The sequence below is a fragment of the Budorcas taxicolor genome, chromosome 24, assembly GCF_023091745.1.
Source record: "Budorcas taxicolor isolate Tak-1 chromosome 24, Takin1.1, whole genome shotgun sequence".
NCBI classification, from domain to species: domain Eukaryota; kingdom Metazoa; phylum Chordata; class Mammalia; order Artiodactyla; family Bovidae; genus Budorcas; species Budorcas taxicolor.
In genome coordinates this window covers 7,401,200-7,545,378 of record NC_068933.1, presented here as the reverse complement: position 1 = coordinate 7,545,378, position 144,179 = coordinate 7,401,200, and the positions used below count along the sequence as shown (strand labels likewise).

Below are 144,179 nucleotides of genomic sequence, written 5' to 3'. Positions count from 1 at the left end.
TGGTGATGGACAGGAAGGCCTGACATACTGCGATTCATGGGGTCACAAAGATTCGGACATGACTGAGTGACCGAACTGAACTGAACTGAGATGTAATCTATGTATAAATGGATCACCAATTCTCAAGCTCACTCTACTTTTTTGGTGTCTTCAAATTTCACACACATTGTACTATCACCAGAAGAATATCAATACCTAGCCCTGAAACTTAAATCTTCCTTCATAAAAGCATTTTTCTGGTTAAGTCAGCCTCAAATGTATGTCCCCTGTAACATTATGTTCTGCCCATTTACTTTGATTTCAAGGCAGGTACCAAAACCATAATTTGAAATTTAATTTGTCATCTAAATTTTTATACTTTTGTTACTATTGTTGTTGACTTCTTCATGCTATTGCAAATTTCTGAACTCAGGGACTTTATGGCAGAGTTTTCCACTTCCTGAACCAATATGCATTTTGTTCATAGTAGATATTCAATCAGTGACATGAGAGAAAAGGATTTACCTTTACTGAAGACCAACCTTGCATGTGGCAACGCTAGGCACTGGAGCACATACTGTTTGATGTAAAAGGTCCCTGCCCTCACACAGGTTGGTAGGTGCCAAATATGCTACTGGATCAGTGGAGAAATAGCTTCAGAAAGAATGACGAGATGGAGCAAAAGCAACAACAATACCCAGTTGTGGATGTGACTTATGATAGAAATAAAGTCCAATGCTGTAAAGAGCAATATTGCATAGGAACCTGCAGTGTTAGGTCCATGAATCAAGGCAAATTGGCACTGGTCAAATAGGAGATGGCAAGAGGGAACATCCACATTTTAGGAATCAGTGAACTAAAATGGACTGGAATGGGTGCATTTAAATCAGAAGACCATTATATCTACTACTGTGGGCAAGAATCCCTTAGAAGGAATGGAATAGCCATCATAGTCAACAAGAGTCTGAAATGCAGTACTTGGATGGAATCTCAAAGACGACAGAATGATCTCTGTTCATTTCCACGGCAAACCATTCAATATCACAGTAATCAAGTCTATGCCCAATCAGTAACACTGAAGAAGCTGAAGTTGAATGGTTCTAGGAAGACCTACAAGACCTAGAAATAACACCCAAAAAAGATGTCCTTTTCATTATAGTGGACTGCAATGCAAAAAATAGGAAGTCAAAAAACACCTGGAGTAACAGGCAAATTTGGCCTTGAGTACAGAATGAAGCAGGGCAATGGCAAATAGAGTTTTGCCAAGAGAACGCACTGGTTATAGCAAACACCCTCTTCCAACAACACAAGAGAAGACTCTACACATGGACATCACCAGATGGTCAATACTGAAATCAGATTGATTATATTCTTTCCAGCCAAAGATGGAGAAGCTCTATATAGTCAGCAAAAGCAAGACTGGGAGATGATTGTGGCTCAGATCATGAACTCCTTATTGCCAAATTCAGACTTAAATTGAAGAGTGTAGAGAAAACCACTAGGCCATTCGGGTATGACCTAAATCAAATTCCTTAGCATTATAAAGTGGAAGTGAGAAATAGATTCAAGGCATTAGATCTGATAGACAGAGTGCTTGAGAACTATGGATGGAGGTTCATGACATTTTACAGGAGGCAGGGATCAAGACCATCCTCAAGAAAAAGAAATGCAAAGAGGCAAAACGGTTGTCCAAGAAGGCCTTAAAAATCTCAAAAAAAAAAAAAAAGTGAAAGGCAAAGGAGAAAAGGAAAGATATATTCATCTGAATGCAGAGTTCCAAAGAATAGCAAGAAGAGATAAAGCCTTCCTCAGTGATCAATGCAAAGAAATAGAGGAAAACAAGAAAATGGGGAAGATTAGAGCTCTCCTCAAGAAAATTAGAGATACCAAGAGAACATTTCATGCAAATATGGGCTCAATAAAGGACAGAAATGGTATGACCTAACAGGAGCAGAAGATATTAAGAAGAGGTGGCAAGAATACACAGAAGAACTATACAAAAAAGATCTTCATGACCCAGATAACCACAATGGTATGATCACTCAACTAGAGTCAGACATCCTAGAATGTGAAGTCAAGTGAGCCTTAGGAAGCATCACTAGGAACAAAGCTAGCGGAGGTGACAGAACTCCAGATGAGCTATTTCAAATCCTAAAAGATGATGCTGTGAAAGTGCTGCAATCAATATGCCAGCAAATTTGGAAAACTCAGCAGTGGCCATAGGACTGGAAAAGCTCAGTTTTCATTCCAATCCCAAAGAAAGGCAATGCCAAAGAATGCTCAAACTACTGCACAATTGCACTCATCTCACATGCTAGTAAAGTAATGCTCAAAATTCTCCAAGCCAGGCTTCAACAGTACATGAACCATGAACTTCCAGTTGTTCAAGCTGGGTTTAGAAAAGGCAGAGGAACCAGAGATCAAATTGTCAACATCCGCTGGATCATCAAAAAAGCAAGAGAGTTCCAGAAAAACATCTACTTCTGCTTTATTGACTATGCCAAAGCCTTTGACTGTGTGGATCACAAAAAACTGGAAAATTCTTAAAGATATGGGAATACCAGACCACCTGACCTGCCTCCTGAGAAATCTATATGCAGGTTCAAAAACAACAGTTAGAACTGAATATGGAACAACAGACTGGTTCCAAATTGGGAAAGAAGTACATCAAGGCTGTATATAGTCACCCTGCTTGTTTAACTTATATTCAGAATACATTATGAGAAACGCTGGGCTGGATGAAGCACAAGCTGGAATCAAGATTGTCAGGAGAAATATCAATAACCTCAGAAATGCAGATGACACCACCCTTATGGCAGAAAGTGAAGAACTAAAAAGCCTCTTGATGAAAGTGAAAGAGAAGAGTGGAAAAGTTGGCTAAAACTCAACATTCAGAAAACTAAGATCATGGCATCTGGTCCAATCACTTCATGGCAAATAGATGCGAAGGAATGGAAACAGTGACAGACTTTATTTTGGGGGAGTCTCCAAATTCACTTCAGATGGTGCCTCAGTTCAGTTCAGTTCAATTCAGTCGCTCAGTCGTATCCAACTCTTTGCAAACCCATGAATCGCAGCACGCCAGGCCTCCCTATCCATCAGCAACTCCTGGAGTTCACTCAGACTCACGTCCATCGAATCAGTGATGCCATCCAGCCATCTCACCCTCTGTCGTCCCCTTCTCTTGCCCCCAATCCCTGGTGCCTACAGTCATGAAATTAAAAGACATTTGGTCTTTGGAAGAAAAGTTATGACCAACCTAGACAGCATATTAAAAAGCAGAGACATTACTTTGCCAGCAAAGGTCCATCAGGTCAAAGCTATCGTTTTTCCAGTAGTCATGTATCGATATGAGATACATGTAAAAAAAGCTGAGCAACAAAGAATTGATGCTTTTGAACTGTGGTGTTGGAGAAGACTCTTGAGAGTCCCTTGGACCGCAAGGAGATCAACCAGTTCATCCTAAATGAAATTAGTCCTGAATACTCTTTGGAAGGACTCATGCTGAAGTTGAAACTCCAATCCTTTGGCCACCTGATGCCAAAGAACTGACTCATTTTAAAAGAACCTGATGCTAGGAAAGATTGAAGGCGGGAAGAGAAGGGGATGATAGAGGATGAGATGGTTGAATAACATCACCAACTCAATGGGCATGAGTTTGAGTACACTCCAGGAGTTGGCGATGTACAGGGAGGCCTGGTGTGCTGCGGTTCATGGGGTTGCAAAGAGTCAGACACGACTGAGCGACTGAACTGAACTTAACTGAACTCTCACAAAGGCTTTCCTGGTGGCTCAGCAGTGAAGAAGTCACCTGCAAGGCAGGAGATGTGGGTTCAATCCCTGGGTTGGAAAGATCCCCTGGAGGAGGGCATGGCAACCCACTCCAGTATTCTTGCCTGGAAAATCCCAGGGACAGAGGAGCCTGGTGGCTACAGTCCATGGGCTCGCAAAAAGAACATGACTGAAGTGACTGAGTATGCAGGTTCTCACATAGCTTACAGTTTAGTAGCAAGGGACAGTTAGTGATCTTTGTGTTAATCCTATAGTTGAAACTGAATTTCAACTAGACAGTGCAGGTGGTGTTGCCATGGGGATCCAGGTTGTTTTAGCTGTCGCTGTGGCCCTAGAAGGGCAGCAGGAGGACTTAAGAAGTAGGACACAAGAAGGCAGCAGACACACAGGAAGCCTATGAAGGGAGCTCCTCAACCAGGCAAGGCGGCATGGGCCTTATTTAGCTACCGAGTGATGGAAAGAGGTCAGAAATCTAGGGCCTGATCCGTGAGAGAGAGAGGGATGGACAAGGAGTCTAGATGGTACTGAGTCAGATCAGAGGGCTCTGGAGATCCAGAAAGGGTTTAACTATTTTCTAAGTGTGATGGGGTATTTTAAACAAGCCAATACCAATCTCATTTTCCTTATAAATGCACCTTGGCTGCAATGTGTTGCAAATTTTGCATGTGGTTTTCTTAGACCTGTTGGGCTACTATCACAAAATGCCACTTCCCGAATGAGTAAATAAGTTCCGGAGACTAGAAAGTCCAGGGTGCAGACACAGTATCCAGTGATGGACACCTTCCTATTTCATAGGTGGCTTCTCTTCTCTGTGTCCTTACATGGAGGAAGAGGCCAGATCTCTGTGGAGTCTCTTTTATAATAACACTCATCCCACTCACAAGGGCTTCACCCTCATGACCTAATCACCTCCCCAACATCATCTTCCCATCATCACCCAGAGGAACAGAATCCCAACACACAATCTTTGAGGGTAGACTTTCAGCCCACACCAGTGGTGATTTACACTGGCCTCAAAGTGTAGTGTTTTCCTTCCGTTTTCTCAAGAGAGGAAACAAATAACACCCTTAAATTCACAGAACCAGTGACAGGCAGAGCTCTGATTCAAGTTCAGGGATGTATCATCCAAAGCATCTAATCTTTGATGAGAGAGGTCTCAATACTCTCTTAAACTGATCACTTACCTCCATGTTATCAGTCAACTTTAAGGGAAGATGGGGTTTATTTTTAAAATGCTCTTAATCCACACTGTGTAGACAGACACAGGGCTCAGAGGAGAAAATGTAGCTCTGTAAAGTGTGAGCTCCAGGCTGGGCTAACTGACCTTTCAGAAGTCTCCTGGCAGGTACCTGGCAGCTCAGAAGCAGAAGCCCCCAATCTATGACTCCCAGTCAGCAATGAGGTGCTTACCCCTGGATCATATATTTAACTACAAGCAAAAGTGAGCCAAACTTAAATTTCAGTGGAGCATCTCTAATGCTTCTAAAAGAAAAGACTACATTTCCTATTTTATTCTTGATATATCTTATCGTATTTCCATTTAACATGGCTGTTTTGTGATAGTTCCTATAGAAAAAATATCAGTGAGTTTGTCACCAAAATTATGTGACTTAGGCCACTTGGAAAGGCACTTAGTGCATGCTGTGTAGTGATGAACTTATCTCAACTTCTGAACACAATTACTGTGACACTGATGTATTCAAGACTATTGTGTCTGTATCACGGAAGAGTCACTTTAAAATACAATTTTCTCTTAAAAAGATTCTCAGGCAATATGGGAAGTAAAGATCCTCAGGAAAATGAGAGCTAAGTGTCTAGAAAACAAGATTAGCCTTCCTCACATAATCTTCACTGAAGAGAACTGCACTGTTATGGTGCTGACAGGTTTAGGGAATTCCACTTTTTCTTTGCCTTTAAAACTCAACTATCACAGTCTCCACCAGGATTTCTGCTCCTTTCTTGTCTTATGGTTCCATTGTATGTCTACTTCTGTGGGAAGTGACCTAATGTGACTGTAACTGGCAAACCAAGCATCACTAATCTTGATCAAGGTTCAGGGGGAAATGCCCTATATTCTTTTCTGGAGCCATCAGATAAAATTCATCCCTATGATTAACCTCAGGTAACATTTTATCCAATTTTTCAGTGTACATAAGCATGAAAAGTAAAATAGTCATTTAGAAGGTAAGTACATCACACTGACATATTTTGCTGTTTGAATTATCCCATGGCATGGGTACTAATGGCTGGTGTAATGTGTCCAACAAAAGAGTCCGAAATGCAGTACTTGGATGCAATCTCAAAAACGACAGAATGATCTCTGTTCATCTCCAAGGCAAACCATTCAATATCACAGTTATCCAAGTCTATGCCCCAACCAGTAAAGCTGAAGAAGCTGAAGTTGAACGGTTTTATGAAGATCTACAAGACCTTTCAGAACTAACGCCCCCAAAAGATGTCCTTTTCATTATAGGGGACTGGAATGCAAAAGTAGGAAGTCAAGAAACACCTGGAGTAACAGCAAATTTGGCCTTGGAATGCGGAATGAAGCAGGGCAAAGATTAATAGAGTTTTGCCAAGAAAATGCACTGGTCATAGCAAACACCCTCTTCCAACAACACAAGAGAAGACTCTACACATGGACATGCCCAGATGGTCAACACTGAAATCAGACTGATTATATTCTTTGCAGCCAAAGATGGAGAAGCTCTATACAGTCAACAAAAACAAGACCAGGAGCTGACTGTGGCTCAGATCATGAACTCCTTATTACCAAATTCAAACTTAAATTGAAGGAAGTAGGGAAAACCGCTAGACCATTCAGGTATGACCTAAATCAAATCCCTTATGATCATACAGTGGAAGGGAGAAATAGATTTAAGGGCCTAGATCTGATAGATAGAGTGCCTGATGAACTATGGAATGAGGTTCATGACATTGTACAGGAAGACAGGGATCAAGATAATTCCCACGGAAAAGAAATGCTAAAAAGCAAAACGGCTGTCTGGGGAGGGCTTACAAATAGCTGTGAAAAGAACAGAAGCAAAAAGCAAAGGAGAAAAGAAAAGATATAAGAATCTGAATGCAGAGCTCCAGAGAAGAGCAAGAAGAGGTAAGAAAGCCTTCTTCAGCGATCAATGCAAAGAAATAGAGGAAAACAACAGAATGGGAAAGACTAGAGATCTCTTCAAGAAAATTAGAGATACCAAGGGAACATTTCATGCAAAAATGCGCTCGATAAAGGACAGAAATGGTATGGACCTAACAGAAGCAGAAGATATTAAGAAGAGGTAGTAAGAATACACAGAAGAACTGTACAAAAAAGATCTTCACGACCCAGATAATCATGATGGTGTGATCACTCATCTAGAGCCAGACATCCTGGAATGTGAAGTCAAGTGGGCCTTTGAAAGCATCACTACGAACAAAGCTAGTGGAGGTGATGGAATTCCAGTTGAGCTGTTTCAAATCCTGAAAGATGATGCTGTGAGCGTGCTGCACTCAATATGCCAGCAAATTTGGAAAACTCAGCAGTGGCCACAGGACTGGAAAAGGTCAGTTTTCATTCCAATCCCAAAGAAAGGCAATGCAAAAGAATGCTCAAACTACCGCACAATTGCACTCATCTCACACACTAGTAAAGTAATGTTTAAAATTCTCCAAGCCAGGCTTCAGCAATATGTGAACTGTGAACTTCCAGATGTTCAAACTGGTTTTAGAAAAGGCAGAGGAACCAGAGATCAAATTGCCAACATCCACTGGATCATGGAAAAAGCAAGAGAGTTCCAGAAAAACATCTATTTCTGCTTTATTGACTATGCCAAAGCCTTTGACTGTGTGGATCACAATAAACTGTGGAAAATTCTGAAAAAGATGGGAATACTAGACCACTTGACCTGCCTTTTGAGAAATCTGTATGCAGGTCAGGAAGCACCAGTTAGAACTGGACATGGAACAACAGACTGGTTTCAAATAGGAAAAGGAGTACATCAAGGCTGTATATTGTTACCCTGCTTATTTAACTTATATGCAGAGTACATCATGAGAAACGCTGGGCTGGAAGAAACACAAGCTGGAATCAAGAATGCCGGGAGAAATCTCAATAACCTCAGATATGCAGACGACACCACCCTTCTGGCAGAAAGTGAAGAGGAACTAAAATGCCTCTTGATGAAAGTGAAAGTGGAGAGTGAAAAGTTGGCTTAAAGCTCAACATTGAGAAAATGAAGATCATGGCATCTGGTCCCATCACTTCATGGGAAATAGTTCCGGAAACAGTGGAAATAGTGTCAGACTTAATTTTTTTGGGCTCCAAAATCACTGCAGATGGTGACTGCAGCCATGAAATTAAAAGATGCTTACTCCTTGGAAGAAAAGTTATGACCAACCTAGATTGTATATTCAAAAGCAGAGACATTACATTGCCGACTAAGGTCCATCTAGTCAAGGCTATGGTTTTTCCTGTGGTCACGTATGGATGTGAGAGTTGGACTGTGAAGAAGGCAGAGCACCGAAGAATTGATGCTTTTGAACTGTGGTGTTAGAGAAGACTCTTGAGAGTCCCTCGGACTGCAAGGAGATCCAACTATTTCATTCTATAGGAGATCAGCCCTGGGATTTCTTTGGAAGGAATGATGCTAAAGCTGAAACTCCAGTATTTTGGCTACCTCATGTAAAGAGTTGGCTCATTGGAAAAGAGTCTGATGCTTGGAGGGATTGGGGGCAGGAGGAGAAGAAGACGACAGAGGATGAGATGGCTGGATGGCATCACTGACTCAATGGACGTGAGTCTGAGTGAACTCTGGGAGTTGGTGATGGACAGGGAGGCCTGGCGTGCTGAGATTCATGGGGTCGCAAAGAGTCGGACACGACTGAGAGACTGAACTGAACTGAACTGAATGTGTCCAAAGAGTTACAGGAAATTTAGGGGCCAACATTAAAACTATTGCTGCTTTAGCAGTCCCACAGCTACTTTGAAAAGCAAGGTGCAGTCGATGCTTTTGTTAGGATTCATTTCCTTAGGATAAGACCTCATTTCTTATTTTAGAATATTTATTTTAGATCAATATGAAAAACCAAAAGTGAAAGTATTAGTCTCTCAGTCACGTCAGACTCTTTGCGACCCCATGGACTGTAGCCCACCAGGCTCCTCTGTCCATGGAATTCTCCAGGCCAGAATACTGGAATGGATAGCCATTCCCATCTCCAGGGGATCTTCCTGACCCAGGCATTGAACAAGGGACTCCTGCATTGCAGCCTGATTCTTTACCTTCTGAGACGCCAGAGAAGCCCGAGAAAAACCAAATGTCATACCTAATACTCAAACTTTTTTAATAGAAAAGCACTGCCCACCTACAGACTAAAAAGTATATACTATATAGTACATAGTCCCCAAGCATGGTGTGTCAATAAATTATTTTAATCAGTTGCAGTTAAAAGAACATTATTAGATAAATAATTTTCTGAATTTCCTATATCATTCCCTAATCATTAATAAAATTTATCCTTAAACATGATATAGATTTAATTATTAATCATATTTGTCAACTCAAGTTTGGATTTAATTTGTCTATGTAAATGAAAAAAATACATTTGGTCTTTCTCTTTAGCACATCCAACTGGGTAAAGCAGTTTCGCTCTTCTTTGATAAATTCATAGTAAACATCACGGGCCCACACAGGGATAAAGCCCATATTATAAAAAAACATGCATAAACATTTATGTTCTGCTTCATCTCATGGAAGGCCGAAAAGATCATAATTCTTTCACTAATGAAAATAACGTGATTGCACTTTCTAGGATAATCCCACTAACTTGGGCGTGTTCATCATATAATTCAGACACCGCTGCTCCTGAATTAGAAGCGTTAGAATTCAGGAACACTACGCTGATGCTGGAGGACATTAGGGAACTATCAGGTATGGTTGGTTACTTTGGATCAGATACTGCCACACTAGACAACCAAAGATGACTGTTGCCAAGTCCAGCTTGAGGTTCCACTTACTCACAGCAAGGAAGGCTCAGGAAGCTCCTGACATTGCCACAGAAACCTGAGGCACAGAGCAGTACTGGTTACACAGTCCTCAGGAGAAAGATCTGGAGAAAGAGTCACCATTGCAGTACCAAGTATTGCATGTGGATACCCCGCAATGCTGTGCAGTTACGGTCATCTCCCTGGTGGTCTGGAAAGACCTCTGAAAGGTAACTCTGGGAGAAGAGACAGGTAAGCGGATCTCCTTGCTCTGCCCTCTTCCAAAGTTACACTTAGCGATGATCATGCTATACTTTTAGACATCTGGACTCCTATGTTTATATTCAAAAAATAATAATAATTTGTTCATGGCTGTTAAACACAAAGCAAACTCTTAACCTCAGGCAGGTAGATTAAGACTGGACCCAGAGAGATTTCTGGCTTCAGGACTACTGATTCCACAATCCGCCCTTCCCCACAACAATCTAGGTCTTGACTCTGTGCCAGCTTGTCAGGTTCAACTCCCTCTCTATCAGGCTGGGATCACCAATGAGAAAACTCAAAGCACTCTTTCCTGTCTACTAGTCTCTGTGGCTATTTCCTTAAAAGCAAGAAGAAATAGGATCTTGATTGCTTTTTTCCACAGGCAGTTCCTTGCCCTTTTGCAAAGTTTCCCAGTTCTTTCCCAGTAAATCCTGAGTTGCTATATTCCAAGGAATGAAACAGTCAGTAACCTCTGCCAACAGCCAAAGTTTGCTTCTTTGGGTTAACTGATTATAGCTATTGTAACAACAATAAAATTACTTTTAAATAAAGTGACATTATTTTAATTTTTTTCAATTAAATACTAGGAGAAAAGCAAATATTTCTTTCAGAAAATCTACTCCTATTCTTTTATCACCTGTGTTTTGCCAAGAATATTTCACAAGAAACACTTCCCTAAATAAATCTACATTCATACTCTTTGGTTTTCCTTAAATAAACACATTCACCACAACTGAAACTGTCAGGGAGAATCAATGAACTCAATTTAAAAATTAGCATGAGTTTCAAAAATAAATGCCAACATTTAAAACATGAAAATGTCTATAATTTGGCCCGACATTTGTAATCTTATACAGAAAAACAATTTCTTTAAATCCTATTTTTGAGTAGGTCTAATATTGTCTACCTTCACCATTGCTGAGGACATTTTGATAGTTCAGTCAATGAAAACAAAATCAAACCATTCAGGCAAAAAAAATTTGAAAAATGGTACTGACAGATATAATCATATTAAAATTTTAAGACTATGACTTTTCTTTTCCATGTAAGTTTAGAATAGATGTTTCTCAAAATCTTTTCAAAGAATAAACAAACCTGAAATACTCAAGACTACGAGGAGATAAAATAATTTCAATATTTACTAAAAATAAGTATGAATTATTTTTTAAAAAAGTTTATCATTACACGTTTCACCAATCCTTTCCTAGGATAGCAGGATGGCCTCCTGAGGGTGGGGTCAGAATTCCTTCAGGATCTGCTTCTTACAGGGTAAGCTTTCATAGCCCTCTTAGCTCCCAGCAATTCACTTAAGAGAGTCATATTTTTCTTTTAAACCAAAAAATTACAGAAGACCTAAAGTTACAGGAAAAGTAGGCTCAACTGTCCTGCATTCATCCCTCTGAGTGAAATTTCCTTCATTGATTCTAGGGTCCCTGTATTTCCCTCTTTGCAAAGCATCAGTGGAAGTTTTCAGTGAATCACAGTCATTTTCAGGTACAATCCTTCTGAAAAAAAAATGGAACAAGGCTAGATTCTCACAAATTCAGTCTCTCATGAGGCTCCTTGATAAATTTATTTTCCTTTGTATATTGAGAATAACTGGTAATTTTATTTCTAAAAATGTTTCTAAAATTTGTTCTACTTTAAAATAATGCCTGTGAAAATTTTATATAGGCAATGGAGAGCTAATAAACTGCTTCCAGCATGAGGATAACAGAATCAGTTTTATAATTTACAAAGAGGTGTGTTCACAGCAGTCTGCCACCTGGACCCACAACAACCAGTACTGATGTCATTTGTAATAGTCTACAGGTCAGGACCTGAACCAAGACACTGACTTGGTGGACAGTGAATGGACAGAACAGAGGAGAAATTCAAGAGAGATTTCTGAAGTAGAAGTACCAGAACTTGGTGACTGGTAGGTCACTTTAAGAGCTGTCTTACTGTTGTCAAAGCTGTAATCTGCCCACAGGAGCAAACTGCAAGTGTTGACAGAGGTTGCTGGCTGCCCACTCTTTGGTATCCAGAGCAAGCTGACATTTTCTGGGAAAGAGCCGGGACACTCTGCAAAAGAGCAAGGAGCTGCCTGTGAAAGAAACAATCAAGATTCTACTTCCTCTTCCTTTAGAGGAAATCCCCAGAGATTAGTAGGCAGGACCCATCACTGAGATTTCCTCTTGGGAGATCCCAGACTAAGAGTCAGAGAGTTGAAACTAGCAAGGAGGCATAAGGTCAAGGGTGAAGGGACACAGTTATCAAAGGATAACTCCCAGTTTTCTATTTGGGGAGCCTGATAGGAAAGACATTAAGCCAGAGAGAAAATGCAAGACAAGGAACAGAGAGAAGGCAATAATAACTGGAAAAATCAAGGAGGACACAAAACTATGTAGGCTAAAGAGATAAGATAGGACTGGAAACAATGACACTCGAGCTAGCAGAAAGTGTGATATTTAAAACCTTGGGGCTGATGAAATCACCCCGAAAGGGTTATGGAGGCATGTGGCAGCTTGAAAGGAATCTGAGCTAATCCTAGCATGTGCAGATATCTGAGCACCTTTGAAGCAAAACAGTGTGGACAGGTCTATTAAAGGTCTGTCAGTAAAGAGGAAACAAGAGAATACAGGCAAAGCACACATTCTGAGGGAATGCCACATTAGGAGACGCAGTTCTTAGTCCTGCGAGACATCTGTTCCTTAGACCATCCTCAGACCTGGCTCTTTGAACTTGGACCACCCAGGCTTGATAAATAAATGTGATGAGGCAGAAGAGAGGGGCTAAAAGGAGGAACTGGAGGGTTTGAGGGGCTGTATTCTTCATGTGGTCAAAGAGCAAAGACAAGGCACCAACCAAGTGGAAAAGATGGGCCTGAGAAGAGCATAGCCAAGCGTGACCTCAGAAGAGTGACGTCTCAGTGAATGCAGTCCACTGCGCGGCCCTCAGGGAGAACGGAAAAGCTGAGGAGAGATGAAATGAGTGGATTTGAAGAAACCGAGGAACTGAATATTGGAATGTGAGTTGCTCAAGAACAGAAACATTGAAATCTTGTAGCTACTTCAGAGTTAAAGTGAGGGATGAAAAATGTGAATCGGGTTATGGGAGCCACGTGGCTACTGAATACTTGAAGTGCAGCCAGTCCAAATTGAGATGTGCTATAACTGTAAAATACACACCAGATGCTGAAGACTTAGTACAATACAAGGAGAAGGAAATGGCACCCCACTCCAGTACTACTGCCTGGAAAATCCTGGGAACGAAGGAGCCTGGTAGGCTACAATCCATGGGGTCGCAAAAAGACGGACACGACTGAGCGACTTCACTTCACTTCAGTATGATACAAAGGCTGTAAAATAAGCGTCTGATTAATAACTTTTTACAGATTTCAGGTTGAAATGAGAATATTTTAGATGTGTGGAATAAAGTAAAATATATTATTAAAATTAATTTCACATACTTTTGCTTTTTTAATAAGAGGCTATGAGAAAAATCTAAAATTATCCTTGTGGCTTACATTATATTTCTAAGGACAAGGGTTGATATAGAATTTTAATGACTTCAGGTAATCATTTTATTCTTTATTCTCACTGAGTGCTGATACGTGAAAAAGCCAGGGTTAGTTTATTTACATAGTTTTGATATGTAGCCTTATAATTTATTAAGAAAATAAAAAGTTATTAAAAGTAGATGAGGGCTGGCTAGGACAGCATGTTGGGGATAAATTTCAGGCCCACTCTGTCCCAGATTCGGGATTTGGATTGGGGAAGTATTATAAAATCAGAGAGTGAAACTGTAATTAACATTATCATATCGATTCCTGTTCCTTCTTCTCCATCCTCAAATAAGTTCCTACTTCGATTATTTCTTACCTAGGAAGAGGATGTCAACCTGGGTCATACAACATGTTACAGATAATTTTAATATTGATATATCCATTAAAAAAACTAAACTTTCAGTATTATATATTACTAAGTATACAGCCCCTAATTAACCTGATGTAATAGAATTCCCACGTGCCTGATTTGTGATATGAGCTGATTTTTTAAGTTTGCTATCTCCAATACAACCAGTGTTTTAAAACAACTCCTACAATTACTGTGCTGTGCTGCGTTTAGTCACTCAGTTGTGTCTGATTCTTTGCAACCCCATGGACTGCAGCCCGCCAGGCTTCTCTGTGCATGAGGATTCTCCAGGCAAGAACACTGGAGTGCGTTGCCACGCCCTCCTCCAAGGGATCTTCCCAACCCAGGGGTTAAACCCTGGGATCAAATCCACATTGCAGGCGGATTCTTTACCGTCTGAGCCACCCAAGTCACAAAGGATAGAAATTGTTCCTTTTTTTAACTGCACAAACTTGTTTTTTTGTTGCGTATCTTTTCCCATTTTAGAAACAAAAGTATAGTTTGTAAAAATAATAATTTCACAGAATATTTTCTTAGAAGCAGTCACCTTTTTAAAAAAAACTTTTAGACATAATTACTCTTTAGAAACAAATATTGACAAAAATAAGACATGGTAAAAAATCTAAAGTAACATAGCATGACTTTGAGAGCAGGTCAAGAAGGACCAGTGGCCACAGAGAAAACAATAATAATGAAATAATATGCAGTTAAGGAAAAGCTGGGTCAATACTATTTAATGTTCTTCATCATTGTGGGAGGTAGGCCAAACATTTGGCAATGAGCTTTATGGTAGACAGAGAAAAGGGAGAAAGATAATCTGATGAACTATTCATAGTGACCAAAGGATAAGAATGAGCCAGTTACTTTGGCAAAGCGTGTCTGTTAGTAAGAGTGAGCCTGAAGAAAACTTCTGGCTGTGGTTCTCTAAAAGGAACATACTATGTGATGTCGTTTATTGAGTCTAAGAGGAAATTTAGTTTTTAAAAATTCTGTAATGGAATCTCTGTATTTATGTGTATACACAGACACACACACGTCTCCCTTAACCTTTTCCTTATCCTTACCTGGCCCCATAGATAATTCTCTGATGGTTCAGGTTTCTCTACTACGTATCAGAGTTGGGCCAGTCTTATCATGGTTTTTCCTATTAAAAATTAACTTTCTAAACTAATTTTTCAGCACCCTGATCTCTTTAAGAGGTGAATCTGAAAAACTGAATATTTCCTGGAAGCAAGAAGGGATAATAGGTTAATATGTTATCTCTCTTGAAAACTGTATGTAATTTAACAGCTTTTGGTTACTTGCCACACTAGAGATTTTTAACCTTTTCCTTTATTTAGCAGAAACTGGTATTTTATTTTTCCCCCAAAGAAAGCATAAGTGGAACTCTAATATATCAGATGGGCACAGAAGGAGCTGCCCAGGGTGAAGCAGGGAGCCGCCTGCCTCAGCTGTGCCTGTGACCCTCAGTAGGACATCAGCACCTACAGAGCACAGGTTCAACACCACTGTTTAAATAAAAGGGATGCCAAACTCCTATAATGGTAGTGGGGACCTTTGGGGCTTAGTAACCCCTCAATCCCCTCCACTTGGAGAGCTGCTACTCTGCCTCTGACTAGAAGCACCCCTAATTCCAATGCTGTATAAAGTATCCCAGACATATGAACTCAATGCCATCACTGGGAGGTATCATTTTGGTGAGGATACATAAGGATGGTGAAGGGGAGAGAGGGGTGTGCATCATAGGGGAGCCAGGCAACTCATCAAGAGCCCTCATGATTCTCTAGGGGGCTTTTAAGAAACAGTTAACATGGTATAAATCACCTGGGGAATCTGGTTAAAATGCAGATTTAGACTGAGTGAGTCTGAAGTTGGGCACTGGACCCCAAAATTCTAATAAGTTTCCAGTGATGCTCAGGTTATTGGTTGGAAGACCACCCTTTGACTAGCAAGGCACCTCCTGATAATGCCTTATCTAGGGGTAAGAAGTTTACTGAAACATACTCTTATAATACAATCTATATTCACACTTCTTGGTATTTACCCAAAAGAGCTGAAAACTTATATCTACACAGATATTTGCACACAGATCTTCATAGTACCTTTATTCATAAATTCCAAACCTGGGAAGCAACTAAGATGCCCTTCAGTAGGTGAATGAATACATAAACTGTGGTCCATCCAGGCAGTGGAATATTATTCAGTGTGAAAAAGAAGTGGGCTATCAAGCTAAGATGTAGAGGCATTTTAAATACATAACATTAAATGAAAGAAGCCAATCTGAGAAGGTAACATGCTGTATGCTTCCAGCTATATGACACTCTGGGAAAACGCAAAGCTAAGCAGACAGTAAAAAGTTCAGTGGTTGTCAGGAGTAGGGAGGGGATAAGGATGAACAGACAGAGCACAGAGGGTTTTTAAATCAGTGAAAATACTCTGTATAGTATTACAATGATGGACATATGCTATTATAAATTTTGTCTAAACCCATAAAGTGTACAACACCAAAAGTGAAACCTAAAGTAAACTATGGACTTTGGGTGACTATTATGTGTCAATTGGATTCAGTCATCCTTAGTAAAAAAAAAAAAATGAAAAAAAATTACCATTATGATGAATGAGGTTAATAATGGGAGATGCTGTACATGCATAGGGGCAGGATGTATATGGGGAATATATCTATCTACTTCCTCTCAATTTTACTACATACCCCCAAAATACTCTTTTTTAAAAATGAAGTACTTTTTCAAAAAGAAAGAGTTTATTAAAGGCTACTGCAACCCACAGAGGCAGAACCAAAACGGGCTCAGGATTTGCGGGAATAGAAATTTAGGTTATAAAGATTGAAGGTGGGAGGAAAAGGGGGTGACAGAGGATGAAATGGTTGGGTGGCATCACCAACTCAATGGATATGAGTTTGAGTAAACTCCAGGAGTTGATGATGGACAGGGAGGCCTGGTGTGCTGCAGTCCCTGGGGTCACAAAGAGTCAGACACCATTGACAGACTGAACTGAACGAATTCTGACCAGCTGGCATGCTACCTGAGGGCAAAAGAAATACAAAGTGCAGAGAAAAGGGGAAAGTGACAAATAATGATCATGACTCATTGTGTCATGAAATGAGGACCCATTGGTCTTTCCTGGTATTATTTCATGCCAATTTATTTTTTGATTCCATCCTATGCCTAAGGTGAGTCATTGACAGGTAACTTTACAATTCAGTCCCTGAGTTAAAAGGATTGTGGCTAAAACACTAGAAATCAAAAACCATAAAATATACTCTCAAATTTTACAAACAGAAATTATAGATTCAATTTTACATGATCTTTAATAGAATTATATACTGAGCAGCAATCATTATAAATTATGAGGAACAACAAAGTCCGTGAAATCTAATTCACTTTTATAATAGAATGAAGCCCTCAGAGGGGCTTGACGGATGGATATAAATTTAGTAATTCTTACATAACCATTCCCAGTGGTTACGTTCTGTATCATATACTAGTCTCCACAAAAATGGGAAAACAAGTTTACTCCAGAACATTCCCAAGGGTCAGATTAACTTTATAAAACGTTGAGTGAAGCAAAGATGGATCTATATACAATATGTATGTGGTCTATTCTGGACTGTATCAACATAATTATGGAAAGAGTCGGACACGACTGAGCCACTGAACTGAACTGAATCCTTAGGTTATTAATTTTATTTTTTATTGTTACCACTGAGAATTTTACTTCAAATCCCTAGCAACAAAACAGCATCCTGAAACAAAACAGAAAAATATTCACAGAAGAAATTTAGAGGAAAAGGACCATTAATGTTTCCTTGCGTTGATTTTGAGAATACCTTTCTCACGATCTAATTACTGAATGCTGTTCAAAACATCTGAGATGATCACTGGTTATGTTTTCTCTTACTTTTAATTACAGAAAATATCATATGCATACAAAAAAATGTAGTGAATTTCCATCTTCCATTACTCAGCTGTAATAATTACAGAACTTCTGTCTTTCTTATATCTATACCTTGATTGATTTCCTACTTTCCACTCATAATATCAACAATAATAATGATAATGACAATCACTTTATGGGTATGAGTAAGGACTATTCATATTCATATTATTATTATAGGTCTAATTTGGGCATAAGATACACAAAAAGGCACTGGAATCTTAGCAGTAAGATTTGACAAATGAATACAGCTATGCAACCCAGACCCAACATGATACAGAACATTCCATTTGCCAATAAAATGTTCTTATTTCCTTGCCCCCACCACCAAGGACATTGTTCTAAAATTTTTCTGCTTGAATTAGTTTTACTTATTCTAGAATTTCATATACATGAAACATAATTTTTTTCAAAATTATTTCACACTAGGTTCTTTCATTCAAAGAGTGCTCAAGATAATGAGTCATTCAGTTCAGTTCAGTCGCTTAGTTGTGTCCAACTTTTTGCGACCCCATGAACCGCAGCACACCAGGCTTCCCTGTCCATCACCAACTCCCGGAGTCCACCCAAACCCATGTCCACTGAGTCAGTGATGCCACCCAACCATCTCATCCTCTGTCATCCCCTCCTCCTCCTGCCCTCAATCTTTCCCAGCACCAGGGTCTTTTCCAATGAGTCAGCTCTTCACATCAGGTGGCCAAAGTATTGGAGTTTCAGCTTCAACATCAGTCCTTCCAATGAACACCCAGGACTGATCTCCTTTCAGATGGATCTCCTTATAGTCCAAGGGACTCTCAAGAGTATTCTCCAACACCACAGTTCAAAAGCATCAATTCTTCAGCACTCAGCTTTCTTTATAGTCCAACTGTCACAACCATACATGACCGCTGGAAAAACCATAGCCTTGACTAGACAGACCTTTGTTGACAAAGTAACGTCTCTGCTTTTTAGTATGCTGCCTAAGTTGGTCATAACCTTCCTTCCAAAGAGCAAGCATCTTTTAATTTCATGGCTGCAATCACCATCTGCAGTGATTTTGGAGCCCAAAAAAGTTAAGTCTGACACTGTTTCCACTGTTTCCCCATCTATCTGCCATGAAGTGATGGGACCGGATGCCATGATCTTAGTTTTCTGAATGTTGAGCTTTAAGCCAACTTTTTCACTCTCCTCTTTCACTTTCATCAAGAGGCTCTTTAGTTCTTCTTCACTTTCTGCCATAAGGGTGGTGTCATCTGCATATCTGAGGTTATTGATATTTCTGCTGGCAATCTTGATTCCAGCCTGTGCTTCTTCCAGCCCAGAGTTTCTTATGATATACTCTGCATGTAAGTTAAATAAGCAGGGTGACAACAGACAGCCTTGACGTACTCCTTTTCCTATTTGGAACCAGTCTGTTGTTCCATGTCCAGTTCTAACTGTTGCTTCCTGACCTACATACAGGTTTCTCAAGAGGCAGGTCAGGCGGTCCGGTATTCCCATCTCTTTTAGAATTTTCCACAGTAATGACGCATACTGTTCCATTTATCAGTAGTTCATTTTTAGTAAGTAGAATCTTATCATACAACATAATAAAATTTTTTTATCCATTCTCCTGCTGCTGCTGCTGCTAAGTCGCTTCAGTCGTGTCCAACTTTGTGCGACCCCAGAGACGGTAGCTCACCAGGCTTTCCCGTCCCTGGGATTCTCCAGGCAAGCACACTGGAGTGGGTTGCCATTTCCTTCTCCAATGTATGAAAGTGAAAAGTGAAAGTGAAGTCACTTAGTCGTATCGGACTCCTAGCGACCCCATGGACTACAGCCTACCAGGCTCCTCCATCCATGGGATTTGCCAGGCAAGAGTACCGGAGTGGGTTGCCATTGCCTTCTCCATTCTCCTAACAACAAATAATTTCCTAATTACTCCTTTAATTTCCTCTTTGACTCATGAGTTATTCTGAAATGTATTCCTTTTAAAATAACCAGATAGTTTGGCTTTTTTTACTTTAAGATATCACACTGTTAATGATTTCTAATCTAATTCTATCACAGTCAAAGAATATACCCTGGAAGGTTTCAATTTTTGAGAAATAACTGAAATGTATTAGGGCAATTTTTAGAGCTCAGCATATATATATATATATATATATTTTACATATATACACACACATACACACACACATATGATTAATAAACATGATTAGTAGCATCAATTCAGAGAAGGCAATGGCACCCCACTCCAGTACTCTTGCCTGGAGAATCCCATGGACAGAGGAGCCTGATAGGTTGCAGTCCATGAGGTCGCTAGGAGTCGGACACGACTGAGCAACTTCACTTTCACTTTTCACTCTCACGCATTGGAGAAGGAAATGGCAACCCACTCCAGTGTTCTTGCCTGAAGAATCCCAGGGATGGGGGAGCCTGGTAGGCTGCTGTCTATGGGGTCGCACAGAGTCGGACATGACTGAAGTGACTTAGCAGCAGCAGCAGCATCAATTAGGCCAATATGAGTAATGGTGTAATTCACATCCTATATATCATTATGGAATTTTTTTGTCTCCTTGTTCTACTGAAATATGATGTTGGAGTTCCCAACAATAGCTGTGGATTATCTATTTGTATTTCATCTTGTTAGTTTTTCCTTCATGTATTTTGAATCTCTGTTATTAGTATCACACATATGTATAATGTGTGATATATGTTTTCCTGATACATTGATAATTTTATCAATATCCCTCTTTACCTTTGGTAAAACTTATTGTTTAGAAGTGTTTTTCTCCCACATTTAATACAATCACTCTGGATATCTTATTACTAGATACTGCATGGCATTTTTTCTTTTAAATTCCAATTTTAACCTGTTTGTGTTTTTATAATTAAAGTATGTCTCTTATAGACAATGTATAGTGGGGTCTTGCTTCTTTTATCAGTCAGAAAATTGCTGTCTTTTAACTGGAATATTTAATCATTAATTTTAATATAATTATTATTGTGATTTGATTTAGATCTGCCATTTCACTATTTGTTTCCTTTTGATCTTATTTGATTTCTGCTCCTCAGTTCCTCATTTCCTGGCTTCTTTTATGATAATTACATTATTTTTTAGTATTTCATTTTGATTTCTACTTCGGCTTTTCAGTGCACCTTTGCATTTCTAAAAGTAGTTGCTCTAGAATTTACACTATGCATCTTTAAATGAACACAATCTACCTAGTATTAATATTGTACTACTTCATATAAAATAAAGAAAGCTTGCTATAGTAGTTATATTTACATTTGCTCTTTGTGTTTTTCTTGTTAAATATGCTACAACTATCCACATTATAAATGCCTCAATATATTACAATTATTGCTTTGTCTAAGAATATAAAATATGGGTGAGCATTTACAGATTTTTACTTTTAAAACAATACTTAATTACATATTTATAGTTCTGGTGATTGCCATTCATTCCTAGAGCCAAGTTCTATCTGTTGTTTAACTTCCTTCTAGCCTAACAAGCTTGTATTAGCATTTCTTATAGTGTAGGTTTGTTTCATTTTGTCTTTGGAAAGTAGATACTCCTCCAGTTTCCGCTTGATTTTGGCAGCACACTCAGTGACTTCAAATAGTTGGAGGTTTTGAGGGAGTAAGGGAATGAGACAGATTGTATAATTGTTATCTGCAGCTGGCTTAGCCCATAGTTACCAGAAGCTAAAACCCCCAATGTTTATATTGTAACACACTAAATGGTGGCCTTACTCATTCATTAAAGAAATACCTATTAGAAATAAAAAATGTGCTATACATTATCAAAGGCAAAGCTTATTCAAAGAATTCCAAGTGATTTAATATCCTTAGAAGATTGGCCATGCTGGAGAGCAATCTATGGAAAAACAGATACACGTGCATTTTTATCTCCGATGAAGAGCTGCTGACGGGATTTAAGCAAAACAGAAACATAAGCCGATATGAATTTTTGAAAGACTAATAGTATGGATAAAGGAATTTATAGGGTAAAACCTACGGGTAAAAAGATAAGAAGGAACAGAATTCATATGAGTTTTGGAGAGGATAAGAGGAAATCAGAGAAGTAGGAGGTAGAATCTGGGGACTGATCTGGGTATCAAAAGCAAAAGTGTTCTGATAACAGCTACTGATCCCAAAGTGATCATTAAAATTAACAGGTTCTGAGTATTTGTTCCTTCTAAGCTTCACTGTTTCAACTAGTCAGTACATTTCCTTGACCTACATAACAAGAGCTCCTGTCATTCGCTGGGTACAGAGGATATTGAGCAAATAGGAACACAGATACATCATATGATCAGAAGTACAGTATCTCAGACTTAGGGAATTACCTCCCGGAGTAGTGGTTCTTAATCAAAGCTGCACATAAATGACAAGGGAGTATTTTAAGGAACACTGATATTCAATCCCCACCCCTAGAGTTTCTGATGTAATTGGTCTGGGGTTCATCCTGAATACTGGAATTTTTAAATCAGTGGTTCTTAAACTTCACTGTCCATCAGATTCATCTCTGAGATTTGTTCAAGACTGCTGGGCCCCACTCCGGGAGTTTCTGATTTAGTAGACTTCTGGAGCTGGGCTGAGAGCATCTAAGAAGAAATCTTTTCTAAGAAGATTTCAGGTGATGCTGTTGCTGTTGGTCTGGGGACTCTACTTTGAAATCGACTGTCCTAGAGAGACTTAAAAGTCTCAACAGAGTTAAAATTAAATAATGCTGTAGTTACTATCTTATTAGAAATAAAAATTGCTTTGGTCAATATGAAAATAGTAGGATCAGTTTTGAATTAACTTGTAAAAGTTTAAGTGATATAGCCATAAATACAAAAAATAAAGACCCAACAAAGATATAGAAGGATCAACTGAAATAATACACTCAAGAGACTATAATTAACAAGAAGCAAATATAAGCTATTCTGGCGATTAAGAGTAAGTTGAGTAAACTTTCTTTAAAGAAACGTCTATGAGTGAGGATTCAAGGTGAAATTTACTTTGAGATGTTGATGAACTATTTTAGACAAATGTAAGAAACAATTCTTCTCAAAGATGGTGATGAACAAAGCTTATCAAGGTTGTTTCTGAGGCAAAGTATTTATGTATCTTAATTTCAAAATGATTTGAATATAGGCTTTCCCAGACTCTGTGCCTGTGACATCTGTAGTTTCCACCTGTACTTCTGTCCACAATGTGTTCTTTCGTTCTATCTAGATGAATGGATTGTACATGGAAAAGAAGTGAAAAGGCACAAGCTTAAAAGATTAATTCAAAATTAAGAAACTCATGCCATATATTCTGCCAATCAATAATCTCAAAGGGATTTTCATTTGCCAGCATGACTTTTGCTTAAACTAGTTTACAGATATTCCGAATGCAGAATTATTAATGTCTTCTTAGATATGATCATTTTTAAACATGACAATGTTATGTGAATTTCTCTCAAAATAAATGTTATTTTACTAAACAATAGATTATTGTAGGAAAAATTAAGTACACTGTAATTGTTCATGTACGCTGTCAACTCTAAACGACCTATTCAACGCAAATGGCAAGTGATGTTATCTGTAGTATTTTACAGTGTTCGTTCAGAAAAGAGGCATTTCCTGTTATTTCCTTTGCAGCTTATCTGTATCCTAAAACATAACAACTATGGATGAAATCACTCCAATTCTAAAACAACTATGTATTTGTGTGCATGCCATTTTGTTATATTGAAATTCCTAAAATATCTTGTTTTCTTTAAGACAAAACCTCAAAAATAACGTGTGAAAAGTGAATGGTTAAATATATTCTGTCATGAATTTAAGGTTGTATTTAAACATAAACAGCCACTTGACTATTTGACTGACTACAAATAATGATCACTGACAAAGTAATTCAGCTATATGTGACACTTATTCACATATTTTTATTCTTTACTCTTTAGTCCTTCTTCATTATATTTTCTTAAGCTTATTATCCTGTTGACTTAAACTTATATACTGTTGCACTACTACAAACTGACATAAATTCTGTAGCAAAAAAGTGAGAAATTAGAAAAAAATTTTTTTATATTGGAGCATAGTTGATTAACAATGTTGTTTTAGTTTCCGGTGTACAGCAAAGTGATTCACTTATACATATAAACGTTTCCTTCCTTTTTAAAATTTTTTTCCCATTCAGGTTATTAGGGAATATAGAACAGAGTTCCCCGCATTCTACAGTAGGTCCTTGTTGATTATCTATTTTCAATACTGTATATTAGTATGCACATATCAACCCCAAACTCCCAATCTATCCCCTACCCTTTCCCCCAAAGAAGGCAATGGCACCCTACTCCAGCACTCTTGCCTGGAAAATCCCATGGACAGAGGAGCCTGGTGGGCCACAGTCCGTGGGGTCTCTAAGAGTCAAACATGACTGAGCGACTTCACTTTCACTTTTCACTTTCATGCATTGGAGAAGGAAATGGCAACCCACTCCAGTGTTCTTGCCTGGAGAATCCCAGGGACGGGGGAGCCTGACGGGCTGCCATCTATGGGGTCGCACAGAGTCGGACATGACTGAAGCGACTTAGCAGCAGCAGCAGCACCCTTTCCCCTGGGAGAAAAACAGATACTAGATGGATAGATGAATGAGAATCTAAATGTGTGGCATATAGAGATAGATAAAAGACGAGTTATAGAAAAAAGAAGATAAGAAGGAGGAAGGGAGGGAAAAGGAAAGATCAAAGAAGGAATTTTCATTAATAATTTTGGGTAATAAAATCCTGGGACTGGATTCAAGAAATGCCATTTAAAAACTACAGTCATCCCTGAGTATCTGAAGGAGATTGGTTCCAGGAAGCCGAAGGTCCCAAAATCCATGGATGCTCCAGACCCTTATATATCAAATAAAAGAACTTCGTATTTGCACACAGCCTACACACACCTTCCCATATACTTTAAGTCATCTCCACGTTAGTTACACAGTCCTCACACTTGAATGATGTGGCGGTTGGGATGCCGGCCCGCTAAGCAGCCCTATAACTTTATTGTCGGCCCTTCCTGTCTGAGGTTCCTCCGCATATGAGGCCCTACCGCTTCAGACTCAACAAACTGTTGATCGTGTGGTATATGACTGTATATATGAGAATCTTATTTTATTTCTATTTTATCCTGAAAATTTGTCCATGAAAATTCCAGATTCATTGACAACACGATTCTAACAGATACATAATATTTCATTAAAGACTAACGTAGCAAAATTTGACCTTAGTTCCCACTCTGGTTACCCCTGAACTCTCTCTTACTCTTCCTCTGCACGTTTTTCAAAACATCTTCTACACTCACTGTGTCTATCTCCTTGTTTCCTTCTGTCTTCTCAACCTACTGGAACAAGCCTTGTACTCCCAACTTTACACCAAAACGTTTCCATCGGTCAGCAGAGTGTTCAGTGCACAATGCTCAGCGCCCACCCTACTCACTCTCCTGCCAGCCTTTGACTGCCAGTGGATACCTCTGTCTTAATACACTCTCTTCTCTTGACCTCTGTGACAACCCCATCTCCTAGCTCTCCATCTAACTCAGAGGCCACTCCCTGCGCTCCTTTGTAGGCTCAACCTCCTCTTCTTGACTTTTTACCATAGCGACCACCAGACTTTTCCATTCACACATAATACTTTCTCTGGAGGTGGTCACTTTCACCTCCCAGTGTTTTAACGATCCCACACTGATGACTCACAAATGTATATTTTCAGCCCAGGCTTCTTTTCTGGGATCTCATCTAGTATTCTCACTAATATTCATCATTTCCACATGGATGAATCACGGGCAACCAAACTTCCATGGATCCAACATGGAACTTGTAATCTTCCTGCATATACCAGGCCCTACTCAGCTTTCATATTTTGCTGTATGTGCCATCATCAGTCCAATGGTAAAAGCCCAAACCTGAGATTTAGCTCTAAAACTTTCTTGTTGCTCACTCTTATGTCCAAGAAAACACAAAGTTCTATAAACTTTAACTTTTTTGAATGAATCCAGCTATTTCCATTTCTGTTTCTACCATCACAGTTCGACTTATAGCCTATCTTGACTGAACTCTCATTATCGTGTCCTGACTCTTATTTGCTCATAAACTCTTCCATTCCATTTTCAGCACTGTAGTGGGGCACTACAGATTTAAAAGCAAAAATCTAATGCTGTTATTGCATCACTGTGAATTCCTACGGGGCACTACAGGATCTGGCTGAGAACTACGTTAAAGCTGTCAGCTGGAAAGGTGATAAATTCATGCAGTTCAGGCAAACTGCAGGTGTAACACCTGCATCGGTACAAGGGATTTGCTCTGCACATCGGCCGAGCTCAGAGAATACTGCAGGTAGGCTATCAGGCTAGTAAAACTCAAGAGCTGATTTTCTTCCTTCGCTCCCCATACCCCTCTTTTCTTTCCTTTCCCCTTCCCTATCTTGACTTCAAAGTATCAAATACTGCAGCTAGCGAGACAGGGGCTGAAGAGCAGCAACATAGAGCAACTCCATCCACCACTTTCCTGCCACTGGAAGTGAGACTGCAACAGGACCAGTAGTGGAGGAAGGCTGCAATTTTAACAAAGACAGGAACTCTTTTTCATATATGATTATGAAACTGAATTAGAGTAATAAATTACAAAATTCTGACTGTTTCTATGTCTAGAAGAAATTAGAAGACTATTGTCTAACAATGATCAGAAAACTCGTTAACACTGGCTTAATTTTCATGCAACTGCCAGCAATAAGTTTAAGCAGGTACTAGTGAAAAAAATAATAGGGATTTATAATTATACACTGTGAATCTTTCTTGTTCAGTCCACTAGTTTGGGTAAAGAAAATATGCAGAACTTTGTAATTTAATGACCAGTGAGAAAGAGAAATCCAGGGCTTTGAGCATGAAATTCAAGCTCTTATCTTAAGAGCAATAGGACAACCTTGAGATAGGAGCCTTGAGACAGACAGCAAAGCAGAGAGACAGAGCAGCTCTGACCTTGGTGGAAGTGCAGCCACCACATGAGCCCAGAACTTCTCACCTACAGACTCATATTACATCAGAAAAAAACAGATCTCTGCCACTTTTTAAGTAGATTGAATAAATGTACCAGAATTCCCAGGACAATTGAGATTTATGTCTATTGTTACAGTGTAATTATTATCAGAGCCCCTTTTCACTCTCAAAAAGATCTTATTTTTGAATAAAATATAACATACATAAGAGAGATTAAAAATATACGAAAAAAATTGATGCAACTGCAAAGGAGAAATAGACAAACCCATCTGGAAGCACTATCTCAATAACTGATAGAACATGTAGACCAAAAATCAGAAGTGATACAGAACAAGTGAACAACACTATCAATCAACTTGACTGAATTGACACATAGAAAATTCCACCCTACCACAAGAAATTATATATGTATTCTTTTCAAGTGCATATGGAGCATTTACCTGAGTAGATCACATTCTGAGCCAGAGAAACAAGGCTTAATAAATTTAAAAAGATTCAAGTCATAGTATGTTCTCTGTTCATAATGTAAATTAGATATAATAGAAGGAACTCTAAAACATCTGAAAATATTTGGAAATTATAAAACACAATTATAAATAACATGTGTCAAAGAAGAAATCAAAAGACAAAGGATACAAAAAATTGAGAGAAATCAATGAAATAAAAGGTTGGTTCTTTGAAACAATCAATGAAATTGATTAGCCTCTAGCTACTCCGATCAGGAAAAAGAAAAGAAAACTGTAAGCTATTAATATCAGGAATGAATCCATCATGATAGACCATACATATGTAAAAAGGAAAAATATGACATGAAAAATGCTATGTCAGTGAATGTGTTACAATTTAAGTGAAATGAAAGAAATCCTTGAAAGGTAAAAACTACCAAAACTCATTCAAAAAGAAATCAATAATCTGAATAGACCTACATCTTCTAAAAAAATTGAATTTATAGTTTAAAATCTTACCACAAAGAACAGTCAAGGTCCAGATGCTTCAACTGTGAATTCTACCAAACATTAAAGAAAGAAAAAGAATACCAATTCTATACAAACTCTTGGGGTTATTCCAGCAGCAAAAAGTGAGTTTAACACCTAAAAACTAATCAGTGTTACTCACCACATTAAGCAGCTAAAATAGAAAAGCCATATTGATCATCTCATGAGAGCTTTGTCCTCTTGTCATACTAAGATCTGAATGTGAATGTTCGCAAAAGCTTAGTTTCTAACAGCCAAAAACTGGAACACAAATGTTCATCAGCAGGTGAAGGGATAAAGGAGTGGTGTCTCTGTCCACACCACAGAATACTAATCAGCAATGAAAGGAGTGAACTTTACATGTATTCAACAACATGGATGAATCTCAAAATAACCATGCTGAGATCAGACCCCAAAAGAGTACATACTGCATGGTTTCCATTATGTGCACAGTATAGATGTGCCATTTTTAGTAGGTTACTTATATTTCAAAAAACCTGTCAAAATAATAAATGAATAAATCAATCAATTAATAGATAGATGAATAAATAAATAAGTTTTTGTTTCAAATTACTTGCTTACTTTTAATTACATTCAACACACCACTGCACTAATGATACAAGGAAGAAAATGATGAGTGAGATTCAGTTCCTACATTCAAACTGGTTAAGGACTAAGTAAGACAGGGGCAAATATAATTTTTATCAGAGTGTGATTTGGAGAAGAAGGTGGAGAATAATGATGGGAAGGAGGAGGAGGAGCAAAGAAGAAAGACAATGAGAAGAAACAACTGTGCTTTTGTTAGGCAGAGAAATAAGAGACATACTCATTCTTCAAGCATTTATGAACTGTTTATAATAGCCCAGGCCATATGCTCATCAGTGAGAAAATACCCCTAAGAAGTAAGCACACAAAGAGATAAACATGCATGTAGGTGACGAAACACAAACAAAAGTTAAGATTTATATTTAAGTGCTCAGAGAAACAAGGAGAAAAGAATTCACTGATGGATTAGAAAGGAACATGTGACCATGACCTTAACAAAAGTATTTCAATGAACATCAAGACTGGAAAGAATTGTTCCTACCATGGAAATGGCATAAAAAAAAATTCCCAGATATGAAACAGTTTATCTATTGTGATTGGAGAATGAAAATTCTTAAAGTAGTGTTGGCAAATAGGACACATAAAAGGAAAGTAACTGGAAATAAAGCTTGAAAGGTGGGGTGGTGATAATATTGTGAAAGAAACTGCCTCCCACAGGAAGCGGTTTGAAACCAATTACATAAGAACATGGATATTTTAAAACAGTAGCATGACCAACAACTGTTCTAATCAGTTGTGGGTTTAATAATTATTGGGTTTAATAATAATAATTTAATTATTTTAATAATAATTAATAAAATTAATTATTTAATAATTAAATCCAATAATTTGCTAATTATTACATTATTCATGCTTATAAACTATGTTTTTAAAAAGTCAATCAAAATGTTCTCTATCATAACGTCATACTCAATAACTGATTTTCCAATATTCGCTTGTGAGTGTGAAAGTAGGATATATACAATCACAACTGGTGAGAGGTAGAATTTCAAAAATACTTTAATAAGCACAGAAAACTGTCAAAAAAGTGAATTATAAAATGTATATAATGGCAGAAAAATTATGTATGTATATATACACAGAAAGAGAAGAATCATTGATAGAAACAATGCGAGGTGTTCCAAATCATATGAAAAGTTCTAGAATGCATGAGGACAGGATGAATAGGTGGAATGAATACAAGAAAAGTTAACACATATGAAAATAAAGGTAAAAATGTCAATGTCTATAGGCAATAAGTTCTAGGAAAACATAAGGAGACAATATATCAGTTTGCATAAGGTATTTAAAGACATGTGACCTATAATTTCACAGATATATCACACACAATACTTTGGCCACGGGATGCAAAGAGCCAACTCACTGAAGAAGACCCTGATGCTGGGCAAGACTGAAGGCAGGAGGAGAAGGGGACAACAGAGGATGAGATGGTTGGATGGCATCACCAACTAAACAGACATGAGTTTGAGCAAGCTCCGGGAGATGGTGAAGGACAGGGAAACCTGGAGTGCTACAGTCCATGGGGTCAAAAAGAGTTGGACACGACTAAGTTACTGAATAACAATCAAACACACACAAGCAAACATGAACTCAGACTGAAAGATCCCAAAGTGTGCAAAGAAGTGATAAATAAATCACAATGGACATATTATTGCAAAATTCTAGTCACATCAACCCCATGAAAAAGCAAAAAGTATGAAAAGGCAAAAAGATATGACACTAAAAGATGAACTCCCCAGGTCAGTAAGTGCTCACTCTGCTACTGAAGAGTGGAGAAATAGCTCCAGAAAGAATGAAGAGAAAACATCTATTGTGGATGTGACTGGTGATGGAAGTAAACTCCGATGCTATAAAGAACAATGCTGCATAGAAACCTGAAATGTTAGGTCCATTAATCAAGGGAAACTGGAAGTGGTCAAACAGGAGATGGCAAGAGTGAACATCTACATTTTAGGAATCAGTGAACTAAAAAGAACTGGAATGGGTGAATTTAATTCAGATGATGATTATATCTACTACTGTGGGCAAGAATCCCTTAGAAGAAATGGAGTAAGCCTGATAGTCACCAAAAGAGTCTGAAATGCAGTACTGGGGTGCAATCCCAAAAATGACAGAATGATCTCTGTTCGTTTCCAAGGCAAACCAGTCAATATCACAGTAATTCAATCTATGCCCAATGTCTACACATGGACATCACTAGATGGTCACTACTGAAATCAAATTGATTATATTCTTTGCAGCTGAAGATGGAGAAGCTCTATATAGTCAGCAAAAGGAAAACTGAGGGCTGTCTGTGGCTCAGATCATGAACTCATTCTTGCAAAATTCAGACTTAAAGAAAGAAGGGAAAACCACTAGACCATTCAGGTATGACCAAATCAAATCCCTTATCATTATACAGTGGAAGTGAGAAATAGATTCAAGGGATTAGATCTGATAGACACAGTGCCTGAAGAACTATGGACGGAGGTTTGTGACACTGTACAGGAGGCAGCCATCAAGATTATCCCCAAGAAAAAGAAATGCAAAAAGGCAAAATGGCTATCTGGAAGGCCTTAAAAATAGCTGAGAACAGAAGAGAAGCTAAAGGCAAAGAAGAAAAGGAAAGATATATCCATCTGAATGCAGAGTTCCAAAGAATAGCAAGAGGAGATAAGAAAGCCTTCCTTAGTGATCAATGCAAAGAAATAGAGGAAAACAACAGAACAGGAAAGACTAGAGATCTCTTCAAGAAAATTAGAGATACCAAGGGAACATTTCATGCAAAGATGCGCTTGATAAAGGAAAGAAATGGTATGACCTAAAAGAAGCAGAAGACATTAAGAAGATGTGGCAAGAATACACAGAAGAACTGTACAAAAAAGATCTTCACGAACCAGATAACCACAATGGTGTGATCACTCACCTAAAGCCAGACATCCTGGAATGTGAAGTCAAGCGGGCCTTAGGAAGCATCACTAGGAACAAAGCTAGTGGAGGTAATGGAACTCCAGATGAGCTATTTCAAATCCTAAAAGATGATGCTGTGAAAGTGCTACACTCAATATGCCAGCAAATTTGGAAAACTCAGCAGTGGCCACAGGACTGAAAAAGGTCAGTTTTTATTCCAATCCCAAAGAAAGGCAATGCCAAAGAATGCTCAAACTACAGCACAATTGTACTCATCTCACATGCTAGCAAAGTAGCGGTCAAAATTCTCCAAGCCAGGCTTCAGCAGTATGTGAACTGAGAACTTCCAGATGTTCAAGTTGGATTTAGAAAAGGCAGAGGAACCAGAGATCAAATTGCCAGCAACTGCTGGATCACTGAAAAAGCAACAGTTCCAGAAAAACATCTACTTCTGCTTTATTAACTATGCCAAAGGCTTTGACTTGGTGGATTACAAAAAACTGGAAAATTCTTTAAGATATGGGAATACCAGACCACCTGACCTGCCTCCTCAGAAATCTGTATGCAAGTCAAGAAGCAACAGCTAGAACTGAACATGGAACAACAGACTGGTTCCAAATTGGGAAAGGATTATGTCAAGGCTATATATTGTCACTCTGCTTATTTAACTTATATACAGAGTACATTATATGAAATGTTGGGCTGGATGAAGCATAAGCTGGAATCAAGATTGCTGGGAGAAATATCAATAACCTTAGATATGCAGATGACACCACCCTTATGGCAGAAAGTGAAGAGGAACTAAAGAGCCTCTTATTGAACGTTAAAGAGCAGAGTGAAAGCTGGCTTAAAACTCAACATTCAAAAAGCGAAGCTCATGGCCTCTGGTCCCATCACTTCATGACAAACAGAAGAGGAAACAATGGAAACAGTGACAGAGTTTATTTTCTTAGGCTCCAAAACTACTGTAGATGGTGACTGCAGCCATGAAATTAAAAGACAATTGCCCCTTGGAACAAAAGCTATGACCAATCTAGAGAGCATATTAAGAAGCAGAGATATTACTTTGCTGACAAGGGTCTGTCTAGTCAGAGCTATGGTTTTTCCAGTAGTCACATATAGATGTGAGAGTTGGACTATATATAAAGAAAGCTGAGCACAGAAGAAATGATTCTTTTGAACTGTGGTGCTGGAGAAGACTCTTGAGAGTCCCTTGAACTGCAAGGAGATCCAACCAGTCCATCCTAAAGGAAATCAGTCCTGAATATTCATTGGAAGGACTGATGCTGAAGCTGAAGCTCCAATAATTTGGCCACCTGATGCGAAGAACTTAGACTCATTTGAAAAGACCCTGATGCTGGGAAAGATTGAAGGCAGGAAGAGAAGGGCATGCCAGAGGATGAGATGGTTGGATGGCATCACCAACTCGATGGACATGAGTTTGAGCAAGCTCCAGGAGTTGATGATGGACAGGGAAGCCTGGTGCGCTCAGTCCATGGGCTTGCAAAGTCAGACACAACTGAGTGACAAACTGAACTGAACTGAGTTACATCAAAGACAAAGAAAGCATTTTAAAATTTCACAACAATAAATGGCAGATCAGGTTACCAGTCAAAACATGGAACAACATTCTTTAGCAGGCAGTAGGATGTAGTGCTTGATATTCTAGATGCTAGAGCCTCAGGCCTTTGAATCCAGGGTCTGGCCAACACTAGCTCTAGCTCTAAAATTAGACAAGATATGTAACTTCTCCACAGCTCAGTTTCCTCATTTATATAAATATCATAATAGTAATTTCTATGTAATAAGATTATTAGAAGTACTAAATATACTAAAATATGTGAGACACATAAAAATACAGTCAGGCATGTTAGTAGGCATTTTACAGCTATAAAAAATTATTATTCTCAGACTTCTTGGTAGCAATATTGGATGGAGGAGTACCACAGCAGAACATTTTCAAATTGCTTAAGAAACAATGGTGCTTGTTAGAATTTTTTATCTATTTTAACAATCATTTTAACACATGAGTGGAAGAACAGAGAAAATATAATAAATATAAAAAGAAATCAAGATAAATATATCAGACATGACATAATTTATACATTAATTTTTAACTATTATTCATTTTCCATCCAAAATTTAGTGAGGGATTATTAAATGCCAACTATTATTAAGTTCTTTATGCATATGTGCATGCTAAGTTGCTTCAGTCGTGTCTGAATCATCTCATGTCTACTGCCTTGCTCAGTGGAGTCCTGACCATTAGTGCCTGGGAAGCCCCTCTTTATGTATGTATTAACTAATATACTATTCATACTAGCCCCACGTGGAAAAGAGAGATTGACCAAGGGTCACTCAGGGTAGACTGTCAGGCAGTCAAGGGTTACCTCCACAGTAAGCCTTCTGTGTAAGATCTGTAAATGTGAGGCAGGTCTTAAATATAAACCATCTGTTCCTGATTCCCTTTCTGAGTCTTTCTTCCATGAAAGTTTGTTTATAGACGTTATCTCTGAGAAATGGTCCCTGAGCGTGCTTTCAATGGAGGCAGAAACCCTTCTTTCTAAGGAGTTTTAAATTTTGGTTACCTGTGCTATAGTGCTATCTTTCACACAAAAAGCAAATTTGTGGTTGAGTACAGTTATGGATAAAACCAAATACTTCCTAACAAAAGATTGCCACTAGCTGGCTAGCCCTCACAGGGAAATGTGTGCAAAGCACAGAGCTTTAATAACTAATAAGGACCTATTGTATAGCACCAGGAACTCTACTCAATAGTCTGTAATGGCCTAAATGGAAAAAGAAAGTTCAAAAGAGTAAGTATAACTGATTCACTTTGTCATCCAGCAGAAACTAACACAGCATTGTAAATCAACTATGTTGCTGCTTAGTCGCTTAGTCATGTCCAACTCTTTGCAACTCCATGGACTGTGGCCTGCCAGGTTTCTCTGTTCATGGGGTTTCCTAGGCAAGCATACTGGAGTGGGTTGCCATTTCCTTCTCCAGGGGATCTTTCTGACCTAGGGATCAAACTCAGATCTCTTGCACTACAGGTAGATTCTTTACTGTTGAGCCACCAGAAAAGTTTTTTAAAAAACAGAATTTTTATTTGTTTGTTTTAGACAAAACATGTGCACATGTTCTCTAGTATGTGAGTCATAGCAAGGAAAGACTAAAGAGAAAGGAAATCATATTAAAGTTAGAGACTCTGATATTCCACTGGTCATCCACATTACAGGCAGATTCTTTACTATCTGAGCCACCAGGGAAGCCCTAAGAAATAACAATGGCTGGTTAACTACTCAGAATCTTAAGGCTACAATCACATAAGAAAATAGTTAAGGAAAAACAGGTTAAGAAAGAAAGCATGCAGATGCAAGCAAGGCCACAGTCATCTAATTCTAATTCTGGAGGCCTTGAGCGGAAGCTAGTCATGTCTTGCAAACTCCACCTTGACACAAAGCTCACTGGTGAAGTTCTTTCCATCCAAAGACCACCTGTCTCTAAAAAATTCTTAAGAATTTCTCATTTTAAATGTCCTAAAGGTACGTTAATTCTGTTGTCAGTGAGTTAAACCCTGTGTTTTTTTTAGCTGGGACACACAAATGTAGGTTTTCACTTTCTCAAGTTTATCTATTGTAGCAGTCAAAACTACCTGACAGTTCCCTTCCATTGTGGGTCCTAGGCCTTTTTTTTTTTTTTTTTCTTTCATGGTGTCTTTTCCAGATGACAAAGTCTCTGTTTCTTAGGGCATGTAGAAGCTACTTCAAGAATATGAAGGAAATGCAACTCATACCTGAAGGTGATAAAACTAGTTATACTGCAGGAACCCCTTAGAGAGTTTTGTCACATCTGGAGAAATACGCAACCTTAAACAAAGACCTGTGATGTGCTTTTATGATGAGAGTCAGTGAGTCCTCATTTGAGCTTAAAAATAGCACTGACTTTCTCTGCTTTTCATGAGGATTGGAACTGACAAGCACGATATGACTTCTGAGTAAACATCAAGGATGCACAAAGTCCTCCAGGAACTATCCCAGGACAATGAGTGCCTCCGTCTGTGGAAAGGGAGGTTGAAATTCTCCAGGTTGGAAACACAAAGTCACGCAACTTTTTGCTACCGTCAGAACACTACTGTCCTGCTGTTCATTCCCAACTACGCCAATTGTCTAGCTGTATTTCACTGTGCACACTGTTCGCTGAACCCAGGATAGACAAGCAGGTGAACTGGAATAAAATGCGGAGATCAGTAAGAACGCAAACATTCTTTATTCACAGCAGCAAGGCAGACATGCTTTACTCTCTAATGGCTGACACAGCAGCAACGATGGTTATGCAACTCAACCCATCTCGACTGGACTGGACTGGACTCGACTCGACCCCCGCCCCCCGCCAAGAACTTTTCAGGTGATGCTTATACAGGGCAATTTTTTCAACAATGCTGATATAGCACAGTGTTCAGTTTGTCCTCCTTGGGGTGGAACACAGGGTCTGAACATGAACTTCCTGCTATCAACCAACAACAGGAAATAATGAAGAGCAGTGACAAAAAGCGATGTTGCTAGTAACAGGCAGCTTTCCACCAGGGATACACTGCTTTCAAATTTGATCAAAGAATCAAAGCATTCCTGAAAAGGAATATTAAGGGACACAATACACTTAGCATCTGGAAGCCTAATGAAGAGAAATTGGAACTGAGATTCACTGTGAGACTTACCTCATCTCCGAAGGCTTCAGTTGTTTTCCCTGTTTCTGAATTAAAGGTCCTGGCTGCAAACCTTTAAACAAACAAAAGCTACATTTCATTTAGTAGAACTTACAGCAGTAGGAGAGAATACTATCTGACAGAGCCTAAAAAGGTGTCTCAAGAGAGTTAATTCAGAAACAGTGTAATTGTAGGATTTGGGGACTCAAGTAGGATAAAGTAAGTCTGCAAAAGTGGAGAACTAAGTAGGGCTGGGCAAAGTTCATGAGGCAGTAGTTTAGGGGTGGCTGACATAGGGGAATGAGGGTCTTGATAAGCAAATTGTTATTGATAAGCAGGCTGTTTGGCAGCATGAGATTACTGTCTTCAATGTATAGATTTGTGGGCATTTCCTGAAGCAAGAGTGGACTAGTTTACAATCTTATCTTTTCCAGGCTAAAGCTTTAAAGCTTTCTAAAAGGAACAATTAAATTATACTGATATAAGTCCATCATTTTATCTAAGTCATAATCACAGATGGTCTCAATTCTCAAAGACTAAGATTTTAATATTAGAGAAAACAGAATTTCAAATAAAATCATTAGAAGTTACAAAATTGGACATTATACACTAGTTAAAGGAAAATTAGATTAAAAAATGTGCCATCATGAACATCTCAGACTAGCAATACAGCATCAAATTATATAAGGAAATAACTGAAAGAATTACAGTCAGAAACAGAAAATAAAGTCAATAATTGTAACAAGATTTTAACAACTCACTTCCAACCAAGATTTGAATACTAAAATTAATAAGCTCAAACTTGATATCCAAGAAAAGAGAGCATACAAAGAATTAGCTCCAGTAAATCAACCATGTACAAAGTCACAAAGAAAGCTTAAGTGAGTTTCTAAAATCAATATCATTTATAGTACAATTAAATAAGATTAAAATTAATAACAAAAATTCCATCAGCCTATAAAATATAAAAATGAAATAATTTTTCAGGTAAAGAAAAAGGGTCATAGGGAAATTAAGATAAATTACAACTGTTCAACAAAGAAAGCACAACAAAAGTGGCAAATATATACGTAAAGCAAAATTTAGATGGAATTGTTTTTTAAATAAGTTCATCAGAAAATAGACAAAAGACAAACTTTAGTCTAAGCATTCAGCTAAAGACATTTGAAATAGATCAACAAAGTAAAATTAAAGAAGCAAAAATGAAGAAAAACTCAAATCAGAAATAAACTAAAGATGGTCAGAATGGATACTGCAGAACACAGAATGAAGATACTATAATCATTATATGCCTTCAAACAAAACAGAAATCCAATACGTAAAGCAGACAAGAGGTGTCACTCCAGCTGGGGTCTGGGGAGATGGCAACAGGAACACTGCTCCCTAACTCCCCTTCTCAATTTCTCCCCGCTGGGGGGCACTTTTTGAAAAATCATTGTTCAGAAGCCCTGTTATTAAACAGGCGCTTTCTGAAGCTAATAAAGGACTCACAAGCCAGGAAAAATGCACTTCTTACACTTCAAAGTGGGCTGGTGGTAGAAAATTTTTCCACAGGGTAAGCAAGCAAAACCAAAACATACAAACACGGAAACAGATAAGCCCTGAAACAACTAATGCGGGATTGTTTTCTGAAATCATCGATTTTTTTTTTCTTTTTCACTCAAATATACATTTTGCCAGCATTTTCTGTACTTAATAACCATAGCAGGAAGAAAGCATTTTCAAGGGGGGCGGCAGGGGAAATCCGGTGATTATTGCTCTATTTCAAATAAAACAAATAATATACTTACTATGATATATTTCAATTCTGTTGATTTCATAGTCCTCAGGGGTAAGCCCGGCTCCAGTTGGAGATGCCAAAGATTCTCAACTTGGTTGCCTAACAGGATCCTGAGGCTCACATCTTAACCCAGACCAATTAAGTAGAGTCTCATGATGGTGCACACAGGTGCAAACACACTCAGGTGTGGTTTTGAACTCTTTTGGTATTCCAGGTGCAGTCAAAGTTGAGAATCACTAGAATGGTTAAAAGGAAGCTCCAGTATCTACTTAAATCCCACCCAGGTCTGTCCTTAGCTCTTCCCTTTCAGATATTTTATCTGAAGACAAACATAGCAAATTAATCAAAAAGGCAAAAAGCAGGAACATAATGAAAGAACTACTACCCGGCGGGCTCAGCTTTCCCAAACATCTCAACAAGCTAAAATGATGGACTAACTCTGAGAGGACAGCGTCTAATAAGAGAAACAACAAAGCTCAAATCTTGCGCACCGTCTACCGACTTCACAAACGTAGGGAACCGTGAACATGACTATACAGCAGTACACGGATAAAAAAAATTTTGAGAAAGTTAGTTGATTTTCAGTGTAACGTGAGTCAACACTGATTTGACTGCCAGAAAATAAACTCCATCCAAGGCGGCATCAACACATGTAGGATATCTGGGCAAGGAAGGCCATTTTCTCCAGCTTGCTGGAACACTTTTAAGTACTGAGTCACGTTCTGGGGAGTATACTAGCTGAAGAACACACAAAATGAGGTTGCGATTGAAGAGGGAACTTTGAGGGGTCTTTCAAATAGGGCGCACGGTGATGGGTTACTATGACAGATATTTATAAATGGTTTGAAGAGCTCACAGAAGGAAGTTCGATTTGACTCATGGAGCCAAGTCCAGAAGTCAAAGCAATGGATAGGTGGAAGAAAACACTTTTCAGTGACGTTGACCATCAAAAACGTTAACGACGACGGGCGGCCACGCAGAGCGCGGTGGGGGTGGGGTGGGTCGCTTCTGGTCACTGTGGAGATTTGAGGCTTCTTACTTGAGGGGAGTTTCAGAACTTGTGGGTGGACTCCAAGTCTCATGTCCTGAGATTTTATGATCTGTGTATTGAAACGTCGCCCCAGGTAAAAGTGAGGCTTTCCCACTTTCGGGGAGCCAAGGAAACCCTGAGCGGGGGACGTCTGCACCCAGGCCACCCAAGCCAAGGTGAACGCCGGCCAACAGGGCGCTCTGCCGCCCGCTGACTTTTCCGACCGGGAGAAGCCCTTGGCTTCCGCAGACTTCACGTCAGACAACGTGCTTCACACGTGTCTCCCGCGTCCTGCTTCCTCCTTCAAACCCACTCCCCACAGGCGCTGCTCCTGAGGCGCCCGGCCCGGCGGCCCCACCGGCCACAGGCCCGGGCTTCCAGCCGCTCCAGAGCCTTCGCCCCACAGTCCGCCCGCCTTCGCATCCCCTGGGGGGGGCCCCGCGTCGCCCGCCAAGGGGAGACAGGGGGCCCGGCGGGTTCTCCGCCCCGGGCCGACTTTCTCGCACTTTCTCGCACTTTCTGGAGCTCCCCTGCCTCTCGAGCGGGGACGCGGGGGGCCAGTCTGCGGGGGACTCTGGCCGGAGCCGGGGCGCCCGCGCCCCCGGAGCCCGGCGCCTCGGAGCCCGCGCGCCGGCCGGCCCCCCCCCACCCCCGCGGGGGGCTCGCGCCGCGGGGGGCGGGGGAGGGGCGCCGCGGGCGCCGGGAGACGCCGCCAAGGCCGGCGCGCGGGGAGGGCGGCCGGGCTCGGCACGCGCCCTCCCTCGGCCGCTTTCTCTCACATAAGCGCAGGCAGAGGGCGCGTCAGCCATGCCCTGCCCCTGCGCCCGCCGCCGCCGCCGCCGCCGCCGCGCAGCCCCGCGCTCGCCGCCCGGCGCCGCCGCCGCTCTCGCCGCCCGGCCACCCGGCTCGCCCCGCCGCGGGGAGGGGGAGGCGGGGGCTCGCGGGCCCCGGGGCCGCCGCAGGGCGCGAGCCTCGCGGGGCGTCTGGGCTCGGCTACCCCTCGCTCCCCGAGCCGCCGAGCGGGGCGCCGTCCTCCCGCGCCCTCGCCTCACCTAGCGGGCCGCGGTCGCGGGCGCTCGGATGTCCGGTTTCCTGTGAGACGCTGCCCTGACCCCTCGGCTCGCGGGCGCCGGCGGCAGAGCGGCTCGCAGCGTCGCGAGCACCGAGCCCGGACCCGCTGCCGCCGCCCCGGCTCCGCGGGGTCCCGGGCGGCCCTCGGGGACAGGGCCGAGCCGCGAGGCAGCCTCGCCGGGGCGCCCGGCCCCCGCGCCCGTGGCCCGGCCACCATGCACTTGCTGGGCTTCTGCTCTCTGGCGTGTTCCCTGCTGGCCGCTGCGCTGCTCCCCGGTCCGCGCCGGGCGCCCGCCGCCGCCACCGCCTTCGAGTCGGGACTGGGCTTCTCGGACACGGAGCCGGACGCGGGCGAGGCCAAGGTGGGTGCGCGCTGCGGGGACCCTGGGGGCCTCGGGGACCGTGGGGACCCCGGGGAGGGGGGGTGCGTCGGATCTCAAAGGACCCAGAACCTGTGCAAAGAATGGGCTTGTGTTTCACCTTGTGTGCGTTGGATCCAAAGTTGCTGGGCTGAGTGTAGAGTTTCTGAGAGAAAGTTTTCTCCTTTTTTTCCACAGAAAGTTGTTACTAAATAGGAAGGCAATTTACGCCGAGTGCAAGGCTCGGAAGGTAGCTGGTGACCGCGCTCCTATAACCTACCGGCTGGAGAGCGGTCCCCGCCGGGGAGCCGAGCTGTGCTGGAACCCCGGTTAACCTGCCGGGAGGGTTCTTTTCTTCCCTAGCAAGTGAGTTGGGACCTCAGCAGCTCCCAGGGCTTGGATGACCAGTCATCCGAGGCTGCTTTTTATGGAGTGTTCCTCTTCTGTGGGGTTAGTAATTGGGCTTGAGGGCATCAGACTTCAGATTCACCTGGAGAAGTTGGTCAAACTTGAGATGCTACAGGATCTCGAATCACCATCAGGCATGGCTTTTCGACTTAGTAAACGCTGCATTTGTGAAATGTGGTCAAGAACTGTGAAAAGTAAGGTGGATTTTCTTGTTTGTTTTTCGACGAGATGTTTAACTCTTGGCCTGAAAAATGTTGCCGAGATGCTTTGGGGACATTCTGATTCCCAAATGTCATATATTATTTGTGTCTGCTCTCCTAAAAAAGAAAAATGTACGTTTACCTTAAAAGCTCAGATCTGACATAAGCATGGAGAATACGCTTAATAAAGTCCTTGAATTCATGAAAAAGTTTCATATTCCACATAAGATGGGAAGTCTCACTTCACACACTTGCTGTACCCCCTGGCTGGAACCGCTGCTGCTGCTGCTAAGTGGCTTCAGTCGTGTCTGACGCTGTGCGACCCCATGGACTGCAGCCTACCAGGCTCTTCCGTCCATGGATTTTCCGGGCAAGAGTATTGGAGTGGGGTGCCAGTGCCTTCTCCGTGCCTTCTCCGTAGCTGGAACTAGATTGCAGCAATTTATTTCATCTGATGGCAGGAGTAGTGCCGGGCGTGTGTAACTGCTAATCATGAGTTTACTGATTAGCATATATTGAATGTGTACAAATTAAATTGCCTCCCCAGTTTTACTTTGAAACACACTTTTAAGATTGAGAAGACTGATTAAAAAATATATCTTTGTACTTAAATTTGGGGGAAAAATTAAATGTTGGAATTTGTCATTCAGTGGGGTCAAGGGAAAAAAACTATGGAGTAAAAATGTATACACTAAAGTGCAGAAAAGAGTGTTTTATGTGACTTGTAAAATAATTTTCAATACAGATACTTACATCGGTAAAATTACTGCCATAAGAATGTCTTCCTGTCCTCAAATGCCACAAACGAGTGTAGTCTTAGACCCACTAATGCTTCCTGCAGCTTAAATGCCTTGGATTTCATGATATTGATTCACTTTCTGTTTCCTCAGAGTTAAACTATTTCTTAAAAGTATGACTTAGGAAGAGAATTCCTCTCTACTGCCTAGGATAACTTACTTTGGTTTACAGTTGAGAAACTGAAATAGCAGGTCCAGTTAGAAGCCTATCCTGATAAGCCAAGAGCCTGTGTAAGAGTCACTCCCTCTGTTGGATGGATCCTGAGTGGAGCGGACCATATGTGTGTATGTGCATGTGTTTATATACTTCTCTTTTGGTTGGAGTTAATTTATTCTTAATTTTCAAAAGTGTCTTCATTGGTGATTTAATTAAGTTTTCCCTTTGCTGTGAAAACTTTTATGAATTTTGTTGGCTTTTCATGGTTGACCATCCGTAAAGCAGAGTATTATTCCCTCACTGAAGTGTTCCCCAGCAGTTGAATAGAAGCTTGAGAGGGCGTGTCATTATTGCCTTCAGCGGAGTTGCTGTGTCCTTGCCGTGAAAACGCCAAGAGACATGGTCCAAAGACTCCACGTCTCTCCCTAGTGGACAAAACAAGTGCCTTATTTGGATGTAAGCCCTGATAACAATCAGGAGCTAATGTTAATTTTCTGCGCTCTGCATAAACCTTAAGAAGAGATTTCAGAAGGTTAATAGAAGACTCTACATATACATAATCCCCAAGAAATGCAGATTTTTGTTAATTTATACTTCAGAATTATTTTTTTAATATTAAAATAGAAGAAAACTCACAAGGTGTGAATCATGGTTAACTATCCATCCTTCACCCCACTCCCAAAGCCCCAAAGTGAAAGTTACTCAGTCATGTCCAACTCTTTGCGCACCATGACCTATATAGTCCATGCAATTCTCCAGGCCAGAATATTGGAGTGGGTAGCCTTTCCCTTCTCCAGGGGATCTTCACAAAAAATTGGGAGGTAAAATCACAAATGGAAATGAGATCTCCTTGTTCCTAGACCTAGGTTCCTTTTCTAATTATTTATGGTTGTGAGTGAAGTGATAGTTGCTCAGTCATGTCCGACTCTTTGTGACTCCATGGACTATACATGGAATTCTCCAGGCCAGAATACTGGAGTGGGTAGCCTTTCCCTTCTCCAGGGGATCTTCCCAACCCAGGGATCGAACCCAGGTCTCCCACACTGCAGGCGGTTTCTTTACCAGCTGAGCCACAAGGTAAGTCCATTTATGGTTGTATGATTTACTAAAAACTTCTAAATTGTTTTTCCCAAGGATGTGAGTACAAGCAAGTCAATGTCAGAAAAGTAAGGCAGGTAGTTTTACCTAATTATGTAATTTAAATTAACTAGACATGTCGGGGTTAAAAAAGGAAATATTTAAAATTACGAGCAAGCTAAAAAGAAAAAACTGCAAAACCTAAAAAAAGCACTAGATTACTAACTACAATTATTTGCCAACTTGAGATAAGATAAGAGTTCACTGTGGTTGAAGTTGAGTTTGTTTTTAAAAGTTGATTTATGATTAACAAAAGGAAGAATTACTTCATATCATGAAATTCCACTTTCATTTCAAAAAATAAAAGTATTTTATTGGGTTAGACAGAGTTTAAATACCTAGATCCTTATATATATTTTTGATTTCAATAAATGCAGGTGTGAGAGAATGAGGACTTGCTGTCTCAGCACTGCTGTCTTTTTAGTGACCATAGGGGTCTTCACAAGTTCAGATCACCCCCTGGATACCATGCATACCTACACTGAGAGTAGGTGTTTAAATACACGTGTTTAGGTTATATCTGCAATGTTGTGATTACCTATACATTAATTTCATTTTGTTTTCCACTACATCTTCATGAGATGGGTGTTATATTTTTTATTAAAGATGATAAATCTAAGACTTAAATGATTTAACCAGGAACAAGAATAGAGCTTTTTCCTTTAAAAAAAAAAAAAAAATTTTGCAGCATATAGTTTAGAAAAGCATGGTAATGGGTTAGAGCCTTCAGGGTTGCTAAAGGCCTATTATTCTCTTCCTCTTGTAAGTGGACCAGTATGCAAGGAGACAGAGGAAGTATTGCTCTGCAGCCAGGATCGCCTGTTACATTCCCCACAATGGAACAATCTGAAAGAAACTGGGACTTTCTTCCAGGGTTCATCCCAGGATGCTCTCTGATTAAAGGTGGATCATAACTGGCCTAATCCATAGTACTGTTACAAGAATGGCTGCAGAGCTAGAGGCCTAAAAACAATTTCTGACAATTACTATTTCTAAGTTGCACTAAGTGTACAACTTAGAAATAATTCCTGTTTCTAAGTTCCACTAATATAACGTCAGTGAAATACAGTGATCTTACCTATATGACCTTTCAGGAATAATTGGGTTTAAAAGAACAGACTTCAGTTGCAGAGGAATGATATCTCCTTCAACTTCTAAACATTACATTGTAGCCCCTTTTACCTGTTACATTATTCCTGCTGCACTCTCTAAATACTTCAGAGGTCTACTTTGTGTTGCAAAACACCAATTTGTCACTTCAGATTGGTAGTAGTTGTGAATTAAGGTATCATTGATTTTTCACATTGGAAATATTAGTGTAGCAGAGGACTTTAAACAATAAGAGATAATGATTGATTTATATTATGCTAAATTTTACTGTAAATATTTCAGATTTGTCAGTGTCATCCTTTCTTCTGAAATTTACTCATGCAAATTATTCAGGAGGCGCCTATCCACAATTGATTTACTTAATTTGTAGTTTAACTGTTAGAGAAAAATTGCATTCATTTAATTTGCTTTATTGGGCATCCATCACAGAATCAAATAGTTGCCTTAAAATACCTTTTGCTGGTGGGGTCTCACCCTTTCCTGGTACTGATAGCACTCCAGTAGCTGTCAAGTGTTAGAAGGGATCCCTGATGATTCTTTTTCTGCCTTCCTGAAACCCCAGAGCTCATTTTCATACATTTATTTGGTTCTATAACCTTGACCTGATCTGACATAAAGCTACGTATAGTCTTTACTTACCCTCTAAGTTTGAATATATCTAAGCATCGTTGAAGAAACAGTAATATATTTATTTATGAGATGCTGCCACAGACCCTGCTGGGTGTGGAGGGAGAATTAAAATGCATATGTACTGGGTTTCTTGAAAAATTTTGGAATCTGCATTTATGCAATCCACAGGGCTTGTGGTAAGAGATTGGAATGGAGAACTATTCTCTTCCAAAGGGCTTTCTTCCTCAGTCACCTGTTGCCTCATAACAGCCTGGAAGGAAAATTGAAGTACTCAAGAAGAAGGCCCTATGGACACCCCTACCTCTTACTTTACCCATTAGAACCAGGTTTATATACTTTTTACTCCAAATTCTCATATTTAAATCTACTTCAATTCAGGGATGTTTTAGTTAATCCTCACTAGTGGCAGCTTCAGTTCTAAACAGGAAATTACTATGCAGTGAGTGATACAAAGTGAGTGAGTGATTCCTGTCTATAACAAGTATATCATCGTTTTTAAGAAACAAGAAACTTACTCATTAAAAATACCAGAAATGAGTTAATCTATAAATGCAGACAATTATAAGACATTTTGTAAGAGTCTCTTGCTTTACCAGAAGTCAGTGGCTAGGCTTCTGGGGGATGCATTGGCAGTCACAGGAAAGGTGGGGTGATGTTGAGTAAGCTGTGAAAAATGGTTAAATGCTGGTTACAGAAAGGAGAGTGGGAGGGATATTTTGGATATTGAAGTGTGAGAGCGGAAGACAGAGGCCAGTAATGCCAATGCAGTCAGTGGGTGTTTGGGCAACTGGGAGCAGCCCATTTGGCAGGAGAGTCCAGAACGTCATGAGAAACAGTGAAATATTATAGAAACTTCAGACTTCCTCAAAGTGCCTGGCAGTGCCTCCTCTCCTCACTTGTTGACCACCCATATATGTTGTCTGAGCTCCTCTATATGCTCTGGACTTCTGATGATGATAATGATGACCACTTAACTTATGTAAGCGCCCATCCCTGTTCTACTCAGAAGCATTTATAAAGTACACTAATAACAGTCATCTTGGCTCTTCTGGCTTGAATTCCAAACAGAACAAGCAATGTAAACAGTGGTCATGCTTAGATACACACACACACACACACAGATACACACAGACGTACACATTCACCTCTTAATGGTTCTTCAAGCTGCCATCAATGGCTTACATGTTCTGTCTTACCAAGTTAAATATTTTTAGACAATCTGTTGAAATAATATATAAAAAACTTATATAAGATTGGATTTTCCATCATTTATACACTTATTCTCAAATAAGCTAGCAATTAGAGAGAAAGATAATCCTAAAGTGTCCTCACAGTTCCTTCATTTCAAATCTGCTTACAAGTATTCCTATTAAAAGTAAGACCAGAATGGGGGCAGAAATGAACTATCATGTAAATAACACAGTTACTTTGTACTTGTTACTTTAATTTTTTAGTGCAGCAGAAAATTTACTCAAACCCAAAAGTCAGTTATTATAAAATGGATGTAATGAAAGAGGAGGTATTCAGATGTATACCCTTGTGTAAATAGCAATGCTTCAGAGTTTAAAAGTCAGACTTCTCAGCAAGGTCAACTTCAGTACTGTCCTGGTTTGGACAGATTGGGAGGAGATGAATATTTTAGAGTAAATCAGGAAGATGTAATTTACCATTTTGCTAAGTCGCTTCAGTCATGTCCGACTCTGTGCCACCCCATAGACGGCAGCCCACCAGGCTCCCCTGTCCCTGGGACTCTCCAGGCAAGAACACTGGAGTGGGTTGCCATTTCCTTCTCCAATGCATGAAAGTGAAAAGTGAAAGGGAAGTCACTCAGTCATGTCCAACTCTTCACAACCCCATGGACTGCAGCCCACCAGGCTCCTCCATCCATGGGGTTTTCCAGGCAGGAGTACTGGAGTGGGGTGCCATCGCCTTCTCCTGTAAAGATTGTAATTAGCCATTTATTTTGTAATTTATTTCACCTTAAAACTTGGTCCTCAAAATACCTCCACATATGAAGAAACAGTGATATTCTTCAGCGTGATTCTTCAGCTCTTTCCCACCTAATTTATTACATGTTTTCTTTTTATAAGCTTACCAGCAATTGTCCTGATTTCTGTAGTGTGGGAACAGGATGTTATATGGATGTTTGATTTTGAGACAGTTGGGGGAAATCCAAGGGATTTGATCATTCAGTGTAGGAAGACTGTTTTGTAGACCCACTTACAATACGCTTCCACCTGTCCTGTGTGCCAAGTATGTGTCTGTCCCTGGAGGAGACATCTAGCCGTAGACCACCAAGGCATGATGGTTGTTCCCTAAACGCCACACTTAAGTCACTGGGTAAAAAGGACTTTGGTACACAGGGCATTATAATGCCATATAATATCACATGAACTCATCCTGAATATTTTCAAAGCTCAAATACTTTGATGTTTATTAAAGAAACAGACTATTATTGCTACTTTGATGTGCAAATATCTCATCTTTATGTTATTAATTTGCACAAGAGAGAAATATGCATTCTACATGATAGTAAAATCGTCATAGAATAGCTAAAAGATGAAAATACACTTTCACCAAATTAAGGAAAAGACAATGGTAGAAGCTTACGTGCAAGAGTTAAGGGACTTTCCTGGTAGTCCAGGGGTTAAGACTTCCCCTTCCAATGTACGGGATGCAGGTTTGATCCCTGGTCAAGGAGTTAAGAACCTCCATAGGTCACAGCTAAAACAAGCTAACACCCCACAGGAGCAACATTGCAACAAATTAAATAAAGACTTTAAAAATGGTACACATAAAAAAGTATTAAAAAGAGTTAAATTTGTGTAAATTTGTTCAGCAAGTATGATTGCCTTGCCTCTTTGAGGGTGCTTTTCTGAAATAACAACCACAAAGCATCCAGTCTGCTGTCACTGAGATGAATCTCGGAGTAAATACCTTCCTGCTCCTAGGGTAAGGCTGGGTTATCTCAGTTCCCTGATTGGCTTAAGAGAGTAGATTTTGTCTGATGGTTCTGTTTGCCAGGCACTGAGAATACACTATGAATTTCTTGGCACTGAACACTTGATGGTGATGGGAGTGCCACTGGAAGTGGCAAGCAGAGGGAAAGAGGAAATTCAGAGTAAGTGGTGGATACAGCTCCCAGCTCTTCAAGAGATAGTAACATGTTTTTACTTAATAACATTTTCAAAGTATCCACTTCCTTAGGATTCCAGTAGAGATGTTCAGTTCAGTTCAGTTCAGTTGCTCAGTCCTGTCAGACTCATTGCAACCCCATGAATCTCAGCACACCAGGCCTCCCTGTCCATCACCAACTCCCAGAGTTCACTCAGACTCACGTTCATTGAGTCAGTGATGCCATCCAGCCATCTCATTTTCAGTCGTCCCCTTCTTCTCCTGCCCCCAATCCCTTCCAGCATCAAAGTCTTTTCCAGTGAGTCAACTCTTCGCATGAGGTGGCCAAAGTACTGGAGTTTCAGCTTTAGCATCATTCCTTCCAAAGAAATCCCAGGGTTGATCTCCTTGCAGTCCAAGGGACTCTCAAGAGTCTTCTCCAACACCATAGTTCAAAAGCATCAATTCTTCGGCACTCAGCTTTCTTCACAGTCCAACTCTCACATCCATATATGACTACTGGAAAAACCATAGCCTTAACTAGACGGACCTTAGTCGGCAAAATAATGTCTCTGCTTTTGAATATGCTATCTAGGTTGGTCATAACTTTTCTTCCAAGAAGTAAGCATCTTTTAATTTCATGGCTGCAATCACCATCTGCAGTGATTTTGGAGCCCCCAAAAATAAAGTCTGACACTGTTTCCACTGTTTCTCCATCTATTTCTCATGGAGTGATGGGACCGGATGCCATGATCTTTGTTTTCTGAATGTTGAGCTTTAAGCCAACTTCTCCACTCTCCTCTTTTACTTTCATCAAGAGGCTTTTTAGCTCCTCTTCACTTTCTGCCATAAGGGTGGTGTCATCTGCATATCTGAGGTTATTGATATTTCTCCCGGCTATCTTGATTCCAGCTTGTGTTAGTTGGAATATTTTAGGAACTTTTGATCAGATACCATATTTCTAAGCAGAGGAAGTTTTGCTGACTAAATCGGGAAGGAAGGACTTAACACTAAATAGATAACTCAGCCAATATGTACATGAATAAAGAATTAGAGAATACATTATCTAAACACATCTACACATATCGAGGTACATTATCCATACAAATCTACATGCAGATACTGAGATCTATTTTTAAAGTGATTTTCATATTTCTATCTCAGGACTTGAAAAACTGTAATTATAGAAAATGAAGCTTTATATTTAAGTGCTGATCTATTTTTTCAGTTATAGGATGCAATTTTAAATTTTAATGTAATTTTCTTCACAGCAGTTTTCCATTCTCATTCTAATTTATTTTTCTAGTAAAAGTGCTATGCTTATTTTAGGGGGTCAGAAACAAGATTAAAATAACATTACTTTTTAGATATTCTTTTATAAGGAGAGGCAGTGTTCATGAAATTAATAATATTTTTGCTTCCAATCTGCTTAAATACTTGAAATGGGTGAAAAATTTCTTAAAAAAAAAAAAAAAGCAGATGCCAATGTGGTGTTTTAGAAAGATTCTCCAATATGAGTTGGTGCCACTTGAAGACAGGCGATGCTTACTCCCTCCTGGGACTGACTAGGAGAAGGACAAGTAGGCCATTTATCACCTCTTCAGCCAGCTGGTGCTCAGAGGTTTAATACCTTTTTCGGAGATGACAAAAATAATTACCTTATTTTTAAAAAAGTGTTGGTATAGCCCTGTAACCTCTCCTCAAGAAAATAATGCATTTTTTCTCTTCCTTGTTTATGTTTAAATGGAGTCTTTTCTTCCTCCCAGTATCGAACCGTCCCCTCTGCAAGTCCAAACAAAAATGGGTGAGATCGGCAAATTACATTAGACCAAAATAGTAAAGAAAAGGATCTTGATTTTTTTATTTTCTTTTAATTGGAGTGACCACCCAGGTGCCATGAATTCTATGATTAAATTCCCATAATCTGTAAAAGAGATTATTTCCTCTTACTCAAAGTTCCTTGGAAATAGTTAATATCAAATACCAAATGTGAAGCTGTTTCAAACCACTGTGGTTTACTTTACTACAATAGCATTGCCCACATGGAATATTTTTAATTCCTTCTTTTTTGTTTGTGTCTGTTGTGTGTATTTAGTTACTTTATCCTTTTAAAAGTCTTCTTCCCAGTTTATGTTTGGAAAAATGGAGCACTTATTTAGATACATGTTTGCTTATGGGTCATGACATTTATGACTTGCCTAACAAACAAACTAATTCTTGTGTCTCAGAGCCAAAATTTTAGTTTTGGGCTGATAGTGATTCACTGTTTGTTCTCTTTAAATCCTAAGTCTTTTAATTTTGATGTTCATCCATTCCAAATTAGAATTTTATCAAGGTCAAGATTATTCATGAGTCATAACCACTACACTTAAATTTGGGTAATTGGAAGCTGCTTTAGATACACAGATTAAGCAAATAATGATGTCATAAATTAGTGCAAATGATTTTTTCCCCCTAAACTTTGGTAGCAGTGAGGCCTACTTGTTGGAGGCCTATTCAGTGTTGCTTTAGGAAAACAGGCTCTTAAGTCACAGCGACATGAGCATAGCATACAGTTAGCCCCCTGCATCTGACCCCCGGCATCTGAATCACCATTGGAGGAGTCAGTCCCACCAGGTGGTTGGATACAGGAGGGCTGACTGTTCTATGCCGTTTATAGAATAAGGATTTGAGCACCTGTGGATTTTGGTGTTTGTAGGGGTGCTGGAGCCACGCCCCCGGATACCAGGGCATGGCTATGTGTAGTTACATTACTGTCACATGGCATACCATGGCATGTAACTTAACTGAATTCAGGATGAAGACATTTGGAATCAGGGTTACCTTTTTGTGTCATGCTTCTTGACAGTGCAGGCTCTTCTGTAATCAGTGGGGATAGTCACACTAGGGAGCCTCAAGCTTCCTCTAGCAGAGAACACCCAAGATTTTAATTTTGCCTTCATATGTCAGGTTTTTAAAATTATAGTTTCCCTTAATGTTGATGTTCACTTTCAGAAAGGAGATACACAAGGAGACCACATGTACCTGATTTGCTCTACTCCTCTTCGGACTGGATGTGGGTTTCCTCCTCCCAGGACTGAAACTCAGACTGGCATAAATTTAATTTTCTCTTCAACATTGGAGTGGTAACTCATAAACTAAGAGATGTGCTAGTGAAGTGAAAGGCACTCAGTCATGTCTGACTCTTTGTGACCCCATGGACTATACAGTCCATGGAAATCACCAGGTCAGAATACTTTCTCCAGGGGATCTTCCCAACCCAGGGACTGAACCCAGGCCTCCCGCATTGCAGGCAGATTCTTTACCGTCTGAGCCACAAGGGAAACCCAAGAATACTGGAGTGGGTGGCCTGTCCCTTCTGCAGCGGATCTTCCCAACCCAAGAATCGAACATGGGTCTCCTGCATTGCAGGCAGATTCTTTACCAACTGCACTATCAGGGAGGCCAAGGGATGTGTTAATGTGATATTAAATCACACATTAAATCTACGACACTCAGATGAAGCGTATGCTCCGCCATGTGCATTGCGTGTGGCATGTGCTTAGTGAATGGGATATAATTGAGTTTTAATAGGCAGCTCTGAAAACTGCCAGCCTGTCAGGTGCCATTAGTCTACACATCAAGAGTTCCCATTAAATATACTTATGTTTAAAACTTTTCAGTTTTTAATAAATTATCACCAAGACATCATAAATATGGATTTCAGTGTGTGCTACTATGAGTTTCATTGGGACCTAATGGTGTGCTGCGATTCATGGGGTCGCAAACAGTCGGACACGACTGAGCAACTGAACTGAATGGTATATAAATCTCTGAAGCTGTATGATGTTTACCATAGTTCACTGGAACATTGCAACATAATCATATTTAGGTTCAGTCTTTTTTCAGAACAGTTTCTATTTTGCTAAGACTAAACTATTATCACTTTATTCATTAAATCCATTTTTTAAAACCATCTAGGTGCTTTGCTTTCCCAAGGATGTGATCTGTTGTGTCCTATGTACAGTAGAAAAAAATGTACAGTAACTCCAGGATCATGATCTTGAAGGTCAAAAAGACTCCTGATCTAGAAATCAGTATTCACTACAAAGCATCCAGTTTGATGACATGCCCTTGGGTGCTGATAGATATGGTAACACTAAAGTTTCAGACTTGGCGTTACATACCGTTCAATGTAAATTACACATTCTTTTCTTTCCGTTTCTTCCATACTTTTACTCATATGGTATTTTGCACGTAAATATTTTTGAACACACTATAAACAACTATTGCTCATTACAAAAATAAATGCCCACTGTCAGGAGTAATTCATTGTTTATACCACTTTGTGGCGGTGGTGATAGTGTCGTTCAGTCACCAAGTTGTGTCCGACTCTGCGATCCCATGGACTGCAGCTTGCCAGGCTTCCCTGTCCCTCACCATCTCCCAGAGTTTGCCCAAGTTCATGTCCATTGAATTGGTGATGCCATCCAACCATTCCATCCTCTGTGATATATCCACCTTGTGGTACAGTATATAAATTTCATGCTACAAAGAACAGTGACATCAGATTTTCTTAGAGTAGACTTAAATTTTTTTTTTTTCAAAATCAGATTTTACAGTCTCTGTTGTCATTTTACCTCAATACATCTTCCCACTATTTTGATGCATAAATTATGTTTTTATATTATGGCGATTTCAATTTTAATATAATATTGCTGGCTTATGGGTTGATAAACATATTGCATCCATAAATATAAAAACTCACAGTGTGTGGTGTGTGTGTGTATGTGTGTATAGCTATGGCATTTAGTGTGAAGAACCAAAATTTTTTCCATACTCATCAGTTTTTTTATGTTTCTGGCGGGAGGGAAGGAAGTCAGTCTTTGCCAACATGTAAAATGTATAATAATTTTGTCAAGCTAACTCATTTCATTGCTACAATTTGAAATCAGAAAGTTGTGGGGGATCAATCTAGAGTTTATGAGGAGAAAGAACATGTGAAAATGAGGCACTCTCCGGGAATCGATAAGGTGAGTTACTGTGTGTGTAGAGAAGAGGGTGTTTTGGATCAGAGAAAAATTTTGCAGCAGAGAGTTGAAGCATGGTTAAAATACATCTAGGTTATGTTTAGTTATCAAAACCTGACTGCAGTGAGACTGATAATTAAAAAATGGACATAGTTTATAATAGCCCTTGTAAATCTTTAGATGTTCAACAAAATAACTTGCTCTTGAGGCCAGATGATTTAATAAAAATTATTTAATTAGGTAATTCCTACTTAACATTTCATTATAATAGATGTCATAGGACTAAATAATTGGGGATTGCAGGTTCTTATTGTTGGAGAAAGAATACATTTTTTCTTTTATTAGGCCATCTTGAGGAACAGTTTTCCCTCCAGTAGCATTTTTGTCTCTTGAATAATAGACTAACAGAAGAGGGTCTTATTTTTTTTTTTTCCTAAATATGTTTTTTCTTTACTTTTGGCATTGTCTTTATTGCTTCCAATTATGATTGTGAGAAAATTGCAATAGAAATGCTTTATAACTTCTAGCTTGGTTTAGTCATCAAAGCTCACCAGCAAACACATATATTGTGAGAAAACTGAGTTAGCCACAACTAGACCATCAACATGTGAAGACACAATGTCTTCTGTTCCCCAGTCGCCATTTTTTGCCTGTTTATGCTTTATTCTGTTTAAAGTTCAATATTTTGCTGATTATAATTGTAGGTAAAGTGAAAATCTATTTCATTTTGAATTACAAATAGAAAAGACATCAAGTTCTTAGATCTAAAGACTTATTTAGACTATGATTATAACGTAAAGCAAGATGAGCTAAAGAACTAGATTTCTGGGCACATTTTGACTCAAAATATATATACTTTGTGTATACCAAGAGTAGCTTTTATATCTGTATCTGTCACTTTCTAAGAAGATTCATTAATTTGTTCATCAAGCAGTTATTGCTTTCTGTGTACTAGTGTTTAAGGTATCAAATAAAGTCTAAGGGAAACAATTCTGTAAAATTCCAAAGTATAAACTATTTCATATCGTTACAAGTTTTATGTGTATATAATAGTGACTTGTTTTTTGACAAATATAGACAAGAACTTAGACTTCTGTGAAAAGTGACAACTAGTTATCTATTATAGTGCCCATACAGTACCTTTTAAAATTCAGTGAATTTAAAACATCTCCCGTCCAGTAATGCCAACTAATAAGTAGCAAAGTATGGCATATTTTTTAATGAAATGAACAATACTGTGTTGTCCATAGTTAAAGAGACTAATTAAAGTACATAATCTGATAATTTCAAGTAGTAATACTTTATGAAACTTTTATAACTTAACAAATCCAGGTTGTTCACTTTGATATATAAAAAAAAGACAAAGTCAAACAAAATATGATAAAAATGACAGAACTAATCACTGGATCATAGCATCGAGTTTTACTTACTACCAGCACTTTAGCCAGGGTTTGGTCCAGGGGCTCAGGATCAGGCAGGTGTGATCTTCTCGGTCTTGCTTCTTTCCTTTCCCTCTTGCTGCAGCTCTTGGAAGACTGGTCTGTACGTGGTCTCCACAGTATCTATGAAACATGGCAGGGGGCAGAAGTACAGCTCTTTTCTCCTCTCAGACTTGATCACTTATGCCTAGGCCCTGCTGCTTCTTATTCATTTTCTTCATGTCATTCAAATGCTTAATTGGAAATTTTAAATGTAGTTGTGACCCAACTGCATTTGAGGTCTCCTGTATCCAGTTTAAAAAAGTTTTTTTCCCCAGCTCTCTTTGCAGCTCACACACCCTAGCCAATTGGCCAATGAAATCCAGAAGACAGAAGCTAGTGCAGATTTAAGGGAAAACTTTCGCTTTTGTAATAAGGTACTGCTTGTCTTCCTGTTTTCTTTTCTCCCCTGGAAATCAGAAAATCCCTTATAATTAAAAAATTACTTTATATTTATCAAAAGAACACTTTCAAGTGGACTGAAATTTTTATAATTATTAATATGAGCTTGTGGCTATGGAGGGACTTTATAAATTTCTTGTTGTTTAGTTGCTGTAAACTAAACAACTTGTGTTCTTAATCTATCAACTTGTGTTCTTAATCTGTTGATTCAAAATAATCTGTATTTTGTATCTAACAATCTTTGCCTTGCTGACGGATTCTTTTAAAATGTTATGCTTATATTTTGTAAATAGTTTAAGAAGCCATATTTATTAACCACATTCCAAGTAAAAAAAATGTTCTGTTAAGAAGGCTTTATCTTTGTCCCTTCTTGCTGTTAAAAGTGTAATACGTTGAGAATGACCACGAACCAACACTAAGTGTTTGGATAGTGGTAACTGGAGGGAACACAGGGAGAGAGAGGATTCTCAAAGGATCTAGAGAGAGAGGAAGTTAGAGATGAGAAGTCTCAGAACTGACAGAAAAAAAAATATGCAACCAAGAATATATTTTCCTGTCTTCAGATTAATGAACAAACACCTAGACTATTTAAAAGATGTATTTAATTCTAGGCTTTTACAAGCCTGAATTTGTCATCATAGAATCAAGATGGGAAATTAGGAAAGAGTGCTAATTCAAATTTAAAACAGCTGGAAATACAACACATGGTATGTATGATAATCTTCTCATCTATCAACAAATGCCTACTGATGCCACATGAGCTATTTTAACTACAATTATAAATCTCAGTAGAATGTGTAGAGGTGATTGGCTAACAGAGTACTGGTTCTTAAATACTCTGTCCAACACAAATTTTAATTGATGCAGCCCCTTTAATACTAATGAAGAGTTTCATGTTAAACTTTGGGGGGAAAATTCACCATCAAATAACAACTAAGGGATATATAACCTTATTTTAGGAAAAGGCAATGGCACCCCACTCCAGTACTCTTGCCTGGAGAATCCCATGGATGGAGGAGCCTGGTGGGCTACAGTCCATGGGGTCGCTAAGAGTCAGACACGACTGAGCGACTTCACTTTGACTTTTCACTTTCATGCACTGGAGAAGGAAATGGCAACCCACTCCAGTGTTCTTGCCTGGAGAATCCCAGGAATGGGGGAGCCTGGTAGGCTGCCGTCTATGGGGTCGCACAGAATCAGACACGACTGAAGTGACTTAGCAGCAGCAGCAGCAACCTTATTTTAAGTTGCTTATCTTAATAGTTTATTTATAAACACAGTTTTCTTTCAGTTAGATATATCTTTTTTTTCTCAGCTTCAAGATTTTGGAGCTGTAGTAATCTGGAATGATTAACGATTTTATACTTGATGAGTCTTCTCCCTGAGGGTTACTTGCTTCCCTCAGAGCTGTGGATGTATCATGCTCAACCCCAGGATAAGTGTCTTACATTCCCTTCTGCCACGTTATTTTCCATATGGTGGATTGTTGGACACTCTGTTGCAGAACAGCACTCCTACAGTACACTCCCTCTGCCCAAGGCTCTTTGACCATCCGTCAGTCAGTCAGTTCAGTCGCTCAGTCGTGTCCAACTCTTTGAGACCCCATGGACTGCAACACTCCAGGCCTCCCTGTCCATTGCCAACTCCAGAAGTTTACTCAAACTCATGTCCATTGAGTCTGCGATGCCTTCCAACCATCTCATCCTCTGTCATCCCCTTCTCCTGCTTTCAATCTTTCCCATCATCAGGGTCTTCTCCAATGAGTCAGCTCTTCGCATCAGGTGGCCAAAGTATTGGAGTTTCAGATTCAGCATCAGTCCTTCCAGTGAACACCCAGGACTGATCTTTAGGATGGACTGGTTGGATCTCCTTGCAGTCCAAGGGACTCTTAAGAGTCTTCTCCAACACAGTTCAAAAGCATCAATTCTTTGGTGCTCAGCTTTCTTTATGGTTCAACTCTCACATCCATACATGACCACTGGAAAAATATAGCTTTTACTAGATGGACCTTTGTTGGCAAAGTAATGTCACTGCTTTTTAATATACAGTCTAGGGTGGTCATAACTTTTCTTCCAAAGAGCAAGCATCTTTTAATTTCATGGCTGCAATCACCATCTGCAGTGATTTTGGAGCCCAAAAAAATAAAGTCTGTCACTGTTTCCTCATCCATCTATTTGCTATGAAGTGATGGGACCGGATGCCATGATCTTAGTTTTCTGAATGTTGAGTTTTAAGCCAGCTTTTCACTCTTCTCTTTCACTTTCATCATGAGGCTCTTTAGTTCTTCTTTGCTTTCTGCCATAAGTGTGATATCTTCTGCATATCTGAGATTATCTTTGACCATATCGGTTACTGAAACCTGATCAATCATGGTTTGGTACTGAGGCTGGACCAGTTGATTTGTAGGATGTTCTCACTGAGCAATCTAGAGAATACAAATCAAGACGCGTCATGTTCAAGAAGCAATGTTAAGTAAAGCAGTGTGTTCTAATGTATTCCTTCAAGACATAATCTGGCCCATGAAATATATATATTTTTATATACAGCATTTATGTGAGATCATTTTGATTTCTAGAATTGGTCATATTTTTTTCATTTTTGGACTGATATTTAAATTTTCTGTTTCATATTGTGTTTTACATGCTGTAGCCATTTTATATAAGCAAAGATAATTTTTTTGCAATGAAAGTAAGTGTTCCATAAACTCCTCACATGTAGACTACTGGTTATAACCAAATATAGTTAAGTCATAAGCACTCTTCTGAAATAAAAATTCTTTGAGTTCAGCTTCTGAAGTTATTAGTACCTATGTATAATTTTATATCATATTTAAAAACCTAACACACACACATATACAATGAAATATTACTCAGCAATAAGAGGAATGACGTAATGCCATTTGCAGCAACATGGATGTGCCTAGAGATTATGAAATGAGGTAAGCCAGAGAAAGACAAATAGCATGATATAACTTATATGTGGAATCTAAAAAGATGCTATAAATGAACTGATTTACAAAACAGAAACAGACTCACAGACTTTGAAAACAAACTTACGGTTACCAAATGAGAAAGGTGGTGGAGGGGAAGGATAAATTAGGAATTTGGGATTAGCATATACACACTCCTAGACATAAAACAGATAAACAACAAGGACCAACTGTTTAGCAGAGGGAACTCTACTCAATATTCTGTAATAACCTATATGGGAAAAGAATCTGAAAAACAATGGATATATATGTGTGTGTATAACTGAACCACTTTATTGTACATCTAAAACTAACACAACATTGTAAATCAACTATACCTGAATATAAAATTTAAAAATAAAATCTAACATGCATTGAGCTAATTTTTCACAATTATTGCTGTTTGATAATTCAAAATATCAGAATTGTTACTTAATATGCAGTTTCATTCTGTTCAAACTTATATACTAAATTATCCAAGAATTGCAAGTAATGGCATGTCTTAAATCACCTGTATATAATATGTGTTATCAATTTTATTTTAAAAGGCACTTGACATTTATTCAGTAGTCCAAATAAATTATGTCTTCATAAGTGAATTTTCTGGACTCCTGAAAGTTAGCATTTATAAATATAGTAAGTCAAGTTTATTGTGTTGATAAAATTATACATAACTTCATCTTAATGACTCATTTACAATCAAAATTTATTGCATGTTGCCTCTTCTCTTCCCACCACCATTGTTTACCACCTCTGCTGTGTGCAATTGCTTTTGCACTTTTCAAAAATTTGCATTTATTCTTCTCTCTTTTGTCCCCTTTCCCCGAGGCTTCTCCTATACTTTTGTCCTTTGATGCTAGAGAAATGTTTTTGTTTTTTATAGCTATGGCCTCACCATAAAAGAATTTCATTTCAGCCTTGGTGATCTCACCAACTATGTAGAGAATATCATTTAAAATGGGATTTAACGGTATGAAACAAGAATTCTAACCTCAGTAGAGCTTAAGCCAGTTTGAGTTTCTTTTTCATGCCAGTGAGAAGTTAAGTGCTGGTGCTACGTCGAACTCTGTTAGGTTGTAAGTGTCCCAGGCTCTCCCACATTTTCTCCCCCAAAGTTGCAACAAGACTGATTCCTCTACCACATTATGTCAGATCTTGAGGAAGAACTAGAAGATAGAAGTCTGGTGCCTTAATAGCGAAGCTTTCTTGAAATCTCTAGAAGATTTGCACTTACTCTTATTGAACAAAACTGCCTTTTGGGCATCCCTAGCTACAAGAGAAACCGAGAAGTAAAACATAGGCAACTTCAAACAAAATTGAAATCCCATTTTATGGAAGAAAAGGAAAATGGATTTTGAGTAGCATTGTTTGGTTTGTAACATTGTATCAACATGATTTCTAATTTTGATTTCTTTTTCCCATAATAGCTCACTTTTTTTCTCATGCTTGCAAACTCGGTAGCTTCCTTGTACGAATGATTACTGTTATTGAAGGATTGAATTTTAAGTTATATGAGTGTTATCATATAAGACCTTTTGACTGTGCAAAAGATTTAAAGTTTAATTTGGAGAAAGAGTTCTCACATGAAACATTTATAGAAAATGAGAATTTAAACTTGCTAATTTTCTTGTATCAAAAGTAGATGTAGTAACAGAAGGGGAAAACGAGAAAATTAGCAGGTTTAAAGTGTCTTCACATTATCAATAAAACACCAGGAACAGATTCATCTGTGTTGTCCTCACAAAGGAACAACGGGGTCACTTCTCCCCGGTGGAGTGTCCACGGTGTCACGACCAAGATACAAGAATCTTCGTGTGTACTCTAGCTTCTGTCTGCCCTTCTTCATGTGTCTTACACATTTACTGAGAAGGAGAACAGGAAACATAAGCTCATAAGCACGTATTTAGTGCATATCTGATGCTAATGGAAACCTTGGGCACATTTCTCTGTTTTTTTCTCTTTACCTTTAATAGTTCACCCCACTGATTTTGTTACTCAAATTTGTAAGTCTTTAAGTGTTAAACACATTTTTTTTTTGCATAAGCAGACCATGTATCAAATGTAATGGGAATTTGACATGAAAAGATATTTCAAACAGAGAAGAAAACAACTATTATAAGAATGTTTGAAGTTTGAGTATTTACCTTGTTTAATTTCCATAAATCATCATCTGATACACTGATATTAAGATACATCTGATAATGAAATTGGACAAGTTTATATTATTTTAAACTTTTCCCCCTGCAACTGGATTATTTATCCTTAATGTTTTGAATTGTTCTTCTTAATTGCCTTAGGGGTGATCATCATACATGATGATGTTTCAAAGTAGTCCATATTAGAATTTAATTGTTTCATTCCAAGCACTGATTCTTGTTGCGTTTTTTTAATAAATTTCCTTGAGAGAAGTAAGTTTTGCAAGTTGGTATTTGCACTTTCATTTGGATGAAAGATGAGAGTGTGTTGCACTAGGGCAGAGGGGATGAAGGAAGGGGTATTCTCATGGGTGCCTCAGAGGTCCATCACCCTCAGCCACTCAGAGGGTGGAGGAGAGGTGTGGAGAAGATGCTCATCATTTGAAAAAGCCAGACCTTCATGTGTGCCAGCTGCCAGGAAACACTCATAGCTTTTATCTGTATCCTGATCGCTTTAAACCAACTCAGGGACATCTGTTGCTAAAAGAGGAGCTCAATTATTTTTCAGGGGCCGTGGGCCAGAGAGCAGGATAATAGAAACAGATAACGTCCACGTTGACTATATATTAGATGCTATTTTATTCTCTTCTTGGAAAGCCTTCATTGAGACTTTGTTCCATTCTGCTTCCTCAGGGAAATAGCCTGTTCAGGTCGTTGGAAATAACATGTCAGATTTGAAAAGAGATTTCATTTGTAGCCAAAAACCTGCTAAATATATTTAGAAAATCTAGTGACTAATATTTTAAACTGTTTCCACAATAATAGTGTTGGTCATGTTAGGATTTACCATTGTGCATTGGAAATGACTTGTTAAGTCTGAAAAGAGACTCTATGGGCAGCCAAATGTACTTGCTAAGTGTGTTTAGAAAAGATTTTTACTAATATAAAGTTTTTTTTTTTAAACATAGTGTATTAATTTTAAGCAATACTACTGACTGAAATCATTAGGTAGCTTCGGTAGCCGTAAGAGAAGTTAATTTGGTGGTGTTCATTTTAACATTTCTAGCCATTTCCAGTTTAATGGGAGAAGAAGAATAAGATTCACCTGCAAATATTGGAACTTTCAATATTTAGGGTTATCATGAAACAGTATTTCCAGGGAGTGTAGGGCGCATATTTTCTTTCCAGATCGTATGCCTGCTTTGATTATCCTATTTTATTTTATCTTTAGAGAGAGCATAGGGTGGTTGAACCAGCATGGACTTCGGGGTCAGTATAGGATTTGAACTAGCACTGCACTAGGTGGTGTATGATCCCAACACTTCTGAGTCAGTTTCTCACCTATAAACTGGGAGAAAGAGTGTATACCATCTAGCTTTGTAAACTCACATGAAACACTGCCTCGTATTAGCTACTGGTAAAGTATTGTTCTCTATCCAGGGCCTATCCAAATTATTAAATCCATCATTGTGATCCCCACTCTTACCTTCAGGGTTTTCAACTGAGGTTGCGTGAATCAGGTCCACAGATGGAATAAAGTTCATCCGAATATCCATTTATTAATGTACTATCTGCTAGCTCAATACATATTTAATTACATATGATTAACACATTGTTCTTTTCAACATAGCACTGACCTCCCCATTGCCAAAGCCAGCGAACAGTGATCAGAACTCCACATTCCATGTTCGTTTACACAATGGTCCATCAGGTGTGGGGCCACAAGAGGAGTCACATGAGAGGCACAGGAAAACAAAGTCTGTCCTACCCATAGGAAGGGGTCCTGGGGAGGTTCTGGTGAAGAGGCAGAAAGCAGGGGTGAGAGGAAAGCTGAGACCACAGCCTTTCCTGGGACAGAAATGCCATTATTTCTTCAGATATCGCTTCTGCCCTCCAGTCTCTACCCTCCAACTGAATGTTCATTGGTCCTCTCCGCTGTCCCCTCTGTGCCCTGTTCTGTGTGGTCTGTGTCTGTTGTGCTTTTTCTCTGGTTTTCTCAGGATGTTTTCTACTGATCTACATACCAGTTCACTAACCCTCGCTTTTCCCCTAATACTATCAATCCAATCTGTTGAGATCTGCTTTCAGTTATTACATCTTACAGTTTTCAAATTTCAGAGTTTTTTTCAGTAAATTCAGTTTCTTTGATAGCATTCTTCATCTTGTCATCCGTTTTCTTAAGCATACTGGTCACCATGTTTTACAGTACCTGTTTCAATATCTGGCTTATCTGTGTTTTGATTTGTACTGTCTTTTCTTTTTCCCTAGGTTTCTTTCCTCTTAGTCTTGTTTGTAGTGTGGTTGAAATTTTTCCTGAGAATCTCACATTGCACATGAAAAGCTTTAACTGTCATAAAACCGTGTTGTTTTTCCCACAGAGGGTTTACTGTATCCTCTGATCATCGGGTTGGCTTCCCTTGTGGCTCAGCTGGCAAAGAGTCCACCTGCGAAGCGGGAGACCTGGGTTCCATCCCCGGGTTGGGAAGACCCCCTGGAGAAGGGGACGGTTACCCACTCCAGTGTTCTGGCCTGGAGAATCCCACTGACTGTAGAGTCCGTGGGGTCACCAAGAGTCGGACTCAACTGAGCAACTTTCACTGGGCTTCACTGATCATCAGGTAGGTTAGGAACAGACGACTCCAGTCAGAGTATGGCGTGGCTGGAGGCTCATCTCTAGTCTTTGCAGGGGTCATTCTGCTCCCATTTCCCCACATCCTAGGGAGCTGTCATGCAGAAGAACCATGTGAGAGCCCGTGGGTTTATGCACACCCTCTTCCTGGCCAAGTTGTAAGCTTTGATTTTGGTTTCCTCAGCACAGTGATACTGATGAAAATGTTCTTTTCAGATTTTTACATGGCTGCTTTGCTTCTTTCCCCAGGCAGTTTGAAAATTAAGCCAGTGCCTCAAGAGCAAAACCTTAAGTTTCAGACTTAGGTCTCTTATCTCACCTTCTCTCCAGGATCTGAGCCCCTCATGTCCTGACTGCAGCCTCAAATGTCACTGTGCTGTCTCTCTAGTCAGAGTAGATAGTGTGCCAGACAGACAGAATGCCATAAGTCTCACTTTTTTTTTTAATAACGTCTTTGTTCTTTGCCTGGATTCTCAAACTTTTCCCATTCATGGACCGCATGTTACCTGAGGGAGAAAGTAGCCCTTAAAATGTCAATTCACCTCTCAGCTATTTTTCCCCCCTGAAGATCTTGGCCACTGAAGCCCAAGTGCCTTCACATTTTTATCTTCAAGTAGGTGTATGTCGTTTTTAATTTTATCTCACATTTTCTAGTTTTCAACAGGAGTGTCATTTTGTCACAAGCTGTTCCATTATGGTTAGAAGTGGAATTCACTCAGTAAGCCATCTTAATAATTATCGTGAGGTTAGTATGGCTTAATGACTAAGGGAACAAGGTTTTTGATAGGTTCATGGTTTAAAGTCTACTTACTGTGTTTGAGATGTTTACCCACTGAAAGTTCAATTTTATCATCTGTAATTTTTCGTAAGATTTTTGTGAGACTAAATTGGAAAGAAAATGGACTTAATTTGTTGTCCAAGGTGAGAATGACTTGTGTGCTTATGTAGTCTCTGATTTCCCTCTTTAATTTCAATTTTTGCTTCCTAAAAACACTCACTTTCTTACTAGATCTTCACTATTTAAGGAGACACATACATACACACATATATGTATATGTATATGTGTGTATGTATGTGAAGACAGACAGACAGAAAGATGGATGGATCTACTTTTTCAGAAAGAATCTGTTCTACCAATCTGTCAGAAACATAAGTAACCAACTTACAAGAGATTTTAGGATTGTTCCTATGATCTGCTGACTTTAAGACTCAGAGTCTGCCTCTGACATCAACTGTAGTGTGCAGATGCCAACTGCACAGCTTTGAGCATCTTTAATTGTAGACACAGTGTGAAATAGATTATCACTTCCTCTCTGAGCTTGGTTGGCCCAAATGCACGGGAAATGTGGGAGATTGCTTAGTTGTGGTGACTAAATTTATGCCAAATAAAACTAATAAACAGGTCAGAGACAGCTGAGTCTACTCCCTATCACTTTCTCAACTTTATCTTCCTCTGACCAGATTTTCTTCCCAGACAATGATTTCTTCCAATTCAGACTGAATTTTAGTACCCACAGTTATCTCATTTTATACTCCATGTCCTTCTGCTTCGATCTTTTCATCTATCTTAGAGGAGCCTGCAAGTTCTTCCTTTTGTGTCCTGTAATATATAAGTAACTTGGTGCTAAGTATGTTTATTTTTCTACTGATACATATGCTGTATATAATATTCACGGGGGAGCTGATTGACCAAGGCAGAGACTGCACACACACACACAGCAATTTTCATTATTGTCCTTGATGCAATATTCAACATTACAAATCCTGACATCTTCATAAATCTATGAGAGTTTTGGGGGTTGCTTTTTCATTTTTTAGTTAACACCTATAAAAACTGTATATTTGTTTCCCAGAAAACTAACATATGCATATGTTACTAAAGAGTTTATATGATATCATATTCACTGACAGTAGATTAAAGATACTTATATTAGAATGTCCACTGATATTTGAGGGAAAAGGTATAACAAGAAGAAGTAAATATGTTTGCTTATCAATTGTATTAATTTTCAAGCAATTATAGGACAATTCCATAGGTCAGTAGTCATAACACTTCTTTCTTTATTGTTTTTAATTGTCATTTGCTTTTGTTAGATCAATGGCAGGATACTTTCACTTTAGGGAACAAATCATCCTAAATTCCTAGGATCCTTGACCTTGCTCATTGGGCTGGACTTATACGATTCCAACCTTGTTTATACTGACCTTGAGAGATTTTTGTCATATGCAAACCAATGGTACTGGTACTGGTCCTGTGAGTAATATTAAGCTTAGATTACATCTCAACCAAGATGGATGCTGCTTGCAGCTGCCTCAATGTGGCATTTGTTCAGTGCTTTAAAATATAACTCTTTAGGGAGAGGGTGCGATGATTTGGGAAAATGGCATTGAAACATATATTATTATCATGTGTGAAACGGATTGCCAGTCCAGGTTCGATGCATGGGACAGGGTGCTCGGGGCTGGTGCACTGGGATGACCCTGAGGGATGGGGTGGGGAGGGAGGTGGGGGGGTTCAGAATGGGGACACATGTACACCTGTGGCTGATTCATGTCAATGTATGGCAAAAACCACTACAATATTGTAGAGTAATTAGCCTCCAATAAAAATAAATAATAAATAAAATATAATTCTTTGTTTTAGAATCAGCAGATTATTAATGAATGGCATGTTTCTGGGTAATAAAACTTTTTTTTTGGCTTATAAATGTTTATTAAAAATGTATAGACAGTGTAGCCTAAAATCATCAGAAGACAGTTTAGCTAGTTTTAGTCAGATTAATCCTATCAGGCATTAAAAGATGGTTTTGTCTGAAGAAATTTTTTATTCTTTGGAAGTAGCTACTGGAGAAAAGCCCAGTGCTTAGTAACTTAGTTGAAATGTCAGCATACAATTCAATTAAAAATAGCCTTCACTTTAAATTGTTTTCCTAAATATAGAAAATATATAAGGTCTTTGTAGGTAATTTTTTAAAAGCAGAAATATATTAAAAGAACTACCTGTAACATTACCATTAGCGCCTACATATTCTCAAGCTATATTCAGAGAAAATAAACTCATGCTTAAAATATTAATTCATAGCCCACTTTTAAAGTATAATATTCACTATTATCCATATCCTGAACTGTTCCTTAAGAATTTTAATGACTGCATTACCTCATTTCTACTTAAATGTTTTGTTTATGATATTATTATTAACTTTAATATTAGTTCCTCAAATGATGCCTCTTCTGCAGCTCCTCTTTTTCTATGGAATTCCCAATTCTCCTAGAATTGTTTATAATATTTATATTTTTTTTCCTTATTTTTATAATCTCACCATTTTCCTCTAAATTTTGAAAGACTTTGCAAGGATTATTTTTATTTCACTGACTTTTTTTTTCCCACAGAATGCCTCTTTAGTGGTTTTGAATTAAGCAGTTCGACAATTATCTTACTTTGGGCCCTTTTTGTGGAGACAGTGTGATATTTTGAAATAATCTCCTGTGTTGTATAGCTTTATAAAAAAGTCATTTAGTCTAATTTTCAAAGTGAATTATTTGAAGCTGTTTTGTAATTTCACAGCTGATCATTTTCTCTAATCTCCAGCCTATAAATGAATGAAAATTAACCCATAATGGAAGTTGAGGTGGCTTTTGTTAGAGGGTATATGAGTTCCTGTTAAATAGAACATTTTAGGCCCTGTTAAACAAGAACATGGCTACAAGAGCTTTAAATTCTTTCAGCTTCTGTCCCTTTTCTATATAATTAAAACTCCTCTCTATATTTACATTCAGTGAGAATCTTAGAGGAATGGAGTTAAAAATATATACTCAAGTCCCATCTATATATGTCATATATAAGATTATAACATGAAAATAAAACATACCTACATGTATGAACTGTTTCAAATGCTACACTCATTTTAAAATAAAATATCCTAATGGTTAGATTTTTCCGCAAATATCTTTTATTCCCTTGCTCTACTAAGTGAATTGGCTCAACTCCCAAAGTACCAGATGTAATAAATCTTCCCAAAGAGAAGCCTATTAAATTTAATATCTAAATATAAATTGAGAAATATTTATCCTGACAGTTCTAAAATTCAAAAAACATTATAGTTTGAGTTTTTACTTTGATGAGACATTATTTTAGCTTTTCTGTATTTATACATTTTTTCGGTTCAGCTATAAACTGTGAACTGGCTTTCTCTTTCAGAAAGGTGGATAATTTTCACAACATTGAAAACTGGCCTTTAAGAGGGAGTTCCTTAGCATTTCAGAAAGCCTCTTAATCATTTCAATAGGAAATTCTTCTAGCGAATTTAAAATACAATTCGGTAACAATGAATTTGAACAGGAGTTATCTTTGCTTTCCTATCACTGGGTTTGGACAACTGTGGGATGAGCTTACAAAGGTTGGGACAGCACCCAGAAAATGCCAGTCAAGACTAAGGCATGCAAGACCCAGGGTCTCTTCTAGGAATGGCCATGTGATAGTGCCAAGACATAGAATACCTAATTTCAGATTTATGAAATACAGACAATGTCCAGGGAAATTAAGCTTTCACTTTTATGGATTTTTCATAGTTACATGACTATGAATATGTGTATATCCATGGAATCACATTATTTCTGACTGTCTTAATTTGGGCTTCCAGAGAAGTAGACTTTGAGATGGAGATTTGAGGCAAGGAGTTTATTTAGGAGATCATCCCAGGGCACACTGATAAGGAAATGATGAGAAGAGACAGGATAGGAGAGGGCCCAGTAAATGGCCTTTCATCAAGGAAGCTACGGGCTTTAACTCCGCGGGGAACTCTGGGAACCAGTGTAGAACATGCACTGAAATGAGCAGTAATTTACTCCAGCAGCAACGGGAAAATCATGTGCTACCTAATCTCACACATGGCTGCTTGTGTCACCTTGAGTAAAGAAAATTTGACCTGCATTTCAAAAATCAGATCAATTTCCAAATATATTTGTGGTGGTAAATACTGAGTTTTGAACATTGGAAAGAATTTGGATTTTAAGAAAGCAGAACTGATTTGGAATTCTGCCTAATTACTCTTATTTGATCTCCATTAATGTTTAATATCTCTTCACTTTAAGTTCATCATCTGGAAACTGGTGACAATAATATTCTTGCACCTCTCAGGAGTTTGTTGTAAGAATCACTTTAGACAACTGACATGACAGTACGTACTAGACCACAAAATAGTACATGCAGACTTAATTGTCTTTACTCCAAATGGTAGTGCCAAACAGAATCTCAGAAATCAAAAATACAAAAGATATAAATTAAGATACATGATTTTAGTGTTTCTGAACAAATATGGCAAGTATATGTCATATTTACACTGAATAAGCAATAACTATGTTAAAAGATTGGCTATTTAAGGAGAGTGAAAAATCACACTATTTTTCCATTATGCATTTTAAAATTGCATTTTTTTCTAGCCCTTCATTAGAAACTTCTCAGGCTAATTCATTAACGTAGGAATAAAAGCATCTCAGCAGTCTGTCAGACATCAAGCTCTGCATCATCCGCTTTGGAGGGGTTATGAGACTGGGTTCTGATTCATAGCTTTTCTGAAACTTTGGCAAAATCAGATTGAGACTTCCTTTGCATCTATCTTAATATTAGCAGAGATCCTTTGGGGGCACAGAAAGAACAAACTCTTTGATGAAAGGGTCATCCTCGCTGCCAGACCAACAGAGCTGCCTGCTGAGCAGCTTCGCACAGACTCCAGACAGACAGGGACAGAGGTGAGGAACACACACACCAGCGGACAGCAGAGGGGCAGCTGCTGGCTTCTCTCTTCTTAAGTCCTAGACAGACAGCACTGATGCTCAGGTTTTCTCATCCTGTGGGCGACACATCATTATTCTCCGACATGTCCTGCGTTTTCCCACCCCTACGAAAAGCACGCCCGAAACAAAGCAATAATAAACAACTTGCTGTTTGATTTTTAGACAGCAGGACCATCAAACAGCCCTTAGTGACGCCACAGCTTCAAACCTGTCACTTAGTGTTTCAGTAGGATCAGCTGGAGGCAGCAGAAAGAGGCAGAGAAGGCCAGGGTATGTAAAAAATTTTCCTTATGGATTTGAGTTCATTACAGTCAGTATCAGTCAGCTGTGTTGGACCTGTTTCCATGCGTTTAGTCCCTGCCCTTCATCAATAAATTGTAACTAACCCATTCACTGAACAGGCTGGCAGAAAGTTTTTGAAGGAAGACTGGGTTATGATATTTCATTAAAAAATGGTGGATTTGTTTTTAGCTAATTTATCTCTCTTTTATTTTTACTGTCATTAATTATTGAGAATAAGACTGTCATCATTCCTGCGTACGTCACTCAAATCAGTCTGTTTTAGTGCACTACCCTCATGAAGATCCTATTCGATTCAAAACTTCGATTTGAATCCATCTTGATTATTTTTTTAAAAGTGCATCACACATCCCTATGCTTCCACGTTCAAAGCATACACAACCATGGTGTCAAATTTCACACATAGTGTCACAGGATACAGTCCCATGATACATTTTCATGATGCCAAAGTCTTGAATGATGAACCGGGAACCATGAGGCAGAAGCATATGCCTTACTCGGCATGCAGTGCCGCGCAGCGTGCTACACAGGGAAGTGATGCCATGTGTCCCCCATCTACCTGCTCTGAAAGTGCACGTCTCCCTGGAAGCTAAGCGCTCAAGCAGAGAGTAAATGTCTGCTTCTGGTTCATAAATTAAGCAAACAGGAGCTTGTCAGCATCTGGTGTCTGCCTTACTTTAGTGACTTTATATGAATAACTGATGCCTGGTGACCTTTAATAATTGAGGGGTTGCTCAAAATTTCAGTGGTGGATCCATAGTGTTGGTGTGCTGTTTTGGATTTTGATGTTGTAATCAGCATTCTCTTGGTACTTCACTCATGCTGGAAATCACAGCATCTTCCAGTCAAAATCTGTGAAGCCTTCAGTTTTAACACAGATACTCTACCTTGCACAACTTTTCAAAATATTAGCACCGAGAGGGAAAACAAGTCAATGAAATATAAGAATGATGATGAGGAGAGAGAGGTTTTCAAAAGGATATCATTCAACAAGTAACAGAAACTGAATCTTATTAACTGTTAACTTAAACTTGGTTAAAAGGGTATTTTTCCACCTTAAAAAACCTGTTACTGGTGTACTGCAGAGAACCAAGTAAAAACTGCATGGTCAAGATTCTGGAAGGTTCCTGCCTGCTTTTCAGTCTTACCAGTAGAATGTCATGTCTTTCTCTAACATATTTACATTCCAGTTGTTCAGTTACAAAGACTGTCCTCCTCCATATTTTCTTTATAAGTTTGGAATTCCTAGAAGGGTGAACTTACGGGTGGATCATGGGTTAGCTGACCTCGTTGCTCTGATGTCAGTATCACTGCTGTCTCAAATTAGGAGACATTCACCACCTGCCATTTCTAGCACCTGGCCCCATTCTTGCCAAATAAATATTTATTGGAACAAATTTTAATGTTTGGCCCTTCACATCTTTATAGGCAAAACTTCTGCTACCCATCATGGAAGAATTTGAATAGAACTTCCTAAGAGTAGAGTTGTTTTTAAAATTTTGCAACAATAATTAGTGCCAAGAAAATGCATGAGGATGATGACACGCAGTTATAGAACACACTGAGCATTTAATCTTCAGGACAGCCCAGACGATAGTTATTATGAAACATTTAGACATAATAAAACTGTAAGACTCAGGATGGTTATTAATAGTGATTTGGAGATAAATCAGAAAGTAAGTAGGAAAACTGGGATTTGAACTGAGATTTATCTGATCCCAAACTCATGATCTTCCCCTAAATCATGCACTTAAAGATAAGGAAGAAAGAGAAGAAAACAGAAGGAACACTTCACTAAATAAGAGAATCAATTTGATCCTACATCATGTATAGCTTTTCTTCCTAAATATGGTGGTTTTATGTCAAGAAAAAACATAATGATCACTCTGGCTCACCTTTTTTTTCCCATTATGGAGATCTTGGGTACAGTCCATAATTTTTGTCCTCTAATGAACAGTATGATCAGTAACAGTTGCACCAAACATTTCAGTTTAAAATACACATTGAACAACTTTTCAAGTAAAGGTTACACTTTATCTTTTTTATTCTTCACAGCATAGTGTGTTTTAAGATGTCTAGGACAGTGCACATTCTTATTAGTTTAAAATTAGGAGCTAGAGGTCTAAGTCATCACACAGACAGCATAATTCAGTAGCAATTTGGCAGTTTCCCAATGGCTGTGATACTAAAGATAACCATGCCAGATACATCAAGCCCCAGAGTAGACAGCCTGGATTTCTCACATTTTAATGTGCCTGCAGAGTATCCCTGTATGATCTTCATCAACACGGATTGTTCAGCTGGTGCAGTCCTGGGCACTAAAGTGATTTACATAAACTAAGTCATTATTCCAACAATTGAAACAGCTGGAATTAGTATAAGAATTTTTTCTGTTTCTTATATTAAGAATGCTTTCATGCTACAGATTTAGGATTGAAGTCAAATGAATACATCCTTCCCTATGTTCTATAACTTTTCAATTTACGTTAAGATGATGATTTGACATTAGATAGCACAACATATGGAGATTCTGGTCTAAAAATGAATACTTAAGACTTTTCGATGTGTCAAAACAGGATCAAATTATGAAAGATACTGGATAGTGACAGTGAGAAATTAAGAATGAAAAACAAAATATTTATTAGCTCTTTGTATGTTTTTGGTTTATCTGCCAAATTCAGGGAGTTCTGATTGAGATTAATGATTAATAACTTGATACAGCAAACATTTGTTGAGCACTTGCTGTTCAGTTATCAGTCATTGAGTTATTCATTTAAATGAGTAAGTCCTACTTAATTGAGGCCCTACTGTATATAAAGAACTATTTAAGGGGCAGTAAAAAAAAATTACCTGAAATTGGAACAAATGAGGTGTTTTCTTTTGCTTAAGGCATTTTTGGAACATTTACTTTTCAAAATGTCTCCAATAGCTATAGCAGTTCATTTCTTTTCAATAATTTAAATGATACCAAATACAATAACGGCCAGGTTATTTGGAGCCAAGGATGTTAAGTACTGTGAGTATGCCAATTGCTACTGGTTTGATCAAAGTACTTCTATAACTATACAATGATAAGATAATTTTTTCATTTGCATTCTGAAAACACTTTCACATCGATGGTTGTTGCTTGTTCCTAGCCCTTTTCAGACTCTGAGGGAAATTCCCCAGACAAATCATAAGAGCAGGAACACTCAGTTCAGTTCAGTCACTCATTGTGTCTGACTTTTTGCAACCCCGTGGACTGCAGCACGCCAGGCTTTCCTGTCCATCACCAACTCCCACAGCTTGCTCACACTCATGTCCATCGAGCTGATGAAGCCAACAGACTATCTCATGCTCTGTTGTCCCCTTTTCCTCCAGCCTTCAATCGTTCCCAGCATCAAGGTCTTTTCCAGTGAGTCAGTACTTTGCATCAGGTGGCCAAAGTATTGGAGCTTCAGCTTCAGCATCAGTCCTCCCAATGAATATTCAGGCTGATCTCCTTTAGGATAGATTGGTTGGATCTCCTTTCAGTCCAAGGGACTCTCAAGCATCTTCTCCAACACCGCAGCTGAGAAACATCATTCTTTGGTGCTCAGCTTTCTTTATGGTCCAACTCTCACATCCATACATGGATACTGAAAAACCATATAGCATTGACTAGATGAAACTTTGTCAGCAAAGTAATATCTCTGCTTTTTAATATGTTGTCTAGGCTACTCATAGCTTTTCTTCAAGGAGCAAGCATCTTTTAATCTCATGGCTGCAGGCACCATCTGTGGTGATTTTGGAGCCCAAGAAATTAAAGTATGTCACTGTTTCCATTGTTTCCTCATCTATTTGCCATGAAATGATGGGACTGGATGCCATGATCTTCGTTTTTTGAATGTTGAGTTTTAAGCCAGCTTTTTCACTCTCCTCTTTTCACTTTCATCAACAGCCTCTTTAGTTCCTCTTCACTTTCTGCCATAAGGGTGGTGTCATCTGCATATCTGAGATTATTGATATTTCTCCCAGCAATCTTGATTCCAGCTTATGCTTCATCCAGCCCAGTATTTCACGTGATGTACTCTGCATATAAGTTAAATAAGCGAGGTGACAATATACACCCTTGATGTACTCCTTTCTCAATTTGGAACCAGTCCATTGTTCCATGTCCAGTTCTAACTGTTGCTTCTTGACCTTCATACAGATTTCTCAAGAGGCAGGTCAGGTGGTCAGGTATTCCATCTCATTAAGAATTTTCCACAGTTTGTTGTGATCCACACAGTCAAAGGCTTTAGAGTAGTCAATAAAGCAAAAGTAGATGTTTTTCTGGAACTTTCTTGCTTTTTCCATGATCCAGTGGATGTTGGCAATTTGATCTCTGGTTCCTTTGCCTTTTCTAAATCCAGCTTGAACATCTGGAAATTCTTGGTTCACTTACTGATGAAGCCTAACTTGGAGGATTTTGAGCATTACTTTGCTCCCATGTGAGATGAATACAATTGTGCAGTAGTTTGAACATTCTTTGGCATTGCCTTTCTTTGGGATTGGAATGAAAACAGCTTTTCCAGTCCTGGGGCCACTGCTGAGTTTTCCAAATTTGCTGGCATATTGAGTGCAGCACTTCAAGCATCATCTTTGGGGAGTTGAAATAGCTCAACTGGAATTCCATCACCTCCACTAGCTTTGTTCTTAGCAATGCTTTCTAAGGCCCACTTAATTTCGGCCTCCAGGATGTCTGGCTCTAGGTGAATGATCACACCATCATGGTTATATGGGTCATAAGGATCTTTTTTGTATAGTTCTTCTCTGTATTCTTGTCACCTCCTCTTAATATCTTGTGCTTCTGTTAGGTCCATACCATTCTGTCCTTTATTGTGCCTATCTTTGCATGAAATGTTCCCTTGGTATCTCTAATTTTCTTGAGGAGGAACACTATTCCTAGCCTAAAGCTTTCTTACGTTTTCTTGCACAAGATTAAGGGACCGTGGGGTTAATTTATTTGAGGACCTTACTCATCATCATCAAGCTATAAACAAATGGTTAGTGTTATATATTGGTGTGGAAACTACCAAGTCACCATGTAGTTAACTGTGTTATTTATGAAAACTCCTGTGAAGCTAGCATCTTATTCTATCAAGTGGACATTAGAGAGACTTCTGTTCAATTTGTTATCATCCTCATAACCAAGAAACTTACTCAGCAACAACAGAATATGGAACAGTTTCAAAGTTTGCAAAACATTCTGCTCATTTTTTGCTTTATGCATCTGCAGCTCATAAAGATACAGAAACGTATTTTGAACTAAATTTGGTAATAGGCTCTAATTTCATATCATGGGAAATATGGATTATTTTTATATAGTCACTAAGAAATAAAATGTGAAAAAATAAATTATGAGGAATTGGTATGATTTTCTAGAGTGTGTTTTATTGGGGGAAAAAAGTGAAGTTATCCTGCAAAAGTTTTATAACCAAACTATCTTTATGATTATTCTGTTTAGAACACTAATTTATATTGCTACTTGCGGTCTTTTTTTATGAGGTTAAAAAAAGGCATTACTCCTTTTCAAATAATTTTTAATTATTAGCATTACATGAATACTAAAAGAGTTTTTAATTCGAATAAATCCTGAATTAATCTGTATCTTAGTGATCTGAAAAACATTTGAAATTTAACATTTTTATGTTACACTAACAATCACAGAGTATATTCAAACGGACTTCTTTTATAATAATTCCTACCTCTTTAGTGCTTTTTTAGGTTCATTTACATTTGTTTTTCAATGTTAATTACATTTTATGTAAGGGTGTTTACTAGTTAATATGACAAAGTGGGTGGTCTTTTAATTAATACTATCACATTTGTAAATAGTACATGTTTTGTGTAACTAGAATTTGTATACTGGTACATTAGATATTTTAAAAATATTTTTTAAAGAAACAATTATTATTTTTTTAATTAGAAGAATCATTGTAAAATGCATCTTTAAAGATAAAATGAGTTATGCTTCAGTATGTAGTTCATTGATAAATATTTAGTCTATAGTTTTCTTTTATCTCTAAGTGTTTAGCTAAGAATTGTTTTTAACTTGGTGAACATTACCCTATTTAGGAATATGAAAAATGCTGACGCAATTTCAAAATACTTTGAGGCACAGAAAGACTAAATAATGCAGATGCAACTAAGTTTTTAATTTTTGAGGCTAGATCTAAAACTCTAGGCTCTTATATATTGAGTGAATAGACAGACTAATGGTTATTAGCAGTTACAATTCAAGAAAAACACCAGAAAAATCTAACTATTGGCTCATTAAACAAAATATGGTCACTTTATTTAAAAAGTTTGCTTGAAATATGGGTGAACTTTAACAAATAATAGAAGCTATCCATTGTCCAAAAGCATGCAACCTTTTTTTTTTTTTTTTTTGTATTAGCAATTTAGGTGCAAATTATTCCAATAGTTTTCTTCTTATTCAACAAATGATTTTCAGTGCTGGACCCCTTAGAGAATTCTCTGCTTACAAAAATATAGGCGTAAATCTCCTTTGGGGAGATATCGCTTGGGGTAGAGCTAGTGCCTCTTCTCTAGCAGAAAATAAGTAAAGTAAATTCATTTTTGAATAAACAAGTACACCTTTTTCAAATAAGGCCAATTAGTTTCCAAAGCCTTTGCTATTTTAGATATTACAGAAAGCTATTTAAATGTGCCAGTTTATATAAGATAGATTTCAAAAGATTATTAGAAAGAATTTTACATACCTCATAGAAACAAGTTTATAGTCCTTTCAAATAGTGATTTTGGAACTGAGCCAAATGGCAAACAGCTCCTGAAGAGTATGCATGATGCTGGTTGACCCAAGGTCCTTTCACACTTGCAGGCCAGTATTAGGTCCTCCAAGATTAAACCTTGCAGTACTCTATTCAAACCATCAGCAGTTGTAAGAAAGCATTTACAAGCTCTTATATTATTCACAGTCTCTTGCTCCATTGAGTTCCTATGCACCGAATAGGCAAAGATAAGAATTTAAGTTTCTGGGAAGATTTCCTCTAAGCGCCTCTGTTTAACACATCCAGTGCTGACAAAAAGAAAAGGTGGTGCTAGTTCAGTTCAATTCAGTCGCTCAGTCATGTCCAGCTCTTTGCAACCCCATGGATGCAGCTTGCCAGGCCTCCCTGTCCATCACCAATGCCCACAGCTTGCTCACACTCATGTCCATTGAGCCAGTGAAGCCAACTAACTATCTCATGCTCTGTCATCCCCTTTTCCTCCCACCTTCAATATTTCCCAGCATCAGGGTCTTTTCCAGTTAGTCAGTTCTTTGCATCAGGTGGCCAAAGTATTGGTGCTTCAGCTTTAGCATCAGTCCTTCCAATGAATATTCAGGACTGATCTCCTTTAGGATGGATTGGTTGGTCTCCTTTCAGTCCAAGGGACTCTCAAGAGTCTTCTCCAACACCGCAGCTGAGAAACATCATTCTTTGGTGCTCAGCTTTCTTTATGGTCCAACTCTCACATCCATATGTTGACTAGATGAAACTTTGTCAGCAAAGTAATGTCTCTGCTTTTTAATATGTTGTCTAGGTTGGGCATAGCTTTTCTTCCAAGGAGCAAGCATCTTTTAATTTCATGGCTGCAGGCACCATCTGCAGTGATTTTGGAGCCCAAGAAATTAAAGTATGTCACTGTTTCCATTATTTCCTCATCTATCTGCCATGAAGTGATGGGACCGGATGCAATGATCTTAAGTTTTTTGAATGTTGAGTTTTAAGCCAGCTTTTTCATTCTCATCTTTCACTTTCATCAACAGGCTCTTTAGTTCCTCTTCACTTTCTGCCATAAGGGTGGTGTCATCTGCATATCTGAGATTATTGATATTTCTCCCAGCAATCTTGATTCCAGCTTGTGCTTCATCCAGTCTGGCATTTCATATGATGTACTCTCCATATAAGTTAAATTAGTGGGGTGACAATATACAGCCTCAATGTACTCCTTTCTCAATTTGGAACCGGTTCCTTGTTCCATGTCCAGTTCTAACTGTTGCTTCTTGACCTGCATACAGATTTCTCAGGAGGCAGGTCAGGTGGTCTGGTAATCCCATCTCTTTAAGAATTTTCCACAGTTTGTTGTGATCCACACAGTCAAAGGCTTTAGAGTAGTCAATGAAGCAAAAGTAGATGTTTTTCTGGAACCCTCTTGCTTTTTCTATGATCCAAGGGATGTTGATCTCTAGTTCCTCTGCCTTTTCTGAATCCAGCTTGAACATCTGGAAATTCTTGGTTCACGTACTGTTGAAGCCTAACTTGGAGAATTTTGAGCATTACTTGACTGGCATGTGAGATGAGTGCAGTTGTGCGCTAGTCTGAGCATTCTTTGGCATTGCCTTTCTTTGGGATTGGAATGAAAACTGAGCTTTTCCAGTCCTGGGGCCACTGCTGAGTTTTCCAAATTTGCTGGCATATTGAGTACAGCACTTTCACAGCATCATCTTTTAGGTTTGAAATAGCTCAACTGCAATTCCATCACCTCCACTAGCATTATTCATAGCAATGCTTCCTAAAGGCCCACTTAACTTTGGCCTCCGGGATACTCAGCTCTAGGTGAGTGATCACACCATCGTGGTTATATGGGTCATGAAGATCTTTTTTGTATAGTTCTTCTGTGTATTCTTGTCACCTCCTCTTAATATCTTCTGCTTCTGTTAGGTCCATACCATTTCTGTCCTTTATTGAGCCCATCTTTGCATGAAATGTTCTCTTGGTATCTGTAATTTTCTTGAAGAGATCTCTAGTCTTTCCCACTCTGTTGTTTCCTTCTATTTCTTTGCACTGATCACTGAGGAAGGCTTTCTTATCTCTCTGTGCTATTCTTTGGTACTCTGCATTCAAATGGGTATAATTTTCCTTTTCTCCTTTGGCTTTAGCTTCTCTTCTTTTTTCAGCTATTTGTAAGGCCTCCTCAGACAACCATTTTGCCTTTCTGCATTTCTTTTTCTTGGGGATGGTCTTGATCACTGCCTCCTGTACAATGTCATGAACCTCCGTCTGTGGTTCTTCAGGACTGTATCAGATCTAGTCCCTTGAATCTATTTGTCACTTCCACTGTGTAATCATAAGGGATTTGATTTAGGTCTCATATATATCAATGAATATCTTTTTTCTTTTTCTTTTCCTTTCTGTATTATAAAAAAATGTATGTAAAAATAGAACTGGGTCGAATACCTGTGAGTCAGAATTCTCTTTTTATCCCCCAAATGTGGACAGATTTACACTGTTCTGAATAATGTAAGTTATTTTATAATGTTGAAATTTAAATTGTTAAAACATGCAGTCACTTATTTTACCAAAGTTCCTTTATATTTTGGAGGCAAGTTTTATCAGATATGTTTTAAGTTAGCTGTTCATGCCTTTTTCATCCACTTTCATGGATTCGCTAAAAGGCAAAATGGTTTTGAAATCTATTCTCAGTAATTGGAGAGTCTTGGATCTTGGATTTTGTGATTGTTATTAGTCATTGGCTCCCTTGAAAACCTCCTGCTGCTGTGTTTTTAGTAGTCTCTTTCTAGTCAAGATTCCTGAAACCTATGTCTTTCAAACCCTCAAACCCAAGTCCATTCTTTCGGCAAATTAGCAGAACTGGTTAGGAAAGTCCTCGTTCTCTCGGCTAAGTCACCCGTCAGTGAGCCACCACCTTTTTCTTACCTACACTGCACCCGCCTGGATCAGTCACTGACCTTGCTCAGGTGCCCAGTGACCAGACTTTCCGGTCTCATTTTACAGAGTGTGCAGAAGAATCAGACTTCAAACCACTCCTTCCTTTCAGAAACACTCTGTTACCTGTAGCTTTCATGACAGTACCTGTTTCTGCCTCTGGCTTGGCTATGTCGCTGGTTCACCCCCTGGACTCTGAGTGTCAGGTTTCATAGTTCCCCAGCCTAGGTTCTCTGCTGCCCTCTGCTCATGCTGTGCCTTCTTAACTGCACACGTGGCTTCATTTTCCAACCAGACACACAGACAACTGTCAAGTAGGTTTTTCCTGATCAGTAGAACCACATATCCTGCTTCCTCACTTCAACATGGATGCCTTAAATGCCCCCAACTCACATGTCTAAAATAAATCATTTTCCCCCAGTCAGAACGCATCCCCCCATAGTGTTCTCTAGTCATCCTTTGTCACGCACACCAGAAACCGGTATTCACAGGGACATTTTCCCCTCTTTCTCACTGTGCGAATATAAACCAAATACTCCAGGTCTTAGTACCCAGTAGCCCTCAAACTTTCTTAAGGTTTGCCACAGTTTACCAGACTCCATGTCCACACAGAGAACAGTCTTTCACGCACAAAGAGACATTAAATACTTATTGAACGATGATGACTACAATTTTATCCCTTGTTAATAAGCAAGAGCCAAGTGATGAATTTTAAAATATTGCTTAAATAGCTAGAGAAAACAAAAATGCCTCTAAGAAATTGCTTGTATGTGTTTAATCTCACTATGGTGTCAGTAATAATGGCCTCATCAAATAAGGTGAGTCATGTATTTTTCCTATTATATTTTAAAAAAATTTTTTTTTAAAAACTATTTTTTCAAAGTGTTTGTGTAAGTTTAGTATTATTTCTTCTGATGTTAATGTTTCATAAATGTAATATCTTCTCTAACAATATCTGAAAATATTGTAGGGTTTTTCTCTAAGAGTTTTACTTGCCATATTTCCTGTTTTTGATTCCATTTGTTTGATTTCTCTCTTTTTTACTTTAGAGATTTTCCTCAAATTTCTTATCATCCTTTGTTGTTGTTTTTGTTTATAGTTAAGGTTGAATCACCAAAAAAAATCAATAGAAGTTCATTCTGGGTTGTAGAACTAGTCAATAGATAGGATATAATACAGAGAGAGTGGATAGAGATCTGGGGTGTTTTTTTTGTTGTTGCTGTTGTTGTTGTTTTAATTTTCCCAGTGGGGAAAACATCTGTGTGTGTGTGTGTGTAATATATACACACACTATATATCTTTTCCCTGAGGCCACAAAGACTCTTCAGAGAAAAAGCATTTCCATGACTGGGGTAGGGAAGTAGGTGTGTGTGAGCAGTGGTGGAGGGCTGTTGAGGTCCCAGCTAGCATGGTACCAAGCAAAGTAAGAAACGTGAAAATTTACTTTTTTCAGTGTAGGCTTTTTCTTCGTCCCCTCATGCTTTCAGTAAGTCTTGTCCCGCTCTTTGCTGTACTTGGTGACCCTGCAATGAGCCTCTGGATCAGGCTAGGGTTTCAAAGGTTTAGTTGCTTGACTGGATAGACTTGGTAAATGGAGAATCTGAGGGTTAAATTTGGTCTTTATGTTTAAAACCCATCTGTCCGTTTTATCTGTTTCTTCACCTCCATTTTGCAGAGTACCCATGAGTAGCTATATTTGTGGATCTGAGGCATAAAATGACTTGCTGCTTCTAGCCATTCCCAGCTATTCCCAGCATGGTTTTCAGCTCTGTCTCCTCTGATAACACCTCTATGTATTTCTTTAAAAAAAAGAAAAAGTATCTTTCTTTCATCTCTCATTCTCTCCTATCCTGTTCTTTTTACCTCTGTGGCAATGATACATTACCCCTATTTTAGCGAAGTTCTGGGAGGAAGCAGAGCTATACACTTTATTTAAATCTGCCAAATTTAACTGAAATTGAAAGATAAATTTTTCATTCATGACTGACTTGGTTTTAGCTCTGTTTCCAATGAATATTGTTAATAAACTGAAAAAATGCATGTAGAAGCATCTGTTCTATAGGAAAAAGTAAAAGCAACTAGACACCTGGTTTTTATATTGTTAGTACGTCATCATACATTTGGAGAAGGAAATGGCAGCCCACTCCAGCATTCTTGCCTGGAGAATCCCAGGGATGGAGGAGCCTGGTGGGCTGCCATCTATGCAGTCACAGAGTCAGACACGACTGAAGCGACTTAGCAGCAGCAGCAACAGCATACATTTGTCATGACCCAGGATTGCTTTTGCTCATCAACTGATCTAAAAATTGACACACTAGAAATGTTATGTCCGTGATGTACCATCTCAAGGGGAAGGATGATAAATACTTAATTCTCACTGATACTGAGCTCATGATTGTTACCCCCAAGTTTCCTGTGAACTCAGTGGCTGTTGATTTTGCTTTCTCATTTGGTACCTTTTGCTTTGAGTCTTTTGTAGCCACCTCTACCTCTGTGTCCTTTCCACCTTTATATTGTGGTGTGGCAAGACTTCCATTCTGACGAAATGGGGATAGTTACTTTTTCTAGCTAATAAGAGGTTGGGGCCAGACAGGAAACATGACGGTCCAGTCAGGCTCTGTGTACTAAAGACACTGAGGCAGGGAAAGGAGATGATTCCCCAAGATCCTGGACTTTTAATTCCTGAGTTTCAGGGAAATGCTATAAATCAATGGTAGTCTTGCAGAGTCTGCAGTGCATTTGATAACCTTTATGATGTGGGGGAAAAAAAGAGCTAAAGGTATAATGTTTCAGTTGCAACATAATTCTGTCTTTCCTATTCATGCCCCAAGCTACTAACTTCAGAATGTATTTTTGAGGCTATGTGGTTTAATTCACCTTACATTACCTCAAGGGAGAAATGCAATCAAGTGCTAAAAAACTTTCCACTTAAAATATAAAATAAATGGAATCTTCATTAATCCAATTTTCACTTATTAATCTTTGAATGAATAATCACTGCTTTTGTAACTTTTTATGAGATCTGTGTGGATCACACTTTCTTTTTTCCATCTTTCTGTATTTCTTTTTTATTTCTAGATTTTTAAATTTTTCGCTAAGCACTGATTGTCTGTGTTTGGTTTTTGAATGTGAAAATAAAATAGAGGAAAATAATTCAGATTAAAAGGATATGGATTTCTTATGTTTACTGTCTACCATTGATTTAACCTTGTCAGCATGTTTAAATAGTTAAAATTAAAATGTACTATTTTTCAATATTACTTTAAAAAAAAAACTTGTGGGTTTTTTTCTTATTCCTTGATTTAGACTAAACAGGAACATTTTCCTAAATGATACCTTAGTCACTTAAGAAAAAAAATACATCATTGTCAATAATTACATTGGGACTATTTTAATACGATTTGAATTGAATTACCTTTAAATATTTTTCTAATGTTTCTCTTTGGTTTTAGGAAAGCCTTATTTGTAGAGTTCTTCCATGACATGAAAAATGATAGGAAACTGCTTTTATTTCATCCTCCTCTTTAATTTATTCTTTAACTAAATACCATATGCCAGATATTCTGCAAAAGGTAGGCAATAAAATAGGCACGATAGGGAGTAAATAAGAGTAAATACACTAGTGTTTACAATGTCTGAAATAAATATGAAGGAAACAAAAAGGTGCTGAAAAAGCATATGTCAACCAGGTTATTTAACTACAGTGGATAGAAAGCTGCAGTGATTATGTGACCTTTGAGCTGAAACCTTAATGAAGAGGAAGCACCAGCTGTGTATAGTGCTGGGACATACAATTCTAGGAATGGAATAAAATTGTCTAAGGTTTTAAACTTGAAAACATCATGACATTGTGAAGATATCGATGTTCTATGACTTAAGGTGGCAAGGGTATAAGATTGGAGCATTGATGGGAGTCACTCATCGCCTTAGACTGGATTTTATCTGAAGGAGAGTTGGGTTTTACTTGAAGTCTAAGCCACTGAAATACAGGTGAGTGGGATCATTCAATCAATAGGTGTTTACCGAGGATTCTTGTGATTTGTGGATGAAGAGTCAATTGGAGGGATAAACAGAGCAGCTGAACAGATCAGTTACGAAGGTAATGCAATAAATCAGGTAAGAGATAGTGGCAGCTTAAATTTGGAGGTCAGCAGTGAACATGGAGAAAAACTACTGTATTTTAGAGGAAAGATTGTTAGTAATTGCTGATAGGCCATATTTAATATGATCTAAGTAAGGGAAGGAATGAAAATAATAGTTAATTCCCAGACTCCTAAATAAGCAACAGGTTAGTAAGTTTTAATGAACTGGGAAAAGCCCAAGAGGAAATGCATTTGGAGAGGAAATTCATCAGTTCCGTTTTGCATGTGTGCTCAGTCACTCAGTCCTGTCCAACTCTTTGTAACTCCATGGAGTGTAGCCTGCCAGGCTCCTCTGCCCATTGGATTTTCCCAGCAAGAATACTGGAGTGGGTTGCCGTTTCCTCCTCCAGGGTTTCTTCCCGATTCAAGGATCAAACCTACCCCTCCTGCCTTGGCAGGCAGATTCTTTATTACTGAGCCACCAGGGAAGCCCAGTTCCATTTTACTTATGTTAAGAATGAGACCTTGAGAAATCTGATCATTTTTTTCAGGGTTGGGGAGAGATGAGGATACTTGGAAAGAAGTATGAGGAGAATGTCAGGAAAATTTTTTCTGAGCCCTCAGAATTCAGACATTCAGGATGATGTACAAGATAAGTCAGCAAAGGTCACCGATAATAATCACCACTAAGGGAGAAGGTTCCAAATAGGAAAAGGAGTACATTAAGGCTGTATATTGTCACCCTGCTTATTTAACTTATATGCAGAGTACATCATGAGAAACGCTGGACTGGAAGAAACACACGCTGGAATCAAGATTGCCGGGAGAAATATCAATAACCTCAGATATGCAGATGACACCACCCTTATGGCAGAAAGTGAAGAGGAACTAAAAAGCCTCTTGAAGAAAGTGAAAGTAGAGACTGTAAAAGTTGGCTTAAAGCTCAACATTCAGAAACTGAAGATCAAGGCATCCGGTCCCATCACTTCATGGCAAATAGATGGGGAAACAGTGGAAACAGTGTCAGACTTTATTTTGGGGGGGGGGCTCCAAAATCACTGCAGATGGTGACTGTAGCCATGAAATTAAAAGAAGCTTACTCCTTGGGAGAAAAGTTATGACCAACCTAGACAGCATATTCAAAAGCAGAGACATTACTTTGCTGACTAAGGTCCGTCTAGTCAAGGCTATGGTTTTTCCTGTGGTCATGTATGGATGCGAGAGTTGGACTGTGAAGAAGGCTGAGCGCCAAAGAATTGATGCTTTTGAACTGTGGTGTTGGAGAAGACTCTTGAGAGTCCCTTGGACTGCAAGGAGATCCACCCAGTCCATTCTGAAGGAGATCAGCCCTGGGATTTCTTTGGAAGGAATGATGCTAAAGCTGAAACTCCAGTACTTTGGCCACCTCATGCAAAGAGTTGACTCATTGGAAAAGACTCTGATGCTGGGAGGAATTGGGGGCAGGAAGAGAAGGGGAAGACAGAGGATGAGATGGCTGGATGGCATCACTGACTCGATGGACATGAGTCTGAGTGAACTCTGGGATTTGGTGATGGACAGGGAGGCATGGCATGCTGCAATTCCTGGGGTCACAAAAGAGTCGGACACGACTGAGCAACTGAACTGAAGGGAGAAGGAATAGCAGAAGAGCATGACTCGGAGGAAAAGAACACATTTGATGGAATAAGAGCAGGGTGATCCCCAGGACAGAAGTGAAGTGTGACAGGTCACGAGAGCTCGCAGAGAACTTGTGGGGACTCAGTTCCAGTGGAGTGACTGTGGGAGCCTTGACAGGTGAGAAACCCTGGGCTGGATGAAGCACAAGCTGGAATCAAGATTGCCAGGAGAAATATCAATTACCTCAGATATGCAGATGACACCACCCTTATGGCAGAAAGCGAAGAGAACTAAAGAGCCTCTTGATGAACGTGAAAGAGGAGAGTGAAAAAGTTGGCTTAAAACTCAACGTTCAGAAAACTAAGATCATGGCATCCAGTCCCATCTCTTCATGGCAAATATATGGGAACAGTGGAAATAGTGGCTGACTTTATTTTTGAGGGTTCCAAAATCATTGCAGATGGTGACTGCAGCCATGAAATTAAAAGATGCTTACTCCTCAGAAGGAAATTTTTGACCAACCTAGACGGCATATTAAAAAGCAGAGACATTACTTTGCCAACAAAGGTCCATCTAGTCAAGGCTATGGTTTTTCCAGTAGTCATGTATGTATGTGATAGTTGGACCATAAAGAAAGCTGAGCACCGAAGAATTGATGCTTTTGAACTGTGGTGTTGGAGAAGACTCTTGAGAGTGCCTTGGACTGCAAGGAGATCCAACCAGTCCATCCTAAAGGAGACCAGTCCTGGGTGTTCATTGGAAGGACTGATGCTGAAGCTGAAACTCCAATACTTTGGCCACTTGATGCGAAGAGCTGACTCATTTGAAAAGACCCTGATGTTGGGAAAGATTGAAGGTGGGAGGAGAAGGGGACGACAGAGGATGAGATGGTTGGATGGCATCACTGACTCAAAGGACATGAGTCTGGGTAAACTCTGGGAGTTGATGATGTACAGGGAGGCCTGGCATGCTGTGGTCCATGGGGTCGCAAAGAATTGGACATGACTGAGCAGCTGAACTGACCTGACGGGTGAGATGAAGAATAGCACAGATATAGACAGCGCCCTCCAACATGGAAGCCGTGAGGGAGAGCAGAAAAATGACAAGAGCTAGGCAGGGATGTGGGCCTAAAAAGCATTTTCTTCTACTTTGGATAGTTTTCTCTGTACACAGTTGCCTAAGCTAATAGGAATACTACAGGAGAGAGAGACAGAGGAAGGCTTAACATGAGGAGACGTGTTCCTAGACAAAGATGAATTCAAGGCCCTGCAGAGTTACTGGCTTTGCAGAGGATGAGGAGAAGCACTTTATTCATTTTGTATATAAAATGCTGTTTGTCCAATGGATGCAAGATGGAGAAAATGGTTTGAAATTAGCATGGAAATAAATTGGCATGTGATAAATGGACCTGTGGTGAGCACTGATAAAGAAAAAATTATTCTCACACTTGTTAAAACATATAGGAAGGAAGTTATTCTTCAGGACTTGATCAGGGTCGAGCCAAGTTGTTCCTAAACTAAGCAGTGAGGGATCTGTAAGTCCTGATAAGAAGTGGCTGTGGTTTCCCCAAAGCTCAGAGATACTGCCCTGAGAAAAACATTCCAAATCCTACTATTGCATTAGACTTGGCAACTGTCATCATTTCTCTAGCTTGGTTATTTACTGAGTGTATATCCTTTGCATACTCTGACCACCTACCACACACACATACATGTACCCCCTTCCAGAGCCAGAATTCAATTGTGGTCCAAAATCAGTACCAAAGGAGATAAGTAGTTGAGTAACTGAATTTATGCTTTTGCTATTAAAAAAAATCCTTGAATAGGTTTTAATCATAAAGGGGAATTTAACAGCTCAAAGGTTAGTGAAAATGCAAAACGAAATTTCTGGTACTTAACCAGTACTTCTGGTTAAATAATTCAACTTTACTTTACTCAACATTGTTTCATAGCAACAAATTCCCCTCCCTGACACTTTGGTAAATAATCTGGAATTTTTTAGACATAGAAGGACATAAAGAACAAGAAATTCGTCTGAAATTAATTGCAACATACAAAACAGGTATGCCTTAACATTAGCAAATTCTTTGGGGAAAAAACAAATTTGAGAATCTTACAATTAATATGCTCATCTCTTAAAAATTATAATCTCTAGCATGTAGACTCAAAAAAAGGAGAAATCTTGGTTATAAATAGCATGCCTAGAACAGTTCTTTGGCACATAGGAGTCATTCAATAAAAGTTTTTAAAAGCATAAAATTTTTCCCTTCTTTGCTATTTATTTAAAATATCTTATTAGGGACAAGCAGCTGCTTAGTATACCAGCCTTCTTCCTTTGTGCTTCACCTTTCTAAGTACTGTCTTCTTAACACAGAGAAGCTTTGCACAACACATTTTATTATCTACATTTATAAATGGGAAACCACAGGCTTGGGATATTATTAATATCATTTTCTACACTTATTAAAAACTTACTATAAACAAACACTGGCCTACTTACCAAAACCCGAAGAAATCTGCAGGCTTTGCCAAATAACGCTGGGGTAAGGGAGATCATTCCTGGCTGCAAGCTACTCTCTATAGTATGTATATAGGAATATTTGAATAGGGTGTGTGCTCAGTCCCTTCAGTCGTGTCCCACACTTTGTGATCCACTGGCCGGTAACCTGCCAGGCTCCTCTGTCCATGGGATTTTCCAGGCAAGAATGCTGGAGTGGGTTGCCATGACCTCCTCCTTGGGATCTTCCCAACCCAGGGACTGAACTCATGTCTCCTGTGTACCCTGCATTGCAGGTGGATTCTTTACCACTGAGCCACCGGGGAAGCCCTATTTGAATAGTAAGGTTTAGTTTTTTGGCATTTCTTTAGTAGTCAGTAAATGCATTCACTATTTATGGCTTCACGTGAACTACCTGTTGCTATTTTTGCAATCATATCTGGAAAAGGATTGGAATTAATATTTTGCAATCTTTTCACCATCCTAAGGGGAAAAAAGTCCATTTCATTTGAGAACAAAAGACAAGCAAGAGGTTTTCAGTGTTCAGTGCAAGGATCTGTGTACAGAGTATCATGTCCATTGCACTGGTAATGCAGACATGTCAGATGGTCTACGCTGCTATGAGAAAGTTGTCTTAAAAATAACATGATTAAAACTGAATGTTTAAAATATTTTCTAAGAGTCTAACTTAGATTTTAATGAAACAAATATTTGACTTTTTATTTAATTCATATATTTGGTAAACTAGAAAAGTAATTTTTATTTTTTTAAAAAAGCTTATGCTACTTGTAATGGATTTTAAAGAATCCATTCTTTATTATTGAAGAAGGAAATGGCAACCCATTCCAGTATTCTTGCCTGGAAAACTCCATGGACAGAGGAACCTGGCAGGCTACAGTCCATGGAGTTTCAAAAGAGTTGGACATGACTGAGCAGACACACATGCATTCTTTTTATGACACTGTTTTTCAGCACTTACAATAAAAAGGTCAGAGGATTAGGCAAAAGTTAAAACTTCCAGTTAGCAACTTCCAATATTAAACTCAAATTTAAATACCTACATCAGGGTTACCTATCTGTGGCACATCAGGTTGGTGTAGACATGGATGATGGGTGACGCGTGGGTGAGAAAATCCCGACCCTGACACCTTCACTGAGACATTAGGTAACATGATTTGCTAAGGTTATATAAGAACATCTACAAACTTTTATTCCTTAGAAGGATGCCATTTGATTTTCCAGAATTGTTTGTGATTTTTACCAAAGGATGATTTTAAAAGTGATTTATATAACTATGTATTGGACAATTTCTCAAATCTGAACCCTCTCCAGGATGCCACTTAGCCCAAATTTTGTTTTTAAAGCCTTTAAATAATTAGAACATACTGTTACAATTTATAAATTTGACCACAATGGGTGGTTACCTGAAGGAAACAGAATGATCCACAGGTTCATATGTCCTAATAAATGCCATAATTAGATAAGAAAGATTGCATAAGCAAGTTCCTTTGCTATTTTAGGGGCAGAATAAATAACTTCAGTAACCGATTATTCTAGAGCTTCCCAGATGGCACTTGTCATAAAGAACCCACCTGCCACTGCAGGAGACATAAGAGACTCCAGTTTGATCCCTGAGTCGGGAAGATCCCCTGGAGGAAGGCATGGCAACCCCCTCTACTATTCTTGCTTGGAGAATTCCATGGACAGAGGAACCTGGTGGGCTACAGTCCATGGGGTCCCAAAGAGTCGGACACAACTGAAACAACTTAGCAATGCACCATGCAAGCACTTATTTAACTGATTCGATTATACCCTATTTTCAAAGAAGAAAGGAAGAAAACCGAATAATAGGGTAAAGCTCTTTATCTTGATAACTGCTTTATGTTGCTATTTTGGTCTCATAGGACAAACAGATGATATATATGATTACTAATATGACAAATAATTCCTTTCTAAACGTTTTAGTTGGTTTCTTATTAAACTGATAATTTAATCACATCATCCTCCCTTTGCTTTATCTTATGAATTCGTCCATGAAAACATACACTTATTTCAAATATAAAATTTTACTTGAGCCAGACTTTTAAAAATGACATAAGGACAGTTTAAGAAAAAATATGTGTCCTTTATTTTCTAGTTTGAACATTAAGTAATTTTTCTCCCTCTCTTCCCAATATAGATATATTAAACAACTAATCAGATTTGCCTCTGATCCTTTTATGGTCACTTCATGAAAATCCAGTAGTATGGTCAAACCTTTCTTTGATGGACTCTTGCCATTCTTTTGATTCTGATTGTGAATATTTGATAAGAGTATATGCTTTTAGGTGAAAGGAAATTTTCCATAATTATGTGCATTTCCCCATGAATTTTTAACTTCATAAAATTATTAAATGAATGGCTACTTTATATACAGCATAGTAATTAAAATTGTTGCTCAAAGGGACTGTAGTTTTATTAACAGCTAATTTCTACTCACTGGCAAATCTAGGACCACTACCAACAATCCTAGATGAATGCTACGGCTTTCACCTCTCATTGACTCTCTGGAATCACTCAGGTCTTGGAGGAAGGGCAACCTACATGCACTTGCGTCTTCTTCCTACCTCTGAACAACTCCTAGTGATCACAGAGCAGCAAGAGGAAAACTAGTTTTTACCAACTATGTGTATATAGTTGATCAGAGCCTACTTTCAATATCATCTCAGGTGTTCACTTCATGTTATGATTCTTATGTTACAGAGAATTGTAGAATGTGGATAAAATCCCAAAGCTCTTTCTCATCATGTAACTTCTAGAATCAGAGAACTTGCTTCATCTGGCTCTCGGCAGAGTAAGAAGGAAGTGTGTTTTGGCTGTAGGAATTACCAAAGAAGGAGTTTATGCTTGGTTGTATCTCTGCTTTCAACACTGCACTCTCAGCTTTTATTGCCACAGCATCTCAAAATCTTCCAATAACTGTCACATGGGTTATTGTTTGCAAGTGTATACTTGCTGATGATACAAAGGAGTAATCAGAGTAATCTCCTAATTGATCCCTCCAAGACAGAATGCAAAATTGGATTCATTCTTAGATTATATTAGGCTTTCCATTACAGTTGAATATCCATTTGGAAGACACTATTTTAAGACATACAAAATCCCTTTGGAAAATAAAAGGAATATATTAATATTCAAGAAGATGACCTCAGCATTCTGGAAAACACTGGTGAACATAAAGACTCAAGAAAGCATTGACAAAGGACCAGCTTTTCATATGGATAGAACTTCTGCTTGAAGGAATTTAGTGTTTCCTTGGTTCAGAACTCATTCTAGGTTGCTGGGGCCTCTTTTACTTCTTGAAAATAAACTATCAATGTGAATGTGCCATGGTTAGCAGGTAATATCTATTCTCAAGATTTTGTTCTTCCTGGATTCACAGAAAGCACTATAATGCTTAACAACTCAGTACCTAGGTCACTGCTCATTGAGAACAAAATTGCAGAAGGCAGATCTAAAGAAGTTCTGGCACAATACTCAGAGTTACAGTTTGAGACTCAGTTTATCTAAAACTGTAGTCTCTGTACTGTGCTTCTGCTCACCAAAGATGGTAAAATGACAAGTAATCCCACTCCCAACTATGAAATGTATAATATACATTCATATTAAAGGTCTGTTTGAATCATCACAAAAACTCCATGGGGAAGATACCATTATTGGCATTTATGGAGTAAAATGAGGTTCAGAGGAATAAAATCTGATGTTACTCAATTAAAATAAAGTCTGTAGACTATACTACAAAGCTACAATCATCAAGACAATATGGTACTAGAACAAAAACAGAAGTATAGACCAATGGAAAAAAATAGAAAGCCCAGAGATAAACCCACACACCTATGGGCACCTTAACTGTGACAAAGGAGGCAAGAATATACAGTGGGTAAAAGATAGTGTCTTCAGTGAGTGGTGCTGGAAGATCTGGACAACTACATGTACAAAAATGAAATTAGAACACTTCCTAACACCATGCACAAAGATAAACCCAAATGGACTAAAGACCTAAATGTAGGACCAGAAAATATAAAACTCCTTTAGAAGAAAACATAGGCAGAACACTGTATAACATAAATCATAGCAAGATCCTTTATGACCCACATCCTAGAATAATGTAAATAAAAACAAAAAAAAGTAAGTGGGACCTAATTAGATTTAACAGCTTTTGCAAAGCAAAGGAAAATGTAAACAAGGTGAAAAGACTACCCTCAGAATGGGAGAAAAGACTAGTAAATGAAACAACTGACAAAGAATTAATTTCCAAAATATACAAGGAGTTCATACAACTCAATAATGAAAAACAAGCAACCCAATCAAAAAGCTGGCAAAAGACCTAAACAGACATTTCACCAAAAAAACAGATAGATGGCTAATAAACACATGAAGAAATGATCAACATCACTCATTACTCAGTTCAGTTCAGTCGCTCAGTCGTGTCCGACTCTTTGCAACCCCATGAATCACAGCACACCAGGCCTCCCTGTCCATCACCAACTCCCGGAGTTCACTCAGACTCACGTCCATTGAGTCAGTGATGCCATCCAGCCATCTCATCCTCTGTCTTCCCCTTCTCCTCCTGCCCCTAATCCCTCCCAGCATCACAGTCTTTTCCAATGAGTCAACTCTTTGCATGAGGTGGCCAAAGTACTGGAGTTTCAGCTTCAGCATCATTCCCTCCAGAGAACACCCAGGACTGATCTCCTCTAGAATGGACTGGTTGGATCTCCTTGCAGTCCAAGGGACTCTCAAGAGTCTTCTCCAACACCACAGTTCAAAAGCATCAATTCTTTGGCACTCAGCCTTCTTCACAGTCCAACTCTCGCATCCATACATGACTACTGGAAAAACCATAGCCTTGACTAGATGGACCTTAGTCAGCAAAGTAATGTCTCTGCTTTTGAATATGCTATCTAGGTTGGTCATAACTTTTCTTCCAAGGAGTAAGCGTCTTTTAATTTCATGGCTGCAGTCACCATCTGCAGTGATTTTGGAGCCCCCCAAAATAAAGTCAGACACTGTTTCCACTGTTTCCCCATCTCTTTGCCATGAAGTGATGGGACCGGATGCCATGATCTTTGTTTTCTGAATGTTGAGCTTTAAGCCAACTTTTACAGTCTCTACTTTCACTTTCATCAAGAGGCTTTTTAGTTCCTCTTCACTTTCTGCCATAAGGATGGTGTCATCTGCATATCTGAGGTTATTGATATTTCTCCTGGCTATCTTGATTCCAGCTTGTGCTTCTTCCAGTCCACCGTTTCTCATGATGTACTCTGCATATAAGTTAATTAAGCAGGGTGACAATGTACAGCCTTGATGTACTCCTTTTCCTATTTGGAACCAGTCTGTTGTTCCATGTCCAGTTCTAACTGTTGCTTCCTGATCTGCATACAGGTTTCTCAAGAGGCAGGTCAGGTGGTCTGGTATTCCCATCTCTTTCAGAATTTTCCACAGTTTATTGTGGTCCACACAGTCAAAGGCTTTGGCATAGTCAATAAAGCAGAAATAGATGTTTTTCTGGAACTCTCTTGCTTTTTTGATGATCCAGTGGATGTTGGCAATTTGATCTCTGGTTCCTCTGCCTTTAAAACCAGTTTGAACATCTGGAAGTTCACAGTTCATGTATTGCTGAAGTCTGGCTTGGAGAATTTTGAGCATTACTTTACTAGCATGTGAGATGAGTGCAATTGTGCGGTAGTTTGAGCATTCTTTGGCATTGCCTTTCTTTGGGATTGGAATGAAAACTGACCTTTTCCAGTCCTGTGGCCACTGCTGAGTTTTCCAAATTTGCTGGCATATTGAGTGCAGCACTTTCCCAGCATCATCTTTCAGGATTTGAAATAGCTCTACTGGAATTCCATCACCTCCACTAGCTTTGTTCATAGTGATGCTTTCAAAGGCCCACTTGACTTCACATTCCAGGATGTCTGGCTCTAGATGAGTGATCACACTATCGTGATTATCTTGGTTGTGAAGATCTTTTTTGTACAGTTCTTCTGTGTATTCTTACCACCTCTTAATATCTTCTGTTTCTGTTAGGTCCATACCATTTCTGTCCTTTATCGAGCCCATCTTTGCATGAAGTGTTCCCTTGGTATCTCTAATTTTTTTGAAGAGATCTCTAGTCTTTCCCATTCTGTTATTTTCCTCTATTTCTTTGCATTGATCGCTGAGGAAGGCTTTCTTATCTTTTCTTGCTATTCTTTGGAACTCTGCCTTCAGATGCTTATATCTTTTCTTTTCTCCTTTGCTTTTTGCTTCTCTTCTTTTCACAGCTATTGGTAAGGCCTTCCTAGACAGCCATTTTGCTTCTTTGCATTTCTTTTCCATGGGGGTGGTCTTGATCCCTGTCTCCTGTACAATGTCACAAACCTCATTCTATAGTTCATCAGGCACTCTATCAGATATAGGCCCTTAAATCTATTTCTCACTTCCACTTCCACTGTATAATCATAAAGGATTTGATTTAGGTCATACCTGTATGGTCTAGTGGTTTTCCCTACTTTCTTCAATTTAAGTCTGAATTTGGCAATAAGGAGCTCATGATCTGAGTCACTCATTATTAGAGAAAAGCAAATCAAAACTACAATGAAATATCACTTCACACTGGTTAGAATGGCCATCATCAAAAAATCCACAAACAATAAATTCTGGAGATGGTATGGAGAAAAGGGAATGCTCTTGCACTGTTGGTGTGAATGTAAATTGATATAGTCACTATGGAAAACAGTATGGAGATTCTTTAAAAAAAAAAAAAAAAGAATAAAACCACTGTATGACCCAGCAATACCACTTCTAGGCATATACCCTGAAGAAACCAAAACTGAAAAAGACACATGTACCCCAGTGTTCATTACAGCACTTATTTATAGTAGCTAGGACATGAAAGCAACCTAGATGTTCACTGACAGATGACTGGATAAAGAAGCTGTGTTATATATACACAACGGAATACTACTTAGCCAAAAAAAGGAACACATTTGAGGCAGTTCTAATGAGGTGGATGAACCTAGAACCTATTATACAGAATGAAGTAAGTCAGAAAAACAAATACCATATATTAATGCATATATATGAAATCTAGAAAGATGGTACTGATGAACCTATTTGCAGAACAGCAGCGGAGATGCAGACATAGGGAACTGACTAATGGGCAGTGGTAGGGGAGAGGAAGGGGAGAGGAAGCTGAATGGAGAGAGCAGCATGGAAGCATATACACTAACGTATGTAAAGAGGTAGCCGATGGAAATTTGCTCTATGACTCAGGGAACTCAAACTGGGGCTCTGTGATAGCCCAGAGAGGTAGGAAAGGGCAGGAGGTGGGAGGGAGGTTCAAGAAGGAAGGGACCTGTGTACACCTATGGTTAACTTATGTTGATGTATGACAGAAAGCAAACCAACATTGTAAATCAGTCATCAATCAATTAACTATATATATATATATATATATATAATTATTTTTTAACTTACAATAAAAAAAGGTCTGCAGCCAACATGAATATCTGGATCTTTTGATACTACAGCTTATTTTTCTTCCTTGCAAATATGGTAACTAAAATCTAGTGGGAATAAGTAAGTAAATTACTCAGTTTCAAGCTTTTTTATAACATTTGCCTGTGATAGCTTCTGCTTTTGCCAATGGTTTTTTGATCTTATAAAGTTATATTATTTATTAAGGGGCTCTAGTCCCCAAAGTGGATTTGTTTTAAATCAAATAGTATATCAAAGGCATAGCCTGTGCAGCTATAAGAAGAGTGAAATAAATGAAAGGCTGAAATGAGAGCAAATACTATAGCCTTCCAACATGCTTAGAGATGATTACTGTTACATTTTTATTCAGATAATAAAGCTTTACATTTAAAATTTAAATTTTAAGATATAGAAATATTTTTGTTGTTGTTTAGTCCCTAAATCCTGTCTGACTCTTTGTGACCCCACAGACTCTAGCCCCCAGACTCCTCTGACCATGAGATTTCCCAAGCAAGAAAACTGGAGTGGATTGTCATTTTCTGCTTCAGGGAATCTTCCCGACCCAGGGATTGAACTCATGTCTCTTGCGTTGCAGGCATATTCTTTATCACTGAGCCATCTGGGAAGCCATAGAAATATATAAAGAACATAATAATTAACTTAATCGTACAACTTGAAGAAGATAACTTTTTTGCCACATATATTTTACTCTTGAGAACACATACACACATGCATGCAATCTGTCTAGATATATTGTTTTCTGAAATAAAAATTGTACATATATGTACATATATGAACAATGTGTATAGGGGTATATTATATATAAGCTGTGTTTTCTCCATTTTCATAGACTGTATTATAAGCCTCTCTTCACATCTAGATTACATATTCATATCATCAGTTTATAGTGACATTACTTTCTGCGCTAGTTTCTTTTTGTATTGTACGTTACTCAATCAATTCCTAATTATTGTATGTAAAGCTGTTTTTTATATTCACTATCATAGACAGCCTCATGATAAATATGTACATATTTCTGGCATAATTGTATTATCACTCCTGTTAGATAGGGAATTTAATTCCAAAGTGCATTTGCTGTCTAAAATGGAGCTTGTTTTAAAGGCCTTTTAAGTTGAAATAGCACATTTTCCTTGAATAGCTATACAAATTTATACTCTCACCAGGACTGAAAGGGATGCTAGTTTCCTTCATTTCTGCTGTCACCAAGTACAATGAATTGTATTTACTCTCTGTGAATATGCAGTTCAAGTACTTTGTCCATTTTTCTTTTGAAGTGTCTGCTTATATTTTCTTAATATGTTCATATAATATTTTAAGAATATTAGCCCTTTTCTACCTGTCATGTGTATTGCCAATGATTTTTCTACTTTATCCTCTGTCTTTTGTTTACAGTGTTTTCTACCATAAAAATAGTTTACATTTTGTTTTTCTATTCACTTCTAGAAAGGCCTTTTTTCAATCTAAGAGTATAAGTAGGGTAAATAGGGTAACTTTTATTTTCTAGTATCTTTTTCATTTTTTATACTGCATTTTCTCTGTTGTGAGTTTACATGCTTATGTTTTCTTCTGTTTCTCTATTGGGTAATCAGTTATTTTCTCTTACAGATGTAATTATTGTTAGAGTTATTTTCCTTTTTAAATTTTAAAGTACAAAAGTGATTTGCCATGAAACTTCACATAATACTTAATTGAAAGCCCACTTCACCAACATCCTTCTCAAGCAATAGTTTCGTGTGTACCTTTCACCGTGTCACACAATGTTGGTATTGTATTGCAGCTCCTTTTGGTAAAGAGAACATTCCTGCCTGTTTCTTGTGAGACTCAAGTGATCAGGTTAGGTCACAACCTGGCTTTGATTCCAGCTGAGTCATGGGGGAAAGTACCCCAGGGCCCAGGGACCCACCAGTCACACAGCCTCACATTACTCTGGGTGTTCAAGGGCTAGTCATGCGAACAGGCAAACAGAACTCCACCCATGACATGTTCCTCCAGGTGGCAGTGACACAGATACACCCATGTATTTTACCATCTTTCTCTTCAGTGAAAGTGAAGCCGCTCAGTCGTGTCCGACTCTTTGTGACCCCATGGACTGTAGCTTACCAGGCTCCTCTGTCCATGGGATTTTCCAGGCAATAGTACTGGAGTGGATTGCCATTTCCTTCTCCAGGGGATCTTCCCAACCCAAGGATCGAGCCCAGGTCTCCCGCATTGTAGACAGATGCTTTACCATCTGAGCCACCAGGAGAGTCTTCTCTTCGGTAGTAATCCTTTAAGATTCTGAGATGTTGATGATTCTTGAATCTTGTGTCTCATGTGACATTTTCCTGAGAAAGATATTTCACACGCATTTAATTGGGAGACTGTGAGAGGATACTTTGTCACTTTTGTGTAAGCTAAGGTCTCCTGTCCACCTGACTCTTGATCTATTCAGTAGAGTTGTATTTTGTATAACTGCCTGGTGTATCATCCTGTAATCTTTGAGAAAGCCATGGACTACTACCAATACCAGGCTTGAAGAGATGAATCCATATGCTCAATTCACACAACAGTGAGGAAGGGGGAAGTGCTGAACTACACGGCCAGTTTTATTATCTAATAGGAAGGAACCTGTTTCATAAGCTACTGCCTAGGAGCCTCTGTGATAATGTAAGAAAACTATCTTAGATTATGTTTCTCAGAATGTAGTACAAAAATCACCTACATCAGAATGATTTGGAGTGTGGTAGAAACACTTTCAATTTAACTGTACTTTGATTTTTAAAGCAAATAAATTAATTTTGTACTTCAGAAATTAGAAAGGGAAATCTGTAAATTGTTGGAATGTAGATCCTGATGTCATGCAAGATACCTGGCAGGGGAGGTGGGCAGCAAGTAGCTCCATTTTTAACACCTCTCAGATTGATTCCAATGGAGCTTAACTTTGAGACTTAATGTCCAAAGTATTTAATTATATAGTTAGACTTAAGATGGGATAATCATGGCAATATAAAAATAAATATTTGATGAAGTATTTCACTTTGCATATAAAGTTAAACAATGTCCCATTTTCCATAGTTTCAAGGTATAATTTAGAAAAAAAAATGTATTTTTTCTTAGATATGGTAACGACTTGAACATAACTTGGAATGTTCTACTTAATTGAATACACCAATATAGACCATTAACTAATTAGCAGAATTCATGTTCTCTGAGCTATTGTAGCATGTCTTTTTACTGGCAGAATAAATCTTGATGTTCAGACTTTTTGGAAATACTGGAAGGTTCTGCCAAAATGTAAACCTTATTGTGATTCTGTTATTAAAATCTATGGGATCTTTTGTTCTAAAATAGTTTTCATAAACTAAAATTCCTAATTTCAAGCATCCTGCTTAATTATATTTTATTAATGTTAATAACTAAAAGTGAAACAAAGAATTATCATAGACTGGATTTTTACCTAATCTTATTTATGTTGGAGGGTAATAGAAGCTTCGGAGAAGGCAACGGCAACCCTCTCCAGTACTCTTGCCTGGAAAATCCCATGGATGGAGGAGCCTGGTAGGCTGCAGTCTATAGGGTCGCAAAGTCGGACACAACTGAGCAACTTCACTTTGACTTTTCACTTTCATGCACTGGAGAAGGAAATGGCAACCCACTGCAGTGTTCTTGCCTGGAGAATCCCAGGCATGGGGGAGCCTGGTGGGCTGCCGTCTACGGGGTCGCACAGAGTCGGACACCACTGAAGCGACTTAGCAGCAGCAGCAGCAGCAGAAGCTTAGATAACTTTTAAATTTGCACGTTCATCAACTTTGTAAAACAATGATAAATAAAATAAGCTACTTTAGAAATTATTTTTAAAATTTTGTCTCAAAATTTTCTATCCTAATGACCAAATGTGTATTTTATATTTTAATTGTGATACTTAATTTAATTTAAATTGTATTATTGATTCAAATTAAAAGATGAATGTGATTTTACCAAGAAAAGTTAAGCAATTTGGGGAAAATAATATTTTAATAGAAATCTAGCATGTATTATCTATATATATATATGCACATATACATATATATATCAAACAAGCCTGAAGGTTTTCTAGTGCATCTGTTTCCTTAATCTGAGAAGTACTATGTTGCATTCTTCTTCCACAGGCTTATGCAGGCAAAGAAATGGAGGAGCAGCTGCGGTCAGTGTCCAGTGTGGATGAACTCATGACTGTGCTCTACCCCGAATATTGGAAAATGTACAAGTGTCAGTTAAGGAAAGGAGGCTGGCAACATAGTAAAGAACAGGCTAACACCAACACAAGGACAGGAGAAACTCTAAAATTTGCTGCAGCACATTATAATACAGAGATCTTAAGAAGTAAGTATGGCAAAAGAAAATATATAATAAGCTTCATATGTCAACCCAGTGCAAATTGCCATTCTGATCCTTTAATTTCAGCATTTGTAATACTACTGAATACCTTTAAGGCCAAAAGTAAAACAGAAAGTAAAGAATTATTTTCCAAATACAGAATTTTAAGATTTCACTGTGAGTGGTTAAAGTGGTTTCTTGAAAAATAAAGAGAGGTGCATGTATATCAGCACACTGTAATTTTTTTTTAACTTGAGATGATACCCCATCAGAAAAATTTTAAAACGTACAAACAAATTTTATACACCGTAACACTTCAATCACTTAAACATTCTATATCACAAAAAATAATTGCACATAACTTTTCTTTTGCTTTGAATATAGAAATGTTTACTTTCTACATCATCCAAAATCATCTTGTCAACTGCTATTTGTTTCTTGTTGCTTTAGATGGAACTTAATTTGAGAGCTGGACTTTGGTAAAGTTAGTGAGAGATCTCTAAGCAGCAGTCACAAAAAATTATGGTGTTGCACAAAGTGGCATAGACCCCCTGGGACTACTTAACAAATAATTCCTTTCAATTGTTAGATATTAACTGCTATAAACGTTTGAGATTACAAATTATTTTGAGAACAAAAGCAAACAAACAAAATGGATTCATGACTGAATAACCCGCAGTTTATATCTTTTTTTTTTTCTAGAAACTTTATTTTAGGGGAAATAGGAGAAAAATAAACTAGAACATTTAAGAAGTACATCATCTGTAATGCGGTCTTTAAAGAGGCAACAGTGCCATAGGTAAAACACCAACTCACTGGAAACAGAATTCCAAGAGAAAGCATGCAAGGAATAGGAAGTTTTTACTTTCCTGAAAAAAAACTTTGTTCAGGATACATGTCCCAGTTGCTAGAAAATACCTTCTCATTTCAAGTAGCTATCACCAAGACATGGTCACCAGCCTAAAAATGAGTTTCCAAAACCAAAGCCATCATCTCATTCACAACTCAGTTTAAAAAGAAAAATTAAACATGTTGTTTATATTTGCATTGCAACATTAAAAATACTACATATAATAGCAAATGAGCATGATTCTATCTCCATGGGTTTTATAAGCATCTATGTTAAATTTTCAGGGATCTCCCAGGTGACTCAGTGGTAAAGAATCCGCCTGCCAGTGCAGGAGCCAAGAGACAAGGATTCGATCCCTGAGTTGGGAGGAGCCCTGGAGGAGGAAATGGCAACCCACTCCAGTATTCTTGCTGGAAAAAAAAACCCATGGACAGAGGAGCCTGGAGGCTAAGTCCATGGATTCACAAAGAGTCCGACATGACTGAGCACACATGGACAAGTAAAGTACTGTAGAAGCTATTCTAATTGTCTTGTAGAATCTGCTCTATTTGTACTGTAGAATCTATTCTAATTGTAAGGAAGCATAACACTAATGTAGCTTGTTACATGGTACTAGACATTAGTTGTTTTGTTTTGTTTTTATAGAAAATACCTTTAGCTGCTCTGTTAAAGACCATATCCTATTCCAGCTCACAGGGCAATGTAGGATCCCATCAACTATTTCTTTAAAGTATTACATCTAAATCTTAACTCTGCAATCCATTGTGAGTGACTTCCAACTGCTGTGGGTTTTTCCACCTTGGCATCTGTGTAACTTACGGCCTTCCCTGTGACCCGACAGGTATTGATAATGAGTGGAGAAAGACTCAATGCATGCCACGGGAGGTGTGTATAGATGTGGGGAAGGAGTTTGGAGCAGCCACAAACACCTTCTTTAAACCTCCATGTGTGTCCGTCTACAGATGTGGGGGCTGCTGCAACAGCGAGGGGCAACAGTGCATGAACACCAGCACAAGTTACCTCAGCAAGACGGTAGGTGTGCGGCTCCGGCACGGCCCTCCGCGGCCCGGCTTCCCCCGCGCCCCCTTTCAAGGAGCTTGGCTCAGGGACTTCGCAGAAGTCCAGTGGTTGGGACTCCGCCTTCCAAAATGGGGGGGGCACGGGTTCTGTCCCTGGTTGAGGAGCGAAGACCCTACATGCCTTGCAGCCAAAACACTAAAACATAAAAAAAAGAAGCAATATTGTAGCAAACTCAATAAAGACTTTAAAAATGGTCCACATCAAAAGAAAAAGATTTTTTAAGTAGATTAGCTCAATTCAGAGCTGCTTCTATTGTCTGTGAGTAATGAAGTTAATTTTTCAATAGTTGTGTTTTTGATGAGACTATCACCAAAAAAGTAACTGATACTTTATGAACTCTGTTTATATAGTGGCATCAAAGCCACTTTTTAAAAATCAAATGGAAAAACTTAATGACAGTATCATATTCTCCAAAAGGTAGTATTGATTTTTAAAAGATATTAAGATTAAAAATAATGCTGTTTTTATATTCAACTTAAACTCTTATTTAAAAGGAATTTTGGTCTTCTGAGTCTGATAAAAAAATATGTTGACTTTTTTAAAGTTACAGAAAATAAACATGAGGGATTTAGGAATTATTGTAAAAAAACATTTTTTGAATACCTTTAGTTGTGTATATTTTAAAATATTTCAGTCAAGTGGTGTGATGTGCATCCTAGACAATATTGTTTATTACTATGGTGCTTCATTTAAATGAAATATCACCTTGCATTGATTTTTTTTTAAGGCCTAGATATACCAGTTGAGTTTTCCAAAGAATAAAGGGCTATGTCTCTTTTAAAATTAGGATGATATGCAATACACTCAAATGATAGATTTTTAAAGAATTATTTTACCAAGTAAAACAAAATGTATCTATTAAGAGCTCATAATTTATCATTTTAGAACTGCCTTATTAGAATTAGTTGATGAAATTTTATTTTTTAAGTGCTTATATAGATTTGAATGACAGCCGTTGTAGTATTGGAATTTTGTTGTTTCTGAAAATTCCTGTTTTTTCAATAGTTCATTTATTTACTTCGTGAAAATAAGTTAACAGTTGACAACATCCAAAGATATTTTTCATTACTCAGTTCAGTTCAGTCACTCGGTCATGTCCAACTCTTTGTGACCCCACGGACTGCAGCATGCCAGTCCTCCCTGTCCATCACCAACTCCCGAAGTGTACTCAAACTCATGTCCGTTGAGTCGGTGATGCCATCTAATTATCTCATCCTCTGTCGTCCCCTTCTCCTCCCACCTTCAATCTTTCCCAGCATCAGTCTTTTCCAATGAGTCAGTTCTTCACATCAGGTGGCCAAAGTATTGGAGTTTCAGCTTCAGCATCAGTCCTTCCAATGGATATTCAGGACTGATTTCCTTTAGGATGGATTGGTTGGATCTCCTTGCAGTCCAAAGGACTCTCAAGAGTCTTCTCCAACACAACAGTTCAAGACCATCAATACTTTGGCACTCAGCTTTCTTTATAGTCCAACTCTCACATCCATACATGACTACTGGAAAAACCATAGCTTTGACTAGACGGACCTTTGTTAGCAAAGAACTGCCTCTGCTTTTTAATATACTGTCTAGGTTCGTCATAGCTTTTCTTCCAAGGAGGAAGTGTCTTTTAACTTCATGGCTGCAGTCACCATCTGCAGTGACTTTGCAGCCCAAGAAAATGAAACCTCTCACTGTTTCCATTGTTTCCTCATCTATTTGCCAGGAAGTGATGGGACTGGATGCCATGATCTTAATTTTCTGAATGTTGAGCTTTAAGCCAACTTTTCACTCTCCTCTTTCACTTTCATCAAGAGGCTTTTTAGTTCCTCTTTACTTTCTGCCATAAGGGTGGTATCATCTGCATATCTGAGGTTATTGATATTTCTCCCGGCAATCTTGATTCCAGCTTGCGTTTCATCCAGCCTGGCATTTCTCATGATGTACTCTGCATATAAGTTAAATAAGCAGGGTGACAATATACAATCTTGACTACTCCTTTCCCCATTTGGAACCGGTCTGTTGTTCTATGTTATTGTTTCATTACTAATCCCCCACAAATTCTTCTACTATGTGTTAATTAGAAAGTGTTTTAAATGAATCTGGTTTTACAATGTCTCAAGCTTTATAGAGTAACATTAATGATTACTTTAATATTTACATTAAATAATTCAGAATATATCTTCTTTAGATACCTATGCCCAACATTTTGTGTAAAGTTCCTCAATCAGGCTTTTTCTCTGCAACATCAAACTAACCCCAAACAACAACAGCACCATAAAAAGCGCTTGGTCTTCTAGTTTTCCCTCTCACTGCATGACGTCATCTCTAGTCAGAAAGATGGAAATCGTCTCTGATGGTACTGTCACCAAATCAGATGTTAATTTGTTAGTTTTGTCCCCTAAGTGTCTCGAATCCCCATGCCCAGCACCATGTCTGTCATCCATGGCACTTCTGATGCACTTTCCGACTTAGGAAACACCATCCCCCTTGCTCTCCCAGCTTCCCGGTCCCTGCTTCCTATCCATCCTCTACATCGCCCCCGGGGATATTTTCAAACACGTAAGACTGATGCTATCGGTTTCCAGAATAAGAGGCCTTCAGCGATTCCCAGTTGCTCCTAGAATAAGACCAAATTCTCCATCTCTGCCTCTGCCTTCCTCCACCGCATCCTCTAACACGACTCGCCCTTGACCTCCCTCTTTGTAGTCCGCGTGTTCTCAGCTTCCTTCAGTTCCCCCTCCGGCCCAGACCTTTGCACACACCTCTGAGGCGTCCTGGCCTTCTGTCTCCTCTCGCCAAGATCCAGCTCCTCAGACCTCAAGTATCGCGTGGCTCCAGGAAGTCCTGGGCGAGATTTTTATGACTGGTTTACACTCAGTATTCTTAAAAATTCTTTGTGGTTTCTAATACTTTTCTTTCAAAACAACAGCTATACCTTATAATCATTTAGTTTATAATATAGGGTCGTTATTATTTGACTCATGTCTGTCACCTCCACAAAGGGAAGAACAGGTCTGTTTCATGCACTGATCATCCAGGTGCCCACCACAGAGGGAGTGCCCACCCCCTTATAGGACCCCCAAAACCACGGACCCTCTCACCAGAAAAAAGATGAAAATATGGACACGTCCACAGCACTGATCATCCAGGTGCCCACCACAGAAGGAGTGCACACCCCCTTATAGGACCCCAAAACTGTGGATCCTCTCACCAGAAAATCAATGAAAATACAGACACATCCACAGCATTTGCCCTACAGTTTCAGGGAGTTGGTTCTCTGACCCTTAATCCTTAAGTATTCAATCAGACTTTAAAACAATTTCTTAATGTTTAATGATATTAAAAACAGTTGATTAACTCACTTGTGTGATTTTTAAGTGATTCTTTTATAAATTGCAGCTCCATCTTTTTTTTTTTTTTTGCAGCTCCATCTTTTAAAAAGATCTATTTCTTTAACAAATTGGAAAGAAGTCTTTCCTTTTTTTCCCATTTATATTTAATACAAGCAAAAGTCAACATTCTATTTCTCTTACTATCAGCTTACTAAATATGTGTTTACATGTGTGCCAAGTTGGAGTCCCTTAGGTAAAAGTCTGAATTTGGGAAACAGAAAATCAGTTCTTTGTTAGTAAGCAAGAAAAATACATTTAGTCTTCAACAAACCATTAGTAGTTTTCTGTGACCACTGCATATTTATTCTCTAATTAGGTCACTGGTCCAATTAGGTCACATATTCACCTAATTGGTATCAGAGTGAAAGTATTTATGTACAGACAAGTATTACACAGCATACAAACTGCTCTGCCACGTTGGAGGCCTTAAAGGGGTTTAGGCTTCAGAAATTCTAAGTCTCCAGGGCTAAGAGCATTTAGTGCTAAGTTTAAGTGTTGCTGCTGCTGCTAAGTCGCTTCAGGCGTGTCCAACTCTGTGTGACCCCATAGACAGCAACCCATCAGGCTCCTCTGTCCATGGGATTTTCCAGGCAAGAACACTGGAGTGGGGTGCCATTGTCTTCTCCAGTTTAAGTGCTATGTGTAAGTAAAACAGAATTTGATCCAGTAGCCTCAGTACTTAAACAGCAAACATGGTATATTTTTCCTGGAAGAAAATTAAGTCTACTTCATATCATATGGAAATAGTTCTGGCTGTATTTCACCTTCTTTCACCTCAAGACTTCACAGAATTTAGGATTATTTTATAATACATTTATGACGTTGCTACTATTCATTTTACCTGCTTCCTCCCTATTATCTGCTCTCAAGAAAAACAATTGGAATTTGCTGCACCATTTTTGAAGTCTGTCTGGTTTATTGTTGTTGGTTTATGTTGTTTTCCCATTTTGTTTGGATCCTTTTCAATAGACTTGATACTTACAATAATCACTTTTCACAATTCTTACAAATTCTGATCTGCAAAGCAGCAATTTTTAACTGTGTAACTATAAATAGTGGGGTACTTTTCATTTTAGTACTTCAATATTTAAAAGATTTTCAGAAGTTTGCAATTAAAAATTTGAAGTCAGTTGGTAAGGAGGCACTTAGTCTTCTGGGTCCTGCCCCGGGCACCCTCCTCTGACTGTACATGCTCTCCCTTCTTACCTTCTCTCTCTGCTCTTCTGGGGATCCCTCCCCTGAGTCTTCATCTCCACCTCAGACTTCTCTCGTGGTTTCCCCACAACCTACTCAACCTCGTGACTGGGCTTCCCCCAGACAGTCAGAGTCAGTCTGTGACACACCAGATCCCATCCCTCACACACCAGATCCCATCCTATCCCTGCCCCCAATAGCATCCTCACAAATAAGTCAATAAATCTTTTTCTTTCTTCAGTATTCTCTGTCTTAGTAAATGATGCCATTCTTTTATTAGTCAGTTGATCCGATTTTTCTTCCTTTCACTAAAAGCCCAATCAGTGATTCCTATACCTTTCCAACATCTCTGGGACCTGTCAGTGCCTTTAATCTGCTGACCTCACCCTGGTCTGGACCGTATCCATCCATTACCAGGACCATTATGCATGGACCAGCTGCAAACTGATGTCAAAGCCCCCTTCCTACTTCCCTTCAATCCTTTTCCCACATTATAGCAGTGTTTCCTCTTTCTAAATGATAAATCTGACACTGCTCAAAACTCTCCAGTAACATTGCTTATTGACACTGAGCCAGCATACAGCAAATGTGTAGGTAAACTGGTCTTTGTGTTTGAAACATCTCCTTACACACCACTCCATATCCCCACTTGTCTAGCTAATTTCTGCTCATCCTCAAGCCTGGACATGTCATCTTCACAGCATCCTTTCCTATGCTTCAGTAGCAGCCTTTGTTGCTCATCCAACATAGCATCATCACCTTACCAGTCAGATCATTTTACTTCCCATGCTCTAAACCCTAAGAAAGCAAAGACTGTGTTTGGTTATCACTGTGGGGCATAACAGTGCAGTAGTTGGTACGCAGTAAACCTGGGCACTGAATAGAATAGCTCCTTAGATAAAAAGGAACAGATCTGAGGTCAAAGGTGGAGTTTTAACTAGGCTGATTTTGAAGCATCTGAGTGGTAAGTAGGTGGAGATACCAGAGGAATATTGGGCATGTAATTTTAGAATCCTACAGCAGTGATTGGATCTTCAGCTGTAGGTGTAGGAAGAAACCTCACATTGATGAATGGTTTTTTGGAGCCTTGATGTGGTTGTTACTGCTTAGAGAATTCTCATATCAGGAGGGAAGACTGAAAACCAATGCTGAGGGGTGGCCAATATTCAGTCATGATAGTCCCATCGTTTTGTAACTTCATGCCCTTCTCCAACCTGAAGAATCCACTCAGATTTTTTTAATAGGAAAAGGGAGAATTTTAATTTTAATTCAATTAAGCAAGTGTGGTGAAGCACCTACTAGGTGGTGCCTATCAAGAAGTTTCACAAACCAAGGAGAGCAAGACATGAAACTGCTAAAGGCACTGTTTCTGTCTTTGACGTTTTTACTAATATAATTATGTTTTATTTTATTTTCCGAGTAGTATAAATGGGAGCATGTGATGATTGTTTTCAAACACAAAAGGAAGTTTCTTACTGATATTTTTCTGAAGGAAAAAAAAAAAGTTTTTGTTTCGTTACAGGAATTCCAGACATCTTTTGGCACCAAATCACCAACTAGAATCATATAAACTGTAAGGACAATGTACCTTAAGTAATGTACAACCCAAGTTTTTAGTAGAAACTTATAGAGCATTTTTATGGTGCTTCACGAAGGGCAGGTTATCAGCATGTGTGAGGAAGCCAGCCGTGAGCTGCAAAGTAAAACCACATGCACTAAGCATTCCAGAGTGAGCTAATCGACAACAACTGCCTCAAAGTCCTTCCCAAATAATATCTAAGCAACTTTGAAAAGTTACACAGTTCGGATGTCCTCTTGACCTCGTTCCTAAACATATGCTTCAAGCGTATTTTCTCATGAGATGTTGTATGTTTAAGACACATAACCAAAAAGTAGAAAGCAGATTTTGAGGAATGTAAATTATTTGATGGCAGAAGAAGAAGGCATCTGCTTTCAAGCCAGTATTTGGATAAAAAGTTATTTAAATGTTGGTATTGTCATTAAGCAGCTTCACTGAAGATGGGAATGAAAAAAGAATTGCTAAATCCATGGGTTTCCCATGGATATCTCAGAGTTAGAACCAAAGAAACTATGCGTTCGTGCCAACAGAAGAAGCGGCTGTCTGGGCGCTAAACTTCCTTTCCTCATTCTCACGTACAAGAACCACATTATTTAAAATTCCATATTGCCATCTTAAAAAGAAACAGCCATTCTATTTTTTTGTTATAAGGAAATTACGCATATAGATTAGCAAAACTGCTACAGATGTGTTGGAGTTAAAGTAAATGTTTCCTAAAATTGTCTTTCACTGCAAAAGGCACTTAATCCTAAGTAAACTGCAGCAGTGGAGTGAAACTTAGAAGGATTATTTTGCACTGCTGACAGGGATAGTTCTTCCATTAATTAAACAGAACACTAGCAGTCTGAAGGAGTAATTTATTACATTCATATGTATTTAACAAGTGGAATGCAATTTGTTTTGAATCTTTAGCTAAGTAGTATTTGGCAAGAACAGTTGTTGGAAATCAGGTTTTTCCCAGATGTGGGAAAAGAACTCTAGACAAATAACAGTTATCAGAAGTTTCTTTAAGAATCACATTTGCCTTCAGAAGAAAATTAATGTATCTATTAGACATAACACTTTTTCCAACTTAAGGTACTGATCATGTCCACAAGTTTTATTCAGTAATTCTAAAACTCCTGAATTGGCATTTTTATTTTAACTGTATTACTGTATGTACATTTTATGTATAAAAACATGTAAAATGAATTCAATATCAGATGTCCTAATAAGGGCCTGCTGTCTTCCCAGACCTAACTTAAGTTCCATAACCTCTTGATACCTAGCCATATGGTTAGTATACTCAGTTGAAAGGTTAAAAATAAACCCTCAATTTTCCTCTTTCCCATTTGGAGGATGATTTGTTTAAATGTTGTGTAGTTTTTCTATTGGATTCTGCAGTTATTAGTCTTTAAGCCATGTTGGTGGCTCAGGTGGTAAGGCACCTGCCTACAATGTAGGAGACCTAGGTTCGATCCCTGGGTCGGAAAGATCCCCTGGAGAAGGAAGTGGCAACCCACTCCAGTACTCTTGCCTGGAGAATCCCGTGGACAGAGGAGACTGGTGGGCTACAGTTCATGGGGTCGCAAAGAGTCGGACATGACTGAGCGACTTCACTTCACTTTCTCTGCAGTTATTAGCCATGCTTTCTGGGGCTACACCTTGTGTCTACATTTAATTAACAGGCTCAAAGTTGGAATATTTAAATTAAATCCGGTAGTGAGATACTAGTCTCTGAAGAGAAACTGGTCATATTTTGAGATAAAAGTATGTTGTAAAGGAAGGCATTTTTTGTGTGTGTCATATCTGTAGCCAAATATTCAAACATTCTTTAGAATTTGGTACTAACCTGTAACCCAGGATCTTCTCAAAAAAGGAAATCCTATACCTTTCTCTTACATAGCCTGCAAGAGAAGTAGAAAAAGGAGTTGTTGCTTTACAACTGTTGCTACGCTGGGGTAAACAACCTATTGTTTCAAGCTTTATTTGAAGTCCATTCTTGTTGGTGGGAATGGACCATTAAATATTCTTATTAAAGAATTCCAGTTGATAGCAAATGAGGACCTCTCAGTTGGAAATGTTTGTCATTTCCTCTTATTACAGTTTTACTGAATACACAATCAAAAAAGTTTTTTCAATTTCCATCCATGTTTAAATGCCATCTTTATGTAAATTTTTTTGATCTTCTCAAACCAGTGACTCTTAATGAAAGGCATATACTGATAGTATAACATCAATCCCCATGGTGAGTTTTATTATTATTTAGATGCCAAATTATATACAAGCTAAACATCCATTGTTCAAGAACAATTCACTGTATGACATCAAACTATTTGAGGAAACTCATGTTCAAAATATCAAGTTATAATTATCATCATCAATTAGTATTTTCTAGATATATGTATATTCATAGAATTATTAGCTAAAACTGAACATAGTGCATAAACTTTGTACTCTATAAGTTTAAATTTAAAATAGAAAGTACTGTTGTGCACTCATTAAAGCACAAAATAATCTGACAAAGTACAAAGATTTTTATTGTATTAAAGTGTTAAGAATCTATTGTTTCAAACACTAATGTGTTTGGCTACACCTTAACTCTTTTTAAAGAAAATTATAGTCACTGTGTTGGTTTCAGCTGTTATAGAAATAGCAGGCAAAGATTCCATAAAGGGATTAAACTGCAGGTTCTTGTTTACCAACAGCATTTGTGGTAAATTATTTGGTATGTTCATAATTCTAACCTAATCTCATTATACATATACAGAGATTTATTTTCCAAATTCGCTCTTATTGTTAGTTTTGCATAACTATGGTTTTCAATCATTGATTGATGAAACTGTTATCTTCAGCTGGCATAGGTACAGTTACTCCTTAATGCCCACACTTACAGCACATCTCAGTGAATTTTTCTAATTTTTCTAAAGTTAATGGATGAATAAAACTAATTATCAAAAATCTTTCTCCTTTTAATATTGGTCAGAGCCATCTTTCTCCGGGCCCTTGAATTTTTTCCACACTGGCACAGTCAAGTAGAGAATTAAGGAAACCACCTGAAAACTCTCAGGTCAAAATTTGGAGGTTAATTTTCAGCCTATTTCTTCCTTTTTATCAAATTAACTTAATTCAACTGGCCAATTACCTACGTAGACTCAAACAAGAAACATTCCTATAACATCAATAATTAAATTTTTATTTTCCTTAATTATAAATAATTTCTCCTAAACTCTTCCACAGTTCTAATGCTTATGAAAATTTTTAATTTATAGGAAATACACAGTTCTCTGTAGTGACTTTTTTTTCTAGTGCCCCTTCACCTGTCCTTTTATCCTTATAGCTAGTCTATTCACCAACCAGAATCCCTTCCACCCTTTGAAAGTATAGGGCCAGGCTTACTTCACTGGGAAGATGCTTCTCAATGTGCATTTTACTGATCTCTGTCTTCACTAGAACAATCTTCTGTTCCCTGGTACACACCTGGTGCTTTGGGGTGGGTCCTGATTGTGGACATTATCCAGCCAGGAATGGCTGAAGTCTGTACGTGATCACTGATAATGCTCCTTTACTGTGCGCTCTCCCTTTTGGAGGTCATGCCAGGGTGGAACCTGGTTTTGCAACAATCATTGAATGGAGGAAGGATGCAGCTGAGGTCTGGGGGTGGGAAACCATCATTCATTCTTCCCCAATAGCTGTTATCTCAAATGGTGCCTTATCCTTCACTATCAGGCCTTGTTCTGCCTTGTGTCACTTGAGATAATGCCAGATCTTGCAGTGTTTTTAATATGCATTTTCTAAGCAGAAATGCCCTTGTGGTCTGAAATGTCTAATCCCTCCCTCTCCAGTCATATGAGGCAACCTTTATTGTTTCTCCATCCCCACCTGCTCCTGCCCTTTGACCCCTGCCTGCTACAGCCCACAGAGCTGCCTTGGTACCCAGTTATCTCCACTCAGTCCTTATCACACTTGAGGACGTTTGACCCTGTCACCACACAGGGTCCCCTCTCTTTCTTTTACTTCCCTCCAATCAACAGTACCCCCTCCTGGTTCTCCACATCAGGTCATAATTCTTCCCAGGCATGTTTACTAGTTCATGTATCTTTTTTCATCTTTTACATGTTCCCTGTTGGGCAGGTTTCTATTATTAGACATGTTCTGTTTTCATTCAGAATGATCTCACCAAGTAATGTCATCAGTGTCCAAGACTTTAATTCCAGTCTTAATACCAATGGCCTTTAACTTGCTTTCTTAAGTTCTGGATACATATATCTGGGTACAGAAGAATTAGACATAAATTCTTAGGTTTTTGTGAGCTGACCTATACATCTTCCTGTCATTTCCACTATGACAGGGTTTAATTAATTTGTAAATATAAAAATTAAATGAAATGAGTTTAGAAAATGCTTATTTTCTAAACTACTTTATATTTTTTCTATAATGCTGGTTCCTAATGTAGGATCCAGAGATGTTATAAGAAGTAGAAAAACTATATTATATATAGATAATACAGAATTATCTTCTCTTAAAAGAATTAGGCATAGTGCAAAAGATGTCTGCCAATGTGGTATTTTACCAAAAAAAAAAAAAAAGGTTTCCTCCAAACTACATAAACAAATGTCTTTTTAGAGAAGAAACTGGTCAAAATTATAATACTGGGATATGTTGAGATTTCTATGCAGAATAGAAAATACTCTGGAAAAATATCTAAATTCTTGAGAATGTATGGAAATAACTGACATCTACAGAGCAATCAAAATATGTATCACAGTCCCATGAATTAATGGGTGAAACGTTGTCCTGAATTGACTGATTTTAAAAGAAATATTCAGCTTCGAGAAGCTTAAATGACTTTTCAAAGATCACACAACTTATAAGTGTGGTTGCTGATAAAGTGCCCTCTCTGGATGTGAGCCTGTGCCCAAACTCCTCCCAAGGACCTGATGGTAAGAAAGTAGCTGAAGTTTTACATGAATATTTAATAAGTACATTTCAAGTGAAGAAAATGTACATTTATTATTTAGGTATTTCCGTATTTCATTCTTCAAACTTCGTTTCAATAAATCTCCCTCTAGGCATAAACAAAATGGACAACTATTTCTATTCCCTAAATATTTACCATGATCTTCCGTGGTTGCCATGAAATTACAGCAGAAGATGGATTCACAAGGCTCTAGAGTGTGTTGTCGTTTCTAGCACTACTCAAACATCCATAAAGATACCAAGTAACACATGGTGTGACTGTAGTTAAATTACTATGAACAGATAGTTTCAAGCAGGTAATGGCCAGGATTTCGCTTTTACCATTATTACTGATCATAATTTAGATTTTAAGAAACTTTGGGATTTAAATCCTTAGTTTACTTAATCACTAATTTACTTGTATATTCAACTTAAAACATTGTTTTTGTGAAAGGAAGAGATAAACTGAACTTCTCCATTAATAAGACATTCAGAATAATATTTTAAACAAAATTTGAGACTCTAATCCACCCTCATGTATGATGTCCTACCCTATTCTACACTTATATTTTCATAATACTTTTGTAAAAACAGCAGAAATGATGCTTTATCTATTAATGAATGTATCTTTCTTTTAAACATAATAAACTCATCAGATACATCAGAAAATGTAAAGCTACTTTGAAGTTGAAATTTCATTTGGAATGAAAATCAATTTTACATCTAGGTATTTTATGTGTGTGTACTCAGGTTATAGAAAATAAGACGTAACTAAACATTTCCAGGTTTTGTGGCCAATAGCTTTGCTCTTACATCACAAAGATATTTATATCTGTGCCATTTTTCAACCCCCTGGAATAATCAAAGACTGAAACAATCCTTTCTTCCTTGAAGAAACATGTGACATTGGTCTGTCACATCTCTGTAATCATTAGTTGGTTATCAAAATTCTAATATGCTTAATAATAGGGGCAGGAGATAAGCACATGGACTGTTTACTGTTCTGATAAAGGATGTTGATTTGACAGAAAATAGTTTTTCCTTGTAATCACAAAAAACTTTAGCATCCTGCATACATTATGTGGCACTCCCTAATCATGAAGAGTTAAACTGGCACTTTTGGGGCTCCAACATTTACCACAGAAATGCTTTATAGTATCTATATAATTTTTCTTCTTTTTGTCCCTTCTTTGTAGTTGTTTGAAATTACAGTGCCTCTCTCTCAAGGCCCCAAACCAGTAACAATCAGTTTTGCCAATCACACCTCCTGCCGATGCATGTCTAAGCTGGATGTTTACAGACAAGTCCATTCAATTATTAGACGCTCCCTGCCAGCAGCACTACCACAGTGAGTATGACTTTGATCTGCTTTTTTCTGCATCCTCTACTAACATAAAATTATTTCCAAGTAAACACATTTGATTAAAAGAATTTTTGTGAAATGTGCTATATTTCTCTATCAAATAAAACAAGACAAATTTGAAAATATACTGTGAACATAAAATTAAACTGAAACAGGAAAATCTATGTTATAGACAAAATAGCTTACCCATATAAAGTAAGTATTTCTGTGGAAAGACACACATGCCACCAACATTAAACACTCATACAATCAGGTGTGCAAATTTGTAGATGGATATTAAAACTAAAAGCATTTGAGTCTTAAGATTTTTGGCCCAAAACAAAAAGTAAACATGAATATATTATTTTATATCTTATAGCATTTAGTTGCCTTTCTTCCATCTCAATTAGTTTTTCTCAACATATCAATTCATATTTTTATTTCAGAAAGGATTGAATATTGAAATATTAATACTTTAAAAAATTTTTCTTAATATTTTTCATATCCACTCTCAAATAAACATTTGTTCAGTTCAGTTCAGTTCAGTTGCTCAGTTGTGTCCAACTGTTTGCGACCCAATGAATCACAGCACGCCAGGCCACCCTGTCCATCACCATCTCCCAGAGTTCACTCAGACTCACGTCCATCGAGTCAGTGATGCCATCCAGCCATCTCATCCTCGGTCGTCCCCTTCTCCTCCTGCCCCCAATCCCTCCCAACATCAGAGTCTTTTCCAATGAGTCAGCTCTTCACATGAGGTGGCCAAAGTACTGGAATTTCAGCTTTGGCATCATTCCTTCCAAAGAAATCCCAGGGCTGATTTCCTTCAGAATGGACTGGTTGGATCTCCTTGCAGTCCAAGGGACTCTCAAGAGTCTTCTCCAACACCACAGTTCAAGAGCATGAATTCTTCGGTACTCAGCCTTCTTCACAGTCCAACTCTCACATCCATACATGACCACAGGAAAAACCATAGCCTTGACTAGACGGACCTTAGTCGGCAAAGTAATGTCTCTGCTTTTGAATATACTGTCTAGGTTGGTCATAACTTTTCTTCCAAGGAGTAAGCATCTTTTAATTTCATGGCTGCAGTCACCATCTGTAGTGATTTTGGAACCCAAAAAAATAAAGTCTGACACTGTTTCCACTGTTTCCCCATCTATTTCCCATGAAGTGATGGAACCAGATGCCATGATCTTCGTTTGCTGAATGTTGAGCTTTAAGCCAACTTTTTCACTCTCCTCTTTCACTTTCATCAAGAGGCTTTTTAGCTCCTCTTCACTTTCTGCCATAAGGGTGCTGTCATCTGCATATCTGAGGTTATTGATACTTCTTCTGGCAATCTTGATTCCAGCTTGTGTTTCTTCCAGTCCAGCATTTCTCATGATGTACTCTGCATATAAGTTAAATGAGCAGGGTGACAATATACAGCCTTGACGTACTCCTTTTCCTATTTGGAACCAGTCTTTTGTTCCATGTCCAGTTCTAACTGGTGCTTCCTGACCTGCATACAGATTTGTCAAAAGGCAGGTCAGGTGGTCTGGAATTCCCATCTCTTTCAGAATTTTCCACAGTTTATTGTGGTCCACACAGTCAAAGGCTTTGGCATAGTCAATAAAGCAGAAATAGATGTTTCTCTGGAACTCTCTTGCTTTTTCCATGATCCAGCAGATGTTGGCGATTTGATCTCTGGTTCCACTGCCTTTTCTAAAACCAGCTTGAACATCAGGGAGTTCACAGTTCACGTATTGCTGAAGCCTGGCTTGGAGAATTTTGAGCATTACTTTACTAGCCCGTGAGATGAGTGCAATTGTGCGGTAGTTTGAGCATTCTTTGGCATTTCCTTTCTTTGGAATTGGAATGAAAACTGACCTTTTCCAGTCCTGTGGCCACTGCTGAGTTTTCCAAATTTGCTGGCATATTGAGTGCAGCACTTTCCCAGCATCATCTTTCAGGATTTGAAATAGCTCAACTGAAATTCCATCACCTCCACTAGCTTTGTTCGTAGTGATGCTTTCTAAGGCCCACTTGACTTTCCAAGATGTCTGGCTCTAGATTAGTGATCACATCATCATGATTATCCGGGTCATGAAGATCTTTTTTGTACAGTTCTTCTGTGTATTCTTGCCACCTCTTCTTAATACCTTCTGCTTCTGTTAGGTCCATACCATTTCTGTCCTTTATCGAGCCCATCTTTGCATGAAATGTTCCCTTGGTATCTCTGATTTTCTTGAAGAGATCTCTAGTCTTTCCCATTCTGTTGTTTTCCTCTTATTTCTTTGCATTGATCGCTGAAGAAAGCTTTCTTATCTCTTCTTGCTGTTCTTTGGAACTCTGCCTTCAGATGCTTATATCTTTCCTTTTTTCCTTTGCTTTTCGCCTCTCTTCTTTTCACAGCTATTTGTAAGGCCTCCCCAGACAGCCATTTTCCTTTTTTGCATTTCTTTTCCATGGGGATGGTCTTGATCCCTGTCTCCTGTACAATGTCACAAACCTCATTCCATAGTTCATCAGGCACTCTGTCTATCAGATATAGGCCCTTAAATCTATTTCTCACTTCCACTGTATAATCAGAAGGGATTTGATTTAGGTCATACCTGAATGGTCTAGTGGTTTTCCCTACTTTCTTCAATTTAAGTCTGAATTTGGTAATAAGGAGTTCATGATCTGAGCCACAGTCAGCTCCTGGCCTTGTTTTGTTGACTGTATAGAGCTTCTCCATCTTTGGCTGCAAAGAATATAATCAATCTGATTTCGGTGTTGACCATCTGGTGATGTCCATGTATAGAGTCTTTCTTCTCTTGTGTTGTTGGAAGAGGGTGTTTGCTATGATATTTGTTATTCAACATTATTTCCCATCCTATTTTTAAGCTGGTTTTATGGTTTAGCATATACAGCACCATATGTTTCATTAGATCTCATAAACAGCCTGGATAGAGCATAACGGATTGACTCTGTGAACAGTTTATAACGAATCGTTACACATTGCCACCTGAGGCCTAGGAACTTTCTATCCCCAAATGAGAACACAGCACTTTGTTCTTTAGGACGGCCAGGGCATATAGCATGGGCATGTAAAGAAACCTTGTATAACTCCAACATTTATAACAAAAGTATAAATAAATTGATGAATAAACATATGCATCACCAAAAACTTTCCTAGGAACCTTCCCTTTTAGGGGTCTTGACCTTAAGCGTGGTGTGCTAATGCCAGTTTCCCCTGCTTCATCTCTTTGTGCTGCTTTACTTAGTGTGAGAGGTGGGAGTCCTTACCTTTCCAGAGACACTTGAGGTAAAACTCTTGGGTAGCCTACTTTAACTGACAGAAAGGAAAAGATCTTACAGGCATCTGTGAATAAATTCACGCTGATGCAAGTGCAGACAATGGCTCCCTGAAGTAGTAGAGAAGTTTCATTCACACAGTACTGGGTTCTAGTCACTTGTATCCCTTGGCAAGTCATCTAATCTAAGCACTTCAGTCATAATCTCTGTGCTAATGGTTTCCAGAATTACAATGCAAGATCTGAGCATTTTGCTGGCTTATCATTAATATTTTATCGAAGTCCCTTTTATATGCATGCATGCATTTCAGTTCTGTCTGACTCTGCAACCCCATGGACTGCAGCCCACCAGGCCCCGCTGTCCATGGGATTCTCCAGGCAAGAGAACTAGAGTGGGTTGCCATTTCCTCTTCAGGGGATCTTCCCAAGCCAAGGATTGAACCCACATCTTGTATCCCCTGCACTGGCAGGCAGGTTCTTTACCACTAGTGCCACCCTTCTATATAACTGTTTATTTATAGTCATATTAGAGTAATAGGTACAGAATCAAAGATTTATTAAGTCTGTTTATTTACCTCTATATTATTCATAGTAGTGATCTTTCACATTCTTTGAGGCCTTGGAATCACACAGTTATCACTAATTACTTCTTTTCCTTGTATCATACCCAAACGCTATTGGTTATTTTGGGGGAGAGGGGAGACAGCCACTCCAGCCTAAACTGACCATTTCATTTCCATCATTGCCATCCCATCTACTTCATTCTGCATGGATTTCTGATTTAATGCAGTGGTTTCAGTACTGTCTTTCTTGTACCAAATATGTCTCCAGTTCCTGAGTAATGTCATAAGTAAGCTTTAAAAGGCATCATTTCATTCACCTGACCAGAATCCTTTGGTGACTTTCAACTTCCCAAAGAACTGGACACCGATTTTCCACCTCTGTCATCTGGCATCAGCCTTCCTTTCTTGTTTTGCTTCCCATTCTTCTCCAAGTTTGTGTTTCACGAAGTCTGATTCCCTAAAGACCAAGCTTATTTCCTGCTCTGTATCTTGTTTCTATTCTGGCCTGGCTTAAAATAAATTTCCTTTCTTTTCTGCCTTTCCAAAGTCCTATCTGTTTCTCAGAGTTCAGGTGGAGGTGTTTCTCCTGCCCTTGTCTTGTCCAAGCATCACAGGCACCTTTTGCTTCTTGAATACCCACAGCAATGACTATATTTACTCTGTCCTTGCACAGATTTTTAGGGCTCTGTAAAAGTTGCATGTGAAACTGGATTGTGAGATTATTTTAGGCAGGTTTATGTGTTCTATAATGTCCAGCTCATAACACTTAAGAATCATTGAGCCATTCCTACTTCAGATCCGAGCAGACATTGTCTTGCTTAATACGCACAAAAACATCTGTGAAGCTGGTGGCAGGATTAGCCTTATTTTACCAATGAAGCAGATAATCACACTGCAAACTTGGGGACTGTAAACACATATACTACACTCATCAACAAATGCTTGCTAAATAACTTACTCATCTGTATATATCTCACAGCATTTGCATATTTTACTCATGTTTTCATCATTACTTCCATACTGCATGCTGTTCGAGGTCAAGAAGAGACAAAAAGAGCAAAAAGATCTTGGGTCTTGGGGTAAACCAGAGCTGAATGACATCTGCCACTAATGAGCATTTTAAGATTGGGCATTTCATGTCTCTGAATTTCAGTTTGCTTATATATAAAATGTAAAGATATAAAAAGGGTTGAAGGAAATGCGGCATACTTCTACTGTGCTGAGAATGGTGTCCAGCATCTGAGAGATAGTCGTTAAAGGACAGATTTATTATCATCATGAAGATTCATGTTGAATTCATTTCCTTGTCTCTGTGTTTTTCAGTGTGTTTTACTGCATAAAATTAAGAATTTTACTTTATATTCCAAGCCAGTACACACAAAACTGTGTGTATAGCAATATCTAACAGTGTATATGGCATTACCAACTAGATGGACATAAGTTTGCTCCAGGAGTTGGTGATAGACAGGGAGGCCTGGCGTGCTGCAGTCCATGGGGTCGCAAAGAGTTGGACACGACTGAGAGACTGAACTGAACTGAGCTATGTATATATGTTTGTGATATTCATAATATATATGAAATTTAAAGTAGATGTCTATATTACTCTACAAGTAGTTATGCAGCCATATAAAACTATAAAAATCAAAGTTTTGTTTTAAATTATTTCCTTTATTATTCAACCTTTTTTTTTTCATTATATCCCTTAAGAATCCTTTTATAGACGTTTTTTCCTAATCACCTACCCCATGAAATTTTAATGCCATAGACATACTTACATCTCTTTATATATCTTAAATATGTCTGGGCTTTATATATTAAAGAGGAAATATAAAGCTTTGTTTTTTATTCAGTATAGGATTAAAAAGGACAAAATAAAAATTTTATAGTGAAAAGTTAAATAACAATGTAAAATCTGTTAATACTGAATATAACTTTATAACTACGTGCTGGGAAACATATAAAGTAATGTATTTATCTATAAATGGTAATATATCAAATGACATATGGAAAGTAGCAACTGACATAAATGTATGATACAAATAAAAATTTTTGAACATTTAAAATAATCATTTCCAGCAAAAGTAAAATATTTTTTAAAGTAAGTTTTAAAAAATTTTTTGAGAAATTAACTTTTTTGAACTTCTGCTTTCTATGAGAAAACAATAATTAACCTGTATAGCTACTAGATACTCTTGTAGAGAGTGTCAACAATTTTTCTTCTCGGCATCTGACGTGCTAATGTTTTGATTAACTTTTGTAGAATTAACTAATAAATGTAAACTCTTTAATTCTCAAAGCTCAGGTTTCACACAAAACGGATCAAGCAGAAGCCACAGGGCAGCCCACAGGCACCACTCATTGTATGACTTTGAGATAAGGCGGTTGGTCAAGACGAATTCTTTCAATTACAGCCATTTTACTCATTGTACTTTTGTAGCCTTACTTTGTATACACTTTAGATATGTTTCCCATGCCAAGGCTTGTGTGGTAGCCAATAACACCTAATAGAAACTAAATAATAAGGAATGAGACTTTGTTGGTTTTGGAGAGCCAAAAATCATTGTCAGATCCAAGATTCCTCCTCCTCAATACCTAATTTTTACCCTCTTACAGATGATATTTTTCTCATTATGAATGCATGTCTTATTACTTATGGTGCACTTACATACTTTTTTCCTATTGTTCTCTTTTTTTTTAAATGTTAGTCTCAACCTATTATGAGTTGTAACCCACAATTATTTGGAAAACTACCACAGTGATCATGGATATATGATGAATACATAACTATGTTTTGAAATCATTGCCTTTGTTAACAAGAGTTAAGAGGAACCGCCACCACAATAGCTAAAATAAAAAGGCAGAGAAAACCAAGTGTTTGAGTTGATGTAGTACAATGGGAATCACAGATGAGAATGTAAAATTGTGCAACTGCTTTGTAAAATATATTGGCTGATGCTTATGAGCTTAAATATACACTTACAATATGATTGATAACTTCCCCTTCTAGGTATTTACCCCAGAGAAACATAAACATATTTCCATATCATAACTTGTAGACAAATAAGCTCTGTAACCAATAACTGGGAACAAACCAACAGCAATCAAAGGTGAATGAACAAACAAATTCCATTATATCCATACAGTAGAATATTACTGAGCAGTCTAAAAAGAATGACCTGTGGATGCGCATAACAACATAAACGAATCTCAAAAACATTCAGCTGGGTGAAAGAAGCTAGGCTAAAAAGAATGCATACTATATGATTCATTTTACATGAAACCCTAGAAAAAATGAATATAATCTAGACTCAGAGGAAGGAAGATCATTGTTTAGTCACTAAGTCATGTCCAACTCTTTGCAACCCCACGGAATGCAGCCTGCCAGGCTCCTCTATCCATGAGATTTCCCAGGCAAGAATACTGGAGTGGGTTGCCATTTCTTTGTCCAGAGGATCTTTCTAAGGATCAAACCCACGTCTCCTATGTCTCCTGCATTGGCAGGCAGATTCTTTACCAGTGAGCCACCACGGAAACCCTAGTGAGAGTTACACAGGTGTATAAATTTGGGAAAAGGCAATGAATTTAAAATAGGAGCTATGTAGGCATTTTATTGTGGGCAAATTACTCTGCAGTAAAATTGATTCTTTCTAATGCCAAGTGAAAAAGACCCTTTCATTAACTATAATTTTGAAATTAGTGGTAGATGTCTTCGAACCTTTCTGGTGACACTTTAAGTCAAGATTATATTCCTTCCAGGGAGGGCTTCCCAGCACTCCTTTCTACAGAGACTGAAATTTCGCTCAGATGCAACAATTTCCCATTTCTGCTCCACCCTGGCTCCCACCCACCACTCCCAGCAAGATAACAAGTCTTGTCTTTCCTAAATGTTTGGTGTTACATTTACATTATTATGATGTTAACTAAGTAGCAGATCATTTTTTTAACATTATTTATGAACAAGTATAACTAATTAAAAGAATCTTTTGCAAAATGAGTCATTCATAACATAATTATGGAGTTTCTGGAATGGACAAAGAATGTGTCTTCTGGGTACTGTGAGAGAAGAACAAAGATGAGCTTGACTGCCTCTAACCTCTGAGCATTCAGAGTCAAAGGGCAATGCATGTTACATTGATATTTTTTTAATTTTACTAAATGTTACCATGTACCATGTATCTGCCACCCATGGCCTATGCTCATAACTCCTGAAGCCAGGTGGCTGCCGTCATGGCAGACACCAAAGAAGACGGTGCTTCCTGCAGGTGGCTTCCTGGTTTGAAAATTCATTCTCTGCTCACTAGCTCTCTGAGTTTTGCTAAGTTCTGTAAACTTTTATGACAGATTTTCCTCACTTTTAAAATTAAATATAAATTGAAATGTTCATATAGCATAACATTTATGATCAAATCCTCACAATCTATTCAACAACATGATACTATATTGCATGTTAACCTAAGATTATAATAGCATAGCATACTAAAATAACAATGATGGTAATGATGACAGATCTACCTCACAGACATGTAGTGATCTTTATAATCAGTATTTGTATTAAATATTCACCCAATTCCTGACATACAGTAAGCATTCAACAATTACTGGCTTCTATTTTTACTAACATTTTACAAGTGGAAAAGTCGAGTCTTGGAAATGTTAATTAGCATATACAAAGCTAAACAGCTTCTTAAAAAGTGCCAGAGAGAGATAAAAAGCAAAGTGTCTCTTTTTCTTACCTCCATGTTTTCCTCAATAGTGCGCATCATTTCTAGTATTTACAAAAAGATTTCAAGTCTCAATAGCAGCAGCACCAAAAAATATCATAAATTCCACAGGTAGAAGAGATTATCTCTAACAGAAATGGTTAAATATCAATATTTATATTGATGTTTCCATATTCTCTTTTTTCCAATTATTTCCTCTTATATTTTCCTTCAGGTTGAATTCCATGAATTTCTAGGGTCCCTTTAATGATACACTCTCTTTTAATGTAGGGAGCCATTTATGATTAAAAAGTGGTACCCTAGATTTTTCTACTCAGTGTTTATTCATTTATGAATATTTATGTTGAGTCTTCCATGTGATAGCATTGTGCTAGGAAATGTAGGATATTTTGAATGGATTATATAATTTCTCAATTAAAGCAACTCACATACCAGAGTGCAAATAAAGACATATATATCTAGTATAAGAAGCATATAATACACTATGCTCTGCTTCATTCAGTCATTTAATGAAAAGTTGTGTGCCTTCTACGTACCACCGTAATGCTGGGCTGTGGAGATAGAAAGAAAGAACAGCCTGGTGGCAATATAGTAGGTGGATCAGAGAAGCAAAACAGGAGTTGGAAAAAGTGGAGAGGAAGCTTCTGAAAAAATCCAAGAAAGAAATCATGAGTACGAACCAAGACAGTAGAAATGGGTGTGGAAAGATATTTTAAGAAATATAAGAAAGGGTGTGACTTGGGGACTGTGTGGGGGATGACAAAGTTGAGGATGAAACTGCATGGATGATATTCAAAAAGGGAATACCTGTTTACAGGTAACAGTAAGAAACATGGCCTTTGATTCCTTTCTGGGGTGTGTGGAGTGGGAACTCTGTGTTAATGGGCCCTTTACAGTCATGGGCATCTGTGCTTCAGAAATAAGTCAGTAAAATGCATGTATAAGGACATTTCCTGTAGGATTGTTTAGAAACCCAAAATCTGGAAGAAACTCCAATGGCTACCAACAGGAGATTAATAAGTAATAGTATACCCACTTGTGGACTAATAGAGATAATGGAGCAAATTTTATGAAATGACATATAAAGATTTCCATAATAGATCATTTAATGGAAAAAGGAAATTTCAGAATAATATGAAAGGCTTTATCCCATTTTCTCATCAACTAAAACTGTGTGATCATACAAATAAATGTATTTGCCTTAAAAAGAGGAATCTGAAATTATATAAAGCCATTAGGATTGGACAGCACCTGTGGGTGGGAGTAGTTTGAGAGGGAATGTTTGCATTTTGTTTTATGTATTCTTATATTATCTTAACACTTTTTCATAAGTATCGCTGATTCTGTAATACATAGGTAAGAAAAGAGATGATCCCTTCCATGTACCCCTTATTGTTAACCTGTCTCTCCACAGGTGCCCGGCTGCAAACAGGACTTGCCCCGCAGATTACATTTGGAATAACCACGTCTGCAGATGCCTGGCTCAGCAGGATTTTATTTTTTCCCCCAGTGCTGGAGATGGTAAGCCAAATGATGCTTTAAGACTAAATGCCAAGGGTCTCTCTGTTGATTAACAAATACCTAATATTAAAATCACATGTACAATATTCATCCTCAAGCTTTGAAATCAGTCACTACAAAATAGGACACTTTCTGCTTCACTTTCTGCTTCTGGTACTGTTTTGAACGTCTCTGTAAAGGAACCTACCTGTGGAAAGGAAGACACTTCTAAGTGCTCTTCATTGTTTCACTCCACACCCAGAACCGAGTAAGGGATAGTAAAGCTGTCCTGACTGTGTTTGTCTAGACTCTGCAGACGGATTCCATGACATCTGTGGGCCCAACAAGGAGCTGGATGAAGAGACCTGTCAATGCGTCTGCAGAGGGGGGCTTCGGGCTTCCAGCTGTGGACCCCACAAGGAACTAGACAGAGACTCATGCCAGTGTGTCTGTAAAAACAAACTTTTCCCTAACTCATGTGGGGCCAACAGAGAATTTGATGAGAACACATGCCAGTGCATATGTAAAAGAACCTGCCCAAGAAATCAGCCCTTAAACCCTGGAAAATGTGCCTGTGAATGTACAGAAAATCCACAGAAATGCTTCTTAAAAGGAAAGAAGTTTCAGCATCAAACATGCAGGTAAGAAACCTTCATAAAGAGTATTAATTTCTCTTATATTGGAAATAGTTTTCTCAATCCAAAGCAATTTTCTCAGCCAAAATACTGGTTTGTTACAATGGGGCCATTTAAGTTCTGTAAGATGAATTATGATATTTTGTAAACAATGCTAAATTTTGGGGAGACTGTTTGCTCCTGAAAAAGCAAGATGAGATCCCTGGAAACCAAAAGGAGATCCAAGCTCAGACTGCACTAAGTCCTTGTCCCAGAGGCTAAGAGAGCAGCTCGCAACAGGAGTTAGATGATAGATGCATAGGGCAGTCATTTCTCGAGCATCTTCAACATACACCCAGGCAGCACACACCTGCCCCCACCAAAAATGACAGTGCAGTCAGATGTAATTTTGGACAGCTTTTCTAAGTGCAGAAAATGTTGTGCGAAGTTCACAAAGGGTAGGATAATACCATTTACTGTGGAATTGTATCTAGAAATGAAAATAGTGAAGCTAAGTATTTAATGAGAATTAGAGAAATATATTAACACATTGTTAAAGGTTACTCAAGGCATTCCTTAAACCTGATTTGGCTTCCTTCATCACAGAAAAAAAAAGTCTCCTGGACTCAGACCCTTTCAGTGTTCACCCCTGACCTTCTTCCTCTGATCCAAGAATAAGCCAGCCCTAGGTGTTTGACACGGCCTCCCACTTTGCTTCAGCATCGCTCCACCAATCACGCCCCTTCTCTTCCATACCTTCAATGTCCTCAACTCTGTTGTTCTCTCCCTCCAATTTAAAAAAGTTCTCGAATTTCTTTATTGGCATTTCTTACTGCAGTGTTGAACTTTCTTTAGCAACAAGCTCTGTCCTTGTCTTCTGAGTTGCTCCATGATGGGTCATTCTGCATTTATCTGTTCACCTCTTTCATCTCTTGTTTATTCCCTCAGCTGTAATCCTGTTATGCCCTGAGGACTCCATGATTAAGCTTCGTTTAAGGTTTCAGTAGCCCTTTCACTGTCAGATTTCACAAACAATCCGGTCTTACTGCAGTTTCTCTTTGGGCTTTCTGTTTGGGCCGAGAGAACACTGTGCTTTCCTGATCTTCCTTTTAGTCTTCTCTCTACCTGTTCTCCGTCACCATCACTGGGTTCTCTTCTTCCACCAACACTTTACAGACGGTGATAACCCCCACATGACTTAAAGCTTACCTTCCATTATTTACAATATAGTATCTATATGAATGTTAATCGTTACTTTTGTCTTCAGTAAACAGTGTCCTTCTTTTGATTCTCAAGAGCTTGTGTTACTGTTTCCATTCATCTTTCTGATGACCCAGCCACACTAACATGTTAGCTACTGCATGAGGAGACTTCCATGAACCTAGGTATCTCTTCTTCCATTACCATTTCAGAAAACCTTATATGAATCCTTATGTTTCCTCTTTAGAGTATTTTTTTAGCAATGATATTCCAGTGTTACTTGCATATCCTATTCTAATTACCAAAAGGATATACCAAAACTGTAGAAAAATATAGATACTAAATCTTTTTAAAGATCATTAAACCGTTTTGCACATTGAATCCAAGTGAACCCAGTTTACAGTGAGAAGCCTTAAATTATTGTTTACATAAAACTAACCAGTTATTATATTTTTCTACACAGTTCTTACATTAACTTAGAGAAAACGTCTCTATCATTGTATTTCTCCTCACAGAATACATTGTTTCTTAATGGCTTTCTATTTACTGAATTTCTTTCCATGTTCATTTTTCTAAGCATATAATTCCAGATTTTATGCATATACTGAAACAAAAAAAAAGATAGTTTGATATTTTGAAAAAATACATACTCCTTACTTTCTCATCATATTTATTCTAAAAGTATAATGGGCAGAGTATCTATTCTGTGATTCATTACCTTAGTCAGCAAGTTTCATTGATTACTGAAAATCATATCTTTTTAGTAAAGGATTACCAGTATCCCTATACTAATGCATTTGTATTTAGAAATGAAATAAATAAAATTTTAACTAGATATGCTTTCAGGAGCAAAGGAAATGATATTTCAAAACCCTAGTTGTAGTTTTTCTGTGGTACATTCTGATTTCCAGATGGCCTTGCATTTTTCTCGATGGTCACATTATATATACTCATCCCTCAGAAAGTCCTTCAAAGATGTTCTGTTCACTGGAGCAACAGGGCTGTGGATGCTATTGACTGCTGAGTCATTTGTCCTTTCATCACCACTAGAAACTGGACATTGAGGGTGGGGGGAGAGGAACCTCCCCCACAATGAATACTGTCCCTCCCTGTGCCTTCTCCCGGCCCGCACTGTTTTTGTGTGGAGTCCAGGTGGACGACGGAGGCTGGCCACCCTTGTGTAGCAGCCAGCTGCCAGCCCAAGTTAAGAGTAAGGGTGGGGCCTCCTGTGGACCACAGCCCTGCAAGTCCCAGATTCTTGAGAATTCTGCCACGCTTATATGATCACGCTAAATCGGCAGACCGTAAATATTCACTTTCAAAATTTCTGTTTTATGTTACTTTCAACTATAAAACACAGACACTTCAAAAGAATGAATGCTAACAACACCCCATTCTTCCATTTGTTATTTCTGCAAGCAAGACTTTTTTTTTTTTTTTAAGGTTTTTTCCATCCCTCTTAAATTTGGAAATTCCAGGCACAAACTTTAGCAATTTATAAACTGGACAACCGTTTTATGATACAATGAGTAACTTTGTTCCAGTCTGAAACTTAGAAAAACACAAAAGTGCATTTGTAGCATAACAAATTCATCTCTTGGTCTTTAACAGAAGTCTGTCCTTCTTTGTTCCTCTAGTTGTTACAGACGGCCATGTACAAATCGAGTGAAGCATTGTGAACAGGGACTTTCATTTAGTGAAGAAGTATGTCGCTGTGTCCCTTCATATTGGAAAAGACCACACGTGAACTAAGATTGTATCTTTTCTAGTTCGTCATTGTTCTATCATGGGAAACCATGCTGCCATGTTAGAGCTATGAACACAGAGACTTTGTGGACCGGGTAACAAAGACAAAAGTCAGTTTCCTGAACCACGTGGAGAATGTTACAGAAGTGGACTGGAGCTCATCTGCAAAAGACCTCTTTAAAAGACTGGTTTTCTGCCAATGACCAAATAGCTGAGGTTTTTCTCCTGTGATTGTTTTTTAAAAAGAATAATGACTACATAATTTATTTCCACTAAAAATATTGTTTCTGCATTCATTTTTATAGCAATAACAACTGGTAAAGCTCACGGTGATCAATATTTTTATATCATGCAAAATATGTTTAAAATAAAATGAAAACTGTATTATAAGCTGGTAAGTTGAATCCGTTACCATCTTATGCTGTCAGCAAAACCTGATGTTGTGAAAAGTCATCTCCCCCTGCCCTGCCTGTTTTGTTTTTCCTTTGTCTCTGGGTATCAGATTATGATTGCTGAGAAAAAGTATGCTCCTGTAAAAGAAAGTTTAAGATGGAGAGCAGTTGCTATTACGTTTTATTTTTAATCTCAGTATATTTAATGAGTATAAATGTTTTAGCACACAATACTTTTGAATTTATAGCCAAATGAATCAACAGAAAACATATCATCTTATTAGATAGTCTGCTTAGCATGATTATATCACTGAAAGTTATTCAGTGCCCCGGGAGCATTCGGACTTAACCTGGTATAATAGCTATCAGTATGTATTAATATTAAAATGGCTTTAAAATATTTTACTCAAAAATAATCTTTTCCAAATATTTAATTTCTTGTGACTAGCTAAATACATTTTATAAGCTGAAGTGCTTCTATCCAACACATATAAATTGGAAGTGACATTTAAATGCTCATATGTTAAAAAGCAACAGTAACACACAGTACTTATTTCATTTTTTTAAAGGCAACACACTAAGATATTTTTTTCTGAGAACAAATATTTGCCTACATAAATACAACCACATAAGTGGTTTGCTTGTTGACAGAGACTTGATTATTTGCTTGTATGACATGATTCCTAGCAAAAATAAAAAAGCACATAACTACTAGCAAATACATAAAAATAAGTAGTCCTGAAAGAAGGAAAAAGAATCTATAGAGTTATGTAAACATAAAAATAAGTCTTTTAAAACTTGTAAATACAATACAACAAAAACATTTTAAATGATATAGGTGACTACTCAGTACAATAAAAATATTAGTATGTATATGTTTTGCTACAAAATAATTTATTTTTTATAATATTTTATTAAAAGGTTATATTTATGTCCTAATATATTGAAACACTGTTTTCAATACTGACTTTTAAAACACTATTATATCCAAAATTTATTGAATTACATGTACATATTCTGGACAACTCTAGCATCTCGTTCATAAAGTCAAATCTTTTTTACAATCTATTGGGAAGAAAAAGCAGTCTTCTGAAATTCTCTTATTATATACTTATGGATCATCTTTATATTTTTTAAGTAAAGAAGGATCTAAAGCCTATAGACAGAAAATACATGCTCTATACATCTATGAAGCAGCTAAGATGTAGGTAATTTTCAAAGTTAAGAATAGCAACCAAACTAATAATAATAGTAAAACAAAAGTAAAATATAAGTAAATTTGACAACAGCTATAGTTTTATCAAAACTTCCCCAAGAGAACAAACTCAGGGGTCATTACCAAAAGGAAATATGGAATCACAATAAATAACATCCTTCCACCTGAAAGGGAGCCACAGTCCTTTGTGCAGAAGATGGTCACTGTCTATACAATTCAGCCAAGATTCAGTTTCAATAATTTTTCATCACATTTCTGCCAAGAATATAACCAAACAAACATGATATCTGTTATGTTGATGTGGCATTCATCATTTTTAGTCCTGATGCATTTAAATATGTTAATTTATTTAGCTAATAAGAAAAAAAACCCAAGTTTCCAATGAATTCACTGAAGCCATGGAGAGAATCTTAGAATCTGATATAGTGACCCTTACAAGTTATCAGTTTAAAAAAATTTAAACTATGTGTTGACAATTAGTTTCTCAGAATATATGAGTATGCCAAAAAAAAAAAAAAATCGTTAGGCCAAAATATAAAGCATAAGACATGCCAGAAAAAATAACATTTAATTTGTCCCTGGAGATGTAATAATTTTGATGAAAAGCAAAAACAACATCAACAAGACAATACTTTGCCAGAGATTCTTGCAAACAATTTTATGTAGGCCATAAAAATCTCACTTCATTACATTATAATAATTGAGATTTTGTGGTGATGGTTAAGTAGAATAGAGATCAAGCTAAACAGTCATTTAAAATATTAATATTAGCAAACAGGATTCAGTAAGAAGCTAAAATATACAGTGAAGATGTTCATAAATTCTATAAGAGTCTCCAAATACCAATCAGTCAACTCTTAAGAATAAAGATGAGTGAACACTGGAAGCTTGCAGCAACAATTACTATATCCAAATCTTGGAAAGTTTATAAACAGAATTTCATGTCTAGAAACCTAACACTGTATGCTGCTGCTGCTGCTGCTGCTAAGTCGCTTCAGTCGTGTCCGACTCTGTGCAATCCCATAGATGGCAGCCCACCAGGCTCCCCCGTCCCTGGGATCCTCCGGGCAAGAACACTGGAGTGGGTTGCCATTTCCTTCTCCAATGCATGAAAGTGAAAAGTAAAAGTGAAGTCGCTCAGTCGTGTCCAACTCTTTGGGACCCCATGGACTGTAGCCTATCAGACTCCTCCATCCATGGGATTTTCCAGGCAAGAGTACTGGGGTGGGGTGCCATCGCCTTCTCTGTAACACTGTATATATTCTGTTTAAAAGACTCACAAAACAAAGTATTTTGGTGAGCAGTTATAAGATTTAGCTTCCACATATTTTTTTTTTAAGAAGGAGGTTTTGACCTTTTGACATTTGCTAATTTCTTGAGGGAAACAGATTCCATTATTAGGATTTCTAAAAATCAACTCTGTCCTCCATTTCCATACTGCTCAAAGCAAAAGTGAGCATTAGTGGTGCACCCTGTGTGCACTTCTTTCAGAGAAGGGAGAAAATCACTCACTGACCACACAGTCCAGGCTTCCTGCAGGGGTACCCTGCTCAGCAGGAATTTTACTCAATGAGAAAAAGAGAAGAAGCAGACTCAAACAGGTGAGGGCGGTCATATTGCAGCACTTGCTTTGGTATTTTGTTAAAGTTTACACATCTCCTTAAGGAATCGAATTTCTATATTCACCTTCCCAGGAAATGCTGGGGCAAAGCACTGAAGCAAACTCCCTTGACTCCACTTCATCTACACTTCTGTGCCATCCCCCAAGGTCTGAACTCCCAATAGCAGATTTTTCAAAGGATGCTTTTTAGGGATTTTACCTTTTAAACTGAGAATGAGAATAACATAAAAATAGTATTTCCCTCCACTGCAGTAGAAGAGTGTGTTGATGTATCTGATTTTTTAGATGAACTGTAGGAAGCTGTGAATAAATGCAATGTTTGTATCCTAAAGAAGCAGAGAGTCCATCCAGAGAACTGCTTAGGGAAGTCCATGGCACATATGTTATAAAGTAAGTACTGCTTTATCTGTTTGTGTTGGGATTTTTAAGATATTGGCTATTTTGTAGGCAGAGAATAGACTTATAGACATGTACTAATAAGTGGAGTTTGGTGGTTTGAAAAAAAAAGTTTCACATGCTCTTTTTTCTTCATTCTATAGCCAACAACCCACTGCTTTAAAAAAAAAAAAAAAATTACATACTATAACAGAAAGAGGACTGGACTGGGAATTGTGAGCCAGTTTTTAATCCTGATTTTCTGCTTTGTCCTTGAGCAAATCACCAAAATCTGAGTCTCAATTTCTTAATCTGTCAAAGTAGTAAGTTGAATGAAATTGTGCATTATGTCCAACCCTAGAGTTACAAACACTGGACTGAACTACCTTCAAAGGGAAGGTAAAAAGAACAACTTCAAGAACTTCAGGGAAGCACCACGCCTGTGATGAGTGAGACAATCATTTCTATCAACTCAAAGCATTTACAGTTGTCTCTGTAGACAGTCCATGGGCAGCACCAAGTGTTTTGACTTCTGGACTTACGAACATGTAGATGCCAGATCCTGATGCTGCAGGCCCAGTTCCTAATCAAATCCTATCAACAGAATCCCAGATGGAAACACTGTCAGAAGTCAATTTCACTTCAACAGCCTTGCCTGGATGAAATACAGTATGTGTGCCTCTGACTGAGGTTTGGAAGCAGTGCACAGGAAATCTCAATTTTTGCTTTCTTGCGAAAGTTGCTTGGTTTTGTTTTGGGTTTTTTTGTGGGCTTTTTTTTTTCTTTTTTTTTGAGATATTTACTTTTCCAACAATTGAAAGAAAATTTCCAGAGTCTCCATGTGTGATCCCCTTTGATATGAAGAAATCAGGAAATACAACACTTTAAGTTGTCTAAAGTAGTTGTAATTTAAGAATTAGAATTATAAAAGATTTTCATTTACAATTTCTGACATGAAACATTTCAAACAATCACATGAGAATTTTGTTGTGATTTTCTTAAAGATTAATAGTTATTCTTAATGAGGTCACTAATCAGAGGAATGGGGCTTCCCTGAAGTTTTTTAATTAAATAAAAAAAACTTAAAATACATTTGGCTGGAAATAACTTCCATCTCTGTTTATGGGCGTGGATGCTGAAAGTCACATCATTCACCAGCGATCATATTGTGATGAATTTGCTTTCAAGAAGACAGTGAAGAAACAGAAAGAATCTCTTCATCTCTGGATTTAAAGCAGATGGTTTTGCACGTAATGTCCTATCACATGAGATCTCCATCGTGATTTTTTCGTAACAAGTTACATGACAGGTTTGTGCTGTGTGAGGAAACGACAAGCTCTGTGACCCCGTCTCATGAGAGTAGACAGTGGCAGGGCTGGCGGGAAAGAATTTTACTTCATCTGTACCGCCTGGTGAGGACCCACATCTCTTGTGCTGGGGGGGACCCAGCGCTTCAAGGAGCTGAGGAGGTCCTCGAGGTTGCAGAGTTCTCTTGAGTCCGTGTGAAAGCACAGGGCAAGTGACTGTTAGTGTACCGGTTTTCTCACTTCTACGGTGGCAATCAGTGTGTGCTCCACAAAGCCGTAGGCTGGACACCAGACCCCCAGGCCTCATTGCACAGAGCAGCTCTATCTGTTTTATGTCAACACATTTGGAAATTTTAATTTTAAGAAAAGTCCTTGCAAATTCTTTCTTCAAATTACTGCTCAGAAATATGACATTTACCTTATTGAATTATTTTAACCACTTCTTGCTCTCTACAAAAGACATCACCTTCCAGAGGGGCAGTTGTGGTCAAAGTTTTGGTCAAAACCCTGTAGCTCTGAAAATCCCCTTCAACCAATGGATTGCTGACACCAAGCAAGGTCACCGTGTTCTTATCAGGAGAGGAAAAGAGTTCGCAACCCCCATGCAAAGTGCCCCAGCTTGAATAAAGCTTACAAGAGAGAATTTATGAGAAAAACTAGGTAGGCTTTCATTCAGGTTTTTAAAATAATTAACACCTATTGGACAGCCTTTGACCAAAGGTAGGCTGGAGCATCCCTGTGTTGGATTTATAATCAATGGCCCCCTCCACGCACACACCTTCAACCGTGAGGCATTATTCTTTGACCAGATCCACATGCTTGATTCTCTCTTACCTTATGAAGAGTTGTACCGACTTTGAATCTGTAAACAAAAATATGGAGCATCCCTTATCTGACATGCTCAGTTTTTGTCAGAAGGCTGGTATGAACTCAGCTCATTTTTTATACTTTGCCCTCTTTTAATCTGGTCAGCTTCCATAACAGAATACCACAGGCTGGGTGGCTTAAACAACAGAAAGTGATTTCTCACCATTCTGGAGGCTAGAAGTCCAAGATCAAGGGGCCAGCAGAGTTGGTTCTGGTGCAATCTCTCTCCCCAGCTCCTCACTCCCACCACATGTCCTCACTGTATTCCTATGTGGTCCTTCCTCCGGCACCTGTGGAAGGAAAAAACTCTCTGGTCTCTTCATATAAGGACACCAAACCAAGCAGATCAGAACTCCAGCCTTAGGATCTCATCTAACCCTGATTTCCTCCCTAACAGCCCTATTTTCTGATGTAATTACATTGGGGCTTAGGATTTTGACATAGGAATTTGGAGGGGACACAGTGCAGTCCATAGCAGCCTCTCTTGCAAATTTTAATTGGCAAGAAAAAGTTGGATGTGAATCAAACATTTTAACACCAAAGAAATTTATTTCAAGGCAAATAGAGTGCCTTAATAGTGTTGGGAGCTGGTGTGAGAGCAAAGGAGATCGGCAGAGAAAATAACTAATTCAAGAACACTCAAGCCACCTAAAACTCAACCTGAGAGAGTTTGTGAAAAATAGCTTACCTAACTGAGGTGTAAGTAAAAATAATGAAATAAGCTGGATTTTGCTCCCAACTTGGGTCTTAAATTGACCTGCCTCTGTAGTTGATAACATCAAGATACCTTGTATTGTAATGGGTTTGTTCTGAACAACTGTGTGCTGCTTTCAGGAATCACCATGCATTCTTAATTTGTTAGATGAAATCTGGAGATAACTGTGACAAACCTAGAAAAGGTGTTTCCAAACAAGACACAAGCTGATGATCACACTCAGCATTGGGATTCAATGGGTGGCCAAGAATCAAAGCCACTCTTGTTGATTTCAAAGGGAAATTCTTTCATTTCTTGGTTGCAGTTGATGGCAAAATTGTCAGATATGTTTGTGTTTAGAATAGCACAGTAAGCCCTCAATAAGTAATTTATATAGTCTTTGGTAGTTTTCAATGTCAAATTATCTTTTTAACCAGTAGTAAAATATCCAAGATTCAACTTTATTTTAAAATCGCAGCAAAGTTCTGAGAGAGCAAAAACTAGAGAATGTCAGGATTCAGCCAAGTATAAAATTTGGGGATCTGAATTTATCACGACTTGTGACTGTGACAAAAGAATGTTGTAATACAGAATTCAATCATACCTTTTGTCAAATTAGGTTATTAAACTTTGTACTTTAAATATATCAATTCCAACCCTTCACTGTTTCATATGTAAAAGAGTTTACTGGAGGCTAGCTTTGAGAGATCAAGATAAATGTTCTTAGAAATGGTCATTTTTAATTTAAAAATGTGGGAGTTTTTGTAAAACATACAGATAGAAAGAAAAAGGAAACAAATGAGAAGAAATAATTCAAAGTCATCTTAATATTAATGACATTACATTGGAAATAAATTTTATACTCAAATGTCTGCTTGATTAAGTGTTTCCCGTATCATTGAGATAGGAATTTCCTTCATTTTTAATAAAATGCACTTTCGTGAAAGGAGAATGAAAAAACTGGCTTGAAACTCAACATTAAAAAACTAAGATCATGACATCCAGTCATATCACTTCATAGCAAATAAAAGGGGAAAAGTGAAAGCAGTTAGAGATTTTATTTTCTTGGGTTCCAAAGTCACTGCAGATCATGACTGTAGACATGAAATTAAAAGTTGTCTGCTCTTTGGAAGAAAAGCTATGACAAACCTAGACAGCGTGTTAAAAAGCAGAGACATCACTTTGCCAACAAAGGTCCATATAGTCAAAGCTATGGTTTCCCTGTTAGTCATGTACAGATATGAGAATTGGACCATAAAGAAGGCTGAGCACCAAAGAATCATATGCTTTCGAATTGTAGTGCTGGAGAAGACTCTTGAAAGTCTGTTGGACTGCAAAGAGATCAAACCAGCCAATCCTAAAGGAAATCAACCCTGAATATTCATTGGAAGGACTGATGCTGAAGCTCCAATTCTTTGGCCACCTGATGCAAAGAGTTGACTCACTGGAAAAGACCCTGATGCTGGGACAGATTGAAGGCAAAAGGAGAAGCGGGAAGCAGAGAATGAGATGGTTGGATGGCATCATCAATTCAATGGTCATGAAACTGAGCAAACTCTGGGCAATAGTGGAGGACAGAGGAACCTGGCGTGCTGCAGTCCAGGGGGCCACAAACAGTTAGACACGACTTAGTGACTGAACAACAACCTTAGTCATAAACCTTAGAGATTCAGTTTAAATCAGCACTTCTCAAACATTAACTAAAGAATTCTTACTGCATTGTTAAAGGGAACATGCTCTGGAAAATGTCACTGAGAAATGCATAATATTCCTGTCCTTTAAACTGAACAAAGGAGGCAAAACTGTGTTCTTAATATATAACTTGCTTATAAGATTGGATGTAGCTATTAAACAGTTGTTGGAGAAAAAATACCATAACTCAGAAATAACTATATTGGGAATTCTCATCCATTTCTAGCAGATTGGAATTTTTTTTTTTTTTTTTACTTTTTCCTTCCTCAAAAGAAAATAAATTTATGGAGATCTACGGAAATCCCAAGTACCACTCCTAAAAGATGAACAACAGAAGTCTCAATCAAGGTTGTTGAAAGCATAGTTTGCTGAAAAGGGTGAAAGGTTAAAGTGTACAATTATAAGAGCTTAGAGGAAGGGAGGTAATAATTTTAAAATAAAACTATAAAAATCACCAGACCAAAAAGTATGTGTGATATATAATTTTGAAATACTAATAGGCAAATTAAAAGGTAAAATGTGCTCAGTCACTTCAGTCATGTCTGACTCTCTGCAATCCCATGGACCATGGCCCACCAGGCCACTCTATCCATGGGATTCCCCAGGCAAGAATACTGGAGTGGGTTGCCATTTCCTTCTCCAGTGGTAAAAGGTAAAATAGGACTCTACTATAATGTTCATAAAAAATATAGATCATCCTCCATGTATTCAATACTGCAAATCTTCAGAAAACCTAAATATTATCAATAAGAGTCAACTTTTGGATGATACTTTTATTTTACTGTAGCCATGTAAAACTATTCTAGTCTACACACATCAGGGAACTAAGCTGGTCTTGAAATAAAACACTCATCTAAAAATTTTTGATTAGACAACCACAAAAACTTGCAGATAATATTTCAAAGTTTGAAAGTAGCTTGGTAATGGTGAGGTAGGAGATACTTTTCTATGTTAACAAATAATTTCTCTGTGACAATCCTCTTCAGTCTTCATCAATTTTTATCAGGTTCTCTATTTATCAAATTGTATGAACTTTTAAAGAGTAATACTATTTAAATTTTGATGTTTCTACTTGTTCATGTATATCTCTCCTTGTTTGCTGTTGGCCTGGTCATGGAGTTTACTTTGTCTCTCTGTATAAAAATATTATGGAGTCAAACCATTTTTTCTATCTGCCCTTTTCATTTCGTTTATGTTAAGCCTCCTTCCCTTTACAGTAGTCAGAAGATTTTTCAGGATTATGAAGATGATGGAGAAAATGGTATCACTAAGGAACATCTACAACAATGAACCTGGGACATGAACTAGGTCAGTACTTCTCAGAGAGAGGAAACTCGCTACAGGCAAGTCTAATTTCAAGTCTCTTTTCCTTCCATGGTTTTACAAGAAAGGCATTTGACTATTCTGGTCAAGAAATCAGATGCTTCTTCGAATTGTAATCCTAATAATAATTTCATTGGACCTCCTTTGTTCCTAAAATATAAAATCCCTAGAGTCGTAGAATATCTGTATAAGGAAATAAAACTATTCAAAGGAGAAAACAAACTTACAAATTAATTTCCCAGAGAATCTGTGACATAAAATGTTAATTATTTCATGTTAGAAAAAAGAATGTCCTATAAAAAACTAAATGGTTTCTTAATGGTAGCATTTGCAAAATTTAACTTTTCAAGTCATCAAAAACCTATTTTACTCTATGGCTTAATTTAACTTTTGCCCCAATTATTTAGTCAATTGCCCTACCGATATTTTTGAATAATTATTTCCTCAGGTGGAGTGAATGAGTGTGTGTGTGTGTTCTTATTCTACGTATCTGTTATGTTTTTTTTTTCTTTTTTTTGCATGCAGCATATGGGATCCTAGTTCCCCGACCAGGGATGGAACCCAACCACCTGCGTTGGAAGCACAGTTTCTTAACCACTGGATTGCCGGGGAAGTCTTTATATTATTTTCTTATGTACTCTTGGTTGCTTCGAAGGCTGTCTACTTTTTTACCCACTTGTTTTTGATTCTTTCATCAGTGCTGTGAAATTTTAGCCTGAAACATTTTTAATCTCTGTTAGGTACAACAAGTGTTCCTTCTTTCTCTTCTTTTGCCTAATTTTCTTAGCTCCTGAAAACCACAGGGATTCTGTCTCCTAAGACATACTATCAGTCATCCCACAACCTCCCTGACTGGGATTTCCTGGAAATTATAATCTCAGAAGGATGTATAAAGGTGGAGCAAGGGGAGGATATTGGCCTAGCCACTGCAAAATTAGCATCAAGATGGAAGAGGAGAGCTACCTGGTGCCTTGGCGACCTCTCCAACTGTCACTCTATGGAGGAATTACAGCATGACTTTCTATTTTATTTAGGTCCACCACCTGTGTTATCTCAGAAGGCGAAAGACAGGACCCATCACCAGCTTTTAAAAAAATCTAACTACTCAACCCCCTAGTTGGGGTAACTTCTTCCCAGACACTACCTATCACATGTTGTTCATTAGTGGTCTTCATAGTAACTTGATTACAAAGTTGAGGAGAGTGATGGACTCCGAGAGGACAGGTGACACTTAAACCCTAAGTCCCACTGCCTCTTCAGACCACGTTTACGGAACACAATTATTGGAGGAAGTCACATCTTACAATCTGTCTTCTTGTCATGCTGAGTGAGGATGAGCACACTTGAACTTGGAGATGGCCTTACAACTTCTGAATGGGAGGGACACTCAGAGATGGTTACAGGACCAGTACCAGCACTTGTCATCACCAATCAGGTAATAGTCAAGGAATCCTTCTGAACACATTTTCTAAGAAATGTGTAAGATTACTTCCTCTCTAATGGCATTTTGGGTTGTCGATCTTTAGATAAATATATAAAACCTTTATGCTAAAGCAAAAAACAATTTGGGTGCGAGGAGAATTAAAGTGAGAAAAATGGCACCCTCTGGATGAATAGGGCTTCCCTGGTGGCTCAGCTGGTAAAAAATCCTCCTGCAGTTCAGGAGACCTGGGTTGAGAAGATGCCCTGGAGAAGGGAAAGGGCACTCCAGTATTCTGGCCTGGAGAATTCCATGGAGAATTCAAACATTGACCCTATCGGGTCACAAAGAATCAGACATGACTGAGCAAATTTCATTTCACTGGATGAAAATGTTAACAGAATCTCAATGGAGACTTTTTTGTCAAATTACACACCTCCCTGGCATTAACTTTAGCAATAGGTATGGAATTCATGAGGAGCTTAATTTTTATTGTACAAATTAAAGACATTAAATAGGAAGTTTTTTAGATTCTGCTTGTGGTGTAATCTGTGCCTCAAGGTTGAAATCTATTGGAAGGAAAGATTTGACCACAGTTAATCATAACTCACAGTTGGTGGTTGGCTAACCTACAAAGTTAAAATGAGGATAATTAAGTATAATATAATCGTGCCTTAAATATAATTTCTTTTTTTATATGCATGTACATGGATTCACTAGGCTTTTGGTGTAGAAACAAGACTTTGTCTTTGAAGTTGGATATCAGTTTTATATACAAATCCTTAAATGATTTTTATGTTTCGCAGTTTTTATTTTATTAAAAGGAATTGAGAAAGTCACTTGCAAAGCAATCTGAAAAAAAAAAAATTCTTCTGTTACATTTGCCCTAAACATTGACAGTTGTTGGCATTCCCAGACCTAAATGGACACACTGGTTTTTTACTGACTCTCCTTGGCTGAGCCTTTCCAAAGCATTCAGTTTTGTTTGTTTTTTTATAATTCATAACAATTTTTCCCTATATTATGGTATTTAATTGGAAACACTGAATAAACATTCATTCATTTCATGGAGTAATTCACCATTAGAGATGACCAAGTTTAGATCATATAATTTCATAAACTTGAGAAAAGCCGTTCCCTTCATAACTAGAATAGACACTTGTATGATTAAAAGATTTCAAACTATGGACAGTGAAGCTTCAAATAATTACTCTTTCAGTCTTCAAAAAGATTGCCCCTAAGGAAATACAAACAAAAACATTAAGTCAAGCACCTATAAACAGAGAACATAAAACTAACATTTTAAATTTGAAAGTGCTAGTGGTCTTTCCGTATTCTCTCATTTTACATCTTTCTGGTGACTTGTTAGTGCCTGGAGCATGCTCTGGATTAACATGTTTACTTTCTCTGAAACCTCTAGTTCCCAAGTCTTTTATGGCATGCACCCCTACTCTCTCACCTCAACTCCTAAGTGGCAGCTCTAAGCTTATCAAACCTAGGAGACTTCAAAATAATGTGCCTGCTTAAAAGCTGAGTGATGCCTGTTAAAAGCTAATGCTACCCAGGATAAAAAATAATAAAGGAACAGGAATGTAACCTCTGACCTCTCTGAACCATGAAATGGTTTTTCCAGTAACAATGAATATACCTTTTCCAAACAGAGGTCAAATAAGTTGTAAGTAACAGAGTAAATTTAAAATATTATACCTGGTAGACTGACATGTGTTTTTCTTCACATAATGTTATAAACAATGGTCATATTTGAAAGGAAGAAACTTAGCACAAATCATCTCAAATTTTAATTTTCTCTCTTGCCCTCCTGTCTTCCTCTTTTTTAATTTTCACCTTCTGAGAAAACTTCAGAAGCAGCCACCTTAGAGTGCATCCATCTGCTGGGGCGCCATTGCTTAAAGTAGTCTTAAGCTTGATTTCAAAGACAAGCTTGATTTCAGATACAATTTTTAATAAATCTCTGATCATTATTTTATTTTTGTGTTTGTCCTGTAAGCTGAAATATTCAAAGGTTAATTTTATCTATTCAATTAAAAAATATTTAGTACATTTTGCCAGTTTTTCCTTTACACCAAAGGAATCTGATTATTCATTCTGTCTATAAGTTTATTGCAGATGAAATGTCATTTCAGTATTTCAGACAGCACCTTTTCCATCTTGTGTCCTGTCAGGCCCGGCAAGGATATTTCCAGATTGTCAATCCTCACATTTTTCTGGCTGACTTTGTTCTTTCCCGTGTGCAGTCTGACCAAGCCTGCTTTTCTAGAATAACTTTCAGCCCCCATGGTCTCATGAGCTTCAGTGCCACAAAGGTCTGTTTATATTAAACCAGACATTTCCGTGTAACTGCATATTCTCTGCAATGTTTTCTCCATAGCCAAGTAAACTCAATAAGTTAACTTTTGAGATAATATCTAAAAAGAAAATCTCAGCTGTTTGACTAAAGGATGGATTTCATTGAAATGTTTCACATTTTAAGTACATTGCTTGATAGAACTATTGCACGTAACAGATTCTGATTCAGCTAGAAATGAAATTCTCACACCTGAATATCAGCTCAAGCCACAGAAAAAAATATAAGAAAGTTCAGCTACTGGAAAAAGAGAGTGGATACCATTCTTATTTGGGAAGTGTGAATATCTTGCATTGATGTGCAGCATCTTTTATCACTGGAGTGACAAGTTAGTTTAGGAATTATAGATAATTTAATACAATATTGTTTATTTATTGTATTATTACCATTTTACATTTTCTTCTTTACAATTCCTATTAGTCACATGTTTGGCTCCATAAATTTATCCTTTCAAGTCCTTTTCCTTTCTATCATGATTTTCAACTTTTTAATATTTTTTTTTCTTCTGGGTCTTGAAATATTTTTGCACTTGATCTTTCAATTAAAGAATTCAAGCTTCAAAGGTGGTTGTCCTCTCTTGCAGTTTTATGTACTGAACTGTTTAATTGGGAAATCTTGAAATGGGAACAATTATAACTAAAATGTTAGGAATTGGAAGAAAAAGATTTTTTTTCAATTTTGTAAAATACCTAGTGTAATGCCTAGGATGTAACAGGTGCCTCATTTTTTAAAAAGCTATAAAGAACTTTATTGAGATGAAAAGACCTCCGGATTGAGTATTTTCCATATCATAGAATTTATGTGAAATAATTGACTTGCCCCTTACATGTTAGGTTTTGAAAAGCCAACAAAATTCCAGTTTTAATCTCTTTAATTCAGAATTGCTTTCAGCAGGAATTAGACTGCTATCCTTTATGTGGAGATGTTGTGATACCAGTAGGTTAGTGCCTTTTGCTAAGCAATATTTTGCATATTTTATAACTTTCTATTTCCAAGATTGAAGGGTCAGATATTTTTTTTCTCTAAAATCTAGCTGCAAAATTGATGATCTAAAATCACTCTTCTCTGACTGTTTCTAACTCCAAGTTCTTTGCCTCTACTGAACTGAAAACAGTGATCTACGTGAAATAGAATGGAATTACGGCTTTGGCTCCATGGTTCTGGTTCTGGCAGAGAGAAATGGTAGAGAGGTGGGGTTCTCACTTAACTACTCATGAAATTGGAGAGTAGCATCCTACTTTGGAGACAAATACTGAAAAACAGAGCGCGTTGAGAATAGCCTGGATTTCTCGGCTCTGTGGAGGCCTGTGGAGAAGTCTGTCTGAGTACTGTATTACTGATCTGACCCAGAGTTAAAATAAAATAAAATGCTGAATCTTCCTTGAGTCCAGGGGAGGTAGAATTCCTCCAGGTGTTTTTATAGAAACAGACAACTTCCTACTGACCAATAATGTGCCACAGAAATGAAAAAAAAAAAAATGAGGCAATTTCTTGAAGCTCAGAAATATGAATTCCTTTTTACATTTCCACACGTTTAGCTGCTTTGAATGCAAGAACACTCTAAAATCAAGATGACAAAGCAGTATTTTGCTCAAAGGGGGCTTTTTTTTTTCTTCTAATCACTTAAAACCCAGTTCAAGAACCTGCAAAATCCAAAATAATTATGTGAGAGATCTAATTTTCCTCCCATGTTGTTCCGTTTCAGCTCCATGGCGTTTTGGCTGCAAAGTACAAGAACAGCATTTTGAAGGTCACATACCAGCCAGCGGAACTAGGGCTATCAGCATACTCAGACATGTCAATGGAAGGAAACAAACCAAGATGCTAACAGAGTCTGGCTGCATGAAGAAAGGACACAGGTGAAACAACCAAGTGACCCACAGGGAGAGCAATGCCAGCTGAAATAAAGTTGTGACAAGCGCCAAAGCTTGAGGCCAGCTTCCTATGAGATGAAAAATTTAATCTAAGTCTTCAGAGAGTGTAAAGCCTTGCATTTGGAAATTCTGAAAATGGCTCTTCCCAATATTTCCCACTCTGCACTTTTTCCTTCAATTCCATTAATATAATAGCTTTCACAGTATCATAATTTTCACTCTATTTTTAGAGTGGTTGGAAGCCTTGTTCTAGTTTGATTCCATGATAAGAGTATTCCTTCCTATTTGTAAAGAGAAACAATATGCCAAGTGATGGAAGAAGCCCCTCTTCTCTCCGCCAGCAACTACTCACAGGGGAAATAAAGACAGAGGACACTATCCAAACCCTCTCTAAAAGTTGCAATTGAAAAACACCAGGATGAAATAATTCTACTCATCAAAGTCATTAAAAAGTTGACCCTGAGGAATAAACAAAGTAGAAGGAATTCTTCCAGGCATCTTGGGGAGTTCTTTCCACCTCCCAAACCGTCCAGCTTCCAGAGAATTATTGAGACAAAAAAATAAAAAATACTTATGACTCAGGTATTTTTAAAATATTTCCTTTTTGTTCCTCAGTGGCTTTTCAAGTTACCCTCTTATGAATGCTCAGCCCTCACACATTTCTACGTGGCAGGACCAAGCTGTTCCTCAGATCTTTGTTTCATAAGGAATTGATGAGACAGTGATTCAAGGTTTCACATACTCTGTGTGTGTCTGGGTGACTTCTTAGCCATGGAGTAGGTGAGTTTAAAATTGAGTTAATAATATAACCTATGTATTCAGTACTTGCTATTTCTTATTTTGTCCTGTGTGCATTTTTCACAGATGGCCGCGGGAATCTCCTCCCACGTGCTCCATACCGTGCTGTGCGATCGCCCCCATTGAGGGTCCCACCGGAATCTGCCTGGTTGGGCTGTGACTGGGTTGAATCACTGAAGCACAGTGAGCTGAATAGCTCCCCAGGGCTCTCATGCTGGGGGAAGCCTGAGCAACACCGAGAAGCCTCGCACGTGTGATCCGTCCGCTTCCCCACTGAGCCTGCCTTCACTGCACCCAGCCCAGCGGCGGACACACGCCTGATTCCAAACGGCAGTCCTTCCAACCAGTCCCAGCAGAGGCTCCTGATACCACTGAGTAGAAACTAGGCATCTACTGGAAATTTTTTCTGGGGGAGAAGGGGTGCAAAGTCCTAGATGCTGTGTTTAGGCAATAATAGTAATTTAAATAGAACTGGATGCCATGAAATGAAACACTGTCAAAAACCAACCCTAAAGTGAAAGTGAAGTCTCTCTGTCCTGTCCGACTCTTTGCAACCCCATGGACTGTAGCCCACCAGGCTCCTCCATCCATGGGATTTTCCAGGCAAGAGTACTGGAGTGGGTTGCCGTTTCCTTCTCCAAGAACTCTGAAAAGCCTGTGGTAAACCAAAAAATGAGCACCATGAGACACCCATATCCCCATTCCTGAGGAGACACCTGTCAATATAACCTTGTTTATTCTTGCAGAAGAAAAGATGAACGATCTCATGACGGGGCATTTACAGCTTATCCAGGCCTATCACAGTGTCCTGTTAGAGGGAGAAGGAGGGAGGCTGGACACAGAGAGGAGGCCATGTGAAAACCGAGCAAAGATGCGAGTGAGGCAGGCAGGACCACAGAAGAGAGAGCAGCAAAAAGGAGATTCTCCACGAGAGATTTCAGAGGGGACTGAGCCCCACTGACACCTTGGTTTTGCCAGTAAAATCCAGCTTTACACTGGTTCTCCAGAACCATGAGAGAATGGACCTCTGTTGTTTTAAATCCTCAGCTTGCGGAATTTTGTTAGCACAGTCATCGGAATTCAGGTGGCCCTCAGACAATCCATGAAGGCCAAAAGCGACTGGGGAGACTGCTGTTGGAAGCTAGAGGAAAGGAAACAGTCCTGGGGGGAAATCAGGAAAACACTGATGAACTCAGCAAGCTGGGCAACAAGGCTTTGGAAGAGGAGCTGGTGCCCGTAGCTTCTCTCGCAGCTTGTGGTAGAAGGCAGCAGCAGAGCAATGACCTGAGAAACTAACTCTATTCGGTTTTCAAGAGCAACTGTAGGGACCGTAGGAAAGCAATTCACAACAGAAAAACCTTAAATAAGAAAGGGATCTTCGGTTCAAATATCAGAGTGCTAACAGAAAAACATTGTCACAGAGTCAAGATGTCAAGATGAAACTTTATGTATGACTGGGAAGCCTTCGTGAAGGCCTCGAAAAGATTTGCGTTCATAATCTGTGGACGCATTCAGATGGGCAGACAGCTTCCTAATGCTCTTCAGGGTCTGCCTCTGTTAAGGGGAAAAGTAGGACTTTTTTTTTTTTTTTTTTTTAAGTCTTAAGGATCCCACAGAAGTTGCACAAGTGGCCCAGTGCAGAAATGGGCTTATTTATTTTCGTCTAAATAGTTAGGTTCGTAAGTTGACATATAACAAACCCACAGGGTTTTAAGGAAATGTGTTCACTGAAACTGAAAGCAACAGAGATAGCACAATGAAGAGTCTTTGACTCCCCAAGCTTCTACAGACAAAATACAGGATGAAAGCAAAATAAACAAACATCTGCTCAGCTATAAATATGGGCTACAGCTTGTGAAAAAGAAGAATGTCCTGTGAGAGGAATGAAGGGCCCAGGATGGATCCAAAAGCTACAGAGAGCATCTCTCAGGTTGTGGGTCTGAGCCTTCATCAAGGAACCAGTAACATGGCCCTGCTGGATTTCAGAATTGCTAGGGACAGGAGATTCTGTTTTTG

The 144,179-nt window shown here is 38.3% G+C and overlaps 1 protein-coding gene across 1 annotated transcript; it reads left to right on the top strand.

Annotated features, from left to right (window-relative positions):
• The first annotated feature begins 40,101 nt into the window (after positions 1-40,101).
• On the top strand, positions 40,102-126,537 carry VEGFC (vascular endothelial growth factor C). Its single transcript, XM_052661472.1, has 7 exons — positions 40,102-40,248; positions 98,030-98,243; positions 99,929-100,119; positions 112,449-112,600; positions 122,574-122,680; positions 122,967-123,300; positions 126,111-126,537. The coding sequence occupies exons 1-7, from the start codon at positions 40,102-40,104 to the stop codon at positions 126,223-126,225; spliced, it is 1,260 nt and encodes a 419-aa protein (XP_052517432.1). The 3' UTR covers positions 126,226-126,537.
• The last annotated feature ends 17,642 nt before the right edge of the window (positions 126,538-144,179 follow it).

What these genes read in the sequence shown, in the direction of transcription:
- VEGFC (XM_052661472.1), top strand. Translation starts at nt 40,102, where the DNA reads ATGCACTTGCTGGGCTTCTGCTCTCTGGCGTGTTCCCTGCTGGCCGCT. An exon ending in CAAGTTACCTCAGCAAGACG is followed by an intron (nt 100,120 to 112,448) that starts GTAGGTGTGCGG and finishes CCTTCTTTGTAG; the next exon opens with TTGTTTGAAATTACAGTGCC. An exon ending in TTTCAGCATCAAACATGCAG is followed by an intron (nt 123,301 to 126,110) that starts GTAAGAAACCTT and finishes TTGTTCCTCTAG; the next exon opens with TTGTTACAGACGGCCATGTA.